Source organism: Coregonus lavaretus (genome assembly GCF_964263955.1).
Source record: "Coregonus lavaretus genome assembly, chromosome: 26".
Classification (NCBI taxonomy): Eukaryota; Metazoa; Chordata; class Actinopteri; order Salmoniformes; family Salmonidae; genus Coregonus; species Coregonus lavaretus.
The window spans coordinates 6,769,936-6,914,114 of NC_140013.1; the positions used below are offsets into that span (position 1 = coordinate 6,769,936).

Below are 144,179 nucleotides of genomic sequence, written 5' to 3' on the forward strand. Positions count from 1 at the left end.
CCCATGTGCAGTTGCAAACCGTAGTCTGGCATTTTTATGGCGGTTTTGGAGCAGTGGCTTCTTCCTTGCTGAGCGGCCTTTCAGGTTATGTCGAAATAGGACTTGTTTTACTGTGGATATTGATACTTTGTACCTGTTTCCTCCAGCATCTTCACAAGGTCCTTTGCTGTTGTTCTGGGATTGATTTGCACTTTTCGCACCAAAGTACATTCATCTCTAGGAGACAGAACGCGTCTCCTTCCTGAGCGGTATGACGGCTGCGTGGTCCCATGGTGTTTATACTTGCGTATTATTGTTTGTACAGATGAACGTGGTACCTTCAGGCGTCTGGAAATTGCTCCCAAGGATGAACCAGAATTGTGGAGGTCTACAATTTATTTTCTGAGGTCTTGGCTGATTTCTTTTGATTTTCCCATGATGTCAAGAAAAGACGCACTGAGTTTGAAGGTAGGCCTTGAAATACATCCACAGGTACACCTCCAATTGACTCAAATTATGTAAATTAGCCTATCAGAAGCTTCTAAAGCATGACATCATTTTCTGGAATTTTCCAAGCTATTTAAAGGCACAGTCAACTTAGTGTATGTAAACTTCTGACCCACTGGTATTGTGATACAGTGAATTATAAGTGAAATAATCTGTCTGTAAACAATTGTTGGAAAAATTACTTGTGTCATGCACAAGACTTGCCAAACTATAGTTTGTTAACAAGAAATTTGTGGAGTGGTTGAAAAACGATTTTTAATGACTCCAACCTAAGTGTATGTAAACTTCCAACTTCAACTGTAAATCCCCATTCTATGAATTCTATTTCTATCACTTCAGACCACTGCAATTTAGCTGGTACACCATTCAATTAAAGTAAATGTTTGTGATTGATTTACATATTACAGAGTGGACGATAGAACATCTTTATTTATCGCTCAGGTCACCGCCTCACGCCTCCATCATAACCCTTTCTGTCTGTGTGCCCCTGGTTCCCATGGAAACCAACAGCACAGCAATCCAGCGGTGAACGGCGTGTTGTATGCATACAGTACATTTACAACACAGCATTCCCCAACCTCACCAACCCTGAGATGTTGAAGGTAGATGGTGGCGGTGCCCCTTACCACAGATCTAGGATCAGAAAATTACCCCCTCCCCCCATTTCCAACCTTAGAGGGATGATTAAAGACCTGACACTGTATCAGTGGATAAAGGCTTCCATCTACTCCTTGAAATTCAGCTATTACCTTTTACCCACTTTTCATGTGATTAGTCTGGGACTTCTCAAAGCAGTAACCCCCTCCATACTGTAGGCAGAGAGACATAATTACTACCACAAAGATGGCCGCTGGTCCACTCACCGTTAACTTAAATGGTGATGTATATTCTATGATCTATATTTCTATGATTTCAATAGTTTTCCTATGAAGGATTGACAGTATAATTTAAAACAACAGATATTCCTATTCTCTGATGTGTGGACCTCCAACCATCTTTGTGGTATCATATGAAAGTTCATATGTACATGTAATTCCCATTTTAGTACATTTATTAGCCAAAACATGACACCCACCCTGTATTCAAGAGCTTGTTGTCTCAACCGATGGCAGGCACAACATAAAAACCTCAGATCTAAAATAGGGTCTAAGCTAAAACATTTACGCCCATCCCTCTTTGCTCCATGTGCACGCTACACAGCCACAGACACACACCTGTTACATACTGAAGCTGCATCCACCAGGAAGAAGATTTGAAAAGATTTGCCTTCAAGTAGCCTCTTCCCATTTCAACAACATTATCTTTTGTCCAGTTCTAGAATGTGATTTCACGCAATAGCCTAATGGTGGTTATAAGAGGGGTTTGTTTCCCCCCCCCCCAATTATTGTAATGTTTTTGATTGGCCAATGGTTATACGACAGTGTTTTATGAGTACAAAAGTTGACATTGCCCAACCGTAAAACTCACCCTCACCCCGTCCTCCCCCAGCCCTCACCCATATTTGATCACCCCACCCTCATGCATACCCTTTCACATCGCTCACTCCGGTTCTGAGCAACCCAACATCCATTTTTACTGAGCCTACATCAACCCTATTCCTCATCCCACTACTCTGTAGCCTACCCTCGGCTTGCCCCCAATCCGACAACCTCCACCGACACACCACACACACCGACCTCCCATGCACAGGCGCTAGCACTTTGAGTGCAATAGTGACCTGGCTCACCCTGCTGCTGTCGTGCTGTTCAAGAGAACATTCCGGTGCACAGGAAGAGGAAATCAGTATGTACAGAGGGGCAGGGCATTGGCATGGTGGGGGAAGTCAAGGATACAGAGGGATAGTCATCAAGGACAAGGTAGAGGGTGAGTGAGAGAAATACAGACAACAGAGAGACATGGGAAGAAAAGAGGAAAAAACAGAGAGGAAAGGAATAAATGCGTCCGCATGCTTCCCAGCCGAAACAATTCGGAACAGTTTGTGTATATATTATGGCTACATTTTGTGACAATTTTGTTCATTTTGGACTTCGGTAAGGGTTTTTGGGCTGTTCGGGCACACACACAAAATTCTCGAGGCAAGCCGAAGTCGGTAGCCGAAGTCTGCGCCCCTTCGTCAGTGATTGGTCAACAGTAGGGATTCTTCAATAAAGTCTATGTTGTCATTCAACGAGCGACGACTCATTTTCATGCACATTCTTTCATTGAAAAATACTGCACCAAACATCTTAGATGTAAAATTGTGTGACTAAATGGACAAACAGTACTTACTATTGGTACTTTTTTCAGGTTTTCTAAGCGAAGGTCTTTTAAGGGAGTATGCGAGCACACTCGTTAGGTTCGGCTAGGCGCCAGCCGAACTGAAGCATGTTGATGCCTTAAGAGGGAGAAAGAAAGCGGTAGAGAAATGCCAGAGGATGCTGCCTGAGGATTTATCTATTCAATCAAAGTTTTGTTTGACTTCAGTATAAAATCTGACATGTATAGTGTCGAAACTACGTGAAAAGAGGTACATTAACAGAGGTAGAGAAATGCCTACCTCAGCTTTATAGCTGAGTTTTATCTGTGGAGTGTCAGAAGATCATAATTGCCTGCTCTATTTTGGGTTCTAATTTATGAATGGTGTAGAGATAACTGGTGAGTTTGTGTATTTAGGAGACTATGGCGTGTGCCACTGAGTGTTTGGATGTAGGCCTTGTGTGTGTTTGTAAGACAGACAGAGCCCCTGGCATCCACATTCCTCCTCACACACAATAGACTCACTGCTAGCTTGATGAGCCTGGAACTGACAGCAGCTACACACACACACATACACACACCCCTCTGCCGGACTGTACACACTCATAACTCCTCCTCACACATCTTCCATCCCTATCAGAGCTCAGTCAGCCTACTTGGAATGTTATTACTGGTTAACGATTCAACTTTATGAATCTACTAAAGTAAAGGAGCAAAATAAATGTTTTGCTATTTGATTCTCTCTTTTGGCCTAGTTCTTCTCAATTGTGGCAGTGTAGTTTTCCTCTGGCTACCTGGAGGCTTTGTTAGGGTTCTCTCTGATGTGTCACTCAAAATGTCACCCGTTGAACTTTTAAACAACTGGTAGTTGTCTCACCGGTTACCTAATAACAGAGAACTGTGGTTCTAACTTCTTACCATTTGTTCCTCTTGTGTTCCAGGCAGCAGAGCTGTGATAGAGAGACTTCCCTCGTCCCCACCTCACTGACCCCCTGTTCACCTGTGAGTCGACACACACAAGGACCACGCCCGATTCACCTGCACAGCTGACGCCTGGAGGAGGTAGGCGAAATGAGGAACACGTATGTGTTATTAACGATCACTGTGTTATTTTACAGCAGCAGGGCAATAAGTGGTTGGCTGTAAAAGTGAAGGAAGTCATGGAAAGTACGTTGCATGCTTGTGTCCCTATCTACAGAGTTTTATTGCCTTCAGATGACAGCTTGAAAGATTGGTTCAATACTCAGTGAAACACCCCACCTCCCACCAGTAGAGTTTGAGGTTTCATTTGCATAGTCGACAAGGGAATCTTTTGATATATTTGTGCCTTCCTCTATCTATGCATCTGTTTGGTGTAGCCTAAATGTTGACAGCATTTTTATGTGGTTCTACTCTTAGTGAGAGATTGCATGTGGGTGTAAGTGTGTATGTTTGCACATGTACCCATTAGGGATACTGAAAGTCTTCTGTGCGACCAGCCTTAACCTTGGGACATCACCTGAACCTCTGTTTGTTATGTAACAGTTATGTTATGTAACAGTGTGTTGTCAATGTTCACCCCCCTGGCTGTTAAGGGGTGTGTTTGATGTCTGTGGCTGTGTCATAGGCCCTATTCCCACTACGAGAGATGGAGAGTCTGAGGAGCGGAGTAGCGAAAATGATTTACACTTTTCAATTCTTATTACATCCTTGCCTTACCTTTCGTTGTGGCTGGCAAAGCGACGTTCTTGGTCGGCAGAATAAATTGACCATAAATATTACAGTAGGCACTAGCCAGTAACCACAAACTATTTAACAGTCCAAGCAACTTTTCTTCAAAAACATATTACACTATTGAATAATACAACCAAACCATATTACACACTTCAATAATGCAACAATTGACAAGCATGTGCAGACAAAGGGTTTACTTACTCGTCTGTACACATTAAATTAGCTGAAAATACGCAGCAAACTCCTGTTAGCTAGCTATCTAACAAACAACATTCTTCATGATCAAGTAACGATAGCATATCAATAATTAACATTTACCCCTCCCATACGAACAAAAGTACAGTCACTTACATATCATACAGTATCATTCATATTACAATATAGGCTACACAGCTAGGTAACGTTAGCTAGCAAGCTAGTTAGCTAGCTAAACAAAGCTAGCTAGCTAGCTAAACACATTTCTGTATCCTCCTCACATCAACGTGCTGGCTGTTAGCTGAATACTGACGTTTAGCTGAACGATAGCCAGATAGGAGCTCTTAAGCTTATACTAGCGTATTAGAGTTACCTTAGAACAAACCAGGCTTCATTTTATTAATATCATGGAAGTCATTATATGAGGTAAAAGCATATTGTGACTGAATAAGTTGATAATTCCTTGTGGAATTGCTTCTTCCCTCGATGTCGGTGGCTCAGTGCAGTCAAGCAGCGACAATTTCAGAATGTAACAGGCTGTTTCTACAATTTCAGGTAAAAAAAATGGAGGGTATTTTTGCAGTCTTAAGCAGGAAATCAAATTTTTTCTGATCTTACCTCTGCCTCTTACTCCTATAAAAGGGATCTACACTTATCCATACTGGTAATATTCCCTTAAATGTATCACGTCCAGTAGGGCTGGGAATTGCTAGATATATATTGCGATTCTCACGATTCTATATGTATTGCAATTCAATACTGTGATTTTATTGCGAATTCCATGTTCCAAACATATTGCTCACCATATGTCTGCTGCAGAGGGACAAGAGAGCCATGAGAAAACGAGTTTTGATCAGTCATGGAAATAAAAGTGCTGAAAACTAATTGGCTCCTTGTTTAAAAAGAAGGTGGAGAACAAGCTATGAAGGAAAAATACTGGAGTTTTGGTACAGCCAACCAGCGCAATATTAATATATTGTCAAAACTATACGATATATTGTTAAAAATATCATATGTAACTATCGATCCCCCCTCTTTTAGAGGTAATAATGCAGTTGACTGCTGTTAGCTTTCCCTCTTTCCAAGTCGGTGCATTCCCCCTGTTCTCTAAAGTGGCTGTCTACCCCAGTGCTAGAATGCACCACAGCAGTAGATTAAAGTGGTATTAAAGTGAAGTCGCTGGAAAGGTCTCAGTGAAATTATGATGAATAGCCTATTTGCATAGCTGATTCTGATTGGGGTTAAAAGTACCGCTGCTCAGCATGACGGACTCGGGTCACGCTTTAGAAATGAGCTGTAACAGTAAGCCTCATGAAAGCTGAATCAATGGTGTGTAGATGAGGGTTCATCTCATCCACTCAGAGGGGAGAAGTTCAGATGTCGCATTGCCTTATGCTGATGTGTAAACCTTACTACCTCCTAATGTTATAAATGTAAGGATTTGTGTAAGCCCACAGTTGAAGTCGGAAGTTTACATACACCTTAGCCAAATACATTTAAACTCAGTTTTTCACAATTCTTGACATTTAATCCTAGTAAAAATTCCCTGTCTTAGGTCAGTTAGGATCACCACTTTATTTTAAGAATGTGAAATGTCAGAATAATAGTAGAGAGAATTATTTATTTCAGCTTTTATTTCTTTCATCACATTCCCAGTGGGTCAGAAGTTTACATACACTCAATTAGTATTTGGTAGCATTGCCTTTAAATTGTTTAACTTGGGTCAAACGCTTCCCACAATAAGTTGGGTGAATTTTGGCCCATTCCTCCTGACAGAGCTGGCCTAACTGAGTCAGGTTTGTAGGCCTCCTTGCTCGCACACGCTTTTTCAGTTCTGCCCACAAATGTTCTATAGGATTGAGGTCAGGGCTTTGTGATGGCCACTCCAATACTTTGACTTTGTTGTCCTTAAGCCATTTTGCCACAACTTTGGAAGTATGCTTGGGGTACATTTTCCATTTGGAAGACCCATTTGCGACCAAGCTTTAACTTCCTGACTGATGTCTTGAGATGTTGCTTCAATATATCCACATAATTTTCCTTCCTCATGATGCCATTTATTTTGTGAAGTGCACCAGTCCCTCCTGCAGCAGAGGACCCCCACAGCATGATGCTGCCACCACCGTGCTTCACGGTTGGGATGGTGTTCTTTGGCTTGCAAACATCACCCCTTTTCCTCCAAACATAACAATGGTCATTATGGCCAAACAGTTCTATTTTTGTTTCATCAGACCAGAGGACATTTCTCCAAAAAGTACGAACTTTGTACCCATGTGCAGTTGCAAACCGTAGTCTGGCTTTTTTTATGGCGGTTTTGGAACAGTGGCTTCTTCCTTGCTGAGCGGCCTTTCAAGTTATGTCGATATCGGACTCATTTTACTGTGGATATAAATACTTTTGTACCTTTTTTCTCCAGCATCTTCACAAGGTCCTTTGCTGTTGTTCTGGGATTGATTTGCACTTTTCGCACCAAAGTACGTTCATCTCTAGCAGACAGAACGCGTCTCCTTCCTGAGCAGTATGATGGCTGCGTGGTCCCATGGTGTTTATACTTGCGTACTATTTTTTTGTACAGATGAACGTGGTACCTTCAGGCGTTTGGAAATTGCTCCCAAGGATGAACCATTTATTTTCTGAGGTTTTGGCTGATTTCTTTAGATTTTCCCATTATGTCAAGCAAAGATACACTGAGTTTGAAGGTAGGCCTTGAAATACATCCACAGGTACACCTCCAATTGATTCAAATTATGTCAATTAGCCTATCAGAAGCTTCTAAAGCCATGACATTTTCTGGAATTTTCCAAGCTGTTTAAAGGCACAGTCAACTTAGTGTATGTAAACTTCTGACCCACTGGAATTGTGATACAGTGAATTATAAGTGAAATAATCTGTCTGTAAACAATTTTTGGAAAAATTACGTGTCATGCACAAAGTAGATGTCCTAACCGACTTGCCAAAACGATAGTTTGTTAACAAGAAATGTGTGGAGTGGTTGAAAAACAAGTTTTAATGACTCCAACCTAAGTGTATGTAAACTTCCGACTTCAACTGTATGTCATGGTAGAGAGTACAAGGCATCGATAGCGACCTTCACCGTATCTCCACCTTCCCTCGCAACAACTCTCCAAACTTCCACTGCCCTTCACCCTACTTCAGATCACAGGCAACCAAGTGGAGAAGGAGAAGAATGTAGGTCGCCCCTCATTCCCCGCTCATGCACCCTTCTCCTATGCGTGTGTGCACAATGCAAATGTGTGCGTTTTCGCAGTGCACATGTCTGTCAGCATGTGGGTGTATGTGTATCACTCCCTGCCCATGCTTCTCCTCCAGGCTAGCATTCTGTCTGTATGACAGAGTATACCACAGCAGTGAAAGTAGAGGTTATCAGGGATAGAGTGCAAAACAATGTCACAGGAAATCAATGACAATCACAGCAGGGAGAGGCAGCTCAGAGACCCTGAGCCTGACAAGCCCTGTCAGTAGGGAAGCACAGCAAACCTGGAGGACACGCCAAGATACGGGTGATAAACAAGGGCTGCAGTGTGTGTGCAAGGTTTTCCAAGCCTCCACTTTAGCAAAAAACACTGCAGCCCGGCAAAGTTGATCAAATCCATCACACAAGAGTCTCTGGGAAACCATAGATACGCCTATATCATGTGGCACAGGGGTTTTGTTAGGGTCAGAGCTGTGGTCAGGTTGCAGGGAAAGCCAGTGGGGTGAGATCAAGTAGACGGAGAGACAGTCAGCCTGGAATAGCTTGAGACAGACTCACCACAGGAACCCTTCAACAACCAGAGTATAATAGAGCTGAACTTTCTGCATCGTTACACATTCACAGCCCACTGAAGCGACAGTAAGGTCCTAGTCATCTCCACCACTCACTGATCATCTATTTATTCATTATCAGGTCAGCTTTCACTCATTACAACAATTTTGTCTCCTAATAAGGATAAAGGACGCTAACATTTTGGCAACTGAACAGACATTAAGGGTCGTGTGTCATGTCCTCCACTCACGCTCCATCAGTTTGCAAAGTACTGTTTGGCTACATTTATTTCAGCACTTAATTCTCATTTTCATGTATATTTTACCCCGGCCCTGGGGGTTGTATATGAAGACCACACAGCCCAGTATCTTTTGTAGTCTATCTATACCAGGGCTGGTATTCATAAAGCGTCTCAGAGTAGAAATGCTGATCTAGGATCAGGTCCCCCTTGTCTACATAATTTATTAAATATGACCTAAAAGCCAGAACTGGTCATAGATCAGCAATCCTACTCTGAGATGCTTTATGAATACGGACCCAAGCCCTGTATGTCTGAGCTGTAGTCCCAGGGAGCAGGGTTGCCGTCCTGTCAGGGTGTGTTGTCCCACAGTGCTGTGATGTGATGTCCCATCGCTGCCGGCTGTCTGCCAGTCATACAGTATGTATCACCATCTGCTCCCAACACAACCGACTACGCCATCTTGCCGTCACCACAGCTAATATTAGACTATTCATGTTATATTGAATCCCTCCTCGGGTCACTCACCACTGTCTGCCACCCTCTCAAGTTGTCAATGTCATCTTTGTACGACTTAGCCTACATTTGAGTATGCCTAATAGTAGTAAGGTCATGGATTGGGTGTGTAGGCCTTTCAGTGTCTTTGATCAAAGTATCTGAAAGCACCTGCTGTTGTGTATGGGTTTCTCACCTCTGTCCTAATGTGTATTCCACGTGTTATATAATTAATTATAAACTGGGTGGTTCGAGCCCAGAATGCTGATTGGCTGACAGCCGTGGTATATCAGACCGTATACCACGGGTATGACAAAACATTTATTTTAACTGCTCTAATTACGTTGGTAACCAGTTTATAATAGCAATAAGGCACCTCGGGGGTTTGTGGTATATGGCCAATATACCACGGCTAAGGGCTGTGTCCAGGCACTACGCGTTGCGTCATGCTTGAGAACAGCCCTTAGCCGTGGTATATTGGCCATATACCACTCCCCCCTCGGGCCTTATTGCTTAATTATGTCACTATTCTATGCGTAGGCTACCTCTTTGTCTCAAATGCATTATTATCCTGCGAGGTGGTCTGTTCCACAAGTGACTTTTTCTTGACCTTGGTCACTTGGCATTGTCACGAAACAGTAACAACAGCTCTCTCCATCTCCATCTGGAGCATGTGTCATGTTGTGTACAGTAATTTCTCTGGTAGCTGTAGCTCTCTCGTTGCTCTCTCTGTGATTATGATGAGTGAGTAGTGTAATTACCAGCTCCAGTGTGTGTTTGCGTTGTGTGGGCCAGGGCTGCACGGTGCACAGGCACTCCGAGAGGGAGGTGGCGGGGGAAGCATCTTCAGAGGCCTAACTAATTGCTATGGGAGTAATTAAAAGGCATTACATTCCTGCTTTACATCTTCTGTAGTTGGGGCCAGAGCTCTGTCTGCCTGGGGGGCCTCAAAGCCCTTCATGTTCCTGTGGCTCCTATGTTTCCTATGGCACTTGCCATTTTCTGCCTCTCCTACTTAACTCTATTTAGCGCTTCACATTGTTTGGGAATAAAACTAATCCCTTTCACCTATGTGTGCCATCCTCTGTGCCTTGGGTTGCGATGGGTCTGTCTGGAGGACATTTCTTGCAGCTCCTATTTTGGGCTGTGGCTGTGAACTGTGAAGGCTAGCGAAGACATCAAATAACATTGCACCTTTAGTTGAATTAGAAAGTTATCAGTGCACTGCATAACAAGATGTGTTTGTCAAACATGTCCTGTTTAGTTGTGTGGCTGTGGTAGTCTGTGTCTGTCTGTCCTCCCTCCAGCTTGTGCGTAGTAGTTGTGGCCCAGTTCTACTGTGTCTGTCGGCCTTGGCTCAGTGTTGTGGACACCCAGAGACATGACAGAACTTCCACACTTCCACTCTCCTGACTGGCGTTCAGCTAAATAAAGGGCCCTTTCTCCGGCTGCTGCAGCTGGAGCCTAGCTGGGATTGGGACTGATAGCATATCACGGCCAACGCGCCGGATGAGGAAAGACTTTGTGCCGTAGCAGCAGGATCAGAGCAGGACCCTTGGAATCGCCTGTATTTCCCCAAAACAAAGACATGATACATTTGTGTGGTCGTCTGGTGCTCAACTGACTGTTTTTTTTTGTTGTTCACTGTGAATGAGTTTTGTACATGGTGTGTATATGTGTGTAATGCTGTCTTATGCCAAAAGTGAATCACAGAGGATTGTGCAGAACGTACACAAGTTTCATTCACTCTCTGCCTTGTGAGATGTAACGCTCAATATTATAATAGAATGATGAATAGAAACTGTGCGGAAAGGATTACGATCCTCACAAAACATCATTTTCCTCATACCAGTAGCTAACATCATTAAACAATGTCAGACTGGGAAATTGCCTGGATCATAAGCTTACTGGAAACAGATGTCGGGACGGAATGAGAAGAAGGATTGACGGATCATAAGCCTGAATGGCGAGATACAGAAACAGGGATAAAGCTAAAGAAACCGATAGGGATGGAGCGATGAAGGAGAGGAGAGAGAGTTTGAGCGGAGAAGAGACTGAATAAAATGGAGATAGATTAGCCTAGGTATAGAGGGACACAGAAAAAGGAGAGAGTAAAACAGAGAGATAGTTGAGAGGAGAAGACCCTGAATAAAGTAGGGGTATATTAAGAGTCTAAGGAGGCTTTTTATAGCGACAGGGCAGTGGTGTGAAGCCTGATTCTTTGTGACTGTCATATTAAGGCGAGTCATTGTGGTTCAGTGAACACGTTCCTGCTCTCTCCCTCCTCGCTGTCTCTCGACTCGTCGCTCTCTCCCGCTTTCATTTTCCCTCCCCCCCAGCGTTCTACTGTTCTGTCGCTTTACATTCTCTCCCCCTCTCTCCTCAATTTTCTATTAATCCTTCCCCTCCTTAGCTGTGTATGAAGTAGCCTAGTTGTCTGCATCCTCGTTTGTTTCTCTCTGAAGACATGGCGAGGGAGGGTGAGAATGGACAGAAGGATGGTAGAGAGTAGTGTTGGGCGATATTACGATAGTATCTGATATCGAAGATGATTGACAGTCGTCGTCGATGGTGACGACATCGTGATGTGACAGACTCACTATGTATAGTCGCACACCTCATGTAGCCTAACCCATAGGCCTATATGTTTTGATAAGGTTTGTATCACAACTAAAGTGGCCAAATAACTTCTTAAAATGAAGCACATGAATCCGCTTTGCAACCGGTGTAGAGCCTAACTGGTATATATAGGCGGCGCTTCAGTTTCAAGTTTGGGGAAGATAATTTTCATCGTAAAAATGAACCATTATAATAAAGCATTACATGCATAATTGCATTTGCGGTCACTTTTGAGAAGTGATTCCCCGCTAATTTATTGCATTTTGGAACATTCACGCTTATAGCCTAATGCCGTGTGCGCATTGTTGCGCTTATAATGTGAAGAAATAGCCTAATAGTTTATCAACATTTTAAGCTAAACGTTCTGATCTGTTGCATCAGCCTCATTGCTTTTAGTTTTTTGATGCGAGTGGTTGTATTAATTTGGGATCTATCGCATCCCACAACTGTCCCAGAGTATGTTTGGAATATTTATTTATTGCACAGAAGGACAAGTTGACCAATAGAATAGGTCAAGTTTTGTACTATGGGGGATAGTAGATTGACATAGGCTAGTGCTTTTGCTGTTCGTTAGGCCTACACATCTTGTTGGTTGACGAAAAGTAGGCTAAAGGTGGACAGTTTTTCCTACCATCAATACGTGCCTCGTAATTCGAATCGAGGGACGCACGCAGTTGCGTCCCCAACATGTCCGTCTTCACTTGTAGCCTGCTAGCTGAGGTGCCTGTGACGGGCATTGGCTAATAAGAATTTAGATATCTGAGAGAGCCATGTGAGTGAGAGGTGCTTCGGAGCACGGCAGCCGGGAGAAGGGAATTATAATTATTATATTCAGCCCAAGGGCACAACGGACACTTTGGCCGCAAAAGGCATGGATTTTTTAGAGGGCATTACGGCCAAACGAGGGGGATGCTGCTGGGAAATTTTAGGCCTGGTGAGAATATTATCAAGTGCTTGTCAAATTGTGAATGAGAGACTGATGAAGTGTTTGCAGCCTGCACAAGAAACAAATCAGAGCTCATGCCTTTCATGCAACTTTTTTCAAATCATCATTAGTCTCATCATGCAGCCTTAGAATGTGTTACAAATCAAAACATATAGCACAACGTTTGTATCAAAACTAAAGTTGCATAAATAACTCTAAATTAAGCATATAGGATGACCTGTTTCTTTGTTAACCGCTCAACACAGAATAGCCGCATAGGTGCACTTCCTTGGGAATCGTTTGGAGAAAATATCCTTTCTATTTTATTCAGTTATGTTCAATTGTATTCTTCATACTATAAAATAATTTTTATATTTAATGCTACGGAATTCTAAGCAAATATTGTCTGCTAACTGAACTAGTGTAGCCTACAGCCATATGGCATAGCCATATCAGGGCCTAACATAAAGACAACTCAGAGTATGCTATTCTGTTCTTCTGAAATAGACTACATTTTCTTCATATCATAAAATGTATGCGCACATGACTGTAAGTCGCTTTGGATAAAAGCGTCTGCTAAATGGCTTATTATTATTATTATTATTATTTATTATTATTATTATTATTATTATTATTATTATTATTATTATATCATGTTTCTTTAGACCTGTCAAAAATAATGGAATTATTTTCATGGTGTAGGCTTTATTAAATGGATTTATTAGACTTTTTAATGTGTAGATGTTCCAAAGATCTGCATCAGTGGCTTGTAGGCTATGCGTGGAAGCCAGGAGAACGTGTTTATGTTAATTAACGGTCAATTACACTGAGACTGGCAGTTATTTGCTTGACAATCACCGGCTGCAAGCAGGATGAGGGGACTTTGACCCACTTAAGATACATGTTTACTGGGCTCTCATTTTTGATGACTTATCTAAAGCCTTTGATAGAGTTATAGCCCCAGACCCATTGATCGCTCTGTTTGGTACAGTTGATGGGAATAACCAGGAAGGGACAGCTGTCTCTCTATTGTACTCTATTAGCCAAAAGGCTCATATTGCAATTTTGGAAATTGGAGACTGTACCTACCTTTGAAATGTGGTTAAGGGATTTATATGTAATGCATATAGAAGAGTCGATACAATACCTCCAATAGAAGTCCAATGTTTTACAAAATATGGAAGCCAATACTGGATAAATGGTCTAGTCTCGCTTCATAACTGGGTTGATGCTCTGCTGCTACTCTGTGCTGTACTCCACTCAATATTTATTTTTGTCTTAACTACACTGCTTGTAATGACTATATGCTGTATTCTTATAATATGTACCACCTAATAGGATTTTTGTATTTTATTTTTGTATGTGTGAGTTAAGTTTTGTTTTGTCCTCTAAATTTGCCATCCCATTCAACAGTACAATGAATGTCAGTGTTTGTATTTCTGTCTTTTTAAATGTATTTTTTATTGGAAAATAATAAACATATTATAAAAAATAATAAAAATAAAAGACAATCACCGGCTGACAAAATGTCATGGCCGCCACAGCCCTAGGAAGGACGCCTGAATCTTTGTAGTGACTGGGTGTATTGATACACCATTCAAAGTGTAATTAATAACTTCACCATGCTCAAAGGGATATTCAATGTCTGCCCTTCTTTGCGAGGCATTGGAAAACTTCCCTGGTCTTTGTGGTTGAATCTGTGTTTGAAATTCACTGAGGGACCTTACAGATAATTGTATGTGTGGAGTACAGAGATGAGGTAGTCATTCAAAAATCATGTTAAACACTATTATTGCACACAGTGAATCCATGCAACTTATGTGACTTGTTAAGCCCATCTTTACTTCTGAACTTATTTAGGTTTGCCATAACAAAGGTGTTGAATAGTTATTGACACAAGATATTTCTGCTTTTCATTTTTTATTAATTTGTAAAAGAAGAACAAAAGAAAATACATAATTCCACTTTGACATTATATGCTATTGTGTGTCGGCCAGTGACAAAACAATATAATTTTAATCAATTTTAAATTCAGGCTGTAACACAACAAAATGTGGAAAAAGTCAAGTGGTGTGAATACTTTCTGAAGGCGCTGTATATTTATCATTGCCCTGGGCTAAGTGCCAGCTGAGAGAAGTAAAATGAGAAAGATTACACTGCAGCAGCAACCTGTGTGTGTGAATATCCAGTCAGATTATATCTATTCTTTATGATCAACATCAAAGTGCTGTTTAGCTAGGATTTTAATTTTGAGTTATGAAAATTGATAGTGCGTGTGTATTGCTGCTGAAATATGACAATAGTATGATAATAACCCTGCTTGTCATGCATTCTGAAGATTAGTTTCAACAGGAGAAATCCTCTGTCAAATCCCCTCACCCCTCTCTCTCTCTCTCTCTCTCTCTCTCATATCCTCCTTCTCTCTTCCTTAATCACTCTCTCACACTCTAGTACAGATGAGTTGCTATAGTCACAGTTTTCGTGATGTCATTTCATTGAGTAGAAGGGGTGAATCTGGGTCAGTGTGCATATTCAGAAACAGTGTATTACTGTATGCATGTTGTTTTATTGTGGTCGTCAACATATCAATGTGTGTGTTTTGTCTCCTTCCCAGATCAGCCCAGAGCCTGAGAGAAGAGAAGACCGCCTACTGTGTAACTGGGCCTATGACCAGCAGTGTCCTGCTCTCCCATTGAAAGCGATGTTTGTGGGAGGTGGAGGCCGCAGCATCAGCAGAGTGTGTGTGGGGCCCCTCTCCCTCTCCCCTACCCCCCACCCTGGCCTGGGATGCCAGCTCCCTGCCCCCCTGCCTGCTGTCCTGCCCTGAGCTCAACTGGGGCGCCATGAACACCTACAAAGATAGAGGGGTCACCTGCACCTCCTCAGACCTGCTGGAGAGGGGCGGAGGGGGAGGATCCCTCCTCACACAACATGCCGCCTTCCACCTCACCCCCAACGGCCACCCTGCCCCCTCCTCTGATCCAGCCACCCAATCCCGTGTCTCCGTTCCCAAGATGGGCGTCCGCGCCCGAATTGCTGAGTGGCCGCCGCGCCATGCGCAATCCAGGGAGTCGCTCCTGGAGAACGGGCAAGGCGGTAATCACCATGGAGATGACACTTCCACGACGACCTCCTCCATTTCTTTCCCCATCTCGGAGGTCGGGCTGGTGCGGGGAGGAGTGGCTCGTTTACCAAGGCGACGCACTAAGGACGTGGAGTTCCGTGGTGGGTACGGGGGTGAAAGAGGATCTCCTGTAGGCCTGCGTGCCTTCCCCCCGTTACGGCAGCGCTCCAACAGCGAGGTGACTCTGAGCGAGCAGGATGAGAACGAGGTGGAAGGTCGTGGAGGTGCTAATCTGTTCCGGGAGTACGGCAGCACCTCCTCCATCGACGTGCAGGGCATCCCCGAGCAGAGCTTCTTTGACATGCTCAGCCAGTTCCACCAGGAGAGGCCCGACCAGCGCAGCACTGCCCCCGTACGCCTACTGCACACCCCCAACTCCCCTCCCTCTGCACCCCTCCCCACAGGCCACTCCCCCACCCCCATATCCCGGGGGGAGGATGGAGGGATGGGATGGTCAGAGAACAGGTTGAGGAATAAGAGCGGGGGGACAGAGTCGTCTCTGGGGACGTCCTCTCTGTTCCGGAAGCTCCGCAGCTCCAGCAGAGGGGAGCTGGACAGAGGGGAGGCGGGGGAGGACGGGGGAGGCCGTAACTCTACAGATACCCCCTACAAAACCTGGGTGTGCCCCAAGAGCTTTGTCCACTACGACGCCCAGAGTGTCCTGTTTGACCTACATGAGGCGGCTGCTCAGCGCACCTACGTAGCCAAGCGGAGGAACACTGCCACCGGGGCATCGGCGGCCTCAGTCTCCCTGGCTGTGTCACGGTCCTCAACTCTGAGTGGGTTGGACGCTACCTACTCCAGCGTTGAGGACCTGACGCTAGGCCTCGACCCCACCGCGCCCACACCCTCCCTGGGCATGGACACTCTGGACGGCCCCCCCGGAGGCCCCAGCTCCAGTCCTCTCCTCCTCAGCTGCCCCCACTTCCGCAACGAGACGGGGGGCAATGGGGAGCGCAACGTCAGTTTCCTGAGCTCCTCGGCTGAGCAGGGAGGGGAGGGGGGTGCGGGTGACATGGTGAGGGGCACCCTTCGGCGTAGTAACGCCAGTGTGTCGGTGGTGGAGGTTCCCATAGAGCAGCAAGTCACCAGAATGGATAGACTGAAACTCTATAGCATAGAGCACGTGGACCTGGGGGCGCGGTACTACCGAGACTACTTCCACGGGAAAGGTAAGAACTGATCTGATCTTACCACTCAATACAGCCTACCGATCCTACCTAACTTTTACTACTTTTACTTTTACAATTCACAAAAGTCTAACATATCACTAGTGTTTCCACTGGCAGTACTCTCTCCTCCTCCATCCAGCTGTCTGTGTACGGTCAGCCAACCTGGCAGCGGTCCAATAGGATAACATGTACCTGCCTCTGTCTGTTGGCAAACTGAGCTCATAGCTCTGAGAAGAATTAGCTTAATCACTCACACACACGGTGACCTTTCTGCCTCTGCACATTAATCCTGACACTCGTTGTCTCTTCCTATTAACCCCCCCCCCCGATCCTACAGAACAGCTGTGTGTGTGGTGTGTGTGCTCCCAGTATCACCTCTCTAGACCCTGGAAAAATAGATAGCTGCCCCCAAGGACAGAATAATCGACTAAGAGCCTAATTAGAGACAGATGTTGTCAGGGTTTGTGACGCCTGCAACCACAGAGATGAAGGTTACCGCTCCAAAAATACTGCTTCCTGTCCCCCTGAACGCTGTGTGGAACATGAGACTGCTCCGGTGCTGTAACTGTAATGCCCTGCGTGCATGTCAAAAAGCCTCAACCAAAAAGCTGACATTTATACTGCAAGACAAAGCTGGAATGCTAAACAGGGCTGAGCCTCTTCAATTATGCAGGGACGAAACAAGTTGAAAACGAAGTTCTTCCATGAGTTTCTTCCTCCTCCACTCACAAATAGGAGAAGTCGCTCTCAGTTTGAGGAGTAAGCTGTTAATGAATCATATGGAAATGTTTATAGCCTTTTACTTTAGGAATGTGTCTTATCAGAGATATCCACTTATTAATCAAACTTTAGATAAGCAGATAGGCTACTCAGTCTTCAGTGTGTCACACAGTTATAATAAAATGTCCTGTGGAATGTTCTGTTTATGAAACCAACATTTCTGGCTAGGATAGGCCTATATCATGCAAAGCAATATGGCTAGTACGTCAAAGCAAGCGATTGTATTGTCATGGATTAAATAACAAATATACAGTGGGGGAAAAAAGTATTTAGTCAGCCACCAATTGTGCAAGTTCTCCCACTTAAAAAGATGAGAGAGGCCTGTAATTTTCATCATAGGTACACATAAACTATGACAGACAAAATGAGGAAAAAAATCCAGAAAAACACATTGTAGGATTTTTAATGAATTTATTTGCAAATTATGGTGGAAAATAAGTATTTGGTCAATAACAAAAGTTTCTCAATACTTTGTTATATACCCTTTGTTGGCAATGACACAGGTCAAACGTTTTCTGTAAGTCTTCACAAGGTTTTCACACACTGTTGCTGGTATTTTGGCCCATTCCTCCATGCAGATCTCCTCTAGAGCAGTGATGTTTTGGGGCTGTCGCTGGGCAACACGGACTTTCAACTCCCTCCAAAGATTTTCTATGGGGTTGAGATCTGGAGACTGGCTAGGCCACTCCAGGACCTTGAAATCGTTCGTTGCCCGGGCGGTGTGTTTGGGATCATTGTCATGCTGAAAGACCCAGCCACGTTTCATCTTCAATGCCCTTGCTGATGGAAGGAGGTTTTCACTCAAAATCTCACGATACATGGCCCCATTCATTCTTTCCTTTACACGGATCAGTCGTCCTGGTCCCTTTGCAGAAAAACATCCCCAAAGCATGATGTTTCCACCCCCATGCTTCACAGTAGGTATGGTGTTCTTTGGATGCAACTCAGCATTCTTTGTCCTCCAAACACGATGAGTTGAGTTTTTACCAAAAAGTTCTATTTTGGTTTCATCTGACCATATGACATTCTCCCAATCCTCTTCTGGATCATCCAAATGCACTCTAGCAAACTTCAGACGGGCCTGGACATGTACTGGCTTAAGCAGGGGGACACGTCTGGCACTGCAGGATTTGAGTCCCTGGCGGCGTAGTGTGTTACTGATGGTAGGCTTTGTTACTTTGGTCCCAGCTCTCTGCAGGTCAACCACCCCCGTGTGGTTCTGGGATTTTTGCTCACCGTTCTTGTGATCATTTTGACCCCACGGGGTGAGATCTTGCGTGGAGCCCCAGATCGAGGGAGATTATCAGTGGTCTTGTATGTCTTCCATTTCCTAATAATTGCTCCCACAGTTGATTTCTTCAAACCAAGCTGCTTACCTATTGCAGATTCAGTCTTCCCAGCCTGGTGCAGGTCTACAATTTTGTTTCTGGTGTCCTTTGACAGCTCTTTGGTCTTGGCCGTAGTGGAGTTTGGAGTGTGACTGTTTGAGGTTGTGGACAGGTGTCTTTTATACTGATAACAAGTTCAAACAGGTGCCATTAATACAGGTAACGAGTGGAGGACAGAGGAGCATCTTAAAGAAGAAGTTACAGGTCTGTGAGAGCCAGAAATCTTGCTTGTTTGTAGGTGACCAAATACTTATTTTCCACCATAATTTGCAAATAAATTCATAAAAAATCCTACAATGTGATTTTCTGGAGAAAAAACATCTCAATTTGTCTGTCATAGTTGACGTGTACCTATGATGAAAATTACTGGCCTCTCTCATCTTTTTAAGTGGGAGAACTTGCACAATTGGTGGCTGACTAAATACTGTTTTTCCCCACTGTAATTGAGTTTGGTCATTTGTAGATTCTTATTGTGCTCTCTACTCTACCTCTCTGAAGGTTACTCAAGCATGTGACTTCATCTGAAAAAGTAGAATCTGTTCCGAGCAAGCCGTGCCGCCACACCACAGGCTCAGCTGTACAATCTTTCTGTCATTTGTAGCTCTAATCAATGTCCTCAGGTTGCTTGATGAGCTGATTAATTAAACGTGTAATTGAACATGTATTGAAACCACATACATACAAGCACTGCAAGCGCTGTTATCTCACTACTCTTCAATGTAGCATCTCTTCTCTTTCCCTCCTCCGCTCTGAGCCTGTTCTCTCTCTCCATCTCCTTTTACTCAACCCCATACTTTCCCTCCTCCATTTTTCCATGTCCAAAGGCTGTTATTACAAAGATCAATACACGTGTTTAACAGTACCAAAGGCATGTTCAGACATGTTGTGAATACACTCTCTCCCTGTGTGTCACTGCAGAGCACTCAAACTACTTTGGGACGGACGAGAAGCTGGGTCCGGTTGCTGTGAGTATCCACAGGGAGAAACTGGATGACACTAAAGACCTGAAGGACCAGTACCAGTACCGCATCATCGCCAGAACCAGTGAGGTACTAACCCACCCCCACCTCCCACTCCCTGCCTACACACAGCTAGAGGGAACACCGAGTAGGCTGAATACTGACGCTGACAAATGTGTGTGTGTTAGTGGTTAAGAGCGTTGTGCCAGTAATCGAAAGGTCGCTGGTTCTAATCCCCGAGCCGACTAGGTGAAAAATCTGCCGATGTGCCCTTGAGCAAGGCACTTAACCCTAATTGCTCATGTAAGTCGCTCTGGATAAGAGCGTCTGCTAAATGATGTAAATGTTGTTTTAGTAGGCAGAGTGTGCTTGAGACATAGTGTGTGTGGGAGTGTGCGTTTTTGGACGCTGTTATTTATGCCTGGACTGGACCTCAGTGAGTCCCCACGGCCCATGTTGGCTACACACACACTACCCTCTCCCTCAACACCTTCCCCTCACGCTCTTACCTCCAATCCCTCCATTCTCTGCCAGTGGAAATTTCCACCTGACCAGGCCCTGCTCAGAACAGCCAAACACTGCCCCGGCACTGGGAAGCCTGCCTCCACTAATACCCCAGCTAGTGATGGGTCAAACCTCTTCATTCAAGCGAAGATGTAGCCTGACAACTCACACTAAATTATTCCGTTGCTCTGTCGTTCGCTACATACTTTAGTTTGAGACTGCCATCATTGAAGTTGTTTGTGGTGAAGAGGGGCGTTGTACAAAACAAAGTCGTCAGCGATTGGATCGTCTCTAACCAATCAAGAGTATCAAAGCCAATGACACATTTTCAAACCGCCGCTTTACCCATGTGTGTTCTGGCAATCCAGGCCACGATTTTTAGGGCTCTCGAGTCCACATTTACCTGGCACTACCTTTCCTGCGCACACAGGTTCTCTCATACTCTGAGACTGATTGACAGATTGACTTCCACTGCACAAATAGCTAGCCTAATAGACTGGGTGTACATAGCAGTTCTGCTTGCTACCTGTCTAGTACATGTGCTTTCCAATAGTGACCAGTGAGTCCTGTGGCTGTGCCCCTTTGGCTGGCTGCTGCAATCCCTCTTGTTGTTTTTAGCTGGATTACATGGCTGCCTGGCCTCATCACCTTAGCCCCTGTGGAACAATGGGCCGCTCCGCCGCCTGTGTCTACAGAGCTCAGCTCACACAGACACTCCACTCAGGCCTGCCCTTGGTTCCCACAGAGAGAGAGAACGGTACAACGCTCACAACCCCTCCTCCTCCTCTCAAACCCCCCCCCCCTTCCCATACTTTCTCATTGAAGTCTGAACGATGCTGACGCAGCATGCTGTAACCACACGACACACACTTACTCACTCAATCACACAAATCCACGTGCACACACACACATTCTTACACACACCCCACAGATGCCCCAGATTGGCGCAGTCAGTCACTGCTTGACACCAACATAGGGTTTCCCACCCTGCCTCTCAGGGGGAGAGATGGAGTGGAGGCACTTGTTAGCGGTCACCGGGGGAAACACGGTATGAATAGTTACACAACAGGTTATTGGCAACTATTGGCTCTGCATCTGAAAAAGGACTTATAAAGTCCAGTGTCAGAGTAGATCTATATTGTGCCAGAAGGCAATCTGATTAGCTGGAATTTAACCTGCACTGTTTAGGTGTTTCTTTTCCCCCACGCCAAACCCTTGACTTCGTTAAGGTGAAGCACTCTCACGCCCCGTCTAGCTCTTCAGCAGTGTGTTGCAGTTTTAATGAAGCACGGTGCCGTGGTCTCTGAGTACACTGAATAAAATACAACTCTCTCAGCGCCTGAGATTATTATAGCCCCGCTGTCTGGAAACACCCCAAGTACAGGTCTCCACTCTAGGGATCACTCCGGTGCACGGCACTATGGGAAGTAAGAAGCTTTTAAAGATTGCAGATATGCACCTACTGAAGACATTTGTCCTATTTCTCAATGTCTCAAAAAAAACTCCCAGAGACATAGATGGAAGAAAGTTCTCTGCATGTCAATGGACAATAAAGTTAATCTTATCTCCTTTGTGTGTGTGTTTTACATCTCTAATGATTCCCATGTCCTCTTTGTGTCTAGCTGGTGACGTTGCGGGGGTCCATCCTGGAGGATGCAGTGGCCTCCACGGGGAGGCACGGCACGGTGCGCGGTCTCCCCCTGAAGGAGGTGCTGGAGCAGGTGGTCCCAGAGCTCAGTGTGTCCTGCCTGCGCCTGGCTCTCAGCACGCCCAAGGTCACCGAGCAGCTCCTCAAACTGGACGAACAGGGGGTGAGTCCGCGGGCCGTGGTCTCAGCCACAAGTTATATGACATCTCTGTGTGTCTGTCTTTTATCACCTCTGATATCACCATCTATAGCTACAGTCATAAACACTAGATAGGTGTGTCTCTGTTTGAGCCAGGGTGCGGCAGCCGTGTGGGAAGGCGGTCTAATATTTGTTTCTTCTCCGATTTAGCTGAGTCAGAAGCACAAGGTGGGGGTGCTGCTGTGTCGGGCAGGGCAGAGCACCGAAGAGGAGATGTATAACAACGAAGAGGCCACGCCCTGCTTCTCCGCCTTCATGGACCTGCTGGGGGAGCAGGTGTGCCTCCGAGGCTTCACCAACTACGCCGCCCAGCTGGACACCAAGAGTATGTGTCTGTGTGTGTGTGTGTGGGAGGGTGGGTAGTGTGTGTGTGTGTCGGTGTGTGAATGTATATGTGTGTGCGTCTGTGTGTGAGGGGGTGGGTAGTAGGGTTACGTTTTGTTTTTGCAGTCATAGAATGATAGACTAAAGGCCTAGGTGTGAATACTGAGTAAAATGAGTGATTCCTGTCATATGGTGCATGAATATAAAAACACTGTTGCTACATAACTGCCTATGAAGTCAACCGTTTAGAAAAATAGTTGGAGGTATGTGGTTTCCTAAAACAGTATTGTAATTCTCTACAGACTGGTTTTTGATGTGGTGCTTTCTTTCCATTGAGTTCATGCCCTGGTGCTGAACTGGGACTGGATCACGGAATGTTAACCGTGTGTTTGCTTGTGCGTGTGTGTGTGTGTTTGTTTCTCTCTCTCGGTTTCCCCCAGCTGACTCGACGGGCACACACTCCCTGTACACCACCTACCAGGGCTATGAGGTCATGTTCCACGTCTCCACCATGCTGCCCTACATGCCCAACAACCCCCAGCAGGTGAGACCAACACACACACACAGCACAGTCTACCACAGCCCACCCCCAAACACCTTCATATCTCAGATTCAGAAGACACAAGGCTGACAGAGACAAAAAGGGTTAACTATTTTGTGTATGTGGTTTGTTATAGCTCTACTCTATAGTTTATCTGGCTCGGACATGGACAATTGCAGCTGCTCATTAAATAGAACTTCTCTCTGCCCCTCTCCTTCTCTTTTAGAGTGTTGTTCCTCTTCAGTTCTGTGTCTGTAGTATCTTTGTTCTCTTTGAATGGGCGTTTCAGTCCTCTCTCTCTCTTTCTCTCTCTTTTATAACTGGATCAAAGCTGGGTGGGGCTCAGTCTCTACATTTTTAGAGACTATTTTTCGCTTTCTGCTTTAAATAAAGCTGCCTTCCTACATATCCCTCAGGGCGTTGTGTTAACGGTGTGTGTGAGTGAACTGTGTCAGTTGTTAAGCTGCACGTGTATGTTTAAATCGTTTGCTCAAGTGTTTGCATGAGAACTTAATGTGGGTGAATGCACAAGGTTATTTAAACCCCACGAGTGTGCTGATATTTGTAATGTGCTGCTAAAAGTATCTATGTTCATTGAATACATGCCAACTGTTGCAAGCACATACACTACATGACCAAAAGTATGTGGACAGTTCTTGTGCTGACATTGCTTCCAGAGGCAGCTTGGAACTCGGAAGTGAGTGTTACAACCGAGGACATACGGTTTTTACGTGCTACGCGCTTCAGTACTCGCCGGTCCCGTTCTGTGAGCTTGTGTGGCCTACCACTTCGCGGCTGAGCCGTTGTTGTTCCTAGTCGTTTCCACTTCACAATAACAGCACTTACAGGTGAACGGGGCAGATCTAGCAGGGCAGAAATTTGACAAACTGACTTGTTGGAAGGTGGCATCCTATGACGGTGCCACATTGAAAGTCACTGAGCTCTTCAGTAAGGCCTTTCTACTGCCAGTGTTTGTGTATGGAGATTGCATGGCTGTGTGCTCGATTTTATACACCTGTCAGCAACGAGTGTGGCTGAAATTGCAAAATCCACTAATTTGAAGGAGTGTCCACATACTTTTGTATATATAGTGTATAGTTGCTAATACATACAACTGTTGCTAACAGTATGCAAACAGCAGCCTATGTATGTGAATGGGTAGGTTATGAAAACTCTGTTTAAGCTATATTTACAGAGATTCCAAGGCTATCACTGTTAATGAGAATTAGTTCTCAGTTGACCAGCCTGGTTAATTAAATAATGAGTTCGATGAATAAAATATAAACGATGTATGAAGGGTTACGTCAAAGACGGTACAGTATGAAGATAGGCAGAAACTGCTTCTCCAATAGAAATCCCCGGTCACACTTGAAGGCGATGTCATGGCGACATTAGCTAGCATAGGGTCGAACGGTCATGTCGTGCCGAACTGCGCATGTGCAGACCGTCAAATGAAAGGCACTCCTTCGATATAAAGTTGTTTTAGATTTTAGATTTTTTTTCGTGACAGTTTGTCACTTTCACAAGGTTGTAGTAATGACACGTTCAGCTACTTAAGACAGTGGCTCGAATCTAAGTTTTGCCTTTAGAATTCGAGAAAATTAACAACTGAGGATTAATTTTCACTTCTCCCATTGTTTGCCAAACCCCTGTCTGGTCTGTCAAGTCTGCTTCCAGATGCATTCCCAGAAGTATCGCGATGTTGAGCCTCTGGGTTTGAAAACTCTGTGGTTAAGCCATGTGTGTACGTGTCCCTGACTGTGAACTACTTTTATAGGAGTGTGGGTGTGTAAACGGTACAATGGGAGAGAATAGATTAATATTCAGCAGCTGACTCCATCCAGAGGCTCATAGGCAACAGCAGCAACATTTTTACTTCTGCCATGCAACCTCTAGGTGTCAGTGTTGATCACCAATAAACCCTTACTCAGAGAGGGACGGAGAGGAGAGAGGAGAGAGGGAGAGCTGTTAGAAAGTCAGTTGGTCGAGAGAGAGAAGAGGTGACTGTGACTAAGGGAACTCATGTCTCAGGCATACAGAGCTCCAGCAGCATCCCATAGGGTGTGTGTGTAAGCTTTATGCTGTCTTATATCATTGACACTTTCACACTGCTGCAGAAAGAGAGGGTTGGCAAGCACCGCAATAGACACAGTATGGATTCTGTCACTGTGTGACTGACATTGACACATACTCAATCAAATTCTCAATAGCTACACTCATTGTGAGAGAAATTTAGCATTACATAAAGATATGTTTGTTTGCCTCAGCAGTTCTCTCACTGCCTATATCTGCATCACAATCTCAGACCTACATCCACATAGACTGGGACCAATCTGTATTTCTCTCGCTCTGTCTCTCAGACCTACATCCACATAGACTGGGACCAATCTGTATTTCTCTCGCTCTGTCTCTCAGACCTACATCCACATAGACTGGGACCAATCTGTATTTCTCTCGCTCTGTCTCTCAGACCTACATCCGCATAGACTGGGACCAATCTGTATCTCTTGTTCTGTCTCTCAGACCTACATCCACATAGACTGGGACCAATCTGTATTCCTCTCGCTCTGTCTCTCAGACCTACATCCACATAGACTGGGACCAATCTGTATCTCTCTCGCTCTTTCTCTCTCGCTGACTTTTCATTACATTACATTTCCTAACAATATACTGGTGCGATAGTGAGTCAAGTGAGCTCGTGTGCCAATTCTGTCTCACTCATGTTCATTTGTGTTTGTTTGGTCTCCCCGTTCACTCTCCTCTCCTCCCTCCCTCTACTTCTGTTTGTTTCTCCCTCTGCCTCACACTTGTTTCTGTCTCCCTCTTTCACTTGTTCCTTTTTGCTCTCCCTACCTCACTCCTTCCCCCTCTCCTTTTTCTCTCTCAGCTCCTGAGGAAGAGGCACATAGGGAACGACATCGTCACTATAATCTTCCAGGAGCCGGGAGCGCTGCCCTTCACCCCTCAGAACATCCGCTCCCACTTCCAGCACGTGTTCGTCATCGTCCGCGTGCACAACCCCTGCTCTGACAACACCTGCTACAGGTAGGACACACACATACTAACTTTCACCATGGCGTCCATTATGCTGTTTTTATTGGTCGATTGTTGATGGTTGTTTTTTCTCCTCTCTCCTCAGTGTGGCTGTGACGCGTATGAAGGACGTGCCTCCCTTCGGCCCACCCATCCCCAGCGGAGTGATGTTCCGCGACCCTGAAGCCTTCCGCAACTTCCTCTTGGCCAAGGTCATCAATGCAGAGAGCGCTGCGCACAAGTCTGAGAAGTTCCACACCATGGCCACGCGCACGCGACAGGAGTACCTCAGAGACTTAGCCGAGAATTGTGTGAGCAGTACGCCGCTTGACTCCGCGGGCAAACTCAACAACCTCATCTCGCTGGCGTCGAAGAAGAGAGAGCGGGCGCGGGCGAGAGAGGGGGCAGAGTTGGGAGCGGCCGGGGCGGTGGCGTGGCGGGTGCTGGCCCAGGACTTCAGTGGCGGCGGGACGGAGATCTCCTGCGCTCTGGGCGTGTCGGCAGAGTATATCCTCCTGGCAGACTGCAACACCAAGGAAGTGGTGTTCAACTGCTTCTGCGCCGACGTGATCGGCTGGACGCCAGAGAGGCTGGCGCTGAAGATCTTCTATGGGAGAGGAGACCACATCGCCGTCAGAGTCCCCGAGGGCTTTGCTCAGGACATCAGGGAGGTGGTGCAGAGGTTAAAGGTGAGCAGGCAGAGGTCACAGAGCTGGGGAAGGTTTACCAGATGTATGGTGGTGAAAGAGGCACAGGAGCAGGGAAGAGAGTTTAACTGTTTTTTTTTGTAGAATGAATAGCTTGGGTACCACCTCCCTACATTGTTGCGTAAGACAATTAATAGTTTGCTAAAGCAGACACAGACAGGCACCCAGGCTAAGATGACTGATACTGAAACTAAAATCCATGAAAATAGCATGTTTGGCTGTTGTTGGTGTATGGCAGTATAATGATGTATTTAATGATGCATTTAAAACCACTAGCTTTTTGAAGCCCTTTTATTTGCTGAAAGCCCCTAACCTCTTCCCCCTCCCTCCCACCCCAGGCGCTGACGGTGGGCTGTGAGACAGTGGATATGACTCTGAGGAGGAACGGCCTGGGACAGCTTGGGTTCCACGTCAGTCTGGACGGCACCGTGGCTGAGGTACTTTTCCCATAATTTATAAAACATATTTTTCTATAAACTCATGTAAAATCCATAAAAAATCCAACAGAAGTTTATATTGAAAGTAAGGCTATTTTTCAAATAATGTTTATTTGACGTGCTTTAGGTGGAGGAGTACGGCTTCGCCTGGCAGGCAGGGCTGAGGCAGGGCAGCCGGTTGGTGGAGATCTGCAAGGTTGCCGCGGTAACCCTGACACACGAGCAGATGATCGACCTACTGAGGACTTCAGTCACCGTTAAAGTGGTGATCATACCGCCATACGAGGAGGGAGGGCCCCGCAGGTCAGTGTGTGTGTGTGTGTGTGTGTGTATGTGTTTATCTATGTGTTTGGGTGTATGTGAGTTTGAGTGTCTGTGTGTGAAAATGAATGTTTGTGTGTTAGATGTCAAAGCATCATCCTGCCTCTAAGTATGTGTGGTAGAGAGACAAGATGCACAACTCACAGCAACACCAACAGAGCTGAGAGATGGTGGCCAGACATCTCTGTTCTGAGGAGAGTTTTGAGTGGGATTGTGTGAAAGAGAGAGAGGTGAGAGGCGCATGGTCTGAACATGTGTGAATCCCTGGAGGTGGTGAAAGAGGAGAGAGAAAGAAAGAGACGGATAGAACAAACTAACAATCAATAGAATGAATACACAATTTCCTTTCAAGCTTTCTTATTCCCCATCTCTCGGTCTGTCCATCAAGGCCTGTGTTTTTCACGTCCATCTCCCTCAGCCTCACTCTTTATCTCTCTCTCTCTCTCTTGCGATCTCCCCTTCCCCCATCTCTTTTTTGGCTCCGTTCCTCTCAACCTTTCTTCTGAGTATGGGCCTTGAGTACAGTGCGATAATGAGGCTCTGTTAAATACTGTGGGGTTGAATGTTACTGAGATTAATACGCACTGAGTACACATAATGTGACTAGTCTCTACTCGATATATAGCCCAGCTTGGGTATGTCCCAAATGGCACCCTTTTCCCTATTTAGTGTACTACTTTTGAACAGGTCCCATAGGGCTCTGGTTAAAAGTAGTCCACTATATAGGGAATAGGGTGCCATTTGGGATGCAGCCCGAGTGTGCTGCTCCGTAGTTGGTCACAAGTAGCAGGATGTCTGTTCTTGATTGAGTCGGGGTTCCTAAATATAGTAATTGTGCCGCCGGGGCTGTGTGATTGCACAGTGGTTGGATTTCTTTAATGTGCAAGGCAGTTTAATTGCATGACTTAAAACCCCTTTGATACACACACACACACTCGTATGCGCACACACACACATGCTCACTCCACACACACTACGTAATTAGTCTTGTATTTCACTCTTTCTGTTTCTCCCTCTCTTTTTCACCCCCCACCCAACCCCCCCCCCCCTCTCTCTCGATCACACTCGTTTGCTATAGTGTGCCAGGACAACAGATTGCATGAGATTAAGGCCCGGAATCTGCAGAAAGAGGGAAAATAAATAAATAAAAAGAGGCGATTAATTAAAAATGCATGCTCAGTGCGAATGAAAAGGGTAGAAAAGGAGGGAGGAGGGAGCGAGGTAGTGTGGGTACAGTAGGATACCCGGCATAGAGGAGCTTGAATGGGAAGACGTGTCTGAACACCTCTTAGGTGGGAGAAGCCAAGTGAGTGGGAGAGTGAAAGAGAAAGAACGGCCTTCACTTCTTCCTCTCCCCCTCCCTGTGTGTGCTGTGGACAGGAGAGCGATATAGAGATGCAGTAGAGAGAGAGTGTGTGTGTGTGTGTGTTTGCTCGCGGAATGTGTGTGAGAGCGAGAGCTCCAGCTGTCAGGCCGGCCATTGCGATGGAGGGTTCTCTGGAAGTGGGCACTGGTGTTTTCTCTCTCTAAGGTTGGTACTCTGGTGTGTGTGCGTCATGCGTGTTATCGAGTGTCTGTATGTGTGAGGGTTGTTTCGTGACTTGACATTGGCAGTTATATTTGTGTGTTTGTGTTGGATCTAGGTTTTTCCTTCCAAGGTTGGTTAGTACTGGTATATATGTATGAGAGTGATAGAGAGACCATAATTCTACTCATACAATGTCTCCTGGTATCTTTCGTACAGACAGAGCATGTGATGTTGCGTTGTCTCCTCTGTGTGTGTGCTCTGTTTACCTTAGCCTGCAGCGGTAGTAGTGGTGTTTGTTTGTTGTTTTCTAAAGCAGTCTAGGGCTTAGTGTGGCCAGGCCAGTGTGATTGAGCTTAATCCAGGTCAAAAAGGAGGGGACAGATCACACAGACACACATACAGAGACACACACACACAGACACACATACAGAGACACACACACACAGACACACATACAGAGACACACACACACAGACACACACTGGACAATCTGCTCCTGTCCAACTCCTCTTTGATTCTCTTCTCCTCCACTCCTCTCTTGTCCTCTTCTTGTCCGTTACCTAGGCTATATTCATATTTTCTTTCACTTTCTCCACTTCTCATCCCATTTCCTCCTTTTCCTTGTGCTCTAATTTATTCCTTTTTCCTTTTCTTCCCTTCTCTTTACCCCCCCCCCTCTTTCTTTCTCCTCTCTTCCCTCCCCCTGTCCTCGTGTCTATTTTCCCTCTTCCCCTCTCACCTCTCCGCTCCCTCCCTGTTACAGTGATGTACATTGTCTGATGTCTGAGGCAGCCTTTGCTGTGGCGGTGTGATGCCTCTTTAACATCCAATAATAGACTTTACCATGAAATAGTGATGAAGGATGAAAGATGTACAGTTGAAGTCAGGAGTTTACATACACTTAGGTTGGAGTCATTAAAACTAATTTTTCAACCACTCCACAAATTTCTTGTTAACAAACTATAGTTTTAGCAAGTCGGTTAGGACATCTACTTTGTGCATGACAAAAGTAATTTTTCCAACAATTGTTTACAGACAGATTATTTCACTTATAATTCACTGTATCACAATTCCAGTGGGTCAGAAGTTTACATACACTAAGTTGACTGTGCCTTTAAACAGCTTGGAAAATTCCAGAAAATGATGTCATGGCTTTAGAAGCTTCTGATAGGCTAACTGACATAATTTGAGTCAATTGGAGGTGTACCTGTGGATGTATTTCAAGGCCTCCCTTCAAACTCAGTGCCTCTTTGCTTGACATCATGGGAAAATCAAAAGAAATCGGCCAAGACCTCAGAACAAAGATTGTAGACCTCCACAGGTCTTGTTCATCCTTGGGAGCAATTTCCAAACGCCTGAAGGTACCACGTTCATCTGTACAAACAATAGTACGCAAGTATAAACACCATGGGACCACGCAGCCGTCATACCGCTCAGGAAGGAGACTCGTTCTGTCTGCTAGAGATGAACGTACTTAGGTGCGAAAAGTGCAAATCAATCCCAGAACAACAGCAAAGGACCTTGTGAAGATGCTGGAGGAAACAGTTACAGAAGTATCTATATCCACAGTAAAACGAGTCCTATATTGACATAACCTGAAAGGCCGCTCAGCAAGGAAGAAGCCACTGCTCCAAAACCGCCATAAAAAATCCAGACTACAGTTTGCAACTGCACATGGGGACAAAGATTGTACTTTTTGGAGAAATGTCCTCTGGTCTGATGAAACAAAAATAGAACTGTTTGGCCATAATGACCATCGTTATGTTTAGAGGAAAAAGGGGGATGCTTGCAAGCCGAAGATTACCATCCCAACTGTCAAGCACGGGGGTGGCAGCATCATGCTGTGGGGGTGCTTTGCTGCAGGAGGGACTGGTGCACTTCACAAAATAGATGGCATCATGAGGAAGGAAAATTATGTGGATATATTGAAGCAACATCTCAAGACATCAGTCAGGAAGTTAAAGCTTGGTCGCAAATGGGTCTTCCAAATGGACAATGACCCCAAGCATACGCGATGTCATTTACAAAATAGCCTCCAACACTCTACTCAGCAAATTGGATGTAGTCTATCACAGTGCCATCCGTTTTGTCTCCAAAGCCCCATACACTACCCACCACTGTGACCTGTACGCTCTTGTTGGCTGGTCCTCACTACATGTTCGTCGTCAAACCCACTGGCTCCAGGCCATCTATAAATCACTGCTAGGCAAATCCCCGCCTTATCTTAGCTCATTGGTCACCATAGCAGCACCCACCCGTAGTCTGCGCTCCAGCAGGTATATCTCACTGGTCATTCCCAAAGCCAACACCTCCTTTGGCCGCCATTCCTTCCAGTTCTCTGCTGCCAATGACTGGAACGAATTGCAAAAATCTCTGAAGCTGGAGACACTTATCTCCCTCACTAACTTTAAGCATCAGTTGTCAGAGCACCTTACCGATCACTGCACCTGTACACAGCCCATCTGAAATTAGCCCACCCAACTACCTCATCCCTATATTGTTATTTATTTTGCTCTTTTGCACCCCAGTATCTCTATTTGCACATAATCTCTTGCACATCTAGCATTCCAGTGTTAATACTATTGTAATTATTTTGCACTATAGCCTATTTATTGCCTTACCTCCATAACTTGCTACATTTGCACACACTGTATACCGTATATATTTTCTGTTGTATTTTTGACTTTATGTTTTTTTACCCCATATGTAACTCTGTGTTGTTTTTATCGCACTGCTTTGGTTTATCTTGGCCAGGTCGCAGTTGTAAATGAGAACCTGTTCTCAACTGGCTTACCTGGTTAAATAAAGGTGAAATAAAAAAATAAAAAATACTTCCAAAGTTGTGCAAAATGGCTTAAGGACAACAAAGTCAAGGTATTGGAGTGGCCATCACAAAGCCCTGACCTCAATCCTATAGAACATTTGTGGGCAGAACTGAAAAAGCGTGTGTGAGCAAGGAGGCCTACTAACCTGACTCAGTTACACCAGCTCTGTCAAGAGGAATGGGCCAAAATTCACCCAACTTATTGTGGGAAGCTTGTGGAAGGCTACCCGAAACGTTTGACCCAAGTTAAACAATTTAAAGGCAATGCTACAATATACTAATTGAGTGTATGTAAACTTCTGACCCACTGGGAATGTGATGAAAGCTGAAATAAATATTTCTCTCTACTATTATTCTGACATTTCACATTCTTAAAATAAAGTGATGATCCTAACTGACCTAAGACAGGGAATTTTTACTTGGATTAATTGTCAGGAATTGTGAAAAACTGAGTTTAAATGTATTTGGCTAAGGTGTATGTAAACTTCCGACTTCAACTGTACGTGCTGTTTCTGCTCAATGCTTTAGTGAGGATGTTGAGAGGGTAAGCCTGTCATGCTGTGCTGGGTGAAACAACAGGGATCTATTGCTATTGGTCTCTTGAGTAGAAAATGAGAAGACATCCCACTGAAACTGATGTTGGTCATTATTACGTCATTGAGGGTGTACCTTTAGGTTTGCTAGAGATTTCATGTGCATTGTATGTGGTACTGCAGTGACAACTAGAAGGGTCCAGGTCATGACTGTTTAGGGGAAGTTGAAGAAAAGCCTGATATCTCACAGGATCTAATGAAAGTATTTAACTAGTCACCTAAAACAACCATTTCCACATGCCTTGCGTGTATAAACTCAATGCAAGTTGACCCATCTAGGCTACATACACACGAATAGGCTGACAGAGAGAATCTTTATGAGATTAGAGGTTTATTCTGCCCAAATTAATACTTCAGTGACAACTGGGTGACTAAAAGGTCAAGGCTTGGATTCAATCTGTACGCATGCTCATAGAAACACATTACTCACACACTTGACCAAGGCCTCACAGTAGGGGATAGAGTCGTAATGCCGTGCAGTAGCAGAGAGAACAGTCTATGACTAGGGTGGCTGGAGTCTTTTACAATTTTTAGGGCCTTCCTCTGACACCACCTGGTATAGAGGTCCTGGATGGCAGGAAGCTTGACCCCAGTGATGTACTGGGCGGTACGCACTACCCTCTGTAATGCCTTAAGGTCGGAGGACGAGCAGTTGCCATACAAGGCAGTGATGCAACCAGTCAGGATGCCCTCGATGGTGCAGCTGTAGAACCTTTTGAGGATCTGAGGACCCATGCCAAATCTTTTCGGTCTCCTTAGGGGGAATAGGTTTTGTCGTGCCCTCTTCACGACTGTCTTGGTGTGCTTGGACCATGTTAGTTTGTTGGTGATGTGGACACCAAGGAACTTGAAGCTCTCAACCTGCTCCGCTACAGCCCCGTCGATGAGAATGGGGGCGTGCTCAGTCATCTGTTTTTTCCTGTACTCCACAATCATCTCCTTTGTCTTGATCACGTTGAGGGAGAGGTTGTTGTCCTGGCACCATATGGCCAAGTCTCTTACCTCCTCCCTGTAGGCTGTCTCGTCGTTGTCGGTGATCAGGCCTACCACTGTTGTGTCATCGGCAAACTTAATGACGGTGTTGGAGTCATGCCTGGCCGTGCAGTCATGAGTGAACAGGGAGTACAGGAGGGGACTGGGCACACACCCCTGAGGGGCACCGTGTTGAGGATCAGCGTGGCGGATATGTTGTTACCTACCCTTACTACCTGGGGGCGGCCCGTCAGGAAGTCCATGATCCAGTTGCAGAGGGAGGTGTTTAGTCCCAGGGTCCTTAGCTTAGTGATGAGCTTTGAGGGCACTATGGTGTTGAACGCTGAGCTGTAGTCAATGAATAGCATTCTCACATACAGTGAGGGAAAAAAGTATTTGATCCCCTGCTGATTTTGTATGTTTGCCCACTGACAAAGAAATGATCAGTCTATAATTTTAATGGTAGGTTTATTTGAACAGTGAGAGACAGAATAACAACAGAAAAACGCATGTCGAAAATGTTATAAATTGATTTGCATTTTAATGAGGGAAATAAGTATTTGACCCCCTCTCAATCAGAAAGATTTCTGGCACCCAGGTGTCTTTTATACAGGTAACGAGCTGAGATTAGGAGCACATTCTTAAAGGGAGTGCTCCTAATCTCAGTTTGTTACCTGTATAAAAGACACCTGTCCACAGAAACAATCAATCAATCAGATTCCAAACTCTCCACCATGGCCAAGACCAAAGAGCTCTCCAAGGATGTCAGGGACAAGATTGTAGACCTACACAAGGCTGGAATGGGCTACAAGACCATTCTGAGAAGGTGACCATCGTTATGTTTAGAGGAAAAAGGGGGGCGCTTGCAACCCGAAGAACACCATCCCAACCGTGAAGAAGGGGGGTGGCAGCATCATGCTGTGGGGGTGCTTTGCTGCAGGAGGGACTGGTGCACTTCACAAAATGGATGGGGAAGGAAAATTATGTGGATATATTGAAGCAACATCTTGTGGTCCTCTGTAGCTCAGCTGGTAGAGCACGGCGCTTGTAACGCCAAGGTAGTGGGTTTGATCCCCGGGACCACCCATACACAAAAATTTATGCACGCATGACTGTAAGTCGCTTTGGATAAAAGCGTCTGCTAAATGGCATATTATTATTATTATTATTATTATTATTATCTCAAGACATCAGTCAGGAAGTTAAAGCTTGGTCGCAAATGGGTCTTTCAAATGGACAATGACCCCAAGCATACTTCCAAAGTTGTGGCAAAATGGCTTAAGGACAACAAAGTCAAGGTATTGGAGTGGCCATCACAAAGCCCTGACCTCAATCCTATAGAACATTTGTGGGCAGAACTGAAAAAGTGTGTGCGAGCAAGGAGGCCTACAAACCTGACTCAGTTACACCAGCTCTGTCAGGAGGAATGGGCCTAAATTCACCCAACTTATTGTGGGAAGCTTGTGGAAGGCTACCTGAAACGTTTGACCCAAGTTAAACAATTTAAAGGCAATGCTACGAAATATTAATTGAGTGTATGTAAACTTCTGACCCACTGGGAATGTGATGAAATAAATAAAAGCTGAAAGAAATAATTCTCTCTACTATTATTCTGACATTTCACATTCTTAAAATAAAGTGGTGATCCTACCTGACCTAAAACAGGGAATTTTTACTAGGATTAAATGTCAGGAATTGTGAAAAACTGAGTTTAAATGTATTTGGCTAAGGTGTAAACTTCCGACTTCATCTGTAGTGTGGTCTACAGCTTATCATGAGATACTTTACCTCATGCGAGCAAAACCTTGAGACTTCCTTAGATGTCGTGCACCAGCTGTTGTTTACAAATATACATAGACCGCCACCCCTTGTCTTACCAGAGGCTGCTGTTCTATCCTGCCGATACTGTGTATAACCCACCAGCTGTGTGTGTGTGTGTGTAAGCAGCTATGACATCTTTCTAGTTGTTTTCTAGTCTGGTGTTAGTGTGTGGTCCTCTGTAGCTCAATTGGTAGAGCATGGCGCTTGTAACGCCAGGGTAGTGGGTTCGATCCCCGGGACCACCCATACTTAAAAAATGTACGCGCACATGACTGTAAGTCGCTTTGGATAAAAGCGTCTGCTAAATGGCATATTATATTATTATATTATAATGTTCTATGTGAAGGGTTTAGTCTTGCAATACCACTGTAGTACCACTGACTCTCCATTCCCTCTGTCTGTCTGTAGGGGCTGTACAGAGGAATATGAGATGAAGAACATGGAGCAGAAGCCAGAGGCTGAGCCTGTGGCAGCAGGGTATCGGCCCTCCCCTCGCACCCCTGCCTGGCGCTGGGACAGCCCCCCCACCCCTCAGCGCTGGACCCCTATGGGCCCCCCACCACCCCAACCCCGCTCACACAAAGCCGTTGTCATGCCTGTCCAATACAGAGAGCCCCAGCACCTCTCCAACAAGAGGTGAGACACTGACGTGTGATTGTTTGTCATGTGCTTAGACACTGGTGGAGTTGCCCTCGTTTGCTTCAGTGTCTTGAGCCGGTGGTCCTATGCTTATGGCCTGATGTCATTCTCATAAATGCTCAGACGATGAGGTTATTCTTATAAAAACGTAAAGCAAGACCAAAAAGACCATGATTTTGGGGATTTTCATGAAATGTAACCCATACAATGGTCCTTTGAAGGAAAGATTGTTTACATACAGTACCAGTCAAAAGTTTGGACACACCTACTCATTCCAGGGTTTTTCTTTATTTTTACTATTTTCTACATTGTAGAATAATAGTGAAGACATAAACTATGAAATAACACATATGGAATCATGTAGTAACCAAAAAAGTGTTAAACAAATCAAAATATATTTTATATTTGAGATTCTTCAAATAGCCACCCTTTGCCTTGATGACAGCTTTGCACACTCTTGGCATTCTCTCAACCAGCTTCATGAGGTAGTCACCTGGAATGAATTTCAATTAACAGGTGTGCCTTCTTAAAAGTTAATTTGTGGAATTTCTTTCCTTCTTAATGCGTTTGAGCCAATCAGTTGTGTTGTAACAAGGTACGGGGGGTATACAGAAGATAGCCCTATTTGGTAAAGGTCATTAGAGTTACCAGCCTCAGAAATTGCATCATCTGTGAATCTGTTGGGGCGGTATGCAAATTGGAGTGGGTCTAGGGTTTCTGGGATAATGGTGTTGATGTGAGCCATGACCAGCCTTTCAAAGCACTTCATGGCTACAGACATTAGTGATACGGGTCTGGAGTTATTTAGGCAGGTTACCTTAGTGTTCTTGGGCACAGCGACTATGGTGGTCTGCTTAAAACTAGGGCTGTCAAAAATAGCGCGTTAACGACGTTAATTAGTTGTTTGCTGTTAATTACGTCAATTTTTTTAACGCATTTCACGCATGCGCAGTGTGACAAATTATTCAGGTCAGGAAAGTGGTTGGGAGCTAGAGGCGAGATGGAGCAAGGTGAGCAAAGTGGGCCTATTGACGGATTCAAATATAAAAAGAATGATGATGGTACAGTTAACAAGTACAAGGTTATTTGCAAGATTTGTAAGAAGGAGTTTCAATTTCACCGGAGCTGTTCAAGCTTGAAGTACCATGTCAACGCCAAACATGCGTTTGCTGGGCCGTCAGATTCAGCAAGTGGTTTGCGCCAGACCACGCTGAATGTTTGCAGGCAATTAACAAAATCAACCTCAGATAATTTGACCAACACAATAGCAAAATGGATTGCAAAGGATTGTAGACCCATTAGCATTGTAGAAGACTCAGGTTTCCTTGATGTTTTGCAAGTGGCGTCTCAAGACTCATTCTATAAGCCACCGTCAAGAGCCACAGCCAAAGACAAATATTATGGTGTGTAGTATGTTTCAGCTTGATTTAAAACACCATTATTTGGCTGTGTTAATAAACAGACATAATATGAAAATTATGTATCTGTGTCCTGTTATTTATGTTTTGGTATGCATTTCAGAAAAAAAATGGTTAGGATTCAGGTGTAATTGCAAATAGTGATTAATCATGATTAATCCACTGAAAATTCTGATTAATTTGATTAAAAATTTTAATCATTTGACAGCCCTACTTAAAACATGTTGGTATTACAGACTCAGTCAGGGAGAGGTTGAAAATGTTAGTGAAGACACTTGCCAGTTGGTCAGCGCATGCTCGGAGTACACGTCCTGGTAATCCGTCTGGCCCTGCGGCCTTGTGAATGTTGACCTGTTTAAAGGTCTTACTCACATCGGCTACGGAGAGCGTGATCACACAGTCGTCCGGAACAGCTGATGCTCTCATGCATGCTTCAATGTTGCTTGCCTTGAAGCAAGCATAGAAGTGATTTAGCTCGTCTGGTAGGCTCGTGTCACTGGGCAGCTCGCGGCTGTGCTTCCCTTTTTAGTCTGTAATAGTTTGCAAGCCCTGCCACATCCGACGAGCGTCGGAGCTGGTGTAGTACGATTCAATCTTAGTCCTGTATTGACACTTTGCCTGTTTGATGTTCAGAGGGCATAGCAGGATTTCTTGTAAGCGTCCGGGTTAGAGACCCGCTCCTTAAAAGTGGCAGCTCTACCCTTTAGCTCAGTGCGGATGTTGCCTGTAATCCATGGCTTCTGGTTGGGGTATGTACGTACAGTTACTGTGGGGACGACGTCATCGATGCACTTATTGATGAAGCCAGTGACTGATGTGGTGTACTCCTCAATGCCATCGGAAGAATCCCGGAACATATTCCAGTCTGTGTTAGCAAAACATTCCTGTAGCTTAGCATCTGCGTCATCTGACCACTTCTTTGTTGACCGAGTCACTGGTGCTTCCTGCTTGAAAGCAGGAATCAGGAGGATATAATTATGGTCAGATTTGCCAAATGGAGGGCGAGGGAGAGCTTTGAATGCGTGTCTGTGTGTGGAGTAAAGGTGATCTAGAGTTTTTTTCCCTCTGGTTGCACATTTAACATGCTGGTAGAAATGAGGTAAAACGGATTTAAGTTTCCCTGCATTAAAGTCCCCGGCCATTAGGAGCGCCGCCTCTGGATGAGCGTTTTCCTGTTTGCTTATGGCCTTATACTGCTCATTGAGTGCGGTCTTAGTGCCAGCATCGGTTTGGGGTGGTAAATAGACAGCTACGAATAATATAGATGAAAACTCTCTTGGTAGATAGTGTGGTCTACAGCTTATCATGAGATACTCTACCTCAGGCGAGCAAAACCTTGAGACTTCCTTAATATTAGATTTCGTGCACCAGCTGTTGTTTACAAATATACACAGACCGCCACCCCTTGTTTTACGGGAGGCCATTGTTCTATCTTGCCGATGCAGCGTAAACCCCGCCAGCTATATGTTATCCATGTTGTCGTTCAGCCACGACTCAATGAAACATAAGATATTACAGCTTTTAATGTCCCGTTGGTAGGATATTCGTGATCGTAGCACGTCAATTTTGTTATTCAATGATTGAACGTTGGCTAATAGGACTGATAGAAGAGGTAGATTACCCACTTGCCGTCGGATCCTTACAAGGCACCCCGACCTACGTCCCCGATATCTCCGTCTCTTTCTCCTGCGAATGACAGGGATTTGGGCCTTGTCGCGTGTCTGAAGTAAATCCTTTGCGTCCGACTCGTTGAAGAAAAAAATCTTTGTCCAGTACGAGGTGAGTAATCGCTGTCCTGATATTCAGAAGCTCTTTTCGGTCGTAAGAGATGGTGGCAGAAACATTATGTACAAAATAAGTTACAAATAACGCGAGAAAACACTCATAGTAGCGCCATTATAGTGGATTACATTTTGTGAAAATACCAAAAACCATGGGATTTTTTTTGTCCTAGTTTTGGGGGGAATCACTCGTATGTTGATTGTATACTCTCTCTGTTTTTTACACATACGCTGTTCTAGCGTCTCAGAGTAGGAGTGGATCAGGATCAGGTCCTCCCTATCCAATAAACCGTATTAATTATGATCTAAAAGGCCAAACTGATTGTAGATCAGCACTCATACTCTAAGACTCTTTATGAATATAGGCACTGACTTGTGATTAAACTCTGCTGTCCCCCTGTGCTCCCTGCAGGCCGGTGAGTTTCCCTGAGAACCACTACAGCCTGTCCCTAGCGGGGGGCGACAGAGTGCTGCCCTACAGGAACCCCTCAGCCAGCTTCTCCTCCCCCTCTGGCCTGGGGGGCATGGCGGCCCTGGGGGGCCCCATACTCAGTGGGCCCTTCGTACGCTACAAACCCTCACCTGACAGGTCAGTCAGCGGAAGTGTGTGTGTTAGTGTCTTTGTATGGTGGGTGTATCTCTGTGGTTGTCTCTGTTTGTATGCATTGAGGTATCATTGAGGTCTCCTTTTGTTTGTATTGGAGGAGAATGTCACTCCTCCCTGTTCCCTGGCATTTCCTTTGTATGATACTTGTAGGCCTCTTGTAGCTCAGTTGGTAGAGCATGGCGCTTGCAACGCCAGGGTTGTGGGTTCGATTCCCACAGGGGGGCCAGTATGAAAAATGTATGCACTAAGAGCGTCTGCTAAATGACTAAAATGTAAATGTAATACTTGACAGGCTTTTGGCGCTTGTTGCTTGGAGTGGTAGCTAACTTGCTGCAGACCTGTGACTGATTTGGTTTAAAGCTTTGAGAAGCTGACTGTCGATGTTATGTTAGTGAGACATGTATGAACACACTATTGGATTAAGACTCGATATTGTGGGGTTTTACCTGTGTGTTTAGTTTAGGGTGATTAGTTACATCCTGCCCAACCAGAGGAACATGTTTGAAATAAGCACCACCAGGGAACATAGCAACAACAGAAACTGGAAAATGTTCTTAAACGTATTGGTGTGTGTGTGTTAGGGCTGTCCCTGACAAAAATAAGTATTGGTCGACCAAGAGTCGTCTGTTCTTTTGACCAATCGATTGGTAAAACATTTTTAAACGTGTATTTTTCCATATATAGACACCCCTATGTGTTTGAATAAAATCAACTATATGCACTGAGCTTGTCTGATGCTTTAAGCGCACTGTTTGATTAAATAATTATGACACACAAATGACTCGAGGGAGCACGATGGCCACGATGTGTAAAAAAAAAAAAAAAAAAAAGGACAGCGGCACCCGCAGCTGCAGCGAAAAGGCACCACAGCTCAACAAGTGTTTATTGCGCTGTCCATGCTGAAGCTGCAACATAATTTCAGCCATTTCGTTTCTTACTTGTTTCTTTGACTGAACAGTTCTGTTACCGAAATCCCTCATTTGTTTATAAAAAAACATTCCCTATTCCCTCTCTTTACGTGAAACAATAGGGCCTGACCTAGAGCCTATCATAAGCACATCAATATAATTGTTATAACAAACTCCAAACACCGTAACATATGTGACAGCAAAATGGATGTGGACGTGGAAAAAAAGAAACTCAAAACGGGCTAATGTTTACTGGTTTCTCAGGAGGGAAAGGGGAAGTCGGATCTGTGGAAGACATTTGACTTAGTTGTGGAAACTGCTGGAGATCAAGAAAAAGGAGGGTATAGGAGCAAGCGTTGCGTGAGTATTGTGTGTGCTAAACAGGTGCTGATAGATTACAATATAAAAAAAACATTCTGACCATTTGGAAGAGTGTAAACAACACTAAATAAATTATAAGTATACCAGAGAGTCTGTTCTAACGATACAAATACAAATATAAAGCCTTTATTACAGCAAAGACTAAAAGCAGTTGCATGCATTTATGAATTGCGGTTTATTTATTGTTTAGGTTATTTATTCAAAGGACCTTTTATTTATTTTTTAAACTAAAATGCTTGATTGCATTTCGAAGCATGAATGACTTGTATGCTGTGTAAAGAAACAAATGATTGATTGATACAGTAGCCTATATATTGAAATATAGCCTAAGTAAGTTACGGTATTAAGACTAAACAGGACGCGCTCTTAGGCCTACAGTTCGATGGTGGTTATACAAGGCTACTACTATAAAAGCCTACTAATGATAACGACTTATTTTAATGATGATCATTAATAATAATTGTAATAATAACACTAGGAAGGAGATGAAGAAAAAGGAGGGTGTATGAGCGAGAGCTGCTTGCATATTATGTGTGACAAACAGGTTCTGTTAGATTCCAATATAATTGTTCTACCTGTTAGGAAAAGTGTAAACAACACTAAATAAATTATAAGTAATACCAGAGAGTATGTTCTGAGTTTTTTTTTAGCCTTTATTACAGCTTAGTAAAGATTAAAAACTGACTGATTTGTGAAATTGCTTTATCCAACATTTTGCGGTTGTGTGAGGCTTGGTGCTCATGGAATCAGTAGGCTATTAAACAAACACTCAAACAGGCAATAGATGCAGGATCTGTCTTATTTCTGTAGATATATACAGTGCCTTCGGAAAGTATTCAAACCCCTTGACTTTTTCCACATTTTGCTACGTTACAGCCTTATTCTAAAATGGATTTAAAAAAATATAATCCTCAGCAATCTACACACAATACCCCATAATGACAAAGCGAAAACAGTTTTTCTGAAATTTTAGCAAATATATTAAAATAATTAACCGATACCGTATTTACATAAGTATTCAGACCCTTTGCTATGAGACTCGAAATTGCGCTCAGGTGCATCTTGTTTCCATTGGTCATCCTTGAGATGTTTCTACAACTTGATTGGAGTTCACCTGAGGTAAATTCAATAGATTGGACATGAATTGGAAAGGCACACACCTGTCTATATAAAGGTCCCACAGTTGACAGTGCATGTCAGAGAAAAAACCAAGCCATGAGGTCCAAGGAATTGTCCGTAGAGCTCCAAGACAGGATTGTGTCGAGGCACAGATCTGGGGAAGGGTACCAAAAAATGTCTGCAGCATTGAAGGTCCCCAAGAACACAGTGGTCTCCATCATTCTTAAATGGAAGAAGTTTGGAACCACCAAGACTCTTCCTAGAGCTGGCCACCCGGCCAAACTGAGCAATCGGGGGAGAAGGGCCTGGGAGGTGACCAAGAACCCGATGGTCACTCTGACAGAGCTCTAGAGCTCCTCTGTGGAGATGGGAGAACCTTCCAGAAGGACAACCATCTCTGCAGCACTCCACCAATCAGGCCTTTATAGTAGAGTGGCCAGACAGAAGCCACTACTCAGTAAAAGGCACATGACAGCCCGCTTGTAGTTTGCCAAAAGGCACCTAAAGACACTCAGACCATGAGAAATAAGATTCTCTGGTCTGATGAAACCAAGATTGAACTCTGTAGCCTGAATGCCAAGTGTCACGTCTGGAGGAAACCTGGCACCATCCCTACGGTGAAGCATGGTGGTGGCAGCATCATGCTGTGGGGGTGTTTTTCAGCGGCAGGGACTGGGAGACTAGTCAGGATCAAGGCAAAGATGAACGGAGCAAAGTACAGAGATTCAGAACCGCGGACAGCAACCGCTATCCAACGCAAGAGAAAAATATGTTATACAATTATATTATATTTATTAGTGTGGCACCATTATTTTTTACATAATATAAACATATACAATTTCAGTATCACGTCTTAGAGCAGTGGTGTGCTGTTGGCAGTAGGTGCACTTGATTCAGAAGCCCTGCACATCGGGTAAACAAAGTGTTCCAATTTTGAACCAAACTCTGCCTACTCGGCGGACCGGGACATCTGTGGCTAAATTGAGTTCGCCTACTGCTCTTGCCTACAGAGCTTCCAAGACCCCGGCCACAGCAAAGTTTGATACTAGCCTACATAAGATTTAAAAACTTTAAAAACCATTGACCACAGAGAGACTGTCATAGAATACAGCAAAGAGCTGCTGTTTTTATGAGGGAGTTAATATTAATGTTTTTATTCAGCAGTGTCAACTGTTTTTATTCAACACGATTACAAAACATAAAACACGCTTCTCCGTACTTCCACTCACGCTGCCGCAGCAATGAAATGAGTAGCCAAGTGTATCGATAGCCCTGCATTTCTATAATTATTATTATTAGCAGCAGCAGCTCGTCGTATCTATTTTAATATTGAGGAATATTTCACTTTCTCTGGTCATAGGAATGCGGTGCGACTCGAGTTTAGCCATCAGGTGGAAGACAGTGTCCCCTCTCTCTGGTCAGTCTCACCGGAGGAAAGGAAGGAGAGAGCAGGGACCGTGAGAGGTGGACCCTCTGCTGCTCCCACCTAATGCCATGTTCAGAACAACTGGGAACTCAGAAATCTCAGACTTCAGTGTGTTCAAGACAACTGGGAACTCTGAAAAAAGAAGATCCAACTGGGGCAAAATCGTTTTGAGCGGTCATCCAACTTGGAATTAAAAGTCTGAAACTCTGGTGTCTTTCTAGAGCTCCGACTTTCCGACCTGAAGATCACTGATGTCGTGATTTGTTCTCGTTTTTTTCAGAGTTCCCAGTTGTCTTGAAAGCACCATGACCATCAGATGCAGGTACCATCAGTCCAGTAAAGTAAAACAGCAAATTATTTCAATTTATGCGCCGCAATGCCTTGCAAGTGCTACACCAGCTGATATACACTGCTCAAAAAAATAAAGGGAACACTTAAACAACACAATGTAACTCCAAGTCAATCACACTTCTGTGAAATCAAACTGTCCACTTAGGAAGCAACACTGATTGACAATAAATTTCACATGCTGATGTGCAAATGGAATAGACAACAGGTGGAAATTATAGGCAATTAGCAAGACACCCCCAATAAAGGAGTGGTTCTGCAGGTGGTGACCACAGACCACTTCTCAGTTCCTATGCTTCCTGGCTGATGTTTTGGTCACTTTTGAATGCTGGCGGTGCTTTCACTCTAGTGGTAGCATGAGACGGAGTCTACAACCCACACAAGTGGCTCAGATAGTGCAGCTCATCCAGGATGGCACATCAATGCGAGCTGTGGCAAGAAGGTTTGCTGTGTCTGTCAGCGTAGTGTCCAGAGCATGGAGGCGCTACCAGGAGACAGGCCAGTACATCAGGAGACGTGGAGGAGGCCGTAGGAGGGCAACAACCCAGCAGCAGGACCGCTACCTCCGCCTTTGTGCAAGGAGGAGCACTGCCAGAGCCCTGCAAAATGACCTCCAGCAGGCCACAAATGTGCATGTCTGCTCAAACGGTCAGAAACAGACTCCATGAGGGTGGTATGAGGGCCCGACGTCCACAGGTGGGGGTTGTGCTTACAGCCCAACACCGTGCAGGACGTTTGGCATTTGCCAGAGACATTTGCCACTGGCGCCCTGTGCTCTTCACAGATGAAAGCAGGTTCACACTGAGCGACAGACATGACAGAGTCTGGAGACGCCGTGGAGAACGTTCTGCTGCCTGCAACATCCATCAGCATGACCGGTTTGGCGGTGGGTCAGTCAGGGTGTGGGGTGGCATTTCTTTGGGGGGCCGCACAGCCCTCCATGTGCTCGCCAGAGGTAGAGGTAGCCTGACTGCCATTAGGTACCGAGATGAGATCCTCAGACCCCTTGTGAGACCATATGCTGGTGCGGTTGGCCCTGGGTTCCTCCTAATGCAAGACAATGCTAGACCTCATGTGGCTGGAGTGTGTCAGCAGTTCCTGCAAGAAGAAGGCATTGATGCTATGGACTGGCCCGCCCGTTCCCCAGACCTGAATCCAATTGAGCACATCTGGGACATCATGTCTCGCTCCATCCACCAATGCCACGTTGCACCACAGACTGTCCAGGAGTTGGCGGATGCTTTAGTCCAGGTCTGGGAGGAGATCCCTCAGGAGACCATCCGCCACCTCATCAGGAGCATGCCCAGGCGTTGTAGGGAGGTCATACAGGCACGTGGAGGCCACACACACTACTGAGCCTAATTTTGACTTGTTTTAAGGACATTACATCAAAGTTGGGTCATCCTGTAGTGTGGTTTTCCACTTTAATTTTGAGTGTGACTCCAAATCCAGACCTCCATGGGTTGATAAATTTGATTTCCATTGATAATTTTTGTGTGATTTTGTTGTCAGCACATTCAACTATGTAAAGAAAAAAGTATTTAATAAGATTATTTCATTCATTCAGATCTAGGATGTGTTATTTTAGTGTTCCCTTAATTTTTTTGAGCAGTGTATTTTGTTTATCAAAGCTCGAGTTTTGAAATATAATATGGTCTGAGAAGAACAATATTGTCAGGCATATAGCCAATATGCTGTGATAATGTATTAGGCCTACTGCCCAAACCTAATTCCTACAGAACTGTTTTTATTAGTTTAATGTAACATTTTTTAAGTCATGTTTAAAAAAAAGTTTTGCTTTTTGACTGCGAAAGTGATCTTGACTCAGAAAAGGTTTGTGACCACTGTCTTAGTGATGGACTATGCCATCCCTGTGGCCTCCGCAATGGATTAGTCCACTGAGACGTGTGAATCAGACAGGTGTCTTGTGCACCACGGGGAAAAAATGTTTTTTGCGACTGCTCTACTAAAGAAATCTCGGTCGACCAACAGCCTATCGACCAGTCGGCTAAATGGGGTCAGCCCTAGTGTGTGTGTGCTGTACACTTTTTTTGTCTACCTGTATTCTGCCTAAATCTGAATTCACCCGAGTCTGTGTGTAACCTTGCGTGCGTGAGTTAGGGATGGGCGGTTTGGGCAAAATATCATATCCCAATATTTTTCTAATTTTTGACCAGGCTTGAGCATTATACCGTATATATCGGGGGGGATTTTTAAGTACAGAAGGTATGATTTTCAATACTCCCCCCCCCCCCCCCCCCCCCTCCACATGGTATCTTTGTTTACAAAGAGCACGTGGAGAAAACGTGTCAATCCACTGTTGAGAAGAACGAGAGAGGTGATCAAGTTACACTTGAAATTCATATCTTATAACTATAAGTTAACTATTTAACATTTTCTCCAGCTCAGGGCTCCAGCTATGCATTTGGTTAGCTAACTTGCTAGCTATAACGTTAGGTGGCTAGCTTGCAATATCAAGCTTCTTGGTTACAGCAGAGACAATCAATCCCCTTCTGGATCAAGTGTGAGTAGCCTTTTGAGATAGTTCTATAACTTTATGACCTGGGTTGTCTGTCCTTGCATTTAGCTTTTGTTCACTTGCCTTGTTTGTATTTAGCTAGCATCCGCTATGGGAATTCGCTAGTACTCTATTAGCCTTTGTTAGCATAGAAAATCATTTGCAGGAGGAGAGGGAGAGACGACTCAAGTAGCAAACGGAGTAAGCTATAAAAACAGAAACTCGCTGGAGTGGCGTATCGCATTTAACATATAAAATATTGAAATACCGTTGTAGAACATAAAATAAAAACCCAAACCGGTCCGTGCATCAATCATGGTATATAGTAAAATATGGTATACCGCCCTAGCGTGTGTGTGTGAGTGTGTGTGTAACCTCTCTGTTCCTCTTATATCTGTGTAGGTACGGTTCAGCCCAGCGTCCCCTGCTGGCCTACGAACCTCATCTCAGTCTGGACATCACCTCTAGTGGAGAGTCCTCCTCGGGCTTCACCAGCCAGGATAGCACTATGGAGCGCTGCAAGACAGGTACACACACACACACACACACATATGTAGACAAACATACAGAACACACACACACACACATATACAGTACCAGTCAAAAGTTTGGACACACCTACTCATTCAAGGCTTTTTCTTTATTTTGTACTATTTTCTACATTGTAGAATAATAGTGAAGACATCAAAACTATGAAATAACACATATGGAATCATGTAGTAACCAAAAAAGTGTTAAACAAATCAAAATATATTTTATATTTGAGATTCTTCAAAGTAGCCACCCTTTGCCTCTATGACAGCTTTGCACACTCTTGGCATTCTCTCAACCAGCTTCACCTGGAATGCTTTTCCAGCAGTCTTGAAGGAGTTCCCACATATGCTGAGCACTTGTTGGCTGCTTTTCCTTCACTCTGCCGTCCGACTCATCCCAAACCATCTCAATTGGGTTGAGGTCGGGGGATTGTGGAGGCCAGGTCATCTGATGCAGCACTCCATCACTCTCCTTCTTGGTAAAATAGCCCTTACATTTACATTTTACTCATTTAGCAGACGCTCTTATCCAGAGCGACTTACAGTTAGTGAGTGCATACATTTTCATACTGGCCCCCCGTGGGAATCGAACCCACAACCCTGGCATGGCAAACGCCATGCTCTACCAACTGAGCTACAGAGGTGTGTTGGGTCATTGTCCTGTTGAAAAACAAATGACAGTCCCACTAAGGCCAAACCAGATGGGATGGCGTATCGCTGCAGAATGCTGTGGTAGCCATGCTGGTTAAGTGTGCATTGAATTCTAAATAAATCACAGACAGTGCCACCAGCAAAGCACCCCCACACGATAACAACACCTCCTCCATGCTTTACGGTGGGAACTACACATGCGGAGATCATCTGTTCACCCACACCGTGTCTCACAAAGACATGGCGGTTGGAACCAAAAATCTCCAATTTGGACTCCAGACCAAAGGACACATTTCCACCGGTCTAATGTCCATTTCTCGTGTTTCTTGGCCCAAGCAAGTCTCTTCTTCTTATTGGTGTCCTTTAGTAGTGGTTTCTTTGCAGCAATTCAACCATGAAGACCTGATTCACACAGTCCCCTCTGAACAGTTGATGTTGAGATGTGTCTGTTACTTGAGCTCTGTGAAGTATTTATTTGGGCTGCAATTTCTGAGGCTGGTAACTCTAATGAACTTATCCTCTGCAACTCTGGGTCTTCCATTTCTGTGGCGGTCCTCATGAGAGACAGTTTCATCATAGCGCTTGATGGGTTTTGCGACTGCACTTGAAGAAACTTTCTTGAAATGTTCCCTATTGACTGTCCTTCATTTCTTAAAGTAATGATGGACTGTCGTTTCTCTTTGCTTATTTTAGCTGTTTTTGCCATAATATGGACATGGTATTTTACCAAATAGGGCTGTCTTCTGTATACCCCCCCCTACCTTGTCACAACACAACGGGTTGGCTCAAACGCATTAAGAAGGAAAGAAATTAGGAGGCATACCTGTTAATTGAAATGCATTCCAGGTGACTACCTCATAAAGCTGGTTGAGAGAATGCCAAGAGTGTGCAAAGCTGTCATCAAGGCAAAAGGTGGCTATTTGAAGAATCTCAAATATAAAATATATTTTGATTTGTTTAACACTTTTTATGTTACTACATGATTCCATTTGTGTTATTTCATAGTTTTGATGTCTTCACTATTATTCTACAATGTAAAAAAAATAGTAAAAATAAAGAAAAATCCTTGAATGAGTAGGTGTGTCCAAACTTTTGACTGGTAGTGTGTATATATATATATACACTACCGTTCAAAAGTTTGGGGTCACTTAGGAATTTCCTTGTTTTTGAAAGAAAAGCAATTTTTTTGTCCATTAAAATAACAGCAAATTGATCAGAAATACAGTGTAGACATTGTTAATGTTGTAAATGGCTATTGTAGATGGAAACGGCTGATTTTTAATGGAATATCTACATAGGCGTACAGAGGCCCATTATCAGCAACCATCAGTCCTGTGTTCCAATGGCACGTTGTGTTTGCTAATCCAAGTTCATCATTTAAAAAATTAAATAATAATATATATATATATATATATATATATATATATATATATATATATATATATATATATATATATATATATATATATATACACTGAATTCACACACACATACATACACACATTCATATGCATACACACAGAACACACACACACATAAATAAAGAGTCAGGAATAAAGACAGTCAATTGCAGTGACTCCAAATCGAACTGAGTTAGACATCCATCACAATCAGAAAAGGGGCTTAAATACTGACTACCCCAATACACTGTGTATTACCAGTGACCACACACACATATTGTCATGGAAATTCTAATCAATAAGGAGGAGAGACAAGGTCAATCACCAATCAGGATATTACTTTATTCAAAACGTATTAATAAAGCAGCAGGTCACACCACCCACACACGTGAGTGCTTTGCAATATTGAGGCTGGTCGACCCAACACTCTTGAGTGTTGGGCCGAGAGCTCTCACATACAAAGATATTTTATAGCACGATACCCCCACCTATTCTACATAACAGACAGCAGATGTGTGGAATGGGTCAAAAGGTGAGACTTGATATATGAGAAAGGAGTATCCCCCAGCCAGATAGCATTTGCTGCGAATACTTTTCTCATTGTATGGAAACCAGGGTTTGGCCCCTACCCAAGCCATCTCTCCCTGGTACCTTACATTACACAAACACCAACTCATTCTATGGATAGCATTTGTAGGTTTTATCACCAAACCATTCATAAATCAATTGGAAGCTCCAGATACCCCTATCTCGAGTAAAACCCTTGTCCTTGACCACACGCCTAGACTAGCTGCAGGGAGCAGGAGTAGAAACCATCCCTTTACAAAAACACAGCAATAGTAGAACAGTATATAATTGTTAACTATTAATATTAAACAAAGCAGGTAAACATGTTACATGTTCATTTTTCTCTCACAATATACACACACATACAGTGAACACGTAAAACATAACGATGGCCTACATACCACACCTGTCACTACATCAGGCCTGTGATGAGTAATATGTAATGGTGTGTGTGTTTTCTGCTCAGAGCCCCTATGGCATGTCCCAGTGTCATCATCTCGGGGGCCAGGAAGAGGAGGGGGGCAGAGGAGACCCAACCGACAGGACGTCCCAGGGAAAGACTCCCCCAACAGACACTCAAAGGTCAGATATAACTGTCCTCTTTTATTTAGAGAGATTTTCTGCCTGTTGCTTTTCTGTGTATCTACTGTCTCTTTCTCTCTCTGTAGGGTGAGACCCAGTACTCCAGCCACTCCAGCAGTAACACTCTCTCCAGTAACGCATCCAGCAGCCACAGTGACGAGCGCTGGTTCGACGGGGCTGGGGGGGAGAGAGGAGGCCCGGGGGTGTCCGGGGGTTGCCTAGGCAACTTGGCCGAACCTGACCCCCTCAGTAAGGGCGGGTCCAGCGATAGCGGCATCGATGCCCCCACCCTCTACAACACCAAGCCTGCCGGTCGCCACGGAAACCAGTCCAGCCAATCACAGAAGCTCTCTGAAGTGAGGGGCAATGGAGTCGAGGGGCGGAGACTAGAGCCGTCGCCTGTATTACCTGCCAATCAGAACAAAGGATACCGCACACGCACCTTCCCTCCTCCTGGATGCAACGTGGAGAAGCCAGACTCATTCAAACCCAGGTAGGAGAGACACACACACACTGCTAGCGCTTATACACTCAAACTCAGGTTAGCTTTCAGTAGTGGAAAGAGAGTGGAAAGGAGAACTGTATGCTTTGTCCACACAGGCATCCCACCCCTCATACTGAACGTACTGAAACACATCAGTGTTTAATCCCTATGGGGGGCATGTATGGGCCAGATGTACCACCCCTCCCCTGCCCTACATACATGTAGAAACACATATTTAGAGAGTCCAGCTACTCTTAGAGGGGGATTCAAGGATTGGGGATTTAGACCCCCAGTTCCATCACTCCAGTCCCCCAGTCTATACTAAGTCACTCAGGGAACAGGATAGCACACAAGCACTCTGACACACAGAGGCACCCAACACGTAACGTACAGGTATGTAGTCTAAACTGTGGTACAGGAGCTTAGGAAATGGGGATAGAGACGTGTGAGTGGTAAGATGGATGGGTGTATGTATTGATTGATGGTGGGTTGGTTGGACATTTGTAGCTGAATGGTTGCTTGGGTGATTGGGTGGATGGTTTGCTGGATGTATGATGTCTTAGAGAAAGCCATGATAGCTGGTCAGGGATATTCACTGAGCGTGCTGTGGCACTAACAGATGTTGGTTGGTTGGTTGGTTTGTTGGTTGAGGTGGCTTTTGGTGGAATTGGGTCGGGAGACAAATGGGATTTGAGATGTGAATTCCACCAGCAGCTGTTCTGCATGATGTGTGGTTTGTTGTGTCTGTGTTATGTGTTATGTATCCCACCCTGAATGGATCCATCAATTCAAGCATATGTTTATCTCTAAACCTATGCACCATTTATATAGACTTTTTTATGCATGTAAATAGATAGATAGAGATCGATTTATGGATTTGAGCATGTGTTTCTCTGTATATTAATGCAGTGTGTCTGTGTGTCGTCACAGGGCCTGCTACACACCCCAGGGTTACAAGACACCTGCAGCAGAGAAATCGCGGCCGGTCCGAGCCGCCACAGTCACACCCAACTCTGCTCTACTCCGCTCCACCCCTCTCTCCAGCTCTGCCCCCAAGGCCTTATACAGCAAGAGCAGGCTGGGCCCCTGGCAACCAGATGACAACGCCCCCTCCCCTTCAAACACACCCACTACCTACAGCTCTGACAGCAACAGCAGCAAGAAGTAAGAGAGAGAGTGTGTGTGTGTGTGTGTGCGCGCATTAAGATGCACTGGTCTACCGAGGCACCAGTGTGCTACACCACCAACACAAAAGTCAAGCATCACGCCACTGTGTTAACCAATGCTCGGTGTGGTAAGTTGTGTTACTGTATTTAACCTATATTCCTGCTGTGTGTGTGTTCAGGCAGGTGGACGTGAATTCTAAGAACGTGTTCGGACAGCCCCGTCTCAGAGCGTCGCTAAGGGACCTGCGGTCTCCACGGAGATCCCACAAGAGCACCGTCGAGGACGACCTGAAGAAACTCATCATCATGGACAACCCTGGAGAGATGCCACAAAGAGACATGGTGAGGGACACACAAAACCACACCCACACAAACACACACAGAACATACATATACAAACACATACACATACACACCCCAAACCTTACCACTTGCTCACACACAAACCCCACAACTAACCTCCCGCCCTTTTAAAGTCTCCTCGGCACACTCTTCAGCGCACATTCTCAGACGAGTCTCTGTGCAGCGGGCGCAGGGATGCCAGCTATGCCAACTCTGCCCCCCTGTTTGACCAGGGCACTCCCAGCGACCTGCTGTTCACCTGCACCCTGCCCACCCGGCGCCACGCACACTCTGCCAACCACATGCCCAACAAGAAGGGTGAGTGGGGCCACAGCTTGATGTTACTACCTTTTTACTTCATTGTATCCATACCTAATTATGGTATATCAAGAAGGCACAGGGCTCAGTTATAGTTATACAAGGAATCATTTATGTGCTACTTTTAAAGGAATAGTCCACTCAAAAATGATATTTTGGTATTTATTTCATTAGTCCACTTTTGATACAGTCCCAAAATGTTTTGCATGTCAGCAGTCAAGTTTTCAAGAAGCAAAGTTTATCATGTGACATCATCATGAATGCTAAGACTTTAGTTAATTTGACCTCCTTGCCCCCCTCCTGCTTGGCCAGTCCCTATGTCTGCGTCAGAGCTGTCTCTGACAGAGGTGAGGGATAAGGTCCCCCCCCTGAGGAGGCTGGACCCGGGGCTCATGCCCTTGCCTGACACTGCCTGTGGCCTGAAGTGGGCCAGCCTGGTCAACGCTGCCAAAGCCTACGAGGGTGAGTGTGAGTATTCTGATATTTGCTAGAGAGATTTTGTTTGTGTGTCAGTAGCTGAGCTGTGTCACCTAGAGAGAGAGAGAGATCCCCTTCTGATTGTGAAGGGGGAAATGCAGCATTGTAACAGTGTGTGTGTGTTTTACAGTGCAAAGGGCAGTGTCTCTATTCTCGCTCACTGAGCCTCAAGTTGGGGTTCCAGACATGCGGCCGATCATCAGTCCAATCCAGTTCCAAACACCTCAGACTCCACGCACTACCCCCACCTTCAGCGGGTAAGTCTCTGACACACACACCTTGCATAAATTCACACAAAAGAAACTAACTCTCACACACTAGCTCAAACAATCACGATCCATAGACACTGCCACAGACGCACAATGTAAGATCATGGTAGTTACAGCAGATTAGGATTGTTGATTACTGATACTCCAAATCGTAAAAACAATATTTGAGTATATAAAAGCACTGCCTACGCTTGGACTTCCCATTTCCTTTTGTCAGGTCAACCTCACCTGTCACATGTAGAGAGCTGTAATGGCAGTGCCATCCTGTGGTTAGCTGTGGTAATTACACATGGATCAAACCGTTACCAAGGATCCCTGAACACCTGCTGTAGTAAACAAACAGTGGAGTGTTTGAGTTACAGCAGTCTGGCCGGTCAGCTTGTGTTGTCTCAGGGCATGACTACAACCAGCCTACCACTGAAACTGCCTCTTGTTTACCAAACTAACACGCTGCCTCGTACAGTCCCGATAAACTCTGTTGTTCTGTTGAACACACCTGTTAAACCTGTCTGCCCTACCTGCTACGTAACCCATATGACAGTGTGGGTTAATGTCTTTGTGTGTTTTCAGAGATGAGGTCCCCTGCGACCTCTCGGGGCGACTGTTTAGCCTAGAGGTGATGCTGAAGCAGCTCAACACTGACCTGGAGAAGGTACCGTTTACACCAGAGAGACATTTAGGCTCAATGCTAATTTATATGGATGTAACTCTGACACAGCAAGAATTGAAACAGATAATAAATAAACACTTTCTTTCCTTTCCCTCCCTCTCTGTCCCTCAGGAGAAGGAGGACAAAGTGCACCTGTTGGCTGAGATGGCTAACCTGCGGCAGAATAACCAGCGGCTGCAGGAAGAGAGCCACTCGGCCAGCGAGCAGCTCCGCAAGTTCAGCCTGCTCTTCACCGACCCCCCGCAGAGGAAGTGAGCTCACACCGAACACAGGAAGTGACCTCGGAGAGAGAGTGCGAGAGCGTCCGCAGAGAAGGACGTGTGACCTAAGCCAGAGAACGATGGAGAGGAGGGAAGAGGTTAGGGTAAAGGTGATTTAGTGGAAAGACGTATTGGAAACGCGGCCACAGTGAATTTCATGCTGTTGGGATTGAGTGGGGAATGGATTTGTTAGTGGGTCTGGTTAGGCACTGTGGAATACATGGGCAGTAGAAAATAGAAGTTAGGGTGTGACATTATGTACAAGAAAATTAGTAGCTTTAAAGCATAAGAACCCCCCCCCCCACCCACCCACCTACATTCTCACGTTCTATCCCTCACCTGCTGCTTCTGTCACATTCCAACCACACCACCTCCCTCCTGCCTCTCCTAGAGGGGTGGGATGGTAGGGGAGAAGAGGAGGACTACCCCTCCACCACTCTGACCTGCTCTGGGGATAGAGACCTGCCGTTACGCTGCACCACCTATAACCAGAAACCCTGCCTCGCTCTAGGCTGGACGGACACAGGGACTGCAGAGAACCAATGGATCCCCGTTGGCTCATCTGAAACCGAATTGCCTAGACAGAAGAGCCTACAAGTAGACACGTCTATTTTTAAAAACTCAGATAAGAGAGTCCAACACAGCACAAGCCGACTTTCCCTCAGTCTGTGCACCCAGAGTGAATCCCTCTCTGTCCCTGCTTGTAGGTTTTTATTTTTGTAACTGAAGTCTTATACACTCCTGCGTCAGAGAAAAGCCAATCAAGAGGAGAGATTTTATGAACTGTAGAACACTAGATCACCCAGAGAGGCCTAATACTTTTCCTGAAGCGTATCAGCCAAATACAAACACGAGCTCTGACTCCAAAAAAAAGACTCCAACTCCCAGAATGCTCTGGGAGACGTGTGTTATAAAAGACATGGTACTGTAGTTTTGCCTGTGTGATTCAGCGTATAGCTTGAACACATGTATATTGTACTGATATAACTGACGTAAAGAGGTGGGTGTGTAACTCATGAAGGTGTGTAGGGTACAGCAAATACTCAGACAATGCATTATCGCACAAAATAGCGAGCTCTCGTGATGTTTTTTTTACCCTTTGTTGAGTGTGTGGTAGGCTGGCACAGGGCATATCAGTTATGAGCAAGCTGTAATATGACAAGCTAGTGATATGAGACAAGGCATCTCGTTCAGTTTGAGACAGAATATAGTGTCATAAACTCAATGATAGTATCTCAATGTTGTTTTTTGGTTAACGATCAATGTTAAAGGTATTTACAAATATCTAAGCAGTTTTTTTTTACAATATGTAGAATTATCATATTTAGTGGTTTTTGTTTTGTGTACCAACTGCTAGTACACACATCTGTGTGCATTTAGAAAAGACACGTAGAAATGATCTCTTAAACACTGTAGCACGTATGTCATATCAGTACCTGTGTCATGGGACAATAGCTGTGTGTGTGTGTGTGTGTGTGTGTATGTGTACTAGAATGAAGGGGTATTATACATACATTTTGCTGACATTCCTAGTGTCTGCAGAATCAAACTCAACAATTTATACACAACTGTGAGACCTAGCTAAATAATTAAAAAACGTAAGTAACTTAGCTTGTGGTGATGGGTCTGTGTGAAACGTGTGGCCATTTTTTTTTTTATAATGTCCATCTGACAGGAATACACTAAACTAAATCAACACATACACTTTCTCCTAACTAGCTTGGTTATACTCTCTACAGAAACTGTTTTTCTTACAGATTTGTGTCTTTGTGTCCATTGTTTGTAGTGAATGTGGGATAAATGGAGGGGAGCATGGAGCTGGCAAAAACAACAGTGTGGGTTCCAATTCGCGCTTGGGCCACATCCATTCACTCAAATTATAAAAGTCTCTGCTGAAGGACCATATTACTATTTTCGTTCCAGTAAATGTAACCCCCTACCACAGTTAAGTGCCCTGTCATCATAGACCCCCTTTTCAGAAACCCCCTGCCCTGCCTCAACTGGAATACTGTCTTCCCCTCACTACTCTCAGGACCTTTCACTGACATCCTCTTTAAGGACTGTACTATTTATTTGTATTTATTGTTTTGTGTGTGGACATGTACCTGTATGGTGTAAACCCTTTGTGGCTGGATCAGTGGACATTCACACGCATATGGCGCAAAAACACACAAAACACACTGCCCTCACTCTTTCAAAAACATCTGTACATTTATGAGAGACATTACATTTAGATAAGAGCAACATATACAGACATCTCTGTCTCAATTTCTCTTCATCTCACTCTGTTCTCTGGTATTTGCTCATCACTGCCCATCCAAAGACACTGTTGTAGTCTGCCTCTCTGTGTACTGTAAGCTGCCTCCTCCAGCAGCCAGTTATATCATCTCATCTTGGGCAAACCAAGAGCAACTCAAACATAACCCTACACACTCATGTTATCACTGAAGCTCTGCAAATGTGCTGTGATGTTGATATCTGCAATGTCTTAATCTTTATTTTGTTTATTTGTGTGTGGAGGGGTATGGGTGTTTAAGGATTTAGTTTTGATACATTTGATTTTAAGCAAACTGCAGTTATATACAATACCAGTCAAAAGTTTGGACACCTACTCATTCAAGGGTTTTTCTTTATTTTTACTGTTCTACATTGTAGAGTAATAGTGAAGACATCAAAACTATGAAATAACACATATGGAATCGTGTAGTAACCAAAAAAGTGTTAAACGGATCCAAATATATTATATATTTTATATTTGAGATTCTTCAAAGTAGCCACCCTTTGCCTTGATGACAGCTTTGCACACTCTTGGCATTCTCTCAACCAGCTTCATGAGGTAGTCAACTGGAATGCATTTCAATTAACAGGTGTTCCTTCTTAAAAGTTAATTTGTGGAATTACTTTCCTTCTTAACAGGTAGTTCTCTGCAAAGTCAATATGCATGATGACCTCCTCTTTCCCCCGATTCTCTTTTAATTCCTCTTTCCCCAGATTCTCTTTTAATTCTCAGTTTGGAGTATTGGTGTCAAATGTTGTACACACGTTTACCCAACTTCTCTTTCAATCCTTTTGGAGAAGTCCTCCAGTAGAATATGCAGTGTGCCACACCTTTTTCTTTTACTGTCAAATGTACAGTGAACTTCTCCATGTTTTTCTTATCGCTCTCTTCAGCTTTGTTTTCCCACTCAACCATGTCTGCTCACCAGCATCAAAGTCAGATGTTTTAAGCTATTTTGCTTGGCATGGACAGCGCACTCTGTACATTCAGGACAGCGGAGTCACTCACCACCTTCCGGAGACACTTGAAACCCCACCTCTTTAAGGAATACCTTGGATAGGATAAAAGTAATCCTTCTACCCTCCCCCTACCCCACCCCCCCCCTAAAAATTAATAATAATAATAATAATTTGATATATTGTAAAGTGGTTGTCCCACTGGCTATCATAAGGTGAATGCACCAATTTGTAAGTCGCTCTGGATAAGAGCATCTGCTAAATGACGAAAATGTAAATTATTCCATTTTTCTTCAGGTTCTCACAGCACAAAGACTCAATAAGGTTCTCAATGTTGCTGCAGCTGATCACTTTGATACTGTAGTTTGTCCGCCATGAACTGGAGGTTGGCATGGGTTTTGCAGAGGTATGTGTCCCTATCCTGGACTGTTGTCATGACGACCCAAAAAGGATGTACACTACCGGTCAAAGGTTTTAGAACACCTACTCATTAAGGGTTTCTCTTTATTTTTACTATTTTCTACATTGTAGAATAATAGTGAAGACATCAAATCTATGAAATAACACATTTGGAATCATGTAGTAACCAAAAATGTGCTAAACAAATCAAAATATATTTTATATTTGAGATTCTTCAAATACCCACCCTTTGCCTTGATGACAGCTTTGCGTTCTCTCAACCAGCTTCACCTGGAATGCTTTTCCAACAGTCTTGGTGGAGTTCCCACATATGCTGAGCACTTGTTGGCTGCTTTTCCTTCACTCTGCGGTCCAACTCATCCCAAACCATCTCAATTGGGTTGAGGTTGGGTGATTGTGGAGCACTCCATCACTCTCCTTCTTGGTCAAATAGCCCTTACACAGCCTGGAGGTGTGTTGGGTCATTGTCCTGTTGAAAAACAAATGATAGTCCCATTAAGCGCAAACCAGATGGAATGGCGTATTGCTGCAGAATGCTGTGGTAGCCATGCTGGTTAAGTGTGCCTTGAATTCTAAATAAATCACTGACAGTGTCACCAGCAAAGCACCATCACACCTCTTCCTCCGTGCTTCACGGTGGGAACCACACATGCGGAGATCATCCGTTCACCTACTCTGCGTCTCACAAAGACACAGCGGTTGGAACCAAAAAAGTTTGGACTCGTCAGACCAAAGGACAGATTTCCACCGGTCTAACGTCCATTGCTTGTGTTTCTTGGCCCAAGCAAGTCTCTTCTTCTTATTGGTGTCCTTTAGTAGTGGTTTCTTTGCAGCAATTCGACCATGAAGGCCTGATTCACACAGTCCCCTCTGAACAGTTGATGTTGAGATGTGTCTGTTACTTGAACTCTGTGAAGCATTTATTTGGGCTGCAATTTCTGAGGCTGGTAACTCTAATGAACTTATCATCTGCAGCAGAGGTAACTCTGGGTCTTCCTTTCCTGTGGCGGTCCTCATGAGAGCCAGTTTCATTATAGCGCTTGATGGTTTTTGCGACTGCACTTGAAGAAACTTTCAAAGTTCTTGTAATTTTATGGATTGACTGACCTTCATGTCTTAATGTAATGAGGGACTGTCATTTCTCTTTGGTTATTTGCGCTGTTCTTGCCATAATATGGACTTGGTCTTTTACCAAATAGGGCTATCTTCTGTATACCACCCCTACCTTGTCACAACACAACTGATTGGCTCAAACGCATTAAGAAGGAAAGTAATTCCACAAATTAACTTTTAAGAAGGCACACCTGTTAATTGAAATGCATTCCAGTTGACTACCTCATGAAGCTGGTTGAGAGAATGCCAAGAGTGTGCAAAGCGGCCATCAAGGCAAAGGTTGGCTACTTTGAAGAATCTCAAATATAAAATATATTTTGATTTGTTTAACACTTTTTTGGTTACTACATGATTCCATGTGTGATTTCATAGTTTTGATGTCTTCACTATTATTCTGCAATGTAGAAAATAGTAAAAATAAAGAAAAACCCTTGAATGAATAGTTTTGTACAAACTTTTGACTGGTACTGTATGTGTTGAACATAGCTCAGTGCATCAAAGGTGCACGTGCACAAATGGTTATACCGAAACTTGGTAAATGGATAAAGTGTATGATTTTTTTTTTCTGATGTTTAATATTTGTCTAATTTATTTTTGGAACACATTGGCCACTTTTGCAACCTGAAAAAGACAAAATAGTGAAATTAAGAGGGTACCTTGTTTTTATTTCTGTATATGCTGTTTGATTTTAAATCTTTGTACAAAGCTGATTTGTATGATTTATATTGTTTTTCTTACTTTGTTAGTGCATTCTGCATGAGGCAGGGGTGGTTTATGCATTGACGAAAACTTACGGTTGAACATTTAGTTTTTCTTGGGGATGTTGTATCAATGACTGTACATTTAAAAGTGTAAATTGTTTTCATTATTTTATAAGAACATATATTAAAAATCTTTCATAATGATAGAATCTGTCATTTTTTTTTATCTTTCTGGCAATGGTATTTAACTATTTGATCACATGAACAGATTTTGGTTGTGCGTGTGCTAGAGTTGTTGGCATGTGACCTGAGGCATACAATGTATCGACTGAATCCTCAAATGGAACAGTAACGTCAGTGGATAGAAGCGGCAAGAATGTAACGGTCGCGTTCCTCTGGCTCAGACGTTGCATGCATCAACCAATTGTCATCGACTGACAGATTGCTATAACATATGTATGCTGAACAAAAATATAAACGCAACGATTTCAAAGATTTTACTGAGTTACAGTTCATATAAGGAAATCAGTCAATTGAAATTAATTAGGCCCTAATCTATGGATTTTACATGACTTGGAATACAGACATGCATCTGTTGGTCAAAGATACCTTTTTTTTTTAATGGGGCGTGGATCAGAAAACCAGTCAGTACTTGGTGTGACCACCATTTGCCTCATGCAGCGCAACACATCTCCTTTGCAGAGAGTTGATCAGGTTGTTGATTGTGGAATGTTGTCCCACTCCTCTTCAATGGCTGTGCAAAGTTGCTGGATATTGGCGGGAACTGGAACACGCTGTCATACACATCGATCCAGAACATCCCAAATAAGCGCAATGGGTGACACGTCTGCGTATGAAGGCCATGGAATAACTGGGACATTTTCAGCTTCCAGGAACTGTGTACAGATCCTTGTGACATGGGGCTGTGCATTATCATGCTGAAACATGAGGTGATGGCGGCAGATGAATGGCATGACAATGGGCCTTGGGATCTCGTCACGGTATCTCTGTTCATTCAAATTGCCATCGATAAAATGCAATTAAGTTCGTTGGGTGTTTATATTTTTGTTCAGTAGTTAGCTGATACGTTAAAACCCTATCGAGGCTTTGTAAAACCTGTCAGGTGGGGACTGCGCCTTTAAAAAAAGCCCTTGCCTCGTCACTGTCAACGAAAACCCGGAACCAAAAAAAGCAAGTTGTGTTGCGCTAACAGTGGATTCGATTACTTCAGTTGGGTGAGAGGCTATGGGAGTTACAAACCATGTCAGTTGCTGCAATACTGCATCTACCTATTGAAATAACAGCCGAAATCAGTCGTATGATATTTGAGAACAAAGGATTTTTAGATAAGGAAGAGTAGCCTAACCATCGATAGATTCATGATATCGATATGTTCAACTCCAATGAAGCAAACCTAAGGACGACACTAGACTGATCGGAGACAAATCATAAAAGTCCTTATTGAAAGATGGGTTTGGCAAGTAGAAGTACATGTTACCATGAAAGGGTAGAGTATAATTTGTATAAATGCCAAGGGAGACAGGCTTAGGGTAGCCTAGAGGCTATTATTTAGGAGTCGAAGTAGGGCGTTGCAAATACAAACTATTACAATACTATTATAATAAAGAAATGTGCAACGTATGGTGCAGTGCTGCGAGAACTTCAAAATAAGACGCTAAGCAGAATTGCGGCCTCTATCTAACCCTATAATAGGTGCAGTTTCACAACAAGTTCAGTTCGCGGACTGACACGTAGCTGTAGATAGGGCCAACAGGGAACGAGCAGCTGCGGTCAGTTTCAGCTATAGAGATACTGGTCTTTTTCGTTCTAGCCCTGGTTTTTAGAAAGCTTTGTTATGTCGAGAACTAGTCGACGGTACAAGCCTTTGCAGGTGAATAATGGTGCTGTCCCTGGTTGCAACTCGGTTCGAATGCCCCGTGCTCGGGTACTGGTCTTCTGTCTCTTGGGTGTGCTGACTCTTGCTATGGTGTTGGGGTTATATTTGTCCAACGACACAAGCAGCAACCGCAACAACAGAATCCCCGTCGTAGATTTGGCAAAAGACAGGGTAAGGAACTAAACTCAATCATTTACTGTACTATTTACAGTTGCGGGAGTGATTTGTTGTTCAAGTACAGTTGGCACACTGAGAATGGTATCACTGAGGGCTTCAGTGATTTGAGGTTTGTTATTGAGTGTTCTATTCCAGTTGTTCATCTCTTGCTCTCTCTCTACCACTCACCCACTCATTCCTCTGCTTCTCCAGTTATCCCATAAGGTCAGTAAGTCTTCTCCATCCCAGGTGCGGCGGCTGGTGTCCCAGGTAGACGGGACACGCCTGTGGGAGACTCACCTTAGGCCCATCCTCATAGAGAGACTGCCAGGAACCCTGGGCAGCCAGGCTGTACGCCAGGTGAGTGGATCAGATAGACTAGGTGACAATTTATATTTATATATATATATTTTTTTTAACCTTTATTTAACTAGGTAAAATTCAGTTAAGAACAAATTCTTATTTACAATGATGGCCTACACCGGCCAAACCCGGACGACGCTGGGCCAATTGTGTGCCGCCCTATGGGACTCCCAATCACGGCCGGTTGTGATACAGCCTGGAATCGAACCAGGGAGTCTGTAGTGACGCCTCAAGCACTGAGATGCAGTGCCTTAGACCGCTGCGCCACTCAGGAGCCCAATGATGATACATTTCTATGGTGTGTTTCTCACAGTACTCCTGTAGGAAAGAGTATATCATTTCCAGTTAAAGATCAAACGAAATGCCTCTAGTTCACACCCTTTTCTCATGTCTTTCTCTCAGCACATCTCCTCCACCTTATCATCCCTCTCCGCTGGCTGGACAGTAGAACTCGACTCTTTCCTGTCACCAACGCCTCGGGGTCAGGTCACCTTCTCCAACATCATCGCGACCCTTGATCCCGGGGCCCCTCGCAGGCTGCTGCTGACCTGCCACTACGACTCCAAGGTCCTGCCACCGGACCCCCGCGTCCCAGAGAGGGTGTTCCTGGGGGCCAGCGACTCAGCGGTGCCTTGTGCCATGATCCTGGAGCTGGCTTCTGCCTTGGACGCCCAGCTCAAAGCTCTCAATCAGCAGGTACCATGTCCATCAATTTATTTCCAGGGACTGCATTTTATATCTATTTATACATTTAGTCAGTATAGGAGGTTTTGTTGAGATAAACAGTAAAATGTTCAAAGCAGACCTGTCCCAAGTTGGCAGCAAACAAAATGCAGTAGCATTGTGTTATCAGGCATTGTGGTCACAACCATACGTGTCTGATTTCCCTGGGGACAGAATAATGTTGTTGTTTTTTTACATAGAATGGGCAGGATTATCATGTCAAGGCCAGCAGGCAGTTTACTATGATACACAGAATAAAATACTGCAATGGAAAGAACAAAGAGAGTTGGTGAGGGAGAAAGAGAGCGAGGTGAGATGCTGCATTTCTCTCCCTACTCTCTATCCCCTCCTCTCTCTCTGCAGTGTAGAGTATAAAGTGCTGACTGTAGCCTTGCAGAGAGCAGCCCTGTTTTTAGCAGAAGACTCCTCTGTTTAGCAGTGTCCCCCCAGAGACTGAATTTGGAAGTCAGAAATACACACAACCACACACAGCCAAACTGCGACATCACTGCAGTCCTCACACAAAAAGGAAAATCAACTGCAAGAGTGATGTTGTTGCTGGGAAATGAGAATTGAGATGTGATGAAATGACGTTGCCTTTACTTGGCTACCAGTTCACCAGTTGGCACAGAACAGAAATTCTCACCACTTTCTCCATCTTCTGCTATTAAACACTACCTCCTCCCTCTCTCTCTGTAGGCATCTGCTGTAACCCTCCAGCTAGTGTTTTTTGACGGAGAGGAGTCGTTTGAGGAGTGGACAGCCACAGACTCTCTCTACGGATCAAGGCACCTGGCAGAGCGCATGGCACACACACCCCACCCACTAGGCTCCACACACACCAACCTGCTGCAGGCTGTGGTAAGACACGTGTGTGTGTGTGTGTGTCTTAAAATATGGCATATCCACTCACTCTCACCTCTCCCTCCATTTTTAGGACCTCTTTGTTCTACTGGACCTGCTTGGTGGTCCAGACCCTTTGATTGTAAATCACTTTGACAACACTGCCCGCTGGTTTGACCGTCTCATCGCTGCAGGTAACATGCACACCCCAGGGAGGGTCTGTTCCCTTATTGTCATTGTCTTTCTGTGCTTTAACTCTCCTCCATCCATCTCTCTCTCTCAGAGAAGAGGCTGCACAGGCAGGGTCTGTTGACCTCTCACCCCTCTGAGCAGACCTACTTCAGGAAGGACGTGTACCTAGGCCCTGTGCAGGACGACCACATCCCCTTCCTACGTAAAGGTGAGTGAGAGGGTGTGCTCATACACAAACTGACATACTATCACGACACTACTTCGCCTCGGCTGATGGAATTAGGATTTTAAGAAATAATTGAAATCCTGCATTTCTGATTATTTCACACCAACTCAGGTGTTCCTGTGCTTCATGTCATTGCCACCCCCTTCCCCCCATTCTGGCACACGCTGGATGACACGGAGGAGAACATGCACCGGCCCACAGTGGAGAACCTCACCAAGGTTCTGGCTGTGTTCCTGGCTGAGTACCTGGGTTTCTAACCACAGCTGGACCCGCCATTGGACTGGTCCCATAAACCAGAACCAACAGATTACCTGGACACCTTTTTAACCACAGTGTAGGAAATACACAGACAGGGGATTGGGGGAGGTTTTGCCCTGACGTTGCAAAAACCTAGGAGAGATAGATGTTCCTCTATCACTGGACAGGTTCCATCCACCGAATCCAACACTCATAGACACATTGATCTGAGAGCAGAACTACCATGACGTTACACTGCTGGAAGTAGGCAGCTTGTATCACAGAAAACAATTGATGGTACACGTTCATGAAAAAGAACTGGAAGAGGCCTTTCTGTGAATTTTTATATTCTAATTGACTGTTTTAAGTCTTAAGGAAAAAGACAAAGCTAACCTAATCCTTAATTTATGCTATATGATCATCGGTTGTGATTTTCCAACACTTGATTTCATGCAATAAGGTCACTGAGCCGACATTTAAGGTTATATTCACGGAGCATGGCAGTGAACGAAAACTTGAAAAAAAGTAATTAAAATGATTGTCAATGCCTTTTGGTTTTTTACTATTACTGTATATCTTCTGTATGCATTACCTCTCCCCAAGAGGTTTCAGGCCTGTCTTGATTTAGCCATGGAGATATATTTAATCTGTCTCATTTAGCACATCATACCAGAGTGCTGATTTCAAAAACAGCTGAATCAGAAAAGGTGAATGTTCATACACATTATGGTGTAGTCCAGGTGCTGGGTGAAATAAGCTGTATTAAAAATACAGCTGAATCAGTAACGTCAGTCAGAATCGAATAGGCCAGATTGCCTTTGTGGCAGGCAGGCAGCTTTATTGGTCCAGTGGAGAATATGTGAATCCATGTACACACACTGGATGTTGTTTCAGCTCAGTGAATAGGAATCTCAGAGCCGTCCCTATGGGACATACAGAAAGAAGACTACAGTGGGAGAGGCTGTGTGCTTGTCTTGGCTGCACTAACATTTGGCCGTGGTTTCTCTCAGCCACAACCTGGGTCGTGTTCAGTAAGCATGATATGGGAGCACATTTTTATAAACACATTGTTTATTCCCAAATGCTTCAAATGCTTGTCAATGTTTGGTCTGATGACAAATTTCTGTTTTCAATTAAACTATTTAAAAAAAATTTTGCTTTAGTTTTTTGAGTTGATTTAACACAACCTACAATTTTTGGTACAGGGTGTTACGAAACTACAGAGGTAAGTTACTAAAAAGATTGAATGTTCTTACATTTCTGGCTAGACAAGTGAATATTATTGCCTATGAAGGGAACATACTATACATGATGGCTCAGGTAGTGAAGAGATTCAGAGTTGTCCCCCACCCATATGGCTTAGAGGTGGGGGCTGTGAGGGGCAGGAGAAGAGGGGACTGGGGCTGCCTGGAGGTGAAAGTCCATTGTCAGAGGAGGGATAGGCCTTTGGGTATGCTGCTCCTGGGGTTCTGTTGGAGTCAAGAGGTGGTCCATGACCTTCCTGTTCCCTGAGAGGAGAGAGAGCACATGTCAGTTCCCTGGCTGTGCCAGAAGAGGGCAGTGGTAGTCCATTGCAAAGCTGTTAGCAAGATGAGATGTAGTGCAGTCCTAAAGCATAAACGGGGGATTGACTGCCAGACAAACTATAGAAATTACAGGCGGGATGAACATTTAAAAACTCCTTTAGAACTATTTCTCATTAAACGTATTAGGAGAGCAGAGAAAGTGAAGACTCACCCGGTAGTACCGTGAGCTGCTCGGTCCCGTTGCCGTCTGTTCTTGAACCAGTTGCTCACCTGGGTGGCTGTGAGACCGGTGGCGGCCGCAAGCGCTCGTTTCTCACGTGGTGAAGGGTAGGGTTTACGGTAATACCAATCCCGCAGCACACTCCGGGATTTCTCCTGTAAAGAGGAACATTAACCTTAGATTTATGAAACAAGTAGGTTAATGATTTAAAGTTCATGGTAGCAGTAAGAGGCCTCTGCTCCTCATTTCCTGTCCTTCATCTGCACTGATGTGAGGGAGTTTACATCCATCATATTGCTTTGACCGGTCCTGTGAAGACAGGTGTTCAGTGCATTTGAAGCAGACGGAGTAAGACACTTTAGACTGTTGAGATCCAGGTAGAAAGTCACTTTTGTCTTGACATACCCCATCTTGGACTCCACAAGGGCCTTTCTATCCTCATCTTTTCTGTCTATTCTAAACTCAGATGTGACACCTAATACATTATAGACAGCTTCATCATGGACCAGGGCCCTAGGGACATTTTGTTTTACAAGAAGCAAAAATGCTCTGAGGCAGTATAATATTAAATATAGTATTAATATCAACTCAAACAAACCTAGTAGATTTAATTCACTGTACCTTGAAGCAGTAGCTTGTCTCCTCTCCATCCCAGATGGTTCTTGGTAGGGGAAATTTACGGCGTACGCGGTACTTCCCCACAGCCCCAAGGGGGCGCCCTCTCTGGCACTCGGCCTCCAGGTAGTGGGCCCTCAGCCAGAGCTGCTGCAGCAGGGGGTGGCTGCAATTGGAGAAGGGGAAGCCCTCCAGGAGAGTGTAGAGGTCCGAGAAGCGCCCCAGATGGAAAGCCACGGCAGCCCGCGCCTTCAGGATGCTCTCTAGACCCCCCAGGCAAGAGGAGGAAGAGGGAGGAAGAGTACGGAGGAAGTCAGTCAAGCGCTCCATGCGTCCGCTCTGCAGAAGGACCTCGCACATACACGCCACCTGTTCTGCCGAGAAGACCATCGCCATTGGAGATGGAGCCCACACACGCCAAGAGAGGTCAAAGGTTAGTTGGCCTACCTCTGTGACCTTTTACGACTCTCTCAGTGAAGGGAAATGTTTTAGAGATAGCTTTGAGTCTGTAGAGAATGTCAGCTGCTGTCGGGTGAATAAATCTGTATGAATGTGTGTGAACTTGTGTGTGTATATCCTTATCCATACCTTGTCCCCGCCCTGGCAATGTTGAACTCACATGTAACCTGAGAGCATGGGGGTTACAAAAACAGTCACACACACACACACCTGTACTCTCAGTTGTGTACCCATTCATCCAGAGAGAAAGCATGAGTGTGTTGTTCAAACAAGAGTATTTAAATCTAATTTACTAACCAAATTGCAAAAGCGCTTCTAGCGTGATTTGGTAGTGTAGGCACTCCTCAATAGTTTGTTCCCATGACCCATAAAAATCTCACGGAGATTTAAATAGAGAAGCATTCACATACACAAAATCGTCCAAAACAAAAATGTATTCCAAATGTAGTTTATTAGAATATCACAAAACTGTATATAAAAAATAAAATACCTTTAAGTACAAAACCAACCTCTCAAAAGAGGACAAAACAGATGTATTAAGAAATCAAATAATCCCTTTACTCGCTATTAAAAAGTACATCTCTTTGGATAACTCAGCTGGAGGTTGTGTGTGTGCACGTGTCTTTGTGTGTGTGAGAGATTGTGCACAAACTCCTGCACTGGACACAAACAGCCTTTGGAGCACCACACACTAAAAGAGAAAAACCACTACATGTAGACAAGGGTTGGGCTCATGGATACAAAAAACAAACACACATACATAAACACACATTCCTTTAGCCTCAAACTCATGCACAGTATCGTATGGAAAAACCGCTCAGAACCAACCAGAAATGTCCAAACACCGATAAAAACAACTTGCAACATTCCTTTGGCAAGTGAATGCTACAGGTATTAACATCCTATTCAGATTGTAAGTGTATAATATAATTTGAGAAGTGATGATTATCATTATCTACACATATTGAGACTGTACAACCAGCCATCCTCTGGGAAGGTCCATTGATGCTTTTTCCTGTGTCCATTTTCCTGCTAATTTCTTCACTCAAAGTATTCAAAGTTACTACTAGAAAATGATTGATACATGCTTTAAATACACATAGAAAATAAACAAACACACAAATATAAACACATACAGCTGGGAGTGACACTGAAGAGTAGCGTTGATGTACCATTGGCCAGAGAACTAATTGCCATCTGTGCTGTGGTTATGTAGAGTGAGTATTGTAAGTTTATGGAGAGAACATCTGCACCAAGTCTCGCTGGATACCATTCCATTCTAGGAGACCTGTCGCCTGCTCTCAGGGCTTCATGACTCACTGTTGCTGATAACAGGATAGACAGAGGCGCTCTGAAACGTATCCAGCTGCTTCGACCTATCTCGTCCTTTCAGATCAGTGAGTGCAATTCGTCAACAACAGAGAGAAGGCAGCAGGTTTTCAGAATAGAATCTGGCCATCACCAAAGACGTAAACATGACACGGACAAAATGTGCAAAAAGTACAATGAGGAGGGAGTTCTCAATGGTGATTATATCATGGTAGGGGTTAGTGATGCTAAATGAGCAACTGCCGTGCAACAAAGAGTATCATATTACGTTTCTCTAGAGTTCAAGAGGGATAAGGGTTATTACGAAACTCATATTCAACATCAATGTGGGAAGTCAATGGTGCTTAACTTTGTGAAGAGTAGAACACATTCTTCACTTTGAAGATACAAAGGCAAGAAAACAGCAGCAACTGGATTATAAAGGCACTTACTAGGTCTAGCTCAAACCCATACAAGTAATATAAAAACACCAAAAAAAAAATCATTCAGACGCAATATACAATGTAGTGTAGGATTGTGGCGCATTCAACTGCAAATTTCCAACAATGTGATCAAGCAGAGATTGTAGTGTACGCCCATTAGATTTCATAGTGTATAAAAACTCAGTCTTTAATAAAGCTTGGTCTATCCCAATTGGTCATATTTACAGAGGAACATGAATTGATTGCATAGAATAAAATAGTTATTTAAAAACATCCCAGGTGACTCCATTTCCTCCTACAGACCTCAGATGTGACAGCGCTTAGCATGTATGCCAACCTGTAGTTAAATGATGAGCCTGAACCCTTGATGCTGTGACACTGCTGACCAGTTTTGACAGAGAGGAGTACACAGTCCATCGCCCTTGTAGTACAAATAGTCTTGGCTGAAATGGACGTCTGTGCATAAAAGTAGCAGAATGTCCTTACAAATAAACTTTGTGCAGAGCAAAAAAGAACCAAGCCTTGCGTGGAGTTTTAGGACCTTTACTCCCACAGTTGACTCAGCAGATGGGCTCCTCCATTTTGGCTCGGACTGGATTTTGTGACACAGGAAGGGCTCTAGGCTTATGGGAGGCAGATGAGGACAGTATAGGAGTGCTAGAATTGTGGAGACCAAGCAGTAGACCGTTGTGTAACAGAAATCAGGGAATAGGCTAGCCTGTATGCAAGGCCATCCTCCAGGTCATTCCATGTTGCATACAATCAGCTTATCCCATGATGGTTTATCCAAAGGATCATCGGCAGAGAATATATTTAGTCAGCGCACCTTTCTCATACGAGTCAAAGCCTGTCCACTCCTCAATGCAATCCTATCCAGGGGAGCACTGAGGTTGGACAAACAAAACCTCCCAGATTGTTCCGTAACTTGTAGTCTTGCTGACTGACTGCGTTTATGGTGGTGTGGGCTGGTGGGACTGGATTACAGCCCCAACTCATCATCCACAGGGACTGATTGTAGCTGGGTGAGGATCTTGGGGTCTCCATCCATCTCCTCTGGGTCCCCCAATGGCGACCCCCTGTCCACATCCTGTTCCGGAGAGGGGCTGCCCATTAACAGGGCCTCGCCTCCAGGTAGATCCAGCAGAGGCGGGTCCTCGGGTAGATCTCCCTTCCCACGGATGTCAAACATAGTCAGGCTGGCGGAGGTGGAGAGGGGGGCGGGGCTCCAGATGATCTGGGAGAGCTGAGTGGTGGGGGTCACGCCGCTGCACATAGGGCTGAGGGAGAGCATGCTCTCGGGGGTGAGGGCATTGGGAGGGGTGTGGGTGGCAGAGAGGTCTAGGGTGTGTGGGGAGGTGGTGGAGAGGGGCTGGTTGGTGGGGACACCCGTCTCAGGAGTGCAGTAGAGCGGAGAGGAGTTGATGAAGCAGAGTGGGGACGTCTGGAGGGTGTTGGAGGTTGGGACGGAGGTGGACACTGGGAGAAGGGTAGGTGCAGGGTGGATGACAGGGTTGAGGCTGAGTCCAGGGCCTACTCCGTTGGTTGGGTGGGTAGAAGCCTCAGGGATGGGTTTCATGGGCAGGCTGCCAAACTGGATGCCAGCTGGGATAGTTAGGATCAGCTTGCCGTTCTGGTAACTCAGGATGGGGCTTCCACCATAGAGGAGATTCCCTACAGGACAGAGGAGAGGTGGAAGTGGAGAGGAATTAGTAGGGAAGTAGTGGTGGAAAATATTTTTTGTTAGCAGTTCATCACCAACATTGACATACAGTGGGGAAAAAAAGTATTTAGTCAGCCACCAATTGTGCAAGTTCTCCCACTTAAAAAGATGAGAGAGGCCTGTAATTTTCATCATAGGTACAGTGAGGGAAGAAAGTATTTGATCCCCTGCTGATTTTGTACGTTTGCCCACTGACAAAGACATGATCAGTCTATAATTTTAATGATAGGTTTATTTGAACAGTGAGAGACAGAATAACAACAAAAAAATCCAGAAAAACGCATGTCAAAAATGTTATAAATGTATTTGCATTTTAATGAGGGAAATAAGTATTTGACCCCTCTGCAAAACATGACTTAGTATTTGGTGGCAAAACCCTTGGTGGCAATCACAGAGGTCAGATGTTTCTTGTAGTTGGTCACCAGGTTTGCACACATCTCAGGAGGGATTTTGTTCCACTCCTCTTTGCAGATCTTCTCCAAGTCATAAAGGTTTCGAGGCTGACGTTTGGCAACTCGAACCTTCAGCTCCCTCCACAGATTTTCTATGTGATTAAGGTCTGGAGACTGGCTAGGCCACTCCAGGAACTTAATGTGCTTCTTCTTGAGCCACTCCTTTGTTGCCTTGGCCGTGTGTTTTGGGACATTGTCATGCTGGAATACCATTCCTCAACCCATTTTCAATGCCCTGGCTGAGGGAAGGAGGTTCTCACCCAAGATTTGACGGTACATGGCCCCGTCCATCGTCCCTTTGATGCGGTGAAGTTGTCCTGTCCCCAAAGCATAATGTTTCCACCTCCATGTTTGACAGTGGGGATGGTGTTCTTGGGGTCATAGGCAGCATTCCTCCACCTCCAAACACGGCGAGTTGAGTTGATGCCAAAGAGCTCCATTTTGGTCTCATCTGATCTCATCTGATCATACAGCACCCAGTTCTCCTCTGAATCATTCAGATGTTCATTGGAAAACTTCAGACGGCCCTGTATATGTGCTTTCTTGAGCAGGAGGACCTTGCGGGCGCTGCAGGATTTCGGTCCTTCACGGCGTAGTGTGTTACCAATTGTTTTCTTGGTGACTATGGTCCCAGCTGCCTTGAGATCATTGACAAGATCCTCCCGTGTAGTTCTGGGTTGATTCCTCACCGTTCTCATGATCATTGCAACTCCATGAGGTGAGATCTTGCATGGAGCCCCAGGCCGAGGGAGATTGACAGTTATTTTGTGCTTCTTCCATTTGCGAATAATTGCACCAACTGTTGTCACCTTCTCACCAAGCTGCTTGCCGATGGTCTTGTAGCCCATTCCAGCCTTGTGTAGGTCTACAATCTTGTCCCTGACATCCTTGGAGAGCTCTTTGGTCTAGGCCATGGTGGAGAGTTTGGAACCTGATTGATTGATTGCTTCTGTGGACAGGTGTCTTTTATACAGGTAACAAGCTGAGATTAGGAGCACTCCCTTTAAGAGTGTGCTCCTAATCAGCTCGTTACCTGTCTAAAAGACACCTGGGAGCCAGAAATCTTTCTGATTGAGAGGGGGTCAAATACTTATTTCCCTCATTAAAATGCAAATCAATTTATAACATATTTGACGTTTTTCAGGATTTTTTTGTTGTTATTCTGTCTCTCACTGTTCAAATAAACCTACCATTAAAATTATAGACTGATCATTTCTTTGTCAGTGGGCAAACATATAAAATCAGCAAGGGATCAAATACTTTTTTCCCCTCACTGTACACGTCAACTATGACAGACAAATTGAGGAAAAAATATCCAGAAAATCACATTGTAGGATTTTTAATGAATTTATTTGCAAATTATGGTGGAAAATAAGTATTTGGTCACCTACAAACAAGATTTCTGGCTCTCACAGACCTGTAACTTCTTCTTTAAGAGGCTCCTCTGTCTTCCACTCGTTACCTGTATTAATGGCACCTGTTTGAACTTGTTATCAGTATAAAAGACACCTGTCCACAACCTCAAACAGTCACACTCCAAACTCCACTATGGCCAAGACCAAAGAGCTGTCAAAGGACACCAGAAACAAAATTGTAGACCTGCACCAGGCTGGGAAGACTGAATCTGCAATAGGTAAGCAGCTTGGTTTGAAGAAATCAACTGTGGGAGCAATTATTAGGAAATGGAAGACATACAAGACCACTGATAATCTCCCTCGATCTGGGGCTCCACGCAAGATCTCACACCGTGGGGTCAAAATGATCACAAGAACGGTGAGCAAAAATCCCAGAACCACACGGGGGGACCTAGTGAATGACCTGTAGAGAGCTGGGACCAAAGTAACAAAGCCTACCATCAGTAACACACTACGCCGCCAGGGACTCAAATCCTGCAGTGGCAGACGTGTCCCCCTGCTTAAGCCAGTACATGTCCAGGCCCGTCTGAAGTTTGCTAGAGTGCATTTGGATGATACAGAAGAGGATTGGGAGAATGTCATATGGTCAGATGAAACCAAAATATAACTTTTTGGTAAAAACTCAACTCGTCGTGTTTGGAGGACAAAGAATGCTGAGTTGCATCCAAAGAACACCATACCTACTGTGAAGCATGGGGGTGGAAACATCATGCTTTGGGGCTGTTTTTCTGCAAAGGGACCAGGACGACTGATCCGTGTAAAGGAAAGAATGAATGGGGCCATGTATCGTGAGATTTTGAGTGAAAACCTCCTTCCATCAGCAAGGGCATTGAAGATGAAACCTGGCTGGGTCTTTCAGCATGACAATGATCCCAAACACACCGCCCGGACAACGAAGGAGTGGCTTCGTAAGAAGCATTTCAAGGTCCTGGAGTGGCCTAGCCAGTCTCCAGATCTCAACCCCATAGAAAATCTTTGGAGGGAGTTCAAAGTCCGTGTTGCCCAGCGACAGCCCCAAAACATCACTGCTCTAGAGGAGATCTGCATGGAGGAATGGGCCAAAATACCAGCAACAGTGTGTGAAAACCTTGTGAAGACTTACAGAAAACGTTTAACCTGTGTCATTGCCAACAAAGGGTATATAACAAAGTATTGAGAAACTTTTGTTATTGACCAAATACTTATTTTCCACCATAATTTGAATCATACTACACTGGCTCTGACGCTCGTCGGATGTGGCAGGGCTTGAAAACTATTACAGACTACAAAGGGAAGCACAGCCGCGAGCTGCCCAGTGACACAAGCCTACCAGACGAGCTAAACCACTTCTATGCTCGCTTCGAGGCAAGCAACACTGAAGCATGCACGAGAGCACCAGCTGTTCCGGACGACTATGTGATCACGCTCTCCGTAGCCGATGTGAGTAAGACTTTTAAGCAGGTCAACATTCACAAGGCCGCAGGGCCAGACGGATTACCAGGACGTGTACTCCGAGCATGTGCTGACCAACTGGCAAGTGTCTTCACTGACATTTTCAACATGTCCCTGACTGAGTCTGTAATACCAACATGTTTCAAGCAGACCACCATAGTCCCCGTGCCCAAGAACTCTAAGACAACCTGCCTAAATGACTACCGACCCGTAGCACTGACGTCTGTAGCCATGAAGTGCTTTGAAAGACTGGTCATGGCTCACATCAACAGCATAATCCCAGAAACCCTAGACCCACTCCAATTTGCATACCGCCCCAACAGATCCACAGATGATGCAATCTCTATCGCACTCCACACTGCCCTTTCCCACCTGGACAAGAGGAACACCTACGTGAGAATGCTATTCATTGACTACAGCTCAGCATTCAACACCATAGTGCCCTCTAAGCTCATCACTAAGCTAAGGATCCTGGGACTAAACACCTCCCTCTGCAACTGGATCCTGGACTTCCTGACGGGCCGCCCCCAGGTGGTAAGGGTAGGTAACAACACATCTGCCACACTGATCCTCAACACGGGGGCCCCTCAGGGGTGCGTGCTCAGTCCCCTCCTGTACTCTCTGTTCACCCATGACTGCATGGCCAGGCACGACTCCAACATCATCATTAAGTTTGCCGACGACACAACAGTGGTAGGCCTGATCACCGACAACGATGAGACAGCCTATAGGGAGGAGGTCAGAGATCTGGCCGTGTGGTGCCAGGACAACAACCTCTCCCTCAACGTGACCAAGACAAAGGAGATGATTGTGGACTACAGGAAAAAAAAGAGGACTGAGCACGCCCCCATTCTCATCGACGGGGCTGAAGTGGAACAGGTTGAGAGCTTCAAGTTCCTTGGTGTCCACATCACCAACGAACTATCATGGTCCAAACACACCAAGACAGTCGTGAAGAGGGCACGACAAAGCCTATTCCCCCTCAGGAGACTAAAAAGATTTGGCATGGGTCCTCAGATCCTCAAAAAATTCTACAGCTGCACCATCGAGAGCATCCTGACTGGTTGCATCACCGCCTGGTATGGCAACTGCTTGGCCTCTGACCGCAAGGCACTACAGAGGGTAGTGCGTACGGCCCAGTACATCACTGGGGCAAAGCTCCCTGCCATCCAGGACCTCTATACCAGGCGGTGTCAGAGGAAGGCCCTCAAAATTGTCAAAGACTCCAGCCACCCTAGTCATAGACTGTTCTCTCTGCTACCGCACGGCAAGCGGTACCGGAGTGCCAAGTCTAGGTCCAAAAGACTTCTCAACAGCTTCTACCCCCAAGCCATAAGACTCCTGAACAGCTAATCATGGCTACCCGGACTATTTGCACTGCCCCCCCACCCCATCCTTTTTACGCTGCTGCTACTCTGTTAAGTATTTATGCATAGTCACTTTAACTCTACCCACATGTACATATTACCTCAACTACCTCAACTAGCCGGTGCCCCCGCACATTGACCATGCAACGGTACCCCCCTGTATATATAGCCTCCCTACTGTCACTTTATTTTACTGTATATATAGCCTCCCTACTGTCACTTTATTTTACTTCTGCTCTTTTTTTCTCAACACTTTTTTGTTGTTGTTTTATTCTTACTTGTTTGTTTAAAATAAATACACTGTTGGTTAAGGGCTGTAAGTAAGCATTTCACTGTAATGTCTGCACCTGTTGTATTCGGCGCATGTGACCAATAAAATTTGATTTGATTTGATTTGATTTGATTTAATTTGCAAATAAATTCATAAAAAATCCTACAATGTGATTTTCTGGAGAAAAAAAATCTCATTTTGTCTGTCATAGTTGACGTGTACCTATGATGAAAATGACAGGCCTCTCATCTTTTTAAGTGGGAGAACTTGCACAATTGCTGACTAAATACTTTTTGTCCCCCATTGTAGCTACATTTTCCCTAAAAAGCAAATGCCTCAGTAACATGTCAAGACACACGGAGAAGACTTATTGCCGATAGCACAGTAGGAGGCCATTCTCTTGCTAGACCAAAAGACACCTCCTGTTGCGTACCGACCTGGTTCCGACGAACCTGACGTTTCTTCACGACAACTTGAATCTGAGCCAATCAGAGAGCACGAACCCCCTGTAGGGGAGCCGAAAAGGCAACTATGGGTAGCTGCAGCCCAATATGCCAACTGGAGTATGGGCGAGTGGATGTGTCGAAAGGAGTGGGTGTATGGAAAGCGAATCAGATAATTGGGCAGATTTGTTGCCACTAAAGACCATTTTGCGTGGCTGATTGGGCTGCACGACGAGTCGATAAGACGGCGTCCAGTGCACCGGTGTTGTATGCCTGCCGACCTGAGACCTGCATGTGATATCACAGTCGTGTCACCAGCGGTAGCTAACATGGCCATTTCTTTCCCTCCCATTATTTTATTTTAAGTAGGATAGCAACCTACACAAGAAATAACTAATATTGATAACCAGCTAGATGTCACCTCGATACATACAGTCTAAGTCAGGTGTATTCAACTCTTACCCTACTAGGTCTGGAGCCTGCTGGTTCTGTTCTACCTGATAATTAATTGCACACACCTGATGTCCCAGGTCTAAATCTGTCCCCGATTAGAGGGGAGCAATGAAAACATGCAGTGGAACTGGCTTTGAGGTCCAGAGTTGAGTTTGAAGGGTCTAGGTAATGGGGAGGGCATGAACAGCAACAACACTGGGACACAGTGCCCTTCGCTCCCGCTTGACAAGCATTACTGTCCGGCAACGGCGTGGGAAGTAACTACCTAGTATCAGGGTGACAGTCACAGTAAGCACACAACAGTACACCCATCATCAGTACTTTTAATAGAAAAGAAACTATCGTCAGTTAGAACTGAAAATGTACAATTCTTTCTGTAAAACGAACAGTGAAATACGACTCAGATTCATCCTTTGGCTTCAAAACAGAAGTCCAAACTCTCGCAATATCGTAGCTCAATGTACGGTAGTTGTGAGGTAAGAAACTGAAGAAGAAAAAACACCACTCAATCAAAACTGTCTAACCTATAGCAGAGCACTTGACACATCCACTCCTTTCCACACGCCCACTACTTTCCTTGACACACCCACTCACCCATACTCCAGTCGCCATATTGGGATGCAGCTACCACCTTCTCCGAAAAGGAGTGTCAACAGAAGACAAAAAAAAGGGAAAAAGGCACTTTTCCCAGTAACATCCATCCCACGTTAGCTTGCTAACTGCGCCAGGCAGTCACACAACACTTCATATGAAACACATTGGGTGGTAAGTGCAGCACAATTCACATAACACTAGATGCTTTATCTAGCTAGCCTTTTATCATGACTCTCAGTTCCATTACATTACACATAAGGGTCTTTGGACAAAGGCGTCTTCTGTACGGGGGAGTTTTGTTAAGAGCCCCGACACTCAATCTGAACATTAACACTCGTCACTTGTGGTACGGTTTTGGAAGCATAAGGACCTTATCTTTCATATCGGTGTGAAATAATTTTCAAAAAACAAAAGATTAAATTGATACATAACTTGATAGGGTTAGAGTTAGTGTTCCCACACAGCCATATCTCCATGTTATGCTTGTTTACGAAGACAAGAGGCGACCACCTGTGCTTATTAGCTATCTAGCATGCTCCGAACACCTGTGTGTAAGCGTAACTCGGGAAGTGTAGCAGAAATTACATTGTCAGATGGAGGCACCCCTAGCTGTATGGATCAGTGCAAAACTGCTACTGTATCTTTTTTATTTGAAGGATTTTTTCTCGCTGATGAAATATAAAGGGCCATATGTTTCGAAAAGCCGTATTACAAGCGATGATTATTGACGTTTCTAAACGTTAAAACACAGTATCGGAATTGTAGTTCACAAGGTATTCGTGGGCGAACCGTACAGGACTTCCTGTAGCTCAGTTGGTAGAGCATGGCGCTTGCAACGCCAGGGTTGTGGGTTCGATTCCCACGGGGGCCAGTATGAAAAATGTATGCACTCACTAACTGTAAGTCGCTCTGGATAAGAACGTCTGCTAACTGACTAAAATGTCAAAATGTATGGCTGAAAACTGTGCGGAGAATGCAGAATGCCGCCTAGAGTTTGTGAGCTAGCCATCTAGCAAGATGATGAATAAATAATTGTATTCACTCTCCATTATCCCATACTGTCAGTGCCAGTTCCCTTGCTAGCTAAAGTTAGCATCACCATTTGCCAGTTAGCACAACAAAGCAAGCTAGCTACTCCACTGACTCTTGGCAGCTAACAGTCAACTGCTCCATTCAAAAACAAATCAATTTTGATTTAAATACCTATAATGTTGCTAGCTACTCAAGTTATCTAGTTGTGGCCATCTGGCTAGTAACAACATGGGCTTACTACAAATTCTAGCTAGCTAACAACAACATTAGCACAGCTTGCTAGTTAGCTAACATTAGCTATCAGGCAAAAGCCAAGCAAAGCTTAAAAAAGCTACTGCCACCTTGTGGTCTGGAGTATTTTAACGATCGGATCAGCGGTTGATCTGTATGATGTGAACAACAAAAAGTTGACTGCTGACAGAGGTGCTAAGTACCTATCGGCAGTCAGTCTTCTCAGTGTGTCCGAGCCTTAAGTTACCTTGTGAGGTGGAGGGGAGCTGAATGACCCCAGAGTTGAGGAGCTGGACACCAGGAGCCATGCTGGTTGGAGGGCCTACAGTCTGGAGAGGTCCCAGCTGATTTATCCTGAAGGGCCCCTGAGTCATCACACCTCCAGGGGCCGAGGTTAGGATCTGGAAGGCCCCTCCAGATCCAGATAGAGAAGGGGTGGCTGGGCCCACCTGAGGGAAGGAGAGTTGTCCCGTGGAGGAGACAGGCACCAGCTGGGGCAGGGAGAGGGGAACCAACTGGGCTGGGGTTGTCTCTTTGGACTGAGAGACGGGAACCACTTGGGTAGGGGAGGAGATGATCTGATGATGGCCTAGAGGGGACTGGATCTGGGTCAGAGTGGGGATGGTAGCTGAGGTCTGGTCACCCAGCTGGAGTGTGAGTCCCTGGGGGAGCTGTCCGTTGGGGAGCTGGGACAGGGAGAGGATGGTGGTTCCCTCTCCCAACGTAGAGGAACTAGTATGATGCTGGGGGAGGGGTTGGGCGAGGCGGGGGGCGATGTTCAGAGTCTGGTGGCCCTGGAACTGGGAGAGGGTGCCCTGGGGGAGAGAGGAGGTGAGGGGGGACACAGGGACTAACTGCGGACACTGGGACACCTGGCCTCCAGGGGTGTGTTGGACCAGTTGGGAGACGGGGACACCCTGGATGGAGGGCACCACCTGAGGCAGGGAGAAGACCTGTGGGGTGGAGTAGCTGTAGGAGGACACCACCTGGCAGATGGAGCTGGAGGGGGTGAGTTGAGAACCAGCCGTGGCAAACACCACATACTCCCCCTGCTGGCTGGGGAGGCCCACTACAGGGCTGGAGATGACCACGCCCGGGGAGGACATAGACACCGGGAGGGTGAGGGTGTCGGAGAGGCGGCCATTTTGAGTCAGAACCAGGGAGGGGGGGGAGGTGGGGGAGAATGTTGAGGGGGAAGACAAGGAGGAAGAGGAGGGGGAAGGAGAGACTGTCTGGATGTCCTCTGCTTTGAGAATAATCCCCTCTGGGACATTGATGAAGTCCAGGGTGGGGATGGTTGAGGGGTTCGTAAGGCTAACATTGTCCGTCTTAAGATCCTCTGTCAGTGGGAGGGAGATGGCAGAGCTGGGCTGGGCCTCCATGGCCGTAACCCCCTGGCTCTCCAGACCCATATCCTGCTCAACCTCACTGCTCTTGGATAAGACCTGCGCTCCATTGAAGAGCAGAGGCGAGTTAGCCGATATGGGGCTGAGGGTAACCGTGTGACCATCGCTCAGGGTCAGCCCATTGATGATGACCCCACCCCCTGCCCCGGAGATCAAGGAGCCCCCGTTGAGGAGTAAGGGGTGGGAGGAGGTGAGGAACCCACCAGCCCCGTTGAGGAAGATCTGGCCTCCAGTGCTGCAGGGGGTGCCAGAGAGGGAGATGATGGCGGCTGTGGAGCCCACAATGTCCTCTGGTTTGTCTGAGATGTCATCACCCTCTTCGTCTGTGCTGTGGTTGCCATCGGACTCACTGAGAAAACACAGGAGAGGAGGGGAGGAGCAGAGGAGAAAGATAGGGTGAGTGAACCGTAGGGGGAGTGAGACAATGAACAGAGACAGCGTATTGGAAGAAGAAGGGAGAGTAGAGGGCAATGATTGCATGATAGATGGAATAGAAAAGAGGAGAAAGGGATGAGAATGTTGGAGGAGAAAGGGATGAGAATGTTACAATACACATAACATATGGTAGGTCAATAACAGTCAGTGACAATCTCCTTTGATCCTATGGTTTACACAGTATGTGATGTGTATGTCCTCAACTATCCTGGTGCACTGAAGCAGTGTGGTTAACACAGAACAATGGACAACTGATTTACTGTCCCCAGCCACCACAGCCCCTGGAGGTAAAATAAAGACTGGACTGCATGGGGGATGATCGGCATTCTCTTTATCTCTCCACACACACACCTTTCCTCTCTACACATGGGAATAAATTACATCAACAACTGACACATGGAAAACCCAATTTCCTGTGTAGCTTTGATGTATTTGTATTTAAGCTGCCAACTTCCCTCTCCAAAACGAGTGTACTGTAGCCTATAGTCCTACAGTAAAAAATAAAATAAACGAGTGTTGGGTTTTTAAATGTACACAGGAGAGCTGAAGATATTTTTAAGGTTTTAAATCTAATATTTCCTCCTTTTGATTCCCAACACCCACACAATTTCCTCTCTCTTCCCTTGGTCTCTGTTCTCTCCCGCTCTCCCAGCCCTGAAGGGCCTCCAGAGCGCGCAGAGGTCCGTCGGGAGACTTTGCGGTGCAGGATTTCAGGAAACTTGAGCCACAATGGGCGCCCGGATCTCACATTTCACAACAAAGCAACATGCTCTTGCTCCCAGTCGTGCTCTCTAAGACGTGTGGCGTTATCACTGTCAAAGAGTTCATGCGCAGATTGATGTAGTTACTGCAGGGATTGATGACATTTGATTGAAATATGTTGAACATGAACCATACAGTTGAGACAAACCACAGTCGAGCCCATGATTTAGAAAAGTCTGCATTACATAAAACATGTTTGGAGCACTAAAATAATATTGCAGCTGACAGATCCATATATGTAACAATTGGTTACAATCTTAGGCTCCTTTCTAGTGCTCACTCCTACCCATCTGATCAGGAGAATTTCGGTGAACATTGTTTATTTGTGTCAAATTAAATCAACAATAGCTTAGAACAGAGTTTGTGCCGTGTGCAGCGGCTATATTTACTCCCATAGTCTGCCTGCTTCTCTAACAACAAACAACTCTGCAAATGACACTGTACATATAAGCAATTGTGTTTATTATAAGAGGAAACATATTGACATTGATCTTAGACATGCAATCGTGTATGAAACATTGTTTAGAGAAAGGTTTTAATGGGGTGTGTGGTTACAAATGTAGAAAGGAATGCATAGCCTACCTTTTGCTGTTGGTGCCGGACGGGGTTCGGTCTCTCTGCCGTCGGTTCTTGAACCAATTGCTGACTTGCGTGAGGGAGAGTCCAGTCACTTTGGCCAAGTTTTTCTTCTCGTCTGGAGTGGGGTACCTGTTGCTTTTGTAACACTCTTTCAGTGCATTGCGAGACTTCTCCTTGAAACAATACACAGTCTCCTCTCCATCCCAGATTGTTTTCGGCAGGGGAAACTTCTTCCGAAGCCGATACTTGTCCACGGCGCCCAGGCTACGACCTCGGGACCTCTCCGCCTCCTTGTAGCGCGCCTGCAAGTAGAGGTCCTGCAGGAACCCATGGTTGCTCGGGTGGAAGTCGTGGCTTTCCAATATTGCGTACAGCTCCTTGAATTCTTCCCGGTGGAAAGCGACCACTGCCTGGGCCTTGAGCAGCGTCTCGTTGCCACGTAGCAGCTCGGCCGAAGGAGGGATGGTTGATAGGAATCTCCACAGGCGATCCACATTGCCCGCCTGTAGAAGGGCTTCGCACAGACATGCTACTTGATCCGTCGAAAAGCTGAGCGCCGAGTTCTGGAACGTTTTTAGCAATTGTTCAGAAACTTCATCCGGATCTGCCTCCTCTTTTACCGGAGCGGCCTCTTGGGTAGACTCCTCCGTGCTATTCTCAGATTGTTCTGCAGACTCCAAAGACAAGGAAGCCATTTTTAGTTTAACTTTTTTCTTTTAGTTCCTCCTCCCTCCCCTGCGCGCTCTCTCTCTCCCTCCCATTCTCTGTGGACGAGTGTCTGCCACAGCTACACGCGTCACACACGCCCCTATCCTCGTCAATCTCCCATTTGAAGATTCATTATAGCACTGCCTGTTCAATACTTTTTATTAGGCTGCTGGTAGATACATGTCATTGTTTAATTCAAGATTGAATAACCACATTATTTTGTTGAAAATTTGATGTTATTATCAGATTGTAGTAAATAGTCCTACTGCCTTTTTAAAATTTCAGTAAACACTTTTCAGCCTGTCTACTGAGGATCAGGACTTGCTAGGGCCAGGCGATGTGGTGGGTAAGTATTCCAGATGAGATGATGTATAGTATAACTTCACATGTACAGTGCATTCGGAAAGTATTTAGACCCCTTCACATTTCCCCCGTTTTGTTACGTTACAGCCTTATTCTAAAATGTGTTAAATATATATTTTTCTCATCAATCTACACACAATACCCCATAATGACAAAGCGAAAACAGGTTTTTAGAAATGTTAGCAAATGTATTTAAAAAAACAAACAGAAATACCATATTTACATACGTTTTCAGACCCTTTGCTATGAGACTCGAAATTGAGCTCAGGGACGGTGGCGACCCGTCATTCAGGGCAGGTGGTTGAGACCTACATTTTTAGCACAAAAAATAAAATACAACTTTTTTGGGGGGGGTTGCCTGTTTTGCATGTTATTTTGGCATTAATACGTGTCACATATAAGTTTGCAAACAATGTAAAAAAAAAAATATATATATATCCTTGAGTTAATAAACCTCCATACAAACATGGTCTCTTTTTTGCTTTCTTGAGTAAGGCAGCTCCAAAATGCAGGCGTTTCAGCTTTCTGTGGTTGTGGGGCAGCCAGCGGAAAATACGTAGCGTAGGGGTTGGTCATGTTCTCTAGTTGCGCCATGATTGGCTCAGTGTTCTGTCACTAATGGGGTCACTATGTCACTGCCAAATCTAAGGGTAGAGCTCGAAAATTCAAGCCCCTTGGGTACTGCCATAGAGTAACATTAGAAGTGCCCATCCAAGAAGGCTCAAGGTCATTGGCCACAGACAAAATGACTTCAAATCACATTATATCTACAGTAGTATTGATTGGACTGATCATGTCAACATCACACTTTCAAAATCTTAGCTAGCAGTCATCATCATGAATCAAGTCGACAATCTACTGGCAAATACTTTTGAAGAGAAATAATGAAGAGAAATTATAGATGAAACGTATCAGTGCTCATCGGCCATTGGGCACAAACATTACACAACAAGTTGGAAATTGCAAATTCAACAATGAGTGGTTTGGAAGGAATCAGTGGCTATCTGCAAGCATTGCAAAGCAATCACTAGCCTGCTATTCAGTGGAGTGGGTGTGTGGTCCCAATTCTCGGTTTAAGGGTCTCTTTTCCCAGTTTAAAATTATAAACATTCAACATTGGCCATGCTGTCAATCCAGCATGATTTCTGCGGCACTCAAAACAACTGTTAACTCAGAACTGAAAAATCTGACTGGAAACTCAGGAAAAAACTAGCTTAGACTGGGAAAATATGTTTTGAACGGTCATCCAACTCTGAATTCTAAGTCGGGAACTCTGGCCTCTTTCTAGAGCTACGACCTGAAGATCACCGTCATCATGATTCAACCTTGTTTTTTTTCTGAGTTCCCTGTTGTCTTGAAAGCACCGTAAATCCAGAAAATGCCAGATTTTGATGACAAAGTTTGATGACAAAATTTGCCTCCAATGACCGCTGCACCACCTTCCTGTTCAAGTGAGCACAGCACAACAAGGTGAGTCCAAAAAGGTATTGTATGCTGCTGCATAAATGATGTAATATGCCAGGGAGATATGTATACCGTAGCTAAGAAAGTAATACTAAGTGTATGTTGTGTAGTAAGCTGTTAGTAGCCCATGTGCCTCACCCTAATAATTTGGTCTATTTTCCCCTCTTAATTTCGCTACTGTTCTGACTTGGTGGTGCACATGTAGCCTATAACCTGTTATAGAGAAATTTAATCATCAAATATTGTAAGAGCTTTCATTGTCTGCTTATATGCCCCTTTTATTTATCCTACGTTTCTGACTTGGTGTACAGGGAGAATACTGTAAGAACAGCCCATGTTCTGAATTCTGTCACTGTACATTTCAAAAGTGCTGAACAAATAGTTATATTGACTACGTCCATCCTAGCTCACTCATTAATGTTTTAATCAAAATTATGGATTGCCTCTTATCCGCTCGTCGTCCCCTTATGCCATAGTTTGTACATCTCAATTGTCTGTAGAAACCACATTTGTTTAAGCCAGTCAGCCATATCAGCTATGTTTTTTTAAAGGCAGTAAATGAGGGTGAATGAACTGTTTCGCTGCCAGACAAGGCTCCACTGATATCCAGGTGTAGCAGTGGTAAGGTGTTGGGACAGCTTTATGTAGGCCCTAACAGTTTGTGGGCACTGTTTGTCACTGTTATAGTGCAATTAATGTATTGTGTAGTGTTGTGCTGTGTAGTGGCTTTGCTGGCATGGAACCCCAACGTTTGTTTTTTTGCCCCACCAAGATTTACATGCTAAAATTGCCACTGCTCAGGTGCATCCTGTTTCCATTGATCATCTTTGAGATGTTTTTACAACTTGATTGGAGTCCACCTATGGTAAATTCAATTGATTGGACATGATTTGGGAAGGCACACACCTGTCTATTAAAGGTCCCACAGTCGACGGTGCATGTCAGAGCAAATTTCAAGCCAAGAGGTCGATGGAATTGTCTGGGAGGTGACCAAGAACCCGATGGTCACTCTGACAGAGCTCCAGAGTTCCTCTGTGGAGATGGGAAAACCTTCCAGAAGGACAACCATCTCTGCAGCACTCCACCAATCAGGACTTTATGGGAGAGTGGCCAGATGGAAGCCACTCCTCAGTAAAAGGCACATGACAGCCCTCTTGGGCTTTGCCAAAAGGCACCTAAAGGACTCTCAGACCATGTCAGGATCAAGGGAAAGATGAACGGAGCAAAGTACAGAGAGATCCTTGATGAAAACCTGCTCCAGAGCGCTCAGGACCTCTGACTGTGGCGAAGGTTCACCTTCCAATAGGACAATGACCCTAAGCACACAGCCAAGACAATGCAGGAGTGGCTTCGGGACAAGTCTCTGAATGTCCTTGAGTGGCCCAGCCAGAGCCCGGACTTGAACCCGATCGAACATCTCTGATAGACCTGAAAATAGCTGTGCAGCGACGCTCCCCATCCAACCTGACAGCGCTTGAGAGGATCTGCAGAGAAGAATGGGAGAAACTCCCCAAATACAGGTGTGCCAAGCTTGTAGCGTCATACCCAAGAAGACTTGAGTCTGTAATCGCTGCCAAAGGTACTTCAACAAAGTACTGAGTAAAGGGTCTGAATACTTATGTAAATGTGATATTTCAGTTTCTTTTTTTGCTTTGTCATTATGGGATATTGTGTGCAGGTTGATGAGTAAAAAAATACTGCATTAGCATCGAACAGCCCCCGCGATATGCAACATTTCAGGGAAGTCAGGAACCAACATACACAATCAGTTAGGAAAGCAAAGGCTAGCTTTTTCAAACAGAAATGTGCATCCTGTAGCACTAACTCCAAAACGTTTTGGGACACTGTAAAGTCCATGGAGAATAAGAGCACCTCCTCCCAACTGCCCACTGCACTGAGGCTAGGAAACACTGTCACCACCGATAAATCTACAATAATCGAGAATTTCAACAAGCATTTTGCTACGGCTGGCCGTGCTTTCCACCTGGCTACCACTACCCCGGCCACCAGCTCTGCACCCTCCGCTGCAACTTGCCCATGCCCCCCCGCTTCTCCTTCACACAAATTCAGACAGCTGATGTTCTGAAAGAGCTGCAAAATCTGGACCCCTACAAATCATCTGGGCTAGACAATCTGGACCCTTTCTTTCTCAAATTAGACGCCGAAATTGTCGCAACCCCTATTACTAGCCTGTTCAACCTCTCTTTTGTAACATCTGAGATCCCCAGAGATTGGAAAGCTGCCGCGGTCATCCCCCTCTTCAAAGGGGGTGACACTCTAGATCCAAACTGTTACAGACCTATATCCATCCTGCCCTGCCTTTCGAAAGTATTTGAAAGCCAAGTTAACAAACAGATCACCGACCATTTCGAATCCCAACGTACCTTCTCCGCTATGCAATCCGGTTTCCGAGCTGGTCATGGGTGCACCTCAGCCACACTCAAGGTCCTAAACGATATTATAACCACAATCGATAAAAGACAGTACTGCGCAGCCGTCTTCATCGACCTGGCCAAGGCTTTTGACTCTGTCAACCACCGCATTCTTATTGGCAGACTAAATAGCCTTGGTTTCTCAAATGACTGCCACTCCTGGTTCACCAACTACTTCTCAGATAGAGTTCAATGTGCCAAATCGGAGGGCCTGTTGTCTGGACCTCTGTGCAGTCTCTATGGGGGTGCCACAGGGTTCAATTCTCGGGCCGACTCTATTCTCTGTGTATATCAATGATGTCGCTCTTGCTGCTAGTGACGCTCGGATCCACCTCTATGCGGACGACACCGTTTTGTATACATCTGGCCCTTCATTGGACACTGTGTTAACAAACCTCCAAACGAGCTTCAACGCCATACAACACTCCTTCCGTAGCCTCCAACTGCTCTTAAACACTAGTAAAACTAAATGCATGCTCTTCAACCGAACGCTGCTTGCACCCGCCCACCCGACTAGAATCACTACTCTCGGAGGGTCTGACCTAGAGTATGTGGACAACTACAAATACATAGGTGTCTGGTTAGACTGTAAACTCTCCTTCCAGACTCACATTAAGCATCTCCAATCAAAAGTTAGATCTAGAATCAGCTTCCTATTTCGCAACAAAGCCTCCTTCACTCATGCTGCCAAACATGCCCTCGTAAAACTGACTATCCTACCGATCCTTGACTTCGGCGATGTCATTTACAAAATAGCCTCCAACACTCTACTCAGCAAATTGGATGTAGTCTATCACAGTGCCATCCTTTTTGTCACCAAAGCCCCATATACTACCCACCATTGTGACCTGTACGCTCTTGTTGGCTGGCCCTCACTACATATTAGTTGCCAAACCCACTGGCTCCAGGTCATCTATAAATCACTGCTATGCAAATCCCCATCTTATCTTAGCTCACTGGTCACCATAGCAACACCCACCCGTAGTCTGCGCTCCAGCAGGTATATCTCACTGGTCATCTCCAAAACCAACACCTCCTTTGGCCGCCATTCCTTCCAGTTCTCTGCTGCCAATGACTGGAACGAACTGCAAAAATCTCTGAAGCTGGAGACTCTTATCTCCCTCACTAACTTTAAGCATCAGTTGTCAGAGCAGCTTACCGATCACTGCACCTGTACACAGCCATTCTGAAATTAGCCCACCCAACTACCTCATCCCCATATTGTTATTTATTTTGTTAATTTGCACCCCAGTATCTCTATTTGCACATCATATTTTGCACATCTATCATTCCAGTGTTAATACGAAATTGTAACTATTCTGCACTATGGCCTATTTATTGCCTTACCTCCATAACTTACTACATTCGCACACACTGTATATATATTTTCTGTTGTATTTTTGACTTTATGTTTTGTTTACCCCATATGTAACTCTGTGTTGTTGTTTTTATCGCACTGCTTTGCTTTATCTTGGCCAGGTCGCAGTTGTAAATGAGAACTTGTTCTCAACTGGCTTACCTGGTTAAATAAAGGTGAAATAAAAAAATAAAAAATCTGAATGGGCACCTGGTGTGGTTTCTCTATGCAAATACTCTCAGTGCAACACACACACATACATACAGTGCCATGATGTGAATATTTTATAATTAAAATGTGCAGAATTCTTCTCTTATGTTAATTGAAAAGCTCCCATCTCTCTGACAGTGGGGTTGGTACAAAAGCTGGTTTGAGTAAAAATAAGAATATCAGACAATGTGCACATTTACATTTTAGTCATTTAGCAGACGCTCTTATCCAGAGCGACTTACAGTTAGTGAATACATATATTTTTTATACTGGCCCCCCGTGGGAATCGAACCCACAACCCTGGCGTTGCAAACACCATGCTCTATCAACTGAGCTACATCCCTGCCGGCCATTCCCTCCCCTACCCTGGGCCAATTGTGCGCCGCCCATGAGTCTCCCGGTCGCGGCCGGCTGCGACAGAGCCTGGATTCGAACCAGGATCTCTAGTGACACAGTTAGCACTGTGATGCAGTGCCTTAGACCACTGCGCCACTCATTTGTGACTGTATTTTGTCTGTTAGAATAAACAAGTGCAGATGATTACTGTATGTGTGTATGATTATGAGTTCCCCAGAGAATGAAGAGTGTGACCAAGTAAGAGAGATGGTATTTGTGTGACAGAGAGAGTTTTACTTTATGAATGAGAGAGAGAGCTGTGACCTACTGTGAACAGCAGCACGTACACCTGGATGTGCAGACAGACAGAGTGTGATGAGGCAAGGCCAAACACCCCCATCTCAACTTGAAACAGGAATGTAAACTTTTCCTCTTGGGGTGGGGGTAGTGGGGAAGCTGTCTGTCTTCTGGCTGCACCCCATACTCCTTTCTTTGATCTTCTCTTTTCTGCCCATACAAGCTCTCAAACTCCCACTCTCAGCCCTAAATTCTAATTTGATGCACAGATGTTATTTTATGTTCCTGTCTGATCCATTTATTTCCCATTCATAAATCAATGAGTAGATATTGGAGTAGACAACCATTATATGTCAAAGGCAAGGCATGGTAATAACTTTTCAAAGGTAACCATGTGTCTCTTTCTCACTGTGATTAATATGTCACCGAGCAGTGAGCACCTTAGCAAGGAATCAAATTATTATCTTATTCTGCACTAGACAACATGAAAATAAATGAAAAGTATTAATGAAATCAACAGACTAACTTTAAAATTATTAAATGCACTGATTTAAAAAAAATACTCTTATCGCAATTCAACATTGTTTGTAACAATGTATATAGCGAACGTTGCATGACTTTGTTACAAAAGTAACAATTTTAGCTTTATACTATGTCTTATGGCGCGACCACGTGGATACAATTGGTACTTCCATAATTTGGGCGTGGCACTTTCACCATTGATGATTGGTGACTAATCATGAAAGTCTACCTCCATCAACATGGACAGTAACAGTCCCCTGTAGCTCAGTTGGTAGAGCATGGCGCTTGCAACGCCAGGGTTGTGGGTTCGTTTCCCACGGGGGGGCAGTATGAAAATGTATGCACTCACTAACTGTAAATCGCTCTGGATAAGAGCGTCTGCTCAAAAATTAATGATTGGCATCCCAAAGCCTTTCTTTCTGTTACGGAGTCATAGAAATGTGCTACCCAATTGGTCAACCTAAATACCCATCCCGACATTTTAATGACATGACTGGTTCACTGCGGTTAGAAGGATCTGTGACGTCGTTGAGGGGAAAAACAACAACCACCCGTTCACTGATATTATACAGCACATGGTCCCTGGATTGATTTAGTCTAAAATCACCCAGTGAATTTATAGTAGCAACTTGTTTACAGAGATCGTCAAGAAAAGCGCAAAAGAACAGGTAAATATTTGTGAGCGACCAAGCTGGAACTGGAAGGACTTAGTTAACATTAGCTAGCTAACGTAGTTGTCTATTTCTAAACCGTAAACTTTCTAGCTAGTTGTACTATTTCATTAGGTAAGAATGCTAGCTAGCTAGCTGTTGTATTTTATGAAGTGCTCGTTGTTGCCTGATAAGTTAAACACTGGCGAAACGAAAGCTTGAAAATGGACAGTGGCGTGACTGTGATCACCAATTCCACGGTGTCAGTTCGTTCGAGGTGAATAAACGATACAACAGGGGAATCACCATCGCCGAATTCAAGGTAGCTAAATTATGTTGGTAATTTGGTCTTCGTGCCTCTGAAACGTAATAATGTATTGCCACTCTGTCTGCTGCCATTGCAGCACAGCCTATGGCCATGTGATAGTTTCTTAGTCTACGTTTTCCTCCAGGGTAAATTGGAGATGGTTGTGGGTACCCCGGCCTCCAACATGGAACTGCAGCTTTTCAGCACCACTGACAAGTTCATGCAGAAACTGGACGACAACGAGGCCCTGCTAGGTTCCTACCCTGTGGATGATGACTGCAAAATTCATGTATGTACTTCTGTGCTCCAAAACACTGCTCACATGTCCCCTGTTTACTGTTGTTCACGTGTAAGATGGGACCTACTGTTGGATCTGTTGATAGGGTCTCTTAACCCAGGGGTTCCCAAACCTTTTCCCCTTCCACCATTGGGGAACATCCCACGCACGCCACATATATTTCTATGGGCACAAGCACTATTCATTACACACTGTTCACACTCCTCTTGTTGGTGGAGAGAATTTTGCAGGTTTAAAGCTTATTTGACACATTTTGTCATGGGGTGCAAATAAAATTGTTTTAAAGCTAATTTTCTTGCAATTCTATACATTTAGCCATGTCTGTGTATTCATGTGATATTTGAGTGACCAAAAATTTACAACAATATCTATGGGCTATAAAACCTAAATAAAAAAACATTAGCTGATATGGGCTACTTGATCTGGAAATTTCTGACAAGTTATAAATAGCTCTCTAAGGTATGCAATGACTAACATGACAAGAAGAACTGCTGATGCACTACCCAATTTCGAAATTGCACCTTGTGCATTCTACTATTACAACTTTCAAGAGTATGTTTAAAGCCAGACTGAGACCCCCCCCCCCCACCGCCGACCCCTCACACCCCCAAAAGCGATTTCAACACTCACAAGATTGCTGACCACAGTATGACTTTGCTAGCTTGAGTGCCAACCTCTTTCTGCATTCAACAAGGTTATATTGTTACCTTGCCATACTTGTCTTATTTGGCTAGACGAAGACCAGTTGGCTAAAAGCAGAATCTGACTGGCACCTGTATGATGACTGAGCCATTCTGTAATTTTTCATTCAATATGCTGAGTCAGGATGATGGTGAATTCTGTGTGCTTAGGTGATCGACCGCAGTGGAGCCCAGAGCGGAGAGTTCAGTGATGTCTAAAGTGGAGAAAATCGAGATTCCCGACGAGGTCTATGAGGAGGACAGGTACTGTGAGCTTGCATTATCGTCCGTCATTCACAGCTAAAGCGTATGCCTACATTCCTTCACGTCTGTATTTGAGGAATTTGAAATTGAGTCAGAGGCAGTGAAGAAAGGACTTGTTGAAAGCCACTTACCACTTGCGAGTGCCACAACAGAGAACTAGTGATACTTAGCACAACTGCTCTCATCTACATCCTGTTACCTTTCAGTTTGAGGTTACATGGCAAAACTTTCCCTCTGCACGTTACGTAATGATTGAGCGAAAAACTATTACCATTGTAATACAGGGATTTCATAGTGGATTGTCCAGACTCTTTAAGGTCATTCAGGAAGAAGCAACATGCTGGTTGCTTCAATGAAGAAGAAACTGCTAAAAAGGAGGCGGAGCTTGCAGCTTGTGATGCAGAGGAGGCTGCCGCCATCGCCGTCGGCAACCACTGCCAAGTGGTGGTTGTTGGGCTACCCACCACGATTGGCACTGTTATGTATGTTGGTGAGTGAGGTTGAAGCTTGTGCCTATTTTCCACAACAGGATTTAGGCTTGTCCATGGATTATCAGTCTGGCCGAAGTTGCCCTAAAAAAGACGCGAGGATCTCTACAAGCCAGAATGTTGAATACAATTTTCCCACTTACTTTACCGATTGTACATGCTGTTGGTCCTTTTGGCGGTAGAAGGTAACCACAGGCAAGTTATGGTTTTTTTACCAGACTTTTTCCAGCGCCGATAGATTCTGTCACTTATATTTTCAATCTCTTCATGCATTGCACGTGATGCACAATATGTCAACAATGGCCGAAGGTAGTCGACGGATGCCCGTTTCCTCGCAATCAGCTGTTGTTCGGTTAGGCTCGGCCATATTGTGCAAGTGTTTCACATGCTAATTGCATCAGTATTGAAAATAAAAGTTTTGTTTTATCCCCTCTCAGCCACAGTTTCTAGGTTTTACTACCATTATGAAAAACCAAGCCAATGCCATATACAGTGTATTCAGACCCTTTGACTTTTTCCACATTTTGTTACGTTACAGCCTTATTCTAAAATGGATTAAAACATTCCCCCCCCCCCCTCATCAATCTACACACAATACCCCATAATGAAATGTTTGCAAATGTATTACAAATCAAAAACTGAATGACATTTACGTAAGTATTCAGACCCTTCACCCAGTACATTCTTGAAGCACCTTTGGCAGCGATTACAGCCTCAAGTCTTCTTTGGTATGACACTACAAGCTTGGCACACCTGTATTTGGGGAGTTTCTCCCATTCTTCTATGCAGATCCTCTCAAGCTCTGTCAGGTTGGATGGGGAGCATCGCTGCTCAGCTATTTTGAGGTCTCTCCAGAGATGTTCGATTGGGTTCAAGTCCAGGCTGGGCCACTCAAGGACATTCAGAGACTTGTCCTGAAGCCACTCCTGTGTTGTCTTGGCTGTGTGCTTAGGGTTGTTATCTTGTTGGAAGGTGAACCTTCGCCCCAGTCTGAGGTCCTGAGCACTCTGGAGCAGGTTTTCATCAAGGATCACTGTACTTTCCTCCGTTCATCTTTCCCTCGATCCTGACTAGTCTCCCAGTCCCTGCCGCTGAAAAACATATTGTTTCTCATGTTCTGAGAGTCCTTTAAGTGCCTTTTGGCAAACTCCAAGCTGGCTGTCATGTGCCTTTTTACTGAGGAGTGGCTTCCGTCTGGACACTCTACCATAAAGGCCTGATTGGTGGAGTGCTGCAGAGATGGTTGTCCTTCTGGGAGGTTCTCCCATCGCCACAGAGGAACTCTGGAGCTCTGTCAGAGTGTCCATCGGGTTCTTGGTCACCTCCCTGACCAAGGTCCTTCTCCCCCGATTGCTCAGTTTGGCTGGGTGGCCAGATCTAGGAAGAGTGTTGGTGCTTCCAAACTTCTTCCATTTAAGAATGATGGAGGCCACTGTGTTCTTGGGGACCTTCAATGCTGCAGAAATGTTTTGGTAACCTTCCCCAGATCTGAGCCTCGACACAATCCTGTCTCGGAGCTCTACGGACAATTCCTTGGACCTCATGGCTTGGTTTTTGCTCTGACATGCACTGTCAACTGTGGGAACTTATATAGACAGGTGTGTGCCTTTCCAAATCATGTCCAATCAATAGAATTTACCACAGGTGGACTCCAATCAAGTTGGAAAAACATCTCAAGGATGATCAATGGAAACAGGATGCATCTGAGCTCAAGTTTCAGTCTCATAGCAAAGGGTATGAATACTTAATAAATAAGGTATTTCTGTTTTTTATTTTTTTTAATACATTTGCAAACATTTCTACGCCTGTTTTCGCTTTGTCATTATAGGGTATTGTGTGTAGATTTATTAATTTAATCAATGTTAGAATAAGGCTGTAAAGTAACAAAATGTGGAAAAAGGGGAATGGGTCTGAATACTTTCCAAATGCACTTCAGAAAGTATTCACACCCCTTTACTTTTTCAAAATGTTGTTACAGCCTGAATTTAAAATGGATTAAATTTAGAGTTTTTTTGCCACTGGCCTACACACAATACCCTAAAATGTCAAAGTGGAATTGTTTTTTTAAATACATTTGTACTAATTAATAAAAAATGAAAAGCTGAAATGTCTTTAGTCAATAAGTGTTCATCCCCTTTGTTAGGGAAGCCTAAATATGTTCAGGAGTAAAAATGTGTTTAACAAGTCGCATAATAATTTCTCCTGAATACAAAGTGTTGTATACAACATATTACTGAGTACCACTCCATATTTTCAAGGATAGTGGTGACTGCATCATGTAATGGGTATGCTTCTAATTGTTAAGGACTGGGGAGTTTTTCAGGATAAAAAATGTACGGAATGGAGCTAAACACAGGAAAAATCCTAGAGAAACCTGGTTGTCTGCTTTCCACCAGACACTGAGAGATTCATTCACCTTTCAGCAGGACAATGACCTAAAACACCCAAATCTACACTGGAGTTGCTTACCAAGAAGACAGTCAATGTTCCTGAGTGGCTGAGTTACAGTTTTGAGTTAAATCTACTTGAAAATATATGGCAAGACATGAAAATGGTTGTCTAGCAATGATCAACAACCAATTTGACAGAGTTTGAAGAATTTTGAAAAGAATAATGGGCAAATGTTGCACAATCCAGGTGTGGAAAGCTCACAGCTGTAATCACTGCCAAAGGTGCTTCTACTAAGTATTGACTCAGGGTTGTGAATACTTATGTAATTGAGATATTTCTGTATTTCATTTTCAATCATTAGAAAAAAATTCAAAACATGTTTTCACTTTTTCCATTATGGGGTATTGAGTGTAGATGGTTGAAATTGTAAAAAAAAAAATCAATTTTGTATTTGGGCTGTAATACAACAAAGTGGAATAAGTCAAAGGGTATGTATTCTTAAGGCACTCCTTCTTCCAACAGAAAAAAACTGTTATTTTCTGTCTTGCAGGTACAGTAGATTTCAAGGCAGGTCATTGGGTGGGCGTTAAGTATGCCTCTTGGGAAACATGATGGCAGGTGAGGGCAACTGGCATAATTTTGTGACCTCATCACATGGTGTCTGAGAATGTTCACTGTTAAGAGCTACCTTGCATCTTGACTTGTCTTTCTGGTATTAGACCTATGGAGAGGTGCAGACCTGATGAGTTTCTCTGTCATAAATTTACTTGATGTCTCCTCTCTCTTTCCTTACAGTGTGAAGGAGAAGCGATACTTTGAACGTGAGAACAAGTACGGTGCATTTGTCAGGCCCCTCAGAGTGACCGTGGGGGACTTCCCAGACTACGGTCTGGACGAGATGTAGGATTGTGACGCTATCACCCAGTCAAAGGGCGTGGGCAGATGGGTTCAACTTTGACCTCCAGTCCGATTACGAACCCGGGGCGAGGGACAGTGTCATTGGGATTAATAACTTTATTTTGTTTTGCGCTGGTCAGGGAGGTATGGGTTGGAATATGAATTCAGTGCAGAAAGTGAGTAAACCGTCATGGGAGGATCTAACCTAGTCAATGTTTCATGTGAACTCTGTCAGAGGGTATGAAGTGGTCCTCTTAAGCATCACTTTCTCTTCAGAAGTACCCACTGCCCCCACTCAATTACACTGCTCAATGATGTTGTTCCAAGATGGAAGACGACTACTAATATTCTTCACTAGCATTCTGTATCAGAGCATAGTTTGGTTCTAAATCAAATTCAAGTGATCCATTTTTTATTCATTCTGTACATATACGATTGTTTATAACTGTTTGATATGTAGTTAAAGATGCACTCCAACGTTTGTATAATTTCAGACAGTAGTTTGGTAAGTGGTGCGCATGAGCCAAAACTGGTCCGTTTTGTGTACCACGTCATTCATTTTGTGTGATATGATACGAATTTGGCCATTTGTATGATATATATGTATTTAGCAATTTCATGTCGTGTTACGAGTCAAATTCATGCAATATTTTACGAATTTGTTGTGTTTAAGATACAGGACTGCATCTTAAAAATAAAAGTTGAATTTACTGTATATTGAATGAGGAACAACTCATCATCGAGCATGTGGTCCCACTAGTTCATTTGATCCAGAGGATGTAGAAAGCAAGCGTTCCTAAATTGATGTCCTCAGACTTTTGAGTTGAACCTGAATTGCCCGTCGCATCCTATATTCTATATGAATAATAGGCAGTCATGAAAAGCACCACAATGTTCATCAAATGTCAATTATCAACCCAAGCCAGGGTTCTATCAAACTTTATAAAATAAATATCATGCTTTGGAATGCAAGAATTCAAGCCACAACAAAATATCTAGTTGTACTACTACAGACTAGTGGCAAAATGTTCAGTTTATTTGAACATCTGTTAGTTCAATGGTTATTGGTACCATAGAAGCCCTTTGTTTTCGTGTGTCATGTCCCTGTTCTAGATTCTGGAAACTGTTAAACTGCTTCTAACACTCCAACACTTCAAAATGTCGGAACACCAGTTGTGCACATTGACAGTATGCAGTTCAGACCGAGTGCCCAGGTGGCGACAATCACTTTACATATGGATGACATGTCTTATCCGTGCTTCTACTGAGCTTCATTGTACTAATCCTCATCACCACTTCTAAGAGTTTGACTCATGAAAGCATGTGATCTGTTATTTGATTTGTCACTCTTGGTTGAGTGAGTTTTGGAAGAGAAAATGTGAATACAATAGCAAATTATTAATGCGTTCCTTTTTTATTGATTTGTATTTTTTCCTGGACATTGTCAGCAACTAACAGGCCCTGATTTGTCCATGATTTGCAATCTGTTCTCGCAAAGGTGTTGGTGTTATTGAAATCGCAAAGGTGTTGGTGTTATTGTTGATGTGCCAAAGTGTAATGGTATCTTATGCACAATAAAACTTACTATTACCAGCAGATGTGATGATCAAGGTGTATTTGGCCGATTCTTACTCTGATTCACCATTAGCAGGACAGAAATAAAGAATCTCATGCATGGTGAAAAGAGAGGTCGAAGAGATCTCTAGTCTTGGCAGGGGTTAAAGACGATGGTCCTCACACACTTCAGTCATCATCACACTTATCCCGAAACTGTCTGGTTGAACTGGGACACTGCACGGGAAACTGGACAGCGAACCCCTGACAGGGAAGGAATATGGTCAGTGGTGGAAAAAGTACTAAATTGTCATACTTTAGTGAAAGTAAAGATACCTCAATAGAAAATGACTGAAATAAAAGTGAAAGTCACCCTGTAAAATACTACTTAAGTAAAAGTCTAAAAGTATTTGGTTTTAAATATACTTAAGTATCATGAGTAAATGGAATTGCTCAAATATACTTAAGTATCAGAAGAAAAAGTATGACTCATTTCAAATTCCTTATATTAAGCAAACCAGACTGTTCTTGTTTTTTATTTATTTATGTAAGCCAGGGACACACTCCAACACTCAGACATAATTTACAAAGGAAGCATTTGTGTTCAGTGAGTCCGCCAGATCAAAAGCAGTAGGGATGAACAGGGATATTATTTTGATAAGTGCATGAATTGGACCATTTTCCTGTCAAAATGTAACGAGTACTTTTGGGTGTCAGGGAAATGTATGGTGTAAAAAGTACATCATTTTGGGGGGGATTGTCGTTTAGTAAAAGTAAACGTTGGCAAAAATATAAATATAAAAAGTAGTACTTTACACCACTGGGTTACAACAGGCACAAATACAGTCAGCACAACATACAGTAAAGAGAATGTGGCAGATATAACAAACCGCTGTCTATTGTTTAAAAGAGGGACTGTTGAAAATAGAGAAATAAGGCCCTCAGATGTCTTCATAGCAACATGGGATGACTTGCTTCTATGCAAAAAACGTAACGTTGATGATGTACCTATCTGAGCTCACGCGAGGACTGCGATTTCATTACCAGTGTGTGCGACAGAGACAGCGAAGATGGCGTCGCAGGAGACCGAAGCTTCTCCGCAAACCAACGGCGAGGTAAAAATGAATGAAATTGTATGACTGTCTTCAATTTGTGACTGTACTAATAGCGGCATATGGTTAACTCGAGAGCAGTGAGTGGCACAGCAGATATTGTTATTGAAGTGTGATCATTTCACACGAGCCTCTGACGTTGTCAATGCCGGTCGGTTTAAAAACGACCCCCTGCCTTTCACGATGCGTTTGTTACAGCATCTTGCAAGGTAGAACTGTCGACAAACATATTTCTGAACATAATAATGAGGTCGGCACTTGGGGAAACAGATACACGTTAGCCAGCTTTAAACTAGTTAGCTAACTATTATTAGCTGGCTAACATAGTTAAATTAGTAGTTAGCTACAGGAGTGGCTAGCTAGACTGACAATGCTATTTGGTCGGCCTATGTAGCTACGTATCGTTAGTAGATTAATTTGTCAAACATTACCTTAATCTAACGGCCTTATTCAATGGACTAACGTTATTTATTGACTGAGTACGAAACGAATCACAGCCCAATACTGAGAATATATCGAACATCGATGTGATTTAAAGATTGCAAGTAGGGATGTACTTTCTAGATTTAGGTTAGTTAGCTAAATTAGTTATGGATGTTGCATCTTGTTATTAGCAAACAAGCAGATCCGACCTGCTTGCATACAACTGCACTAGTGTCAGACAGGCTTCCTGTGTAGATTAAGACACTGCGGAGCTGGCGCAAGATATGACTCGGAAACATACTGTACCTCAATCCAGGGATGAGAAACGTGTTGTACTCCGAATTGTCCCATTATCCCAACTGCTACTACACCGAGAAGATTGAATGACTAATAGTTTTTCCCAAACTGGCCTCAAAGTATTTTGTATTATTCTGTATGTAAATCCGAGACACTCCATTTAGTATGATATATTACTATGTATGGTATGGTACTGGCTGTGTCGCTTGTAAAGTGGTTATCCCACTGGTTATAGGGTGAATGCACCAATTTGTAAGTCGCTCTGGATAAGAGCGTCTGCTAAATGACGTAAATGGTATGTATTCATTTGTGGATGTCTATCACCCATTTCGTATGATATGTTACGAATTAAATTATGTACTATGTTACGAATTTGCTAAACATACAATATGTTAAGAATTCTAGCTAGGTGGCCAACGTTAGCTATAGGTGGCCAACGTTAGCTATAGGTGGCCAACGTTAGCTAAGCTAGGGGTTAGGGTTAAGTTTAGCTAAAAGGATTAGCAAACTGGATTAGCTAGAAGGGTTAGGTAACATGTTAAGTAGTTAAAAAGTTGCTAAGTTGCTAAAATGCTAACGTTGTCCGTGATGACACATTCGCATTATACGCCCATCCATCCATCCCGACCAACCACCCTTTCATTTTTGCCTTAAGTAACCATCTGTCTTATGTAACCATACCAAACGTAACATATCATACTAATTTGAGTGTCCCCGGATTTATATTTACTGTGTTATGTCTAGTCTATGAGACCAGGCTGTTTTTCCGGAAAACTGACCCTTTCATCCACATGGTAGGTAGCAGAAGCCACATTAGCCATTTTGGAATTGCAGTTTCAGACAATCAGCTCTTGTTGTTCAACGCAACATGCCATTCCATAATGGCTGCTGTGGCTACTGCTAACTATGTTGTTCAATCTTCTCTTGTAACAGTTGGGATGATGGGACAATTCGGAGTACAAAGCATTTCTCATCCCTGGATTGAGGTATGTTTTCAAAGTGAGAAGCCGGCTAAGCTACACAGGAAGCCTGTCTGACCCTAGTGCAGCTGTAAGCAAGCGGGTCGGATCTGCTGGTTAGTTATTAGCGAGCAAGCTAGTCACTTCGGTCAAACTCCATGAGTTCCTTTTGCAAATTTGAGGAACATTTACCTGTGTGACAATTTAGGAAATATGAGTACTCATTTACACCTGACATAGTTGCGCTTAGGTAGAAAAACGTTTTTTTCTGTCATGTTGCAGAGCAAACAGTGCACATACAGTTGAAGTCGGAAGTTTACATACACTTAGGTTGGAGTCATTAAAACTCGTTTTTCAACCACTCCACAAATGTCTTGTTAACAAACCGACTTGTTTGGCATGTCGGTTAGGACATCTACTTTGTGCATGACACAAGTCATAAAAAAAAAAAATGTTTACAGACAGATAATTTCACTTATAATTCACTATCACAATTCCAGTGGGTCAGAAGTTTACATACACTAAGTTGACTGTGCCTTTAAACAGCTTTGAAAATTCCAGAAAATTATGTCATGGCTTTAGAAGCTTCTGATAGGCTAATTGACATCATGTGAGTCAATTGGAGGTGTACCTGTGGATGCATTTCAAGGCCTACCTTCAAACTCAGTACCTCTTTGCTTGACATCATGGGAAAATGAAAAGAAATCAGCCAAGACCTCAGGAAAAAATTGTCAGACCTCCACAAGTCTGGTTCATCCTTGGGAGCAATTTCCAAACGCCTGAAGGTACCACGTTCATCTGTACAAACAATAGTACGCAAGTATAAACACCATGGGACCACGCAACGTCATACCGCTCAGGAAGGAGACACATTCTGTCTCCTAGAGATGAACGTACTTTGGTGTGAAAAGTACAAATCTATCCCAGAACAACAGCAAAGGACCTTGTGAAGATGCTGGAGGAAACAGGTACAAAAGTGTCTATATCCACAGTAAAAAAGTCCTATATCGACATAACCTGAAAGGCCGCGCAGCAAGGAAGAAGTCACTGCTCCAAAACCGCCATAAAAAAAGACTACGGTTTGCAACTGCACATGGGGACAAAGATCGTACTTTTTGGCGAATTGTCCTCTGGTCTGATGAAACAAAAATATAACTGTTTGGCCATAATGACCATCGTTATGTTTGGAGGAAAAAGGGGTTGGCTTGCAAGCCGAAGAACACCATCCCAACTGTGAAGCACGGCGGTGGCAGCATCATGCTGTGGGGGTGATTTGCTGCAGGAGGGACTGGTGCACATGAGGAAATAAAATGTTGTGGATATATTGAAGCAACATCTCAAGACATCAGTCAGGAAGTTAAAGCTTGGTCGCAAATGGGTCTTCCAAATGGACAATGACCCCAAGCATACTTCCAAAGTTGTGGCAAAATGGCTTAAGGACAACAAAGTCAAGGTATTGGAGTGGCCATCACAAAGCCCTGACCTCAATACTATAGAAAATGTGTGGGCAGAACTGAAAAGGCGTGTGCGAGCAAGGAGGCCTACAAACCTGACTCAGTTACACCAGCTCTGTCAGGAGGAATGGGCCATAATTCACCCAACTTATTGTGGAAAGCTTGTGGAAGGCTACCCAAAACGTTTGACCCAAGTTAAACCATTTAAAGGCAATGCTACCAAATACTAATTGAGTGTATGTAAACTTCTGACCCACTGGGAATGTGATGAAAGAAATAAAAGCTGAAATAAATCATTCTCTGCTCAGCTGGTAGAGCACGGCGCTTGTAACGCCAAGGTAGTGGGTTCGATCCCCGGGACCACCCATACACAAATGTATGCACGCATGACTGTAAGTCGCTTTGGATAAAAGCGTCTGCTAAATGGCATATTTATTTTATTTATTTATTATTCTGACATTTCACATTCTTAAAATAACTGACCTAAGACAGGGAATTTCTACTAGGATTAAATGTCAGGAATTGTGAAAAACTGAGTTTAAATGTATTTGGCTAAGGTGTATGTAAACTTCTGACTTCAACTGTACATGCCACTGGCCTGTCATCCCCTTCAGAACAGATCCCATCAATTACTATTTTTTAGTTCACGTGATATTTGCTTTCCACTGTGAGACCATGCGTGTAAAAAAAAATCTCTGTGAACTAATCCATTGCAGAGGCTGAGACTAATCCATTGCGGAGGCCGCGTGGATGGCACAGTTCAAGAAGAAGGGGAGTGTGGCTAAGATGCACAATGCACGTCTCTCTCTCCAGAATGTGCTCTCTCAAATCAAATTTTATTTGTCACATGCGCCGAATACAACAGATGTAGACATTACAGTGAAATGCTTACTTACAAGCAAAAATTTAAAGAGCAGCAGTAAAATAAAATGACAGTAGGGAGGTTATATACAGGGGGGTTCCGGTATAGAGTCAATGTGCGGGGGCACCGGTTAGTCGAGGTAATTGAGGTAATATGTACATGTGGGTAGAGTTATTAAAGTGACTATGCATAAATAATAAACAGAGTAGCAGCAGCTTAAAAGAGGGGGTTGGGTTGGGGGGGGGGGGTAATGCAAATAGTCTGGGTAGCCATGATTAGCTGTTCAGGAGTCTTATGGCTTGGGGGTAGAAGCTGTTAAGAAGCCTTTTGGACCTAGACTTGGCGCTCCGGTACCGCTTGCCGTGCGGTAGCAGAGAGAACAGTCTATGGAGTCTTTGACAATTTGTAGGGCCTTCCTCTGACACCGCCTGGTATAGAGGTCCTGGATGGCAGGAAGCTTGGCCCCAGTGATGTACTGGGCCGTACGCATTACCCTCTGTAGTGCCTTGCGGTCAGAGGCCGAGCAGTTGCCATACCAGGCAGTGATGCAACCAGTCAGGATGCTCTCGATGGTGACAGCTATATAACTTTTTGAGGATCTGAGGACACATGCCTAATCTTTTCAGTCTCCTGAGGGGGAATAGGCTTTGTCATGCCCTCTTCACGACTGTCTTGGTGTGTTTGAACCATGATAGTTTGTTGGTGATGTGGACACCAAGGAACTTGAAGTTCTCAACCTGTTCCACTACAGCCCCGTTGATTAGAATGGTGCTCAGTCATCAGTTTTTTCCTGTAGTCCACAATCATCTCCTTTGTCTTGATCACGTTGAGGGAGAGGTTGTTAACCTGGCACCACACGACCAGGTCTCTGACCTCTTCCCTATAGGCTGTCTCATAGTTGTCGGTGATCAGGCCTACCACTGTTGTGTCATTGGCAAACTTAATGATGGTGTTGGAGTCGTGCCTGGCCATGCAGTCATAGGTGAATAGGGAGTACAGGAGGGGACTGAGCACGCACCCCTGAGGGGCCCCCGTGTTGAGGATCAGCGTGGCAGATGTGTTGTTACCTACCCTTACCACCTGGGGGCGGCCCGTCAGGAAGTCCAGGATCAACTTTCTTTCGTTGTCCAGAAGCCAAAGGCACAATCCTAGTCATATTAGAAACTCATCCTAGTTGTTGCTATTAGATTCCCCTCTTAAGTTTCTAATGGAGATTTTCATCTGTCAAATATGCAACTGCTCGCAATAGGTGCACTGTTTAGAACAGTGTTTTCCCAATTCGCGTGAATTGTGATTTGGCAAATGTTTAAAAATTACGTCTTTATTAGCTGCTTCATTACAGAAGTTACATGTTCAATAATAGGCTATAGCCTTTTGACTGTAAGACGATAGTGTTGCTATTGTTGCATGTTTCCATTAAGCTCTTAATGAAAAATGTCCAGTCCTTGTATGCATTCATGGTATCTGAGAGGAAGAGGCGACTCGAGAGGTTTCACTCTCGCCAAAATCTGTCAAAAATAAGCCCAATGCGTTTCTATGGGTTTATTTTGGACCTAAGCTTGTCGCCTGCCTTCCCGCCTTGGGACGACTCCCATTGTTAGGGTGGAGACTAAGCATCTTGTCATTATATACAGATCTCTGTTGTTATTGTCTGTTGGTCACGTCATTTTACTGTTAGATTTTTTATTTTGTCGTTTGTTGACGGGTTAATGAGGGTCAGTTAGTTGGCAGCAAAATTGACCGATATTTGCATCCCTACGACAGACAATTTGTTCAGACAATTTGTTCGTTCGACATGGTGGGTTCTTTTTGTGTCGGTAAACTTGGAGTCACGCAATGTTTTTGGTCGTCCCACTACGACTCGGAAACCATGCAGTTTATTCAGCTACAGATGAAATAAATTGATCAACTTCACAGGGTGGTGAAAGGGTAAGGTGATAAGCTTGATGCTCCTTTCCAATAAATATCGAGGGTCTTTTTCTGGTGACATGATGATTAATGCTTGGCTGCCCTTTTGACATTTAAAATCTAGCTCTTTTGTCCATAGTAATCTCATTGTGTAGGCTATACCCGCACTGTATCTGCCAGCTGTTGGCTAGAGCGCTTGTGCCAATACCAGAGTAGGCACATTCACTATATAATGCAACATTTTGAGTTGAAAATGTGATGGAAACACATTTAACTTGTATTTTTGTATACGGTACATGGGAATTGAACGCAGAAATAATGTGCAAAACGTCATCATGCACAGACTTTTATCCAAAACGAGTCAATTTGATGGAAACACATCTCTGGTGGGAAAATGCGCATATTTTGTTTAGGCAGAGTTTAGAATATTCGCATGAAAATCTGTCACCTAGCTAGTGAAATAGATTTTTTTTTGGAACCTACACTCTCCTTTATCAGTGAACTGTTGTCTAGAGAGCATCCACCAAGATAAGATTGGGCAAGTTTGCTATTGATAGCAACCGTTTTTGTGACAAAACCAATGGAAATGCGATGGAATCACATTGAACTTCTGTTTTTATTCAGTTAATGGAAACCTATGCGGAAAAGGTGCTTTTTATGTGCACTAGGCTATGTCATCACGCACAGCTTTTCATCCGTAACAAGCCAGTTTGTTGGAAAAACCTGTAAAAATGTGCATATCTTTTTGGGGGATAATTCGCTATTGGATGGAAACCTATTTTAGGATTCCCTGATTTGATCTCTTGCCTGTGTGTAGGTGGGCAGCAATGGAGCTGCTGCAGCCGTGGATGGCCAGGCTGTACAGACTGCTGTTGGGGACCCTGCACAGCAACAGCCGGCTCCACCACCCAACGCATGGTCGGTCATAAAAGGAGTCCTCTTCAGGTGGGTCAGAGATGTACACACGCACACTGATATGAAAACAATAGACAGACCCTGTTTACTTGAATGTGTGGGGGGTGTTTAAGAAGTATGGTTGATGGTAAGGTTATCCTCTAATGGGGTCTGGGCCATGCCCTGGTTTGACTGGAATATATATGACTAAAGACCTTCAATCAAGTCAAGCACACCAGCAGCATTTAATTCAATTGATCTTGGTCTGTCGAAGGTGTCTTGTCTTGAACGTGTGATTTTGTTGAATTTTCAGTGTTTGCTAGATCATTTTAAAAAATCTCAACCTATTGGAATCTCTCCACACTCTGCTGGTCTTATTAGTGGAGACAGAAACAGAATGCTGGGGCCAGGGAGGGATTAGAATGACATTGTTTAGGGTGCATTAATGAGTATCAGGAGAGCTGGGTCCTATCATATAAGCAGTACGGTGTGAGAGTTTCATACTGTTGCAACACATTCCCCGGGAGTATTTCAGTCAACTGATACTTGAAGCTCAAAACAAGATGGCAAACTTGGAAGAAGGCCCCGTTGATGTGAGCCTGACAATGGTAGCTTGATGGGATACAAGACCATCAGATTTGGCAATAGGGTTCAATCATCTCATGCTAAAGATATCAAAAACAAACACTTGTCTGTATCTCAGCCTTTGTTTCAGACACACATACTTACTTTACGGTAGATGCAAAGTGGGATACCTTTTACCTAACATGAACTCTTACCTTAACTGTTTTAGATTTCAACATCAATGGGGTGATGTCAGTTGGGTGGTCCCAATCATAGAAATATAATTTATATTTCTATGGTCCCAAGCATCACACTTTTAAAAAATCCCATTACGTTACACATTTGACTAAAAGTTGAATTGGTTTCAATTGGACTAATCTGACTTTTTTCTTCCCTTGTCCTCATCCTCTGCAGGATCTTTGTCATCTGGGCCATCAGTAGCTGGTTCCGCAGGGGGTCCTCTACTCCAGACCCCAGTACCCCAGCAGGGGCGCCACAATTACCCAGCCGAAACCTTTTCCCCAAGGAAAGCCTCATGGTATGCCAGCCTTTTCACACCGTTCTGCATAAGCAATAAACCTCAGGTCACGTGACTGTATTGACTTCCTGGTTGACCTTTGGTCTGTGCCTGCTGCTCAGTGTAGGTTCTCTGGGTGAGCTGTGTGAACAGCTGGTCTCCGTCGATGAGTTAGGTCCTGGCTCGCTTGTTGACTTCACTCAATAATTAGTGCACACTGCTGGACTAAGAAGCTGTGCCACAGCAAACAACCACCCAAAGCAGTACCATATGGACAAATCAATAGGAGAACATGGAAATGGTTAACTGAAATAAATGTTAACCTGTTTTCCTTCTGCCCTCAGGACCTGTATGTGTACATCTCCCAGGACGAGGTGTTCTCTGACTTCAACGACACACAGTCCCTGTTCTGGTTTCATAGAGACCTGGTCTACGGAGACTGGAACACTGGAGAAGAGGGGGACGGCTGCTATGAGCACTCACTGGATCTGGACATCCCAGAGGTGAGGAGGGAGACTGGGGAGGGAGAATTAAGAGTAGGATTTCCATTTTCTAATCTCTCTCTCTCTGATCCTATGTGCTACAGAAGGTGCAAATGAATGGTTCCCTCTACATCCACGTGTATTTCACGAAGACTGGATTCCACCCAGACCCCAAACGCAAGGGCCAGTATCGTCGGCTAGCAACAGTCCATGCCACGCGGAGTAAGTAACTGACATGCGCACACACCCCTGCTCTGGTGCATGCAATACCTTTTCAAACTAGTATGTCAGTGGTTTGACTCATGTTTTCCTCTGACTTTCTCAGTGCTGAACAAGTTCAAACGCAGGAAGTTCGTGAAGACTAAGAACCTGCTGACAGGGGAGACCGAGACCGACCCGGAGATGATCAAGGTCAGCTGTGTTTACCATGATACATAGACCCCATTCCTTTTCAGTCAGTAGACCCAGTCCACACAGTATTGATTAACTACCTTTTCTCTTCCCCAGCGAGCGGAGAGCCATGGCCCGGTGGAGATCATCTCCCACTGGCACCCCAACCTCACCATCAACATGGTGGACGACCATACAGCCTGGGTCAAGGGCTCGGTCCCCCCTCCACTGGACCAACGTAAGCTCTACCCACCTGTTCTCACGCTTCTCAGTGGGTCATACCAGAGCATATACTAGGAGGGTTGAGATGTACTGCTTCTTTACAGAAGTCTAACTAAAGGTGAAATACCTTTTAGTTACCGCTCTATTCTGGCTGTCAAATTTTCTCAACCCGTTCCTTTTTACCTTCACCAACCCTACAGATGTGAAGTTTGACGCGGTGAGCGGCGACTACTATCCTATCGTCTACTTCAACGACTACTGGAACCTGCAGAAAGATTACTACCCCATCAATGAGACCCTGCCGTCGCTGCCTCTGCGCCTCTCCTACTGCCCGCTGTCCCTGTGGCGCTGGCAGCTCTACGCAGCCCAGAACGCCCGCTCACCGTGGAACTTCCTGCCAGAGGACACCTACGAGCAGTCTGACGAGGACCAGGACTCTGTCAAGGTCAGGGGTTTAGAGGTCATAGGCCGGGGCAGGATGTAAATAGAGAAGGAGATATAGATCTCTGTTTTATATTTGCTCCTCCAATATAGCACATCTTAGAATCAGACTGGTCCCGGAGTCTAGACTCCCTGTTGTTTCCCTGGTAACAATTGCTAAGGAACTGTGTTGTCTCTGTAGGTGGCCCTGCTGGAAACCAACCCGTACCTCCTGGGCGTGACCATCGTGGTCTCCATCGTACACAGCATCTTCGAGTTCCTGGCATTTAAGAATGGTGAACTCACTGTGCTTCTGTTTCCACAGCTGAATTGCCTATTATAAGACCTCTTTTGGATTCTATACTCTTCTCTCTCTGTGTGTGTGTCAGACATCCAGTTCTGGAACAGCAGGCAGTCTATGGAGGGTCTCTCTGTGCGCTCCATCATCTTCGGGGTGTTCCAGTCCCTGGTGGTACTGCTCTACATCCTGGACAATGAGACCAACTTCGTGGTGCAGGTCAGTGGGGTTTCATTTATTTCAAAAATGATTAAAATAAAGACTTGTCACCAGACCCCTTGTAATATCATTCATTACGGCAGGCTCTGTACGCATGTCATTCATGACCATTGTATTAGAGCAGAGTGGTCCCTTTACTAATCCCCATCTTGTGTCCCATAACCTCCAGGTCAGCGTGTTCATCGGCCTGCTCATCGACTTCTGGAAGATCACCAAGGTCATGGACGTCAAGGTGAGATGGAGAACAGGTATTTCAATGTGTTTGGTTGCATAAATGAATCCCTGTTTGTTAGCTAATCCAGATGTCTCTCCCCAGTTGGACAGAGAAAACAAATTGTTCGGGATCCTCCCACGCTTATCAATAAAAGACAAGTCAACGTACGTGAAGTCCTCCACCAAAGTCTTCGACGACGTAAGGAAACCTGTCAACACGACACAATATAATACTTTTTATTTACCGCTCGCATGGAAAATGTTGTGCGGATGTTTTTTTTCCCTCTCTTTCCTCTGCGTAGATGGCCTTCAGGTACCTGTCATGGCTGCTGTACCCTCTGTTCGGATGCTATGCCGTCTACAGTGTGTTGTACCAGGAGCACAAAGGCTGGTACTCATTCGTACTGGGCATGCTCTATGGCTTCTTGTTAACCTTTGGTGAGTCACTGGTGGTCATTGTTCAGAAGTGTGATTATTTCAAAAAAAAAATTGTCTGATTTATCAGGAAATCCTAGTTCTCTGGTCATGGAAGATCATCCTTTCCTCCCTTGTTTTCAATGCTGTGATGATCACGTCGCTAAATATCAGTTGCACAGTCCAGGAGAAGTGGCAGTCTATGCCGTCTTAATCCTCATGACATAGTCTGATCCCTATTGACAGTCTGTCCTAGCAGACAATCTAGCCTTATTGACCCATAAGTCTATCATTATTGATAGTTTGTCCTTGTTAACACATTCTTTCCTAAATGACTCTCTTTATTAATTGACATCCTAAGCGATATTCTCCCCTAAATGACACTGTCAGAGACGGACTAGGTGACGCTGCTCATTGTTTCTCTGATCTGATGCGTCGTCGTGTCTGCTTTGTGATTGGCTCAGGTTTCATCACGATGACGCCACAGCTGTTCATCAACTATAAGATGAAGTCTGTGGCCCACCTCCCATGGAGGATGCTCACCTACAAGGCACTGAACACTTTCATCGACGACCTGTTCGCCTTTGTCATCAAGATGCCCATGATGTACAGGATAGGATGTCTCAGAGACGGTGCGTGTTATCACTCATTGCCCTCCAACACACACATTTCATAGACTTAGTACAGCCCATTCCGGTTCTTAACAATGACTATACCGTTGATATGAAAAAACCCTAGTTCCCTTAGGGGTTTAACGGTACACGTATTACTACCGAACCGTTCGTTATGGGGACTGCTGTTTGGGCTGCGCTGTGGACCCGAATTAATGCATAAAAAAATATTAACAAAATAAGAACACTAGGCATATAGGGAAAGGGGGATACCTGGTCAGTTGTACAACTGAATGCATTCAACTGAAATGTGTCTTCCACATTTAAGCCACATCCACGTCATCGGCTATAGGCTATGCATACACAGCGTTGTATGCCTCTTGAGTACATCGGAGCTGAAAAAACCCCATTTCAGGCTGTTCCGTTAAAACTACAGTGGTTCATCATTTAAAAGTTGCATCATACTGCAGTATAGTGAACGGTATGCTGTGAAATGCGTCGGGGAGTCGCAGTGCTTGCCGTTAATGCTCATTTGAACCACCAGAGGGCATCTTGGAGCACATCTGTCTTTTTATCATTCTTTTATTAACGAAAACGCAAAGATGTTGATGAACATATACTGTATACTTTCTATTGGATATGGAGTATATACTGTACATTACCTATTATAAGGTTGTTTTGATTATTATGTGGATTATAATACATTTACATTTGTAGGGGGTTGATGCATTTTCATCAGGGCAAATCAGGTCTGGTATTGAGTTAAAGACATTTCAAACTTTAGTCTTGTGTCAGGTGAACTGTTGTCCTCGTCTTTTGGTCTGATCATTTCGTTCAAACATTTTAGTTTTAAAATAAGTTAAAGGGAGCCTTGAATAATTAAACGATAAATTAACTGCAACATGTTGGCTAAAGCAATTGCAATCACAAAGGAATGCGACAGTTTTTAATCTTGGCTGTACTATTATTGTATTTGTTGTGTTCCAAATGGTCAGATTATTTTTTTACATGATGAATTTCCTGCTGCCAATTGCCAGATATCACGTGATCGGGGTCCTTCTCACAGGTATCGTAGCTTTGAAGTAGGCTACAAGTGAAGACAGACGGCTGCAACGGAGCGCGTCCTTCTTATTGAATTCTGAGGCAGATATTAAAGATGTTAGAAGAACTGTCCACATTTACTTTTCGTGAGTAGGCCTAACAAACAGCAAAAGTACTAGCATATGTCAATCTATAGTAGAAAAGTTGACCTATTCTGTTGATCAGCTTGTCCTTCTGTGCGAGAAATAAATATTCCAAACATACTCTGGGACAGTTGTGGGAAGCTATACATCCCAAATTAATACAACCACTGTACATTTAAAAAACACTTTTACAAGCAATGAGGCTGATGCAACAGATCAGAACGTTTAGCTTAAAATGTTGATAAACTATTAGGCTATTTCTTCACATTATAAGCGCAGCAATGCGCACACTGCAGTAGGCTAAAATGCAATTAGCGGGAAAATACCCTTATCAAAAGTGCACTGCAAATGTGAGCGGATTCATATGACAGGGATGAAAATATCCTTCAAATGTAGAAATAGTGAAGCTCCAAAGACTCATCAACAAGCATGGGTTGTTAATATGACAAAACAAATATTTTGCTGCTGGACAACAAAAGAAAGTTGAACATGAGAGAAATAAATACTGGTTTCAATTGCATATGAGGAAGTGTTTATAAAATAATCCCCTTAACATTCCTATGGTCGGAACATGGCAAGACATGCCTCATAAAATGACAAACGTCTGGGTTTTAAACAGTCTAAATGTTGACTGCCTCCATTCCGATGTCAAGGTGGGTGTTGTTGCAGTGTGCAACAGGCACTGGCCTTTCTCTATCAGAACCAACAGTGACTCAAGTATGTCGACAGAATCAAGCCTTTAGATATGAATAATGATCCTACATTATATTTGTCAAACATGACTGGCGTTAGTAATTCAAAGTCTCATTAAAGTTTAAAGTTTGGCTACATTTTCAGGTGCCTTACGTCAGCATCGGTCTGGAAAGGTTGTAGCTAATATGCATAGGCTATCACCTACACTTTAACATGTAGGCTAATAATTTATGTACATTTACAAACACTTATGTTTTTCTTAAAAGAATAGTTACTGTTTTTCATTTTTCAAATCAATTTAATTGGCTATTTTGGTTAATGGCATTGGTGTCCTAGCAGATGGCCTTGGTGCCCTGGCAGATTGGGCACCTCCTGAAGGCCGAATGGCCTTGCCCCTAAAATCACGAAGTTCCAGGCCTGGCTAGACCTAAAACATGCATTTAAAGTCCCTAAAAATAGAAATCAACTCGGCAAGTCTATTGTCCTGCTGATAGCCCATCAAGGGTGGATGGCTTCTTTTGTATCCCAATAATAGGTTCGACTGCCGAACGATTTACACCTGGCCCGCAGATGAAGCATTGACAGCTGTGAACTCTACAGCATGCTTCAGACAACCGAGGTGAATGTGACTGTACATCAAATGTTGCAATGGTGAAACGTTTGATAACTATAATTTTCGCCTGACACGATAACTTAGCCTACTCTTAATTATTGCCTTATGTTGGCATGCATAACCTTATTTAACCAATTCTGATATTTTGAATGATGTTATAGGCATTGCACTGAATCGTACATTATTATGCTGGTTAAAAGAGGATTTTGGATAATATTACCGTTATATCAACACACTCCTAACTCCCGTTCAACAACTCTAAATTGCTTTTGCATGCGCTCCAAATGGATAACTTGAAATAACATAATATAGGATGATTAAATAATCAAAAGGAAAATGTGATTATTAGCCTAGTGGTAATTTAAGCATATCATGTGACTTAGGCCTCATGTAAAATCATTGTCAAGAGATACTGTTGCATGTAGGGCTAGATCGTTTATGGGTTGATGATATGGAATGAAGTAGAGGGTGCTCAACCAACGGGAGTCGAGGTGTAACCTAAAAATGTGTAAACATCATTGGAAAGGAAAAGGCGCAATGCTCGCTAACCATGAACAATTCTTAGTTTTATTAAGCAAGTTTAAAAGATTGACGTTTCGACCTTCAATGGATAATCACAAAGTGAATGGACAAGTTCATATAGGGCAGGGGTACTCAACTCTTACACTATGAGGTCCGGAGACTGCTGTTTTTCTGTTCTACCTGATAATTAATTGCACACACCTGGTGTCCCAGGTCTAAAATCAGTCCCTGATTAGAGGGGAACAATGAAAACATGCAGTGGAACTGGCTTGGAGGTCCAGAGTTGAGATTGGGGGATACAGAGAATGGGGAAGACAATTAGGGAGAACACTCTTCAGCTGGTGGTGCTAATGAGAGAGAGTGCAGTAGACCATACAGGTTGGTACTCAGGGAGTGGGGTACAATGGTCAATGTCGCCACCTAGTGATGAAATACAGAAGTGGAACCAGTAAAAAAACAATTGGAAAACTGGGCAAGCTTTTTTCAACTACAGTAGGTGTAATTGATATTAAACATGAATTATATAGTAATGGTTGTATATGTTAGGACAGCTTATGAGGTGTCTGTTGACGACTAGGTGGAACTGGAGAGGCTTCATGCATAGCTTAACGCATAGCAAGTTACTGTATTAAGACTAAAACAGGACACACTCTTAGGCCTACAGCTCAATGGTGGTTATACAAGGCTACTACTATAAAAGCCTAATAATGATAATGACATTACTTATTATAATGATCATAATAATTGTAATAATAACAATAAGGAGATGAAGAAAAAGGAGGGTATCGGAGCGAGAGCTGCTTGCATATTATGTGTGACAAACGTGGTGTTGGGTTACAATATAATTTTTCTGCCTGTTTGGAACAGTGTGAACAACAGTAAATAAATGATACGTAATACCAGAGTCTGTTCTAATAATACAAATTAATAATTGTAAAGCCTTTGTTTTTAATCTTTGCTAAGCTGTAATAGACTGATTTGTGAAATTGCTTTATCCAACATTTTGCAGTTGTGAGACTTGGTGCTCAGGGAATCAGTAGGCTATTAAACAAACACTCAAACAGGCAACAGAAGCAGGATCTGTCTGATTCCTGTAGATATACACTACATAACCAAAAGTATGTGGACACCTGCTCGTCAAACATCTCATTCCAAAATCATGGGCATTAATATGGTGTTGGTCCCCCCTTTGCTGCTATAACAGCCTCCATTCTTCTGGGAAGGCTTTCCACTAGATGTTCGAACATTGCTGTGTGGCCTTGCTTCCATTCAACCACAAGCGTTAGTGAGGTCGGGCACTGATGTTGGGCGATTAGGCCTAGCTTGCAGTCGGCTTTCCAATTCATCCCAAATGTGTTCGATGGGGTTCTGTGCAGGCCAGTCAAGTTCTTCCACACCGATCTCGACAAACCATTTCTATATGGACCTCACTTTGTGCACGGGGGCATTGTCATGCTGAAACAGGAAAGGGCCTTCCCCAAACTGTTGCCACAAAGTTGGAAGCACAGAATCGTCTATAATGTCATTGTAAGCTGTAGCGTTAAGATTTCCCTTCACTGGAACTAAGGGGCCTAGCCCAAACCATGAAAAACAGCCCCAGACCATTATTCCTCCTCCACCAAACTGGGTCAGGTAGCTTTCTCCTGGCATCCGCCAAACCCAGAATCATCTGTCGGACTGCCAGATGGTGAAGCGTGATTCATCGCTCCAGAGAACGCGTTTCTACTGCTCCAGAGTCCAATGACGGTGAGCTTTACACCACTCCAGCCGACACTTGGCATTGCGCATGGTAATCTTAGGCTTGTGTTCGGTCATGGAAACCCATTTCATGAAACTCCCGACAAACAGTTCGTACTGACGTTGCTTCTAGAGGCAATTTGGAACTCGGTAGTGAGTGTTGCAACCGAGGACAGACAATTTTTACGTGATTAAGCGGTCCCATTCTGTGAGCTTGTGTGGCCTACCACTTTGCCGCTGAGCCGTTGTTGCTCCTAGACGTTTCCACTTCACAATAACAGCACTTACAGTTGACCGGAGCAGCTCTAGCACCGCAGAAATTTGACGAACTGACTTGTTGGAAAGGTGGCATCCTATGATGGTGCCACGTTGAAAGTCACTGAGCTCTTCAATAAGGCCAATTTACTGCCAATGTTTGTCTATGGAAATTGCATGGCTGTGTGTTCGATTTGATACACCTGTCAGCAACGGGTGTGGCTGAAAAAAACGAATCCACTAATTTGAAGGGGTGTCCACACACTTTTGTATATATAGTGCATATGGATGATTTATAAAGACATGCACGTTTAACAGATAGGCTATTGATTATAGACCTACAGTGCCTTGCGAAAGTATTCACCCCCCTTGGCGTTTTTCCTATTTTGTTGCCTTACAACTTGGACTTAAAATTGATTTTTGGGGGGGTTTGTACCATTTGATTTACACAACATGCCTACCACTTTGAAGATGCAAAATATTTTTTATTGTGAAACAAACAACTTGAGCGTGCATTACTATTCACCCCCCCAAAGTCAATACTTTGTAGAACCACCTTTTGCAGCAATTACAGCTGCAAGTCTCTTGGGGTATGTCTCTATAAGCTTGGTACATCTAGCCACTGGGATCTTTGCCCATTCTTCAATGCAAAACTGCTCCAGCTCCTTCAAGTTGGATGGGTTCCGCTGGTGTACAGCAATCTTTAAGTCATACAACAGATTCCCAATTGGATTGAGGTCTGGGCTTTGACTAGGCCATTCCAAGACATTTAAATGTTTCCCTTTAAACCACTCGAGTGTTGCTTTAGCAGTATGCTTAGGGTAATTGTCCTGCTGGAAGGTGAACCTCCGTCCCAGTCTCAAATCTCTGGAAGACTGAAACAGGTTTCCCTCAAGAATTTCCCTGTATTTAGCGCCATTCATCATTCCTTCAATTCTGACCAGTTTCCCAGTCCCTGCCGATGGAAAAACAAATTCTCTAAAACGACGTTGGAGGCTGTTAATGGTAGAGAAATTAACATTAAAATCTCTGGCAACAGTTCTGGTGGACATTCCTGCAGTCAGCATGCCAATTGCACGCTCCCTCAACTTGTGCTGTGGCATTGTGTTGTGACAAAACTGCACATTTTAGAGTGGCCTTTTATTGTACCCAGCACAAGGTGCACCTGTGTAATGACCATGCTGTTTAATCAGCTTCTTGATATGCCACACCTGTCAGGTGGATGGATTGATTATCTTGGCAAAGGAGAAATGCTCAATAACAGGGATGTAAACAAATTTGTTCACAACATTTTTGAGAAATAAGCTTTTTTGTGCGTATGGAACATTTCTGGGATATTTTATTTCAGCTCATGAAACATGGGACCAACACTTTACATTTTGCGTTTGTATTTTTATTCAGTAATTAAGTTGGTGTTTCCTCTCTCCTCAATTTTCGCTGTTATGAACATAGCAACATATAGGGAAAGGTGACAATTCAATGGCGCACTGAAGATTGTTTCAGAACCGTGGACAGCTATATTTTTCTGCATGGGGCTGAGTGACTCACTTATGTGGCTTTCGTTCAAAATAAGTTATACTATAAAGCAGGGTTAAAGACATTCTTTCTGATCATCTTTAGCATACCCAGTCTTTTGTTTGAATTATTTAATACATTTACATTTTTAAAGGTTGATGCATTTTTCTTTAGGGAAATTCAGGTCTGTGATATTGAGTTACAAATGTAAAACTTTAGAGGACTTGAGCCTCGAATACATTGCAAGTGTACCCTTTTTGGCCATTAAGGTACACTTTACAATATGACTCAACTCTTACTGACCTCAGCATCTATCTGTAGTCTTAACTGTGGAAACAATTGGGGGATTTTTCACACCTAGCCAAGCTATTAGACTAGCCCTTGCCCTTGTAAATTAATAGAGGTGCGAATGTTTCTGTCTGTCTCCTCTTGCACTAGAGTCCTGCATCGGGCAAAATAAATCAGTTGGCGGGTGTTCCCAAATTACAGCTCCCAACACGAATCTGATTTAATAATTATGAATAGGATTTATTTGATTTATTTTGTTTACATTCTTCATTGTAACCACTATCACAAATAATTTAACATGAGCAGATTAACTTGGTCTAAACATTTTTATTTATTTATCAGAAAGAATGTCGGTACTTATTTATTTTGATCGAAAGCTACAAATGAGTGAGTCAATCAGCTTTATGCTTACAAATATAGCTTTATGCTGCAAAATAGCCTACTAAATAGGCCAAGCCTAAACAAATACATTCAATTGCCTAAATAAAACAAATACATTAAATAGCTCAGGTCTTAAACCTTTGTCCGTCCATATCGTCGCTGGACTCTCATTCAGTTTCTAATTTACATCAGCAAAGGACTCCATTTTTCAGAAACTCACTTTATATTGAGGGGCTATCAGTCTTTCCACACTGGTAAATAAAGCCTGTTTGTAATCTTAGAATTCTTTCAGTCTGTTTTCCGAGGGAAAGAAACATAATGTTCTAACTCCCCCTTGTGATTATGTGGCGCAATGACGGAATGATGCAAGTTACCACAAGCTGCCACCATGTAGGATCTACCTCAAAGTGTTGTGGTATAAGCTCCAATCTTTTAATTGAGGAACCACTGTAGAGCCTATGTACATGTTGTAAACAACATTCTCATCTTAATTGGCACATTTCAAACTGTCCATCATAAATCTCCAGTTTGGGACCATTTTGGCTTCCCAGTAGATTACAGCAGCAATGGAAAGGAGTGTATCGCCACTACTCAACGGATGTTTATAGCCGTGGATATGCACCCATTCTTGGTGGTTGAGAATATGGGGTTTTAGCACCTCAAGTTCTCGAGCCACTTTACTAAACTCGCCCTCTCGCACCTATTTCAGCAACGGGTAGTAACCCCTCTATCTAAGCAAGCCAAAGCCGAAGTTGTCAATGAATTGGCCAATGCACCTTGTGTTGCGCTGACAACAGATCAGGGATGGGCATCTAGTCCTCGGGGGCCGGAGAGGTGTCACACTTTTCCCCATCCAGCTGATTTAAACTAATTGCATTCTAAACTGAAGATCATGATTAGTTGATTATTGGAGTCAGGTGTGTTACCTGGGGCAAAAGTGTGACACCAATCAGGCCCCAGAGGACTGGAGTTTCCCATCCCTGCTACAGATGGACCTCCAAGCCTAGTCCATTGTTGATGTAGTCCCAATTTGTTTTGCATTTCAGCAATCAAGTTTAAGAAAGAAATACAGCCGGTATGATGCGTTTACCAAATAACATTTTAGCGGCCCCCCTCGTGACAGCGAAGAGAGAAATTACGTTTTAAAGTTAATTTCCGGCAATTCTGCACATTTTGCCATAGGGTGGAGGCAAATGTTTGCAGTTTTTAATATGCTAACTGATGATCAATGGGCCCCACACGGTCGGTAAATCGACCATGCTTACTACAGGTTTAGATAGTTGGCCGCTAGACTAACTTACCAATCTAAAAAATAAAATGCCGACATGGGCTAATTGAGTGACTTCTGATGCACAACCACATTTTGAAATTGCACCTTGTGTATTCTATTACTCTAACTCTCAACAGTAAGTTGAGACCCCGACTGAGTTGGTCCGCGGGCCTACAAATTGGTCCGCAGAGGGATTTTCAAGCCTTGAGACATGGATTGTGTAGGTGTGCCATTCAGAGGGTGAATGGGCAAAATAAAGATTGAAGTGCCTTTGAACGGGTTATGGTAGTAGGTGCCAGGCACACTGGTTTGTGTCAAGAACTGCAACGCTGCTGGGTTTTTCACGCTCAACAGTTTCCCATGTGTATCAAGAATTGTCCACCACCCAAAGGACTTCCAGCCAACTTGACACAACTGTGGGAAGCATTGGCGTCAACATGGGCCAGCATCCCCGTGGAACGCTTTTGTTACCTTGTAGAGTCCATGCCCCGACGAATTGAGGCTGTTCGGAGGGCAAAAGGGGGGACTCAATATTAGGAAGGTGTCCTTAATGTTTTGTACACTCAGTGTACAATGTCTGAGCCATGTTTACATATTGATTTCACGTGCACATTGCACTTTATTTTAGTGTTGTTGAGTCATTTGTTTTAATTTAAGAAAATGCAAGGTGTTGCTACTCCTGATGATGCTCTCACCAGGCATTATATGACTCATGATCATACATGGAATCAGGAATACCAACACTTTGTATTTTCTTAAATTTCCAAAATTGTTACTACAGTAACTGTTAGCATTTCATTTTCCCGCTGTAACGAAACCGAACCGTGACCCCGAAACCGCAATACGTACCGAACCGTGGGTTTTGTTGAACGTTACACCCCTAGTTCCCTGTAATAACTCTTATGTTTCCCTCCCACAGACGTAGTATTCTTTGTCTACCTGTACCAGCGCTGGATCTACAGGGTGGATCCCAACCGGATGAACGAATTTGGCACCAGCGGAGCGGAACCCACTGGAGTGGACCCTAACAAGGACAGCACAGCACAGGGGGAAGTCGCAGCCACAGGGGAGGTCGCCGCTACAGGGGAGGTCGCCGCCATAACAGAAAAAGCAAAGGAAGAGAAGAAGAACGATTAACCATGACCAACTTATCCTCCTTTCTCGCCCTCGCTCCTGGGGAGAAGCAGACCTATGGAAACCAGGCAGAGTGAAATGTAATTTGCCAGGGAAAAGGAGTCATTGTATTTTCTCATGGACAATGCTACAAATTTCAGTTTAACTCTCCCTCTTCTTTGTGTGGGGGATCTGCAGCGAATCGTAATTAATGTAGACTTCCTATTTTTAATTTTTTTTGCAGTTCAAGTGGAGTAAAACAAATGTGATGTACTGTATTCTTTATCTTTTTCATTGGGTAACAGTAATGATTTGGAGACCAGGTTGTGAATGTGGGAGGCCCAGTTGAGGGTGGATGGTCGCAGTACGTATCTCTGTATTTTCATATCTTTGCGCTGTCTGTGGATTTCTTGTGATTTTTAGCAAATGTTTCATTCCATGTGTGAACACAATGTGTCAGGGTGGGGTAACTGGAAATTGGTGAGTAGTACTGGAGGAAACTGAAAGGGTCCAGAGCCAAGTGTGACGTGAAGGGAACCAAGATGCACGACCTGTCCAACACTACCCACGAAAGACAGACTACCATCCATTTTAAACAAATGGTTGATGTTCCAAATGCGAACAAAAAAAAAAAAAGCCTTGTAGGTATTAATATAAATATATTAATATTATTAATGACTTGATTTCTGTTTTTCAGTCACTTGAATTTCTTTTGTATGTTCTGAAACTACAGAATCTCAGCTTGTAATGTTAATAATACTGATTTCAAAATGTCTAGCAATAGCTGATTTACAATGTTTTTGCCTGGACTTCTGATTTTTGAATTGTTCTACTACATTCACACTCCAAGCAGGACCACCTTGACATACACTTGAGTCTACAAAACATTAAGAACACCTAAGACATTAACACCCTCAGAATAGCCTCAATTCGTCGGGGCATGGATGCTACGAGGTGTCAAATGAAAGAATTCTACAGGGATGTTTATTTTTTATTTGTTCCTTTATTTAACTAGGCAAGTCAGTTAAGAACAAATTCTTATTTACAATGACGGCCTACACCGGCCAAACCCGGACGACGCTGGGCCAATTGTGTGCCGCCCTATGGGACTCCCAATCACGGCCGGTTGTGATACAGCCTGGAATCGAACCAGGGAGTCTGTAGTGACGCCTCAAACACTGAGATGCAGTGCCTTAGACCGCTGCGCCACTCGGAAGCCCTATGATGTTGACGCCAATGCTTCCCACAGTTGTCAAGTTGGCTGGATGTCCTTTGGGTGGTAGACCATTCTTGATACACACGGGTAACTGTTGAGCGTGAAAAACCCATCAGCGTTGCAGTTCTTAACAAACTGGTGCGGCTGGCACCTACCAGAACCTGTTCAAAGGCACTTATCTTTTGTCTTGCCCATTCACCCTCTGAATGGCACACGTACGCAATCAATGTCAAGGCTTAAAAATCCTTTAACATTTATCCTCCCCTTCATCTACACTGATTGAAGAGGATTTAACGAGTGACATCACCTGGATTCACCTAGTCAGTCTGTCATGGAAAGAGCAGGTGTTCATAATGTTTTGTACACTGTATATGGGATACCATAAAGCAGTGTTTCCAAAACTGTCCTGGGGTCCCCAAGGGGTGCACGTTTTGGTATTTGCTCTAGCGCTTCACAGCTGATTCAAATAATCAACTAATCGTCAAGCTTTGATTATTTGAATCAGCTGTGTAGTGTTGGGGCAAAAACCAAAACATGCATCCCTTGGGGACCCCAGGACCGAGTTTGGGAAATGCTGGCATAAATGCAACCCCAAATGGTAAAGGCACACACCTACACAAATACTTGGTTAAAAATAAGCTTTATTTCCTGCCATTTCACAATGTGGTGCAATCACTTCACAGACAGGTTTACGCTTACGACGTTAATGTCACATTGAAGAAATGGCTTCAGTATGGATTTGGACGGAATAGCCATAGAGCCCTACAGTGGAGGTGTCATAATACCCATAAAACCTAGTGGTCAAATAGGGAAATGGTTCAAATTCTTTTTCCTTTATTTATTGTTCTCATAGGGGATTTTAGATATTTTTTTAATAAGGGCTGTGTTTTGGTATGTGTAAATCTCTCTCGGACAAGGTGACTTTTATCAATATTCTGCTCTATTCTCAGATTCAAACATGCTAATTAGCATCAAAGTAGACATCATGCAAGACTACAAATCCCTGCAAGTCATCTTTAGCTGACACCTTTGCTAACAGGTATTGTGTCAAAAAAGAATTGTCCAAGAAAGTTCACAAATTGTCAATTTAAGGAAATGTTGCCAATTTATTCCTTACTAAATGTAGTTAACATTAGATGGTTAATCCAGAAATTCTTACATTTGCCTCAATTCGGCAGTCCCATCCAGAGCATCATGGCATTAGTAGTTCTGTAAAATAGCCACATTAGCAGCTAATTACATTTCATTTTTGGGGGTAAATACAGGCAAATATATTGATAGAAGTCACCTTGTCCGAGAGAGATTTACACGGTTATCAAAACATAATGCCAGGGTAAGCCTACACAAAACACAGCCCTTATTTTTTTTGTATTTTACCCCCTTTTTCGATCTTGTCTCATTGCTGCAACTCCCCAACGGGCTCGGGAGAGGCGAAGGTCAGGTCATGCCTCCTCCGAAACATGACCCGCCAAATCGCGCTTCTTAACACCCGCCCGCTTAACCCGGAAGCCAGCCGCACCAATGTGTTGGAGGAAACACTGTTCAACTGATGACTTAAGTGAGCCTGCAGGTGCCCGGCCCGCCACAAGGAGTCGCTAGAGCGCAATAAGCCAAGTAAAGCCCCCCCAGCCAAACTGAAATGTAACCACTCAAATTCATAGACAGAGCTATGGCTGCAGACTCCATGAGCTTAAAATTATGGTTTGAACCATGTTTTGAGCCTTTGCAGCATTTGTTTACAATTACATTGTTTACAGAGTAAAACAAGCTTATTTTGGGTTCTGATGGTGTATGGCAGTTAAACTAAACCCATGGGACTAATTATTTTCTTTACAAATCAATGGTTTTATATATATATATATATATATATATACACACATACACACACACACACTACCGTTCAAAAGTTTGGGGTCACTTAGAAATGTCCTTGTTTTCGAAAGAAAAGCAATTTTTTTGTCCATTAAAACAACATCAAATTGATCAGAAATACAGTGTAGACATTGTTAATGTTGTAAATGGCTATTGTAGCTGGAAACGGCTGATTTTTTATGGAATATGTAAGTCGCTCTGGATAAGAGTGTCTGCTAAATGACTAAAATGTAAATGAATATCTACATAGGCGTACAGAGGCCCATTATCAGCAACCATCAGTCCTGTGTTCCAATGGCACGTTGTGTTTGCTAATCCAAGTTTATCATTTTAAAAAGGCTAAATAATCATTAGAAAACCCTTTTGCAATTAAAGAAGCAATAAAACTGGCCTTCTTGAGACTGGTCTCTGGAGCATCAGCAATTGTGGGTTCGATTACAGGATCAAATAACTTTCTTCTGAAACGCGTCAGTCTATTCTTGTTCTGAGAAATGAAGGCTATTCCATGAAATAAATTGCCAAGAAACTGAAGATCTCGTACAACGCTGTGTACTACTCCCTTCACAGAACAGCGCAAACTGGCTCTAACCAGAATAGAAAGAGGAGTGGGAGGCCCCAGTGCACAACTGAGCAAGAGGACAAATACATTAGAGTGTCTAGTTTGAGAAAGAGACGCCTCACAGGTCCTCAACTGGCAGCTTAATTAAATAGTACCAGCAAAACACCAGTCTCAACGTCAACAGTGTCGAGGTGACTCCGGGATGCTGACCTTCTAGGCAGAGTTGCAAAGAAAAAGCCATATCTCAGACTGCCCATCTTAATCTTTTCTTTTTATTGGCCAGTCTGAGATATGGCTTTTTCTTTGCAACTCTGCCTAGAAGGTCTGCATCCCGGAGTCGCCTCTTCACTGTTGACATTGAGACTGGTGTTTTGCGGGTACTTTTAAAGAAGATATCATAAAGATGCTAGTTTTAAGGTTATTGTCAGTTAACATAGACACACTCCACTGTCCCTAGCAGAACTGGACACTCACGCTTCCGATCATTGCTGGAAGCCACTGTGCATCAGTGTCAAAACGAAAGTATACTGAACAAAAATATAAATGCTACATGCAACAATTTAAGATTTTACTGAGTTACAGTTCATACAAGGAAATATAAATAAGTCAATTGAAATAAATTCATTAGGCCATAATCTATGGTTTTCACAAGACTGGGCAGGGGTGCAGCCATGGGTGGGCCTGGGAGGAATGTAGAGAAGTAAAAGTTGTCAAAAAAATAAATAGTAAAGTACAGATACCCCCAAAAACAACTTAAGTAAAAACACTTTAAAGTACTACTTAAGTACTTTACACCACTGTGTTTAATCAGCTTATTAATATGACACATTTGTCAGGTGGATAGATTATCTTGGCAAAGTAGAAATGCTCACTAATAGGGATGTAAACTAATTTGTGCACAAACTTGGAGAGAAATAAGCTTTTGTGTGTGTATGGAAAATGTCTGGGATGTTTTATTTCAGCTCATGGAACATGGGACCAACACTTTCCATTTTTTACACTTCTATTTTTGTTCAGTGTAGATTCAAGTGCTTCCCACTGTTCTGGCTTAAGGTCAAAGTATTGAGTAATGTTTCCCTTCATTCTATGCTTTAAACTGGAGGCCTTACCTTCCGTCTTCAAACCCCCCAGTGGTAGAAGCCTGGGTCCTGAGGATAACGAACAGCAGTCTAATCAAATGGGCTAAGATCGAGACAGACTCCAGGCAGGGACCCATTATATGAACTAGATATATAATTCAATATACATATCACTTGTCTGACTTGTAGGTTGGTCTTTCGGATACCTTTCAGAGATAAACAGACGCAACTCAAACTGTGACATAAATCATGGATCGATGAAAAATGGGAATCAAGTTCGGATTGTATCCTGTTCCCACTGACCTGGAATAATGTTTTTGCCGGTGGTGTGTGGTGCAGGACCCCCGCACAGCAAGACCACAGGGAAGCGTTGGGGTAGCGGTGCCCACAGCAGGTGAGAGGGTAGGGTAGAGCAGGTCTAGCCTCGGGGCGGAGCAACAGGTCTGGGTGGAACCGGCCTCCATCAGGACACTCCCACTGCTCTGTGAGCCTGCCCTGAACCCGCAGGTTGTACAGAGTCCCTGCAAAGCACTTCATCTGGACACTGCTGGGGTTGTAGCCCTTCCCTCTGCAGCAGGACACGTTTCCCAACCTCTTTTAGCCCATTGACTGCTTGAATCAACAGATTGAGCGCTAAAGAGAGATGACCAAAACCAGCAGGCATTGCAGTACTCAAGAGGGGAGGCCATCCATTTAGTTACTCAATTAAGAGAAACCCATCAGCAAAATCAATTTTTTATATCCTTTTTCATTGGTTAGGGAAGAGTATTCAAATGTTTACTTTAGGTCAGCGTCTTGAAGCCGCTGTACATCATTCAGTGAATCCCAAACAGTGGTGAAAAGTACTTAAAGTTGAAGTTGGAAGTTTACATACACTTAGGTTGGAGTCATTAAAACTCATTTTTCAACCACTCCACAAATGTATTGTTAACAAACTATAGTTTTGGCAAGTCAGTTAGGACATCTGCTTTGTGCATGACACAAGTCATTTTTCCAACAATTGTTACAGACAGATTATTTCACTGTATCACAATTCCAGTGGGTCAGAAGTTTACATACACTAAGTTGACTGTGCCTTTAAACAGCTCGGAAAATTCCAGAAAAGGATGTCATGGCTTTAGAAGCTTCTGATAGGCTAATTGACATCATTTGAGTCAATTGGAGGTGTACCGGTGGATGTATTTCAAGGCCTACTTTCAAACTCAGTGCCTCTTTGCACTGAGTTTGGGAAAATTAAAATAAATCAGCCAAAACCTCAGAAAAATATTTGTAGACCTCCACAAGTCTGGTTCATCCTTGGGAGCAATTTCCAAATGCCTGAAGGTACCACGTTCATCTGTACAAACAATAGTATGCAAGTATAAACACCATGGGACCACGCAGCCCTCATACCGCTCAGGAAGGAGACGCGTTCTGTCTCCTAGAGATGAATGTACTTTGGTCTGTGTCTAGATATGCCCTCAGACATGGTACATTCTTCTGTATTCCCAAGAAACAGATTTCAGTCAATAATGAACAACATTTACTTGGAACATACATTAGTAACATTCCTCAAATCCCAAACAAGAATCAACCAGCTTCCTCCAAGAGTCAGACACCGAGGTCAAGCACAAGTCACACAACCGGGCGAAATACACAGAAGTACTGGACACACTGTCTGACGCCTATCCTAGAGACTCCAAAGCACACATACCACCTCTCGTAGGAGATGTCTGGCTGACTAACTGTCTGAATGCCTCTGACTGGAAAAAGGGAAGTGAAATACGGAACAGTTGGAGACTCCTAGACCTTTGGCTGCAGCAGTAGCCAAAGGAGCACTGCATTAAGCAATGTCCGCCCACATAATTATTCCACATCCTGAGACAGTTGGACTGGGAATGTGGGAATGGTTTTATAATAGTTTATGTCTTGCAGATATTCATAGATTTAATTATCAAAGATGCACACCCAGTCACAGACAGTGGGTGGGAAAATATTTCTACAGTTAGTTATAGTACAACCACACACACAACCACACACATTTCAAGACATTGCATCAACTCTTCAACAGACAAGGAGGCTGGATACAGTCCGCTGAAGATTAAGTGATCTATGCATTGGCCCTTAGGCACTCTAAACTGTGCTTGCAGACAGTGATAACCCCACATCTTTGGGATAAACCACCTGGCTAGGTTCAACTACCTACAGTTTCCACCCTACAGAGCAACTCACTTGTGTCCATTGCAGCAGATTTCATCCTGAGGGTCGTATGTCTCCTCTCCACAGCAGTGTTTGCCTGGATCGTTGAGATGAACGTGTGACCCACACACCATTTCACGGGATGGCAGATACAAGTGACCACCTGGGGAGCACTGGTGCCCATCCTCCACCACACGGTGCAAGGTCTGGTTACAGCACAGCACCCCTCGGTCCTCGTCACCATACGGCAGGGTTCCCCAACTGGCGGCCCGTGGGCCGAATTTGTCCCGCGAATGGTTTTATTTGGCCCCCATATTGATGATCCCTGCCATACGGAGTTGTACCTCAGCACTGGGAGAGAGACACACGCCAGTCAGCAGGGTATCCACACACACACAGCATGAATAACAGACATACAGACAACTTCTATGCACTCACAAACCTTAGCATGCACATACACAACATTTACACACAATCACACAAGAAAGTCCACATGCTCGAAAAGAGTCTAACTTTCTTACCAGTAAACCTGTGCACACATCCTCTACCGACAGAGTGCCAAGCGATAGAAAAGAGACCCAATGAGAACTATCGTTATCCATTGTCTGACTAACGCTCACACAGATGAGGAGCTACTCTAACTAGTTGTGGGATGGAGCTTACAGAACTAACTGTGCAGCCGAAAAGGACACAGTACAGCATTTAGCCCAAGTAAAGCAAACACCACTATAAATAGTCATTGTTACTGGCAAAACATGGGGCAGATTTTCTCCCGGACAGACTTTATGATTAGTATAGGACACCCTCTTCCAATGTTGTGTTCAAGACCACCTAAAGCGAGACCGATTCAAGACCAAGACCGGAGGGGGGACGAGACCGAGTCGAGACTGAGACCAGAAAAATGAGATTACAATTCAAGACCATGACTGCAATTTTTTCAAATCGTCACCATAATAAGAGTTCAAAATTTCAGAAGGACATATTGATTCTTTAGACTTTCAGAATGGTGAAAAATGCCACTACACATTCTTACTAACCCAAACATGATTGGGAACAATGAGGGTCTTCTACGCTTTCAGAGAAAGGTAAGGATTTATAAAATAATACAAATAACAATAATATTATTTTCAATTATGTTCTGATTTAATCTCTTCAGTTTTCGTTAGAAAGGAAAAGGTTAACGCTGAAGAGAAAAAATTATCCAATCAGGATTTTCCTTTTGTGGGCTGTGGGGAGATAGATTTAGCTAGCTAAGTCAGCCATTGGCTAGGCCATCAGAAGCTTCATAGAAGGCATCTGCCGTTCAATTGTATTAGGGAAAATGTTGGAGTGACAGTGGAATCAACCAATCACATTGACTTGTAATGGCCAACAGGTCGAAAGCCGACAGGTCACTGTGCAATAGTGACCAGTAGTTTTCCCACAGTCTAGCTAGCTAGCTTTTGTTGTAGGCTAGTTTGCAGCAGTTGTTATCGAAGAGGATGTTGTTGCTAATTTGTTAGCTTCTACCTTTTGAAGAATAACTTTCAACAAGAAGTTTCAAATGATCATCATCTGGTGAATGAAACTGTTTTTTATTGCTGTGTTTTTTATTGCAGCTCGCATACTCTTGTTAGCCATCTCTTTGAAAATAACTTATGTGTGTGAATCATTGTTGCATTTCAACTTTAGATTACTTTGTGTGCTAAACGTGAAATGTTTTTTTGCAATGGGAAGTAATAGTTGTACATTTCGATTGGGAAATTCTTAGCTAATGGTTATGTTTTTGTATTCTTATGATTGAGAACTACTGGCTTATTATGTCAGAGTGAATGGACTGCTGTCTTTCCACCGGCCCTATGCAGTGGTGTAGTTGTGCCTGGAGAAATAAAAATAAAAATGTGATGTTTTAAGTCCACAACAATGCTTAAACCACATCAGGAGACCATTTTGGGGTTCTGGGAAAAATCGTAAATATATATTTTTGGAGGGTGTAGTTGCCCTTTAATTCAACTGAGCAAAACAAATGCCCTCCCCATTGACACAAATCAGCATTATATCATTCTGTCAGGTATGCTTACATTGCAGTCAACATTTAATTGTGAAGTTTTTGTGGGAAAGCCTTTAGTAATGTTAATGCAAACAGCGCATGATGACTGGATTGCACATCGCAAATAGCCTACTAACCAAGAGTAAGGACCAAATTTTTTCAATACCCATTGTTGGCTTAGTTAGCATGTACTGGTAGATATCATTAATTGAAACATTTTTCCTACCTACCGGCTACTGATGTCATTCTTCTGTGAGCTGCTCCATGCGACAACCAGACGAGCGCTCTTGCTTCCGAATCTTTTGCGCTGCTGCAATGGTGAAAACAAATGCAGCCAACTGAAAGCGCAACTTAGTTCATAGAGCTGTGGTTACGTGAAACTCCTGAAGTCATCCAACCTTTATAATCAGGGATGTAGTGCTGCCAGTGCGCATGGTGCTATGTCTCGCAAGATCACTTAATGATTAATTAGTATTCTATACTGAACAAAAATATAAACGCAACAATTAACGATTTTACTGAGTTACAGTTAATTTAAGGAAATCAGTCAATTGAAATAAATAAATGAGGCCCTAATCTATGGATTTCACAGGGGCAGGGGCGCAGCCATGGGTGGGCCTAGGAGGGCAGGGGCGCAGCCATGGGTGGGCCTAGGAGGGCATAGGCCCACCCACTGGGATGCCAGGCCCAGCCAATTATAATTAGTTTTTCCCCACAAAAGGGTTTCATTACAGACTGAAATACTCCTCAGTGTCATCAGCTGTCCAGACGATCCCGCAGGTGAAGAAGCCGGATGTGGAGGTCCTGGGCGTGATTACACGTGGTCTGCGGTTGTGAGGCCGGTTGGACATACTACCAAATTCTCTAAATTGGAGGCGGCTTATGGTAGAGAAATTAACATTCAGTTATCTGGCAACAGCTCTGGTGGACATTCCTGCACGCTCCCTCAAAACTTGAGACATCTGTGGCATTGTGTTGTGTGACACAACTCCACATTTTAGAGTAGCTTTTTATTATCCCCAGCACAAGATGAACCTGTGTAATGAGCATGCTGTTTAATCAGCTTCTTGATATACCACACCTGTCAGGTGGGTGGATTATCTTGGCAAAGGAGAAATGCTCACGAACAGGGATGTAAACAAGAAGTGTTTATTATTTACCCTTGGGGAGAGCACAGCGCTGCAGATAAATTTAAATACATTTGCCAAATTTATATAATTACTTCTATCTCTATAAAAATGTATGAAATCATTGAAAATACTACACCAGCATAATTTAGATTGTGTTTTGTCACATTATGAGTGCATAGGCCTATATTCTACAGTCGGGAATCCCGTGTGCAGCCCGTGCGGCAAATATAAAACAGCTGAATGTTGAGTTGTGGCTGTCAATGAACAGCAGGCAGCAGCTAGAAGGTATTTCGCAATATTTCATAATACAGTTGCGGGAAATTTTGGAATAGGTGAGTGCCACTGGAAAGTTGGTGGACTATAATTTCTTCCTCATATTGTAGGCCTAAAATCTGTGTATCCAATCTTTTCATTGGCCTATGCTATTGGTTGTATTTAAGACATAGGTTGTTCGTTTTATTGATCTCAGTATGCACATGTCAGAGTAGTTTGTCATTTTACTGAGCCCCTTAGGGGTCATGGTGGAGGGAAAAAAAACGATCCATTCCCTCAGGTTTTTATCAATTTCCTCAGATTTTGTATTAGTTCCCTCAAATTTTTTATTCCTTCCCTCAAATGTTCTTATCCATTCCCTCTGTTATTTTTATTTTTATATATCCCCTCTGATTTATTATCTGTTCCGTCAGATATTTTGTCCATTCCCTCATTTTTTATTAGTTCCCTCTTCTTATGTACAGTCGTGGTCAAACGTTTTGAGAATGACACAAATACACATTTTCACAAAGTCTGCTGCCTCAGTTTTGATTATGGCAATTTGCATATACTCCAGAATGTCATGAAGAGTGATCAGATGAATTGCAATGAATTGCAAAGTCCCTCTTTGCCATGAAGGACCACTGCATTTCAGCCCTGCCGCAAAAGGACCAGCTGCCATCATGTCAGTGATTCTCTCGTTAACACAGGTGAGAGTGTTGACGAGGACAAGGCTGGAGATCACTCTGTCGTGCTGATTGAGTTAGAATAACAGACTGGAAGCTTTAAAAGGAGGGTGGTGCTTGAAATCATTGTTCTTCCTCTGTTAACCATGGTTACCTGCAAGGAAACACACCGTCATCATTGCTTTGCACAGAAAGGGCTTCACAGGCAAGGATATTGCTGCTAGTAAGATTGCACCTAAATCAACCATTTATCGGATCATCAAGAACTTCAAGGAGAGAGGTTCAATTGTTGTGAAGAAGGCGTCAGGGCGCCCAAGAAAGTCCAGCAAGCACCAGGACCGTCTCCTAAAGTTGATTCAGCTGCGGGATCGGGGCACCACCAGTGCAGAGCTTGCTCAGGAATGGCAGCAGGCAGGTGTGAGTGCATCTGCACGCATAGTGAGGCGAAGACTTTTGGAGGATGGCATGGTGTCAAGAAGGGCAGCAAAGAAGTCACTTTTCTGTTGCCAGGGGTTTGTGGGGCAGTTTCGTCTGGTATGCCCTGGCTGTTGGCATCCCCAGCAAATACCAGATGGCCCTTGTGGGCCCCGATTTCCTCCTTTTTGATTGTATTGCTGAGATTTTTGCTGTTTTTTATTATTATTCCATTGTCGGGGTTGTTGTGCATACACATTCACTACTGGTGATGTGGGTTGCACTTGGGCCTGCGGCACGGGAGGCGGATATGGCCCTCCTGGAGTGACTGCAGCCACCATTCCTGTTTCAGTCATAGGTGCTGTTACTGGGGCCTGGATTTTCTTCTTCCCTCTGTTTGTCAATTCTTCCAATTGGAGTTGAGTCAGCTTCCTCTGAATGTCTCTCCCCTGCTCTTTAAGTCTCTTTCCAACCACCCTTGCCAACAGTGCCTTCAGATCCCTTCAGTTCCTCAAAAATCCTTATCCATTTTCCTGCCCCATCATGCAAATCTGGCAGACGGGTAACCAATCCTTCCAGGTCCTGTGATCCCCACGGAACATAGTGAGCCTGGGTACCTTTTATTAGAATTAGATATTGTCCCTTGTATTTTTCAGGTCTTCTCAATGTTCTCCTATTCCTCAATCTTTCTTCCCTTACGCCTTGATTGCAATCTCCCCATATTTCAGCTGCTGCTCCTTCTTCCTCCTCTAGGTCTCTGCCTGTCCGCTGTCTTACCTCACTCTGCTCCCTCTCTACTTCTTCCTTTTCTCTCAATATTCTCCTCATCCTGTCCATTTCTTTCTCTATTAGTTTGTTTGTTGCTTCAATATCTGCCATTTCTTCATCTGAGAGTTCTCCATCATCTCTTTTTGTCATTTTCATTCTACCCAATGCTTCCCTCAGCTCTCCATAGCAATCCAATCTGTTTGACTTGATTTCTGCCCTTCACTTGATTCCTTCTGTTTTCTTTTAGTCTTTTTCCATCCTTTGGGAGGATGTGAACAAGGGTCTTTCTTCTTCCATTTCTATTTCTACATTTATCGATACTACTCCGGACACCTGGGGATATTGTCCACCAACATATGGTGGGGGTCCCACAGACCAATCTGCTTTATTTTTGTTTGTTTTCTCATTATCTTCTTCAACATGATTATGTCTTCTCGCATGTTCTTTAGCAATCCTTCTCCTTCCATTTTGAACATGTTGAGTACTTCTTTTTCTCTTTCTCTTTTGGCGCTTCTCTTCTTCCCTGTGTCTTTTGCTTTATAGTTCTTTATCAGTGTTTCCATTTCCTCACACACCGTGACATCAAATGTTCCTCCTTCTGGCCATTTGGTGCCCATTTTTCTGGTGCGTTTCTCCCATTTTTCAGATGTTTTCGCTATTTCTCCCTTGCCTAAGGGATACCTAGCACTCAGTATTTCTACCGCCGTTTTATTCATATTTATGGCCTGTATTTTTTAACTTATTTTAAATCTATTTTAGTATTCGTCCTATTTATTTATTTCTCCTTCTTAATTATTTTTATATTAGTATTCGCTTTTGCTGTTAAACTTATTCGTGCTTTTTAAATTATTGTTTGGTCAGAACTTATTTATTATTAATGGTCATTTGACAATCTCTTTATATGATACGAATATAATATCTCCTGATGTCCACTTTTCTTTTGTGTGGAACACCTCATTAATCTTTCCCTTGCTAGTGTTTTTCTTAACACTAATATAATATCTCCTGATGTCCACTTTCTTTTGTGTGGAACACCTCATGAATCTTTCCCTTGCTAGTGTTTTTCTTAGCTTTAAATCACTCAGCTATATGTGTGTTTCTACCCCTATGAGCATTATAATAATAATAATATGCCATTTAGCAGACGCTTTTATCCAAAGCGACTTACAGTCGTGCGTGCATACATTTTTGTGTATGGGTGGTCCCGGGGATCGAACCCACTACCTTGGCGTTACAAGCGCCGTGCTCTACCAGCAGAGCTACAGAGGACCACACACCATTCACTCTTCCTCTCCTGGTGTGAGACCGGGTGCGTCCTTCCTACCAGGTTACACTTAAGCAACGGTCCAGGAAAGGTGTGTCAACCTTTCTCCACCGAGGACAGAAACGTTCACACTCACTTGCACTCTCACTCTTTCACACACTTATCTAAGTTACCTGTAAATTTACCCCTCTCTTGATACACTTCCTCGACACAAGAAAAACAGTTTTATACAGGATTACTATCTACCTATATAGCCCTCTAGGTGATTCACTTCCTCGACACACATTTACTGGACTTCTACCTATCCTACACTTTCCTAAGCGACCTGTAAATTCGGCCCTCTTCTCTGATTCACTTCCTCGACACAGAGAAAAGCAGTATTGCACAGGATTTTTGCCTACCTAAGCAGTCCTCTAAATGATACACTTCCTCGACACATTTAGAGTGGTATTGCAGGACTTCAAAACACACAAACGTTATACTATATAAGTAAGAACTTGGCTTACCTTTTTTAAAAGCGGCCGCTTTGTTTGTATGGTCCGTCCAAGCCGTTTCACAGCCGCAGATGTCCACCGTCTCTGGTCCCTGTTTTCAATTCCTGGCAACGCTCGCCATTTATGTTGTAGAAATATTTGACTCAAAAGTAGTCAACTCAAAAATATCTCTCAAGAAACTGGAGCTTGTGAATCCAAAAATTAGACTTTATTATTGCGTAACAAAGCGGAGCTTGCACCATGGAGCAACTGCTTGCCCTGACCCGGAGCTCTCCTTTTATACAGACACAAATGCATAGTCATGCTTAAACAACATACATAGTTACTCCTCTCTATGTGAATGAATAACATCTTTCAGTATCACATGTTGGCTACTCACGAGGCTACGTACATTTCTCTAAGTGGGGCTTCTGTCTCTTATTAGTGGCGTGACTCAAAAAATTACATACATACGTACGTTAAAGAACAATCACACTCTGTATTGACTATATTCACTATCCAGACATACATCTGGAGTACAAAGTATCAATCATGTTCATTCTGTTTTACCTTTATCATTTCATAACACATTATAAAACATATCAATTAATACTTAAACATGGTTTAAACATGTCATGGCCATAACCCATTCTCAACCACATACATTTAAGCCAATCCCAAAAAGCATCCTACCAGGACCCTTGAGATTATGTGCATGTGGCTATGTGTCAGGTCATAAGCACAAACAAATGATAACATTAGTTCCATTGTTACTCCAATCTCCACACAGCCACCACGAGGAGTTGTATCTCCATCACGTCATTGACATACCCAGACCAGCTGCAGGGAGTTATCAAAAGCACAGCGTTTGCACTAAAGAAACGTCTCTTTCAACTGGTTCTCAATCCATAAGCATTTAAGGCATATAGGTGTTTAATTCTACAACATATGTACTAGAAAATCATCCATATATAGAAAATCATCCATAATATTCAGAGCTTAAATAGACAAATTGATTAGTCACAGAAATTAGGACTAATAAAGCCAATGCGATGGCCTGCTTTACAAATGGTAGACCTACCACATGGATGGGCATTCATTATATTCCATTGTGGGCGGACACGGTAGGTTACACCACGGTAAGCAAGAGCCAACGTCTTTTTTTTAATGCAGTCCGGTCTTTTTTTAGTGCAATCCGGACCGGCCTCGATTTCCAAATCCATATACATTGGTTTTTAGTCCGCCCGGATCAAATCTGAACCAATCACAGATGTCCCACGGGGGGCCAGTATAAAAATGTATGCACTCACTAACTGTAAGTCGCTCTGGATAAGAATGTCTGCTAAATGACTAAAATGTAAATTGTCTATGTTTGGTGCAGATTTTGTCCGGTCTGGACTAGACTTGATTTGGCCCAAACATAGACTTCTATAAATTACGTATTTTTAACTTTCATTCAGAACCTGATTTCAACATCCGGAAAATACATATTTTCAATGTCTGGAAAATATGCCTTTTAAATTTCCTGGAAAAATTTATTTTAAAACATACAGAAAATTATTATTTTCACATTTCATTCAGAACCTACATTTAACCTAACTTTAACTTCTGGAAAATACGTATTTTAGATGTCTTTTCAATGTAATTTTGCCCGGGATAGGCCTATATGAATGATACTCGGGGGTGGGGTCTATTGATTGAACTTGAAGTTTGACGCTTTTCTGCTCCAAACAGCATGTCATTAAATTGCAATTAGATATGGGAAGTCATAAGGAAGTACAACAGATTAAGAATTACATTATTCCCTCGTTTTCGAATACGCTACAAAATATGATTTTAATTGCAGTATTGGTCAGGTACATGGACAAGAAGAAGAAGAAAGTTTATTCACATAGCCAAGTGCAGTACAAGCCCAGGAAGCAGAACAGCATTAGGTTCTGGAAGTCCCCGTTGAAATCACCTTCAGTCTATGGAGGTGCTCAAGGCAAAAATCAACACACTCTTTACGCAGAAACCCCCACCAGCTTTCGATTCTCTGATTGTTGGTGGATCGACCGTATAAAAACCTTCTCTCACCCCATTGGCATCATCATCATCATTGCGTCGTAGGTACCGTTGCATGTCCCGTACACGACTGTTCTCCGTCCCCCCCAGTCAACACGGTGGGTTCGGGACTATTCCGTTAGATACTCGGACTCTGCGGGCTTCATACGGGCCGAGCTCTTCCCGAGTCCGGCAGAATCATATTACTCTGGGTCATTGACATTACCAGACCCCGGGGAATTATTTTGTCTCAGCCCAGAGTCTTTTGCCCTGCTAGGCTACACTGCAATGAAAACTCCAAACATGAGCCCTGCCCTGCCTAAGACCAGCATTTCTGTGTGTGATGGCACTTTAGGAGGCGGAGTCAGTGGTTTTCCAAATCCATTTTTGATTAGTCCAACAAACAAAAAAATTCAGCGCGAGCGGGCGACTGTTCATTCTCTGACTGTGGGAGAGAGCGCAAAGATGAGGAGAACTGGAGGTAAACTGTATTACTATGCCACATTTTGTTAGCCCATGATGATGTTATTCAGAGTTATCGACCTCACAGTAAGCCAGATTCGAGTAATTTACATTTCAACATGTTAACTCAAAAGCTGCACTGACAGATAATGTTAAGCTAACTAACTAACGAGGGGGACTACCCAATCTAGCTAGCAGTGCTGCTTCATTAGCAACCTGGTAAATTTTATGAGCAGGGTTTTGACAGTACAGTTATTGATTAGCTATCTGACACTGAATCCAACTGCTGGAGCTCTGTTCACCACCCGACAAAGTATCACTAACTAACCAATTACTGTCTAATCAAGTACTGTCCAAATATGCTACAAATTACTAATAAAGAATGCTGCCTATGACCCCAAGAACACCATCCCCACCGTCAAACATGGAAGTGGAAACATTATGCTTTGGGGGTGTTTTTCTGCTAACTTCACCGCATCAAAGGGACGATGGACGGGGCCATGTACCGTCAAATCTTGGGTGAGAACCTCCTTCCCTCAGCCAGGACATTGAAAATGGGTCGTGGATTGGTATTCCAGCATGACAATGACCCAAAAACTCACGGTCAAGGCAACAAAGGAGTGGCTCAAGAAGAAGCACATTAAGGTCCTGGAGTGGCCTAGCCAGTCTCCAGACCTTAATCCCATAGAAAATCTGTGGAGGGAGCTGAAGGTTCGAGTTGCCAAACGTCAGGCTCGAAACCTTAATGACTTGGAGAAGATCTGGAAAGAGGAGTGGAACAAAATCCCTCCTGAGATGTGTGCAAACCTGGTGGCCAACTACAAGAAACGTCTGACCTCTGTGATTGCCAACAAGGGTTTTGCCACCAAGTACTAAGTCATGTTTTGTAGAGGGGTCAAATACTTATTTCCCTCATTAAAATGCAAATCAATTTCTAACATTTTTGACATGCGTTTTTCTGGATTTTTTTGTTGTTATTCTGTCTCTCACTGTTCAAATAAACCTACCATTAAAATTATAGACTGATCATGTCTTTGTCAGTTGGCAAACGTACAAAATCAGCAGGGGATCAAATACTTTTTCCCCTCACTGTATGTCTGTCCATTTCGCCAAATATCTCGCAATGTATATATTTGGATTTTTTCATGTCGGGCACCATTTTAATCATGATAATCTCCTCTTTCTAATTATGTAAAGCTGGGCAGTGTACTCCATTGTCGTCAAACGCTAGCCCCAAAATACTTTTTGCCCTTGGAACGCTGAGCTTCCCCTATTGTTTTCCTATGGAGAGGCATGCTGGTATATTTCGCCAAATATCTCGCAATGTGTATATTTTGATTTTTTTCAGGTAGGACATCATTTTAATCACGACAATCTCCTCTTTCTAATTATGTAAGGCTGGGCAGCATACTCCGTTGTCATCGATCGCTAGATCAGAAATAGTCAGAAGTTGCCATTTGTTTCCTACTTCCTCGTTATGCAGACATAAGCACAGTTGACTCCATCGAGGTGTGGATGTTTACTTTCTACAGAAGTTATTTTTCAGTTTCGTCCTAAGAACAGATTGTAGTGGTAAGATGAAAAGGTATACATTTTTTGGTGCCATTTTGGCGAAATGGAATTCTAACGTGTCTAACGTTACATACCTGGTTTAGGAGCCCAGCAATGACCCAAGATCGAATGCATCATGACAATTGACAAAGATATACAGTGGGGAGAACAAGTATTTGATACACTGCCGATTTTGCAGGTTTTCCTACTTACAAAGCATGTAGAGGTCTGTAATTTTTATCATACAGTGGGGGAAAAAGTATTTAGTCAGCCACCAATTGTGCAAGTTCTCCCACTTAAAAAGATGAGAGAGGCCTGTAATTTATAGGTACACGTCAACTATGACAGACAAAATGAGCATTTTTTTTCCAGAAAATCACATATGAATCATTTTTATGAATTTATTTGCAAATTATGGTGGAAAATAAGTATTTGGTCAATAACAAAAGTTTCTCAATACTTTGTTATATACCCTTTGTTGGCAATGACACAGGTCAAACATTTTCTGTAAGTCTTCACAAGGTTTTCACACACTGTTGCTGGTATTTTGGCCCATTCCTCCATGCAGATCTCCTCTAGAGCAGTGATGTTTTGGGGCTGTCGCTGGGCAACACGGACTTTCAACTCCCTCCAAAGATTTTCTATGGGGTTGAGATCTGGAGACTGGCTAGGCCACTCCAGGACCTTGAAATGCTTCTTACGGAAGCCACTCCTTCGTTACCCGGGCGGTGTGTTTGGGATCATTGTCATGCTGAAAGACCCAGCCACGTTTCATCTTCAATGCCCTTGCTGATGGAAGGAGGTTTTCACTCAATATCTCACGATACATGGCCCCATTCATTCTTTCCTTTACACGGATCAGTCGTCCTGGTCCCTTTGCAGAAAAACAGCCCCAAAGCATGATGTGTTCACCCCCATGCTTCACAGTAGGTATGGTGTTCTTTGGATGCAACTCAGCATTCTTTGTCCTCCAAACACGACGAGTTGAGTTTTTACCAAAAAGTTCTATTTTGGTTTCATATGACCATATGACATTCTCCCAATCCTCTTCTGGATCATCCAAATGCACTCTAGCAAACTTCAGACGGGCCTGGACATGTACTGGCTTAAGCAGGGGGACACGTCTGGCACTGCAGGATTTGAGTCCCTGGCGGCGTAGTGTGTTACTGATGGTAGGCTTTGTTACTTTGGTCCCAGCTCTCTGCAGGTCATTCACTAGGTCCCCCCGTGTGGTTCTGTGATTTTTGCTCACCGTTCTTGTGATCATTTTGACCCCACGGGGTGAGATCTTGCGTGGAGCCCCAGATCGAGGGAGATTATCAGTGGTCTTGTATGTCTTCCATTTCCTAATAATTGCTCCCACAGTTGATTTCTTCAAACCAAGCTGCTTACCTATTGCATATTCAGTCTTCCCAGCCTGGTGCAGGTCTACAATTTTGTTTCTGGTGTCCTTTGACAGCTCTTTGGTCTTGGCCATAGTGGAGTTTGGAGTGTGACTGTTTGAGGTTGTGGACAGGTGTCTTGTATACTGATAACAAGTTCAAACAGGTGCCATTAATACAGGTAACGAGTGGAGGACAGAGGAGCCTCTTAAAGAAGAAGTTACAGGTCTGTGAGAGCCAGAAATCTTGCTTGTTTGTAGGTGACCAAATACTTATTTTCCACCATAATTTGCAAATAAATTCATAAAAAATCCTACAATGTGATTTTCTGGAAAAAGAATCTCAATTTGTCTGTCATAGTTGACATGTACCTATGATGAAAATTACAGGCCTCTCTCATCTTTTTAAGTGGGAGAACTTGCACAATTGTTGGCTGACTAAATACTTTTTTCCCCCACTGTATTCATCAGAGGTGTAGGGAAGGTGAACTCTGTGAATCCAAAAAATAATAGTTTTACAGATGATTAACAAAACATGCACACAACAGTATTCATATCTTGTTTTTTGTGGTAAATGTGAATGAAAAAAACTGTTTTAATAATGGTTTTCATACACGTACCTTGTCCATAATGTAGAGGCCTATGGGATATTCATTGAAGAGTTAAGGGAGGTGGATGGTACATATGATCTGCATAACATACCAATACTAATTGACATACCTTTGTATGCCTCCTCGTCTGTATACCTGCAGACACAGACACAAAAGTGAGCAGTTTAGTCATCTGCACCCAATACAGCTAGCCTTCAACATATTATTATAGCCTACAGTACATATTCTTACCTCTTTGTTGATTGATATCCATTGAATTGTGTCCATTTTCTGTTTTAGAAAGATTTGCACAAATATGTCATCAGAAAACAATATCAATTTAGATCATACAAGGGACAAACCTTACCTTAAATTGAGGAGATCTTTACATTTTTCAGTTAAGTGCCTGCACCTGCTGTCCTTTCAAATTCAAATCGAAATGTTTCAGTTGGGCAGTTAGGTTCCTGCAAGAACCCCCACCAACTAAGGAGGTTCCTCGATGAACCCCACCTCCAATGGGGTTCTTGGAAGAACCTTTTGGGTGCAATTTCCAGTGCCAAGAACCCAAAGGTTCTTCAAAGAACTTTGAGGATCTAAGAAGAACCCTTGTTGAACCCCTAATTTTTAGAGTGTAGGCCCCTTAGTTCCAGTGAAGGGAAATCTTAACGCTACAGCATACAATGACATTCTAGACGATTCTGTGCTTCCAACTTTGTGGCAACAGTTTGGGGAAGGCCCTTTCCTGTTTCAGCATGACAATGCCCTCCGTGCAAAAAGCGAGCTCCATACAGAAATGGCTTGTCGAGATCGGTGTGGAAGAACTTGACTGGCCTGCACAGAGCCCTGACCTCAACCCCATCGAACACCTTTGGGATGAATTGGAACGCATACTGCGAGCCAGGCCTAATTGCCCAACATCAGTGCCCGACCTCACTAATGCTCTTGTGGCAGAATGGAAGCAAGTCCCCGCAGCAATGTTCCAACATCTAGTGGAAAGCCTTCCCAGAGGAGTGGAGGCTGTTATAGCAGCAAAGGGGAGACCAACTCCATATTAATTCCCATGATTTTGAAATGAGATGTTCGACGAGCAGGTCTCCACATACTTTTGGTCATCTAGTGAAAGTTATGTAAATTAGGAAGAGTGTGGGGCCCAGGATGGAGCCTTGGGGTACTCCCTTGGTGACAGGCAATGGCTAAGACAGCAGATGTTCTGACTTTACACACTGCACTCTTTGGGAGAGGTAGTTAGCAAACCAGGCCAAAGACCTCTCAGAGACACATATACTTCTTAGCCGACCCACAAGAATGGAATGGTCTACCGTATCAAAAGCTTTGGCCAAGTCAATAAAAATAGCAGCACAACATTGCTTAGAATCAAGGGCAATGGTGACATCATTTAGGACCTTTAAGGTTGCAGTGACACATTCATAACCTGAGTGGAAACCAGATTGCATACCAGAGAGAATACTATAGACATCAAGAAAGCCAGTCAGTTGATTATTTAAGTTTTTCCAACACTTTTGATAAACAGGGCAAGATAGAAATTGGCCTATAACAGTTAGGATCAGCTTGATCTCCCCTTTAAATAAAGGATGCACCGTGGCTGCCTTCCAAACACTGGGAACCTCCCCAGAGAGGAGAGACAGGTTAAAAAGGTGAGAGATAGTCTAAGGAGCTCCTTTAGCACCTCAGACTCAGTGACCGCCTGTAGGGAGAAGCTGTGTAGCGGGGCAGGGGAAAAAGAGGGAGGAACATCAGGGCTAGTCGCATTAGAAGGGCTGGGAGATGAGGAAGTGTTGGACGGGCAAGGTGGCATGGCTGAGTCAAATAGGAATCCTGGCTTAAGGAAGTGGTGATTAAAGAGCTCAGCCATACGCTTCTTGTCAGTAACAAGGGAGGAAGGTAGAAGTGAAAGAGAGGTTGGAGGGAAAGAAAGTGAGGGGAGGGAAAGATAGAGAGAGAGGAGGGATAAGGACAGAGTAGCATAAGGGTGTTCAGGTCAGTGAGGCCACTATGCTTGTTTACTAACCGTGTTGTCAACTCTACCTAGTTCTCCCAGGCTCGTCTCTCTGTCTCAGTCTCAGCTCCTGAGCTTCCTGTCTGACAGAGCGCGACCTCTGCCCTGGTTACCATAACAACTGAGGTTGATGACACTGCACATTAAAGTCACCCCACACCAAAGTAAAGTAGACTAACTGGTTAAGCTGTGTAGCACTCACCACTGTCAATCCCATGTAATAGTAAAAGTTACTCATATATAAATGTAATATAACAGAGATCGCTGTATAGTAATAGTAGAGTAATACGTGTTTTGACTTTTCTCACTCCCCTTCACCTCCAATGTGTATCAGCCACATGTACTTAACATAACCTGTTGTCATGACTAACCTTAACAAAGCGGGCACCCCGTTTTGGTAAACAGCTGAGGGATGGGGCTGGAGAAATGTAACCACTCTCAAATTCATAGACAGAGCTATGGATACAAAGAATGACCGTCCATGATATCATAATGATGTATGTAGCAAATCGCAAAATGGATGTAGAAAATTGCAGATTGCCTCTTTAAAGGCTAATCATTAAGGTTAAGTCTCCATGGTTAGTCTTTATCAGGCCTCTGTGTAAGAGTGACTCACAACATTCCTCTGCTCTCCTATGAGGGTCAGGGTCCAGTGGCTGGGGATGGGGGTGGGGGATGGAGGGAAGGAGGGATCGAAGGAAAGAATGAGGGGGTGGTTTAGGTCTGGGCTGTGGCGGAGGAAGGTAATGAGCACTAGAAAAATATTGATGGCACTTTGTGTGTTTTTGAGTGCCAGTAACTGATGTCAACATTATTGCCATGCAGGACTAGAATACTTTATCTCTTTGTGAATAATATGTATGAACTGGAACGGTGCTGTGTTGTTTTTCAAGCTTAGCTACAGTAGATGTGTAAATATTTCAATATTTGTTTAAGCAGTGTGGTTACGCTGTGAAATGCTGTGTTGGAGCTGAAAACATGGTGACAACATGAGAGCTAGTGGAGAGCAGGTGCCTATGCAATGATCACAGATATCTGAAACACAATCTCTCTCTCTCTCTCTCTCTCTCTCTCTCTCTCTCTCTCTCTCTCTCTCTCTCTCTCTCTCTCTCTCTCTCTCTCTCTCTCTCTCAAGCTCAATGAGATACACAGACACAAACACTAGCAAGCCCCACATATACGCACACTGCTATGTACAGCGCACATACAGTAGTCAACCACCAAATGCAAAATTGTATTAACTCAAACACACACATATATGGACTCTGACACACAGACACACCCTCAGTTTCACATGCAAAAAGACACACAACATTCATGCCTCTCTCTCACTGTCTCTCTCTCTCTCTCTGCCTCCCTCTCTCTCTATCGCTCTCTCTCTCTTTTACTCTCTCCATCTTTCACAGGCACTCACAGACACGCACACACACACACACATTTACACACATACACACACACACAGAACCCAGCCAACCCTGGGGAGACAGCTGTCCCTCACAGAGAGAGAGACAGTGGTATTGAAGGGATTTTGGCCCACTCCTCCATACAGACCTTCTCCAGATCCTTCAGGTTTCGGGGCTGTCGCTGGGCAATACGGACTTTCAGCGCCCTCCAAAGATTTTCTATTGGGTTCAGGTCTGGAGACTGGCTAGGCCACTCCAGGACCTTGAGATGCTTCTTACGGAGCCACTCCTTAGTTGCCCTGGCTGTGTGTTTCGGGTCGTTGTCATGCTGGAAGACCCAGCCACGACCCATCTTCAATGCTCTTACTGAGGGAAGGAGGTTGTTGGCCAAGATCTCGCGATACATGGCCCCATTCATCCTCCCCTCAATACGGTGCAGTCGTCCTGTCCCCTTTGCAGAAAAGCATCCCCAAAGAATGATGTTTCCACCTCCATGCTTCACGGTTGGGATGGTGTTCTTGGGGTTGTACTCATCCTTCTTCTTCCTCCAAACACGGCGAGTGGAGTTTAGACCAAAAAGCACTATTTTTGTCTCATCAGACCACATGACCTTCTCCCATTCCTCCTCTGGATCATCCAGATGGTCATTGGCAAACTTCAGACGGGCTTGGACATGCACTGGCTTGAGCAGGGGGACCTTGCATGCGCTGCAGGAATTGAATCCATGACGGCATGTTGTGTTACTAATGGTTTTCTTTGAGACTGTGGTCCCAGCTCTCTTCAGGTCATTGACCAGGTCCTACCGTGTAGTTCTGGGCTGATCCCTCACCTTCCTCATGATCATTGATGCCCCACGAGGTGAGATCTTGCATGGAGCCCCAGACCGAGGGTGATTGACCGTCATCTTGAACTTCTTCCATTTTCTTATAATTGCGCCAACAGTTGTTGCCTTCACACCAAGCTGCTTGCCTATTGTCCTGTAGCCCATCCCAGCCTTGTGCAGGTCTACAATTTTATCCCTGATGTCCTTACACAGCTCTCTGGTCTTGGCCATTGTGGAGAGGTTGGAGTCTGTTTGATTGAGTGTGTGGACAGGTGTCTTTTATACAGGTAACGAGTTCAAACAGGTGCAGTTAATACAGGTAATGAGTGGAGAACAGGAGGGCTTCTTAAAGAAAAACAAACAGGTCCTTGAGAGCCAGAATTCTTACTGGTTGGTAGGTGATCAAATACTTATGTCATGCAATAAAATGCAAATGAATTACTTAAAAATCATACCATGTGATTTTCTGGATTTCTAGATTCCGTCTCTCACAGTTGAAGTGTACCTATGATACAAATTACAGACCTCTACATGCTTTGTAAGTAGGAAAACCTGCAAAATCGGCAGTGTATCAAATACTTGTTCTCCCCACTGTACATACTAACACGCTTGGGAAAGAGTGAAGTCATAGACAGGTTTGCACCTACAGTTTCATTTGGTTTAATTTCTTTATGGATGGACTAACATCCTAGTACTGTGTAATATAACTCGCAAACATTGTGAATATCTAGTTGGAGAAATTATTGTATGCTGGTGTGTACATGTGTGTAAAATTGTGAAGTGTTGTAACAACAGGGGTGTATTTGTTTGTGTTTTTTCCTGTAGCTAATTGACCTTTATTACCACAAATATTATAAAATCACGATTTTCTGTTTTCTGTTTTTTTGTTTGGTGCCTGCGTTTGTAAACATTATCTGCAAAAGTTGTCCCCCCCCCTCCCCCCTCTACAGTTATAATACAAGCCTACTGCTAATGTGAGTTTATGCAGTTCCAACATAATCCAAAGGATGGCAGCCTAAAATCCCAGTTCTGCTATATTGCATAGATTTTTTTTTCATGCAAAACATTAATTTGTGGTTTAGGCTGCCACCATTTTGATTATTTTGGAACTGCACAGTGCGTGCAGCATGACTAGCTCACATCAGTTAGCAGTAATGTGACCAACATCAACATGAGGCTTTTTTATTGCCAATCAAATTTTGGACATGGTTTATGAAAACAACAAAATTATATTGTTTTTCCAACAATCTTTCTTCATGGAAA

General features: G+C 43.8%; 5 protein-coding genes and 1 pseudogene across 10 annotated transcripts; 4 read left to right on the forward strand and 2 right to left on the reverse strand.

Annotated features, from left to right (window-relative positions):
- The first annotated feature begins 15,378 nt into the window (after nucleotides 1-15,378).
- Nucleotides 15,379-56,019, forward strand: LOC311101709 (signal-induced proliferation-associated 1-like protein 3). Of its 2 annotated transcripts, none has more exons than XM_084142867.1 (21): nucleotides 15,379-16,968; nucleotides 20,055-20,185; nucleotides 22,222-22,410; nucleotides 22,597-22,771; nucleotides 23,211-23,314; nucleotides 26,199-26,356; nucleotides 26,451-27,033; nucleotides 27,390-27,488; nucleotides 27,616-27,791; nucleotides 35,956-36,183; nucleotides 39,798-39,974; nucleotides 47,095-47,219; nucleotides 50,310-50,425; nucleotides 50,512-50,918; nucleotides 51,840-52,073; nucleotides 52,255-52,417; nucleotides 52,552-52,735; nucleotides 53,048-53,203; nucleotides 53,343-53,469; nucleotides 54,052-54,133; nucleotides 54,263-56,019. In XM_084142867.1, exons 1-21 carry the CDS (start codon nucleotides 15,516-15,518, stop codon nucleotides 54,404-54,406), a joined length of 5,211 nt encoding a protein of 1,736 aa, XP_083998993.1. In that variant the 5' UTR covers nucleotides 15,379-15,515; the 3' UTR covers nucleotides 54,407-56,019. The 2 variants fall into 2 exon arrangements, with proteins under 2 accessions (XP_083998993.1, XP_083998992.1); XM_084142866.1 differs by having other exon boundaries at nucleotides 15,443-16,968; nucleotides 53,048-53,197; nucleotides 54,263-54,496.
- Nucleotides 56,020-61,046: 5,027 nt separating this feature from the next.
- LOC311101908 (glutaminyl-peptide cyclotransferase-like protein) lies at nucleotides 61,047-65,302 on the forward strand. 2 transcript variants are annotated; one of them, XM_084143149.1, is made up of 7 exons: nucleotides 61,047-61,947; nucleotides 62,146-62,292; nucleotides 62,698-62,991; nucleotides 63,718-63,879; nucleotides 63,956-64,055; nucleotides 64,145-64,261; nucleotides 64,391-65,302. In XM_084143149.1, the coding sequence occupies exons 1-7, from the start codon at nucleotides 61,735-61,737 to the stop codon at nucleotides 64,534-64,536; spliced, it is 1,179 nt and encodes a 392-aa protein (XP_083999275.1). In that variant the 5' UTR covers nucleotides 61,047-61,734; the 3' UTR covers nucleotides 64,537-65,302. The 2 variants fall into 2 exon arrangements, with proteins under 2 accessions (XP_083999275.1, XP_083999276.1); XM_084143150.1 differs by having other exon boundaries at nucleotides 61,094-61,947; nucleotides 62,182-62,292.
- A 547-nt stretch (nucleotides 65,303-65,849) lies between these two features.
- Nucleotides 65,850-67,273, reverse strand: LOC311101578 (homeobox protein six1a-like; the record flags this gene model as incomplete). Its single annotated transcript, XM_084142706.1, has 3 exons — nucleotides 65,850-66,024; nucleotides 66,254-66,417; nucleotides 66,884-67,273. 3 exons carry the CDS (start codon nucleotides 67,271-67,273, stop codon nucleotides 65,850-65,852), a joined length of 729 nt encoding a protein of 242 aa, XP_083998832.1.
- A 2,793-nt stretch (nucleotides 67,274-70,066) lies between these two features.
- Nucleotides 70,067-82,401, reverse strand: LOC311101666 (uncharacterized protein; the record flags this gene model as incomplete). Its single annotated transcript, XM_084142813.1, has 3 exons — nucleotides 81,682-82,401; nucleotides 78,744-80,251; nucleotides 70,067-70,758 (listed from the first exon to the last, which is right to left on the reverse strand). Exons 1-3 carry the CDS (start codon nucleotides 82,371-82,373, stop codon nucleotides 70,067-70,069), a joined length of 2,892 nt encoding a protein of 963 aa, XP_083998939.1. The 5' UTR covers nucleotides 82,374-82,401.
- A 7,499-nt stretch (nucleotides 82,402-89,900) lies between these two features.
- Nucleotides 89,901-96,057, forward strand: LOC311101839 (tubulin-folding cofactor B-like; annotated as a pseudogene). Its single transcript, XR_014615751.1, has 6 exons — nucleotides 89,901-90,339; nucleotides 90,470-90,613; nucleotides 91,474-91,566; nucleotides 91,851-92,056; nucleotides 94,996-95,063; nucleotides 95,241-96,057. The product of XR_014615751.1 is annotated as a tubulin-folding cofactor B-like (transcript).
- Nucleotides 96,058-97,941: 1,884 nt separating this feature from the next.
- Nucleotides 97,942-119,397, forward strand: LOC311101909 (putative lipid scramblase CLPTM1). Of its 3 annotated transcripts, none has more exons than XM_084143151.1 (16): nucleotides 97,956-98,011; nucleotides 99,662-99,714; nucleotides 104,729-104,856; nucleotides 105,784-105,907; nucleotides 106,231-106,389; nucleotides 106,473-106,590; nucleotides 106,694-106,779; nucleotides 106,876-106,996; nucleotides 107,181-107,425; nucleotides 107,603-107,696; nucleotides 107,790-107,917; nucleotides 108,087-108,149; nucleotides 108,234-108,329; nucleotides 108,433-108,568; nucleotides 109,009-109,176; nucleotides 118,533-119,397. In XM_084143151.1, exons 2-16 carry the CDS (start codon nucleotides 99,667-99,669, stop codon nucleotides 118,748-118,750), a joined length of 1,932 nt encoding a protein of 643 aa, XP_083999277.1. In that variant the 5' UTR covers nucleotides 97,956-98,011; nucleotides 99,662-99,666; the 3' UTR covers nucleotides 118,751-119,397. The 3 variants fall into 3 exon arrangements, with proteins under 3 accessions (XP_083999278.1, XP_083999277.1, XP_083999279.1); XM_084143153.1 differs by lacking the exon at nucleotides 97,956-98,011 and adding an exon at nucleotides 99,473-99,522; XM_084143152.1 differs by lacking the exon at nucleotides 99,662-99,714 and having other exon boundaries at nucleotides 97,942-98,011.
- Nucleotides 119,398-144,179: the final 24,782 nt, after the last annotated feature.

Coding starts and splice junctions, on each gene's coding strand:
- LOC311101709 (XM_084142867.1), top strand. CDS start 15,516: ATGAACACCTACAAAGATAGAGGGGTCACCTGCACCTCCTCAGACCTG. Junction 27,792..35,955: donor GAGGAGGGAGGGCCCCGCAG/GTCAGTGTGTGT, acceptor GTCTGTCTGTAG/GGGCTGTACAGAGGAATATG. Junction 36,184..39,797: donor CAGCACCTCTCCAACAAGAG/GTGAGACACTGA, acceptor TGCTCCCTGCAG/GCCGGTGAGTTTCCCTGAGA.
- LOC311101908 (XM_084143149.1), top strand. CDS start 61,735: ATGTCGAGAACTAGTCGACGGTACAAGCCTTTGCAGGTGAATAATGGT. Junction 61,948..62,145: donor TAGATTTGGCAAAAGACAGG/GTAAGGAACTAA, acceptor CTGCTTCTCCAG/TTATCCCATAAGGTCAGTAA. Junction 64,262..64,390: donor CATCCCCTTCCTACGTAAAG/GTGAGTGAGAGG, acceptor ACACCAACTCAG/GTGTTCCTGTGCTTCATGTC.
- LOC311101909 (XM_084143151.1), top strand. CDS start 99,667: ATGATGGGACAATTCGGAGTACAAAGCATTTCTCATCCCTGGATTGAG. Junction 105,908..106,230: donor TCCCCAAGGAAAGCCTCATG/GTATGCCAGCCT, acceptor TTCTGCCCTCAG/GACCTGTATGTGTACATCTC. Junction 106,390..106,472: donor TGGATCTGGACATCCCAGAG/GTGAGGAGGGAG, acceptor TATGTGCTACAG/AAGGTGCAAATGAATGGTTC.